Genomic DNA, 144,179 nt, shown 5'->3' on the forward strand with positions numbered 1-144,179 from the left:
TCTGCCCCTCACCCCCAGGGCATTCACCGGAAACACTTCACTTTTGGTCATATTCAATTTGTAGCCCATAAAAGCGCCAAACATCCCCCAATATGCCCACTATCCTATTCATACATTCCAACGGATTGGAAATGTAAAGCAGCAAGTCATTTGCATACATTGAGACTCTATGCTCCAATAGCCATGGGTTCAATAGCCAGCGTGAACAGAAGTGGGGATGAGGGGCACCCCTGCCACGTATGTCTGCATAGCAGGAAGTTTCCCGAGCTAATCGAATTTATCCTGACGCTAACCGTGGGGGCCGCATGTAACAACCAGACTCGTGAGATAAACGTGTGTCAAACCCAAACCTCCCCAAAACCTCAAACAAATAGCTCCACTCTGCCCTGTCAAATGCTTTCTCCGCATCCATAGGCACAATAACCTCTACCCTTAAGCGGTTTCATAACCACATCCAAAAGCTGTCTATAGTATTACTCGACAGCTGCCTTCCCCTCGCAAAACCCATCTGATTCTCTGACACCACCTCCGGCACACACCCCTCCAGCCGCCTCACTAATACCTTAGCCAGCACCTTTGCATTTGTGTTTAATAGAGAGATGGGCCTTTATGACCCACACTCCACCAGGTCCTTATCATTCTTGAGGATTAACAAACTAGGCGCCTGAGCCAACATGACCAGCAGCTCCCCCCACTCCAGAGAATCCACTCTTAAACCCAGATCAGCTGCAGGAACCCTGGCTGACTTTTATTATTCTTGTTGACAGAGGAGGCCTTTCAACCCATCAAGCTTGTTCTAATATTCACCGAGATCATGACCAGTCAGTAATGTTATTCCAGTTAACCCTGGCCTCCATATCCTCATGCCCTACAAAAAAAATCTATCTGTCTTTAATTCTATTGTCCCAGCATCCACATTTTTTTAGGGGAGAAGGTTCTCGATTTATAGTATCCCTCGTGTGCTAACAAAATCCTTCCTGATTCCACTCCGAAATGGTCTGAATCTAATTTTAAGATTTGTAGCAATCCAAGAACCTAGTGGTGTGATGATACCTTTCCGGTTTGCATGACTACAGCACCTGGATAAACTTACTATCAGGCTCTTCAATAGAAGGTGTTTAAGATGATCTTTCAGTTTTTACTCGGAGGGGAACCTATCAGGCTGAAATCTTTGAAGTTTGAACTAAATTATAAAAAAAAAAAAAAAATTTCCAATGAAGGGGAAATTTTAGCGTGGCCAATCCAGCTACCCGACACATCTTTGGGTTGTGGGGGTGAGACCCACGCAGACATGGGGAGAATGCGAAAACTCCACACGGACAGTGATCCAGGGTCGGGATCGAACCCAGGTCCTCAGCGCCGTGAGACAGCAGTGTTAACCACCTCCCCATTTGAACTAAAATGAACAGCCGATGTGCGCATTCAAACAGAACTTGGATGGGGAAATTCACTGTGAGACACTGAGCCATAAAGTCAGTCATGTCTCAGGCTTGACTTCCCATTAATGTTGTTCGCTGATCTTGCCCGAGATTGACGGGAGGCTGCAGTACTTGGTTCAAAGTCCCTGGACAAGAGAGCAATCAGATAATCCATTGTCCGGTGACTCCTTGTTGGAGCATAGACAATTGAAGATAATACTGAGCTTAGCCATGATTCATTGCGTAGTGGGCGAGCCTGCTTACTCAATGTCTAGTCTTTAGTTGAAAAGTAATCACCTGAGTGAGATGTCAGAAGCTCCCTGTGGATCTGTTCCCCAGCCAGGAGTATTTCAATCGGAAAGGACGGGGGTGGAAATTACATTTAGGTTACTCCTGATTTATTTTGCCAGCCAAGGTCTGTATTATAACTTTTACTTGCCTCTGTCTAGAGACTGGTGAGAAAGTGGACTTTGCTATCACGTGTAGTAGTTGAGGCAAATATTCTAGATGCATTTGAGGGGCAGCAATGAAAAGTACATGAGAAAGAAAGGAAAATAGCTTTTGGTGATTGGGTGGGAAGGAGGCTTGTGTGGGCCGTAAGCGCCCGTGTCGACCAATGGAACCGCATGGCCTGCTTCTGTGCTGCAAATTCCAAATAATGATTTAACCGTTTAACTTCAATTTGCAGAGAGATGGTCACTCCGATGCTTCTGTATCTTAAATCCGGTGCCAACTTTCATCTGAACATTCATTTGAACAATCTAAAATCTCAATTCCAGCTGTAAATCATTACTTTATCCAAAGCGAAAAAGCCAGAAAATAAACTGGGTTCACACCTGGAATTACTAAACTGGAACGATTGCTAACAGTTAATAATGTCTCAGTCTGGGTCTTGTATACAAGCACTTTATTTGGATAAATTGTAATTGCCATTCAACATTTTATCGATCATTCTTTGAAATGAACAAATGTTTTAACCCTGGAATAATCTATTTTATGTGAACGCTCATAGCTGTTTATAACGATCGGAGCCTCTCGTGATTTTAAGCAAGAAATTTAAGGAGCTTATGCGTACTATTTTGTAGTAATGGTGTACAATTTTAATATGCATTTTCCAAGTTTTAAATAAGTTTTCACTCTCCTCTCCAGTTGGCACGCACACTGACAGTAGGAAATATAGAGGCCCAGTCCGTTCTGTTGGAAACTGGGCACCTGGAATGAGAACCACACTGTACTCGAAGTGATGATGCTTCTGATTTGTGGTCTGTGCAAAATCAGGGCTGGTGTTACCATTATGTGATCACCTAGGACAGCAAGACTTAGGAGGTGGCAGTTGCAGGATGCCAGCAATGGCACCATGGCAATAAGATGAAGTCGGAAACTTTAAAATTATATTGCCAAGACTCTATTATGAGCATGAGCAACTTAACCTAACCAAGTGTGCCTGGGGGCAGGGCACTATTCAGTTTCAGTTCTAGCCTTTATCCCTCCCATGTCCATCTGGAATTTTCCAGCAGGCAACAGCGACCCGCTCTTTCCCAGCCCCACCCAAACCCCACACATACTCACAGCCTCCCGTCCGTTTCCCTCCACGCTGCTCATAGATTACATAGAATGTACAGTGCTGAAGGAGGCCATTCGGCCCATCGAGTCTGCACCGGCTCTTGGAAAGTGCACCCTACCCAAGGTCCACACCTCCACCCTATCCCCATAAACCAGTAACCCTACCCAACACTAAGGGCAATTTTGGACACTTAAGGGCAGTTTATCATGGCCAATCCACCTAACCTGCACATCTTTGGACTGAGAGGAAACCGGAGCACCCGGAGGGAACCCACGCACACACGGGGAGAATGTGCAGACTCCGCACAGACAGTGACCCAAGCCGGGAATCAAACCTGGGACCCTGGAGCTGAGAAGCAATTGTGCTATCCACAATGCTACCGTGCTGCCCTTATCATCATAATTGCTTACCCTTCCTTTCCTCACTCCACCCCAGGTGATGATCTCATGATGTGGTTCATGCCTCGCGAGAGATAGAACAAAGAACAACAAAGAAATGTACAGCACAGGAACAGGCCCTTCGGCCCTCCAAGCCCGTGCCGACCATACTGCCCGACTAAACTACAATCTTCTACACTTCCTGGGTCCGTATCCTTCTATTCCCATCCTATTCATATATTTGTCAAGATGCCCCTTAAATGTCCCTATCGTCCCTGCCTCCACTACCTCCTCCGGTAGTGAGTTCCAGGCACCCACTACCCTCTGCGTAAAAAACTTGCCTCGTACATCTACTCTAAACTTTGCCCCTCTCACCTTAAACCTATGCCCCCTAGTAATTGACCCCTCTACCCTGGGGAAAAGCCTCTGACTATCCACTCTGTCTATGCCCCTCATAATTTTGTATACCTCTATCAGGTCGCCCCTCAACCTCCTTCGTTCCAGTGAGAACAAACCGAGTTTATTCAATCGCTCCTCATAGCTTATGCCCTCCATACCAGGCAACATTCTGGTAAATCTCTTCTGCACCCTCTCTAAAGCCTCCACATCCTTCTGGTAGTGTGGCGACCAGAATTGAACACTATACTCCAAGTGTGGCCTAACTAAGGTTCTATACAGCTGCAACATGACTTGCCAATTCTTATACTCAATGCCCCGGCCAATGAAGGCAAGCATGCCGTATGCCTTCTTGACTACCTTCTCCACCTGTGTAGCCCCTTTCAGTGATCTGTGGACCTGTACTCCTAGATCTCTTTGACTTTCAATACTCTTGAGGGTTCTACCATTCACTGTATATTCCCTACCTGCATTAGCCCTTCCAAAATGCATTACCTCACATTTGTCCAGGTTAAACTCCATCTGCCATCTCTCCGCCCAAGTCTCCAGACAATCTAAATCCTGCTGTATCCTCAGACAGTCCTCATCGCTATCCGCAATTCCACCAACCTTTGTGTCGTCTGCAAACTTACTAATCAGACCAGTTACATTTTCCTCCAAATCATTTATATATACTACAAAGAGCAAAGGTCCCAGCACTGATCCCTGTGGAACACCACTGGTCACAGCCCTCCAATTAGAAAAGCATCCCTCCATTGCTACCCTCTGCCTTCTATGGCCTAGCCAGTTCTGTATCCACCTTGCCAGTTCACCCCTGATCCCGTGTGACTTCACCTTTTGTACTAGTCTACCATGAGGGACCTTGTCAAAGGCCTTACTGAAGTCCATATAGACAACATCTACTGCCCTACCTGCATCAATCATCTTAGTGACCTCCTCGAAAAACTCTATCAAGTTAGTGAGACACGACCTCCCCTTCACAAAACCGTGCTGCCTCTCACTAATACAAATGATGTGGGAGGGGAACGCAAACCTAACCAGCGCCTAGGTGCAACATGGTGCTGCAGGAACAGAGCAGTGGGATGGGACCCGGGAGGCAGAGACTGGTGCCCGGGTTGAAGGCAGGCAACAGCTACCTGTACGTTCGACAGTTTTTAGTGGTTGAGTGAGAGTGGGAATATTTTACTAGACTCAAAGATAATTTGTGGGGGTGGGTCACATTGGGCTGAAGGTTCCACTAGGCTGGCAAATATCCTTGCACCAGCTCTGTGCTGCACAGAATCATGCCATTCAGACCATTGTGTCTGTTCTGGTCCTTTGAAAGAATTAGTCTCCCTACCCTGCTGTTCTCCATCGCCCAGCAAATGTCTCCTCGTCAAATATTCCCTCTTAGAAGTTGCTATTGAATTTGCTTCCGCCGCCTCTTCAGTCAGTGTGTTTCAGATCATCGGAACGTGCTGCATTTATTTAAAATAAATCACTTTCTCAACTCTAATCTTTTATCAATTACTGTAACCCTGTGACCTGCCTCTGCAAAGAGTTTCTCCTTGTCAAAATGTTAAAATGTCCCCAGAAAATCCTTCATAATTTTTTTAAAATAAATTTTAAATGCCCAATTCTTTTTTTCCCAATTAAGGGGCAATTTAGCGTGGCCAATCCACCTACCCTGCACATCTTTGGGTTGTGGGGGTGAGACCCACGCAGACATGGGTAGAATGTGCAAACTCCACGCAGACAGTGACCCAGCAGTGTTTTAAAAAGACTTAACATAACTTCCTTGTGTATCACTTTATAAAGCCCGGGTCCCATAATCATTTTTTTCACAACCGTCTCAACTTGTCCTGACACCATCACAAATTTGTTTGCATGAAACTACAGACTTCTCATCCTGTACCCCATTAAAAATTGTTCCATTTTGTTGATAATACACAACTTCTTTCTTCCAAAATGCATTATTTCTCACTTCTCCGCATTAAATTTCAGCTGCCACATGTCTGCCCGTTTTGACAAGTCAGTGTCCTCCTGAAATTTGCTACTATTCCCCTCGCTGTTTACTAGTGTGTATGTTCTCGACAAATGTTCACTTGTGCACCTTGGGCTGGATCCGTCGACGCTGAAATCACATTCGGCGATTGGCCGGAGAATCCCCGTTTACGCTGGAATCGGGGGCGGTGCCTTTTTTGTGATGTTCACCGGGTTCGCGTGCAGCCGGCTCCATGTTGCACGGCGCGGCTGCCGCAGGCCGCCGACATGCGCGGCCACGGACCTGGCCATTCTCCGGCCGTATCCGCAGGTAAAGCCGACGAAGGATCGGTGCAGTGTCGGGGCCGACTTTTTGGTCATAAGACCAGGCGCATCCTGCGGGCACAGCCGCTGGATGGGAGAACCCAGCCCCTTGATGTTCTTACCCTGAAAGGTGTAATTCAAGCTAGTTCATGGTGCCATGCATAATGGCAGCTCTCCACTGTCTCACTTGCATGAATTGGAGCTCGTGCTCACTTATGTATTTCCACTGCAGTTTGCCAAATATCTTCCCATTAAGGTCATCACCAAACATCCTGTGTGCCCAGCACAAATTGTAGCTGGCACCCTCCTCACACCTATTGTTCAGTTGCATCCTATTCGTTTACCCACTCGGGTTTGACTCTAAATTGTGGATAAAGAGCGTTGTCATTTTATGACGAGACTCTGCAGTTTTGAGGCGATCTCTGCGATGTTTTTTCAATTCTCCTAAACTGTCAACTTTTACTTGGAAAATGGTGTGTTTTATGGTGATTAAAAACAGTTTACTGAGCTCAGAGTCCCCAGTAATAGCTACCATTTAAATATGCCGTTGGATCTAGCAAGGTGTTAAGTGAGGGTAAATGGTAGATCTGGTGTTCTGAATCACAATTTACTTTAATCTTTTAATCTACATTGAGGTTCAGGCTATTTGGCCTCCTGCATGAAACCGATGTCAGAGTTTCTTGCAAAAACATTTCTTTTAAGAGTTAGAGCAGTGGTTCCCAAACTTTATCCCAGTATGACCCCATTTTAATGGCTCAGATTTGATGTGAGCTCAGTTATCTACAACTGCTGTGCGGTGAGGCGTTTTTAGCATCTGAGCTACTAGGGGTGGCGGTGGCTGGAGGGGCTGGGAATTGTTTAAGCTTCCATTTTTTGTTTAAAAAGAAACGTCTACCCTTTTTAAAAAATAAATGAGAGCTTTGCGGTTGTTAGCACTCAGCCCGAGTTCCACCGTGTCCAATGCTGACTCGGAGCTCACGGCACCAGGAATCTCACCTCGCAACACCCACCCAAAGTTTGGGAAGCCCTGAGCTGGAGATTGACAGGTGATATAAAAGGGGAAACTGGAAATCTGAAATACAAACAGAAATGCTTGGGAACATGCAGCAACAAAAATTGCTTGAAAGGTCATCGATCCACATGGTTAACTCTGTTTATCCCCCTCCATAAATGCTGCCTGATCCGCTGAGTGTTTCCAGCATTTTCTGATAACCTGCCTCCTACTGCATATTTCCAATATTCTGTTTATTTTAGTGATCAGTGAAGTTAAATAATAGGCGAGCATTTAAAACGTTGCATGCTCCAAAAGGTAAGTGAGATTCCTGGATTGAAGGGACTGTTTGTGATTAGGGGTAGTTTTTAAAAATAAATTTAGAGTTCCCAATTCATTTTTTCCAATTAAGGGCAATTTAGCGTGGCCAATCCACCTACCCTGCACATCTTTGGGTTGTGGGGGCAAAACCCACGTAAACACGGGGAGATATTACGGGTTAGGTTGGCGTAATCCAACACTCCATGAGTGCCAATTATCAATTGAAGGTGTGATATCGTTAAATATCCGGGAATGTCTCTGAACGTGAGAGTTCTTGGGCAGTATGCAAATTTTCTTCCTCTTGTGATCTAGGCAGCACTTTATCATGTTCTCGGAATGACCAATGTTCTTCACAGTAATGCACATTTCCAGTGTGGTCACTGGTCTGTAAACAAACAGGACTGCAGACAGAAAGATTCCACAGATAGCAGTGCGATGCATCACCAGTTAGCTGTTTTTTTGATGGTGTTTGATGAAGGAATATAAAACAGGACAGCGGGATACATCCCAACACCGAAAATTGGCATCTTTAGCAATGCAACCAGCCCTGACTATTGTACTGAAGTACGGACCTAGGTTATGAGTTTGAGTGCTGGAGTGGCATTGGATGTTAATTTTAAAGTTTTGTGTGAATGCAAGCCTATCCAAACAGTTTGGTAGTGCAGAACTTGAGTATTGTTGAGAAAGATACGCCAAAGTTTTCTGTCTTGCACTCATCAGGTCAATTAGTAAGAGCAATTTATACTTCATGAGAAAGGACTGCTGATTAGTTAGCAAGTGGACTCTGATTGATAGAGACATTGCCATGAAGAATGCACCAGTTAACTGATGACTGACAATTAATTGCCAAGCGTTGTTTAAATTTGAACCAGACAGAGGATGACTGTGGTCAAGGTGTTGTGCTGGAGAATGAATCAGAATGGCTCTCGCCTATTTTGTTTAGTTGAAACAGACACAATGTTTGTGCATGTTCTTTATGTCTGCAAAGAACAGGACCTTGTTTATTAATCGCTGTAGCTTCTAGCCCGCATAAGTGAGCCACACTGCGAGGCTGACTGATAATCTTAAACTGGTTGTCAGTGTAATTCTTAGCACACTCGGGATTGTTTAGCGAGTGTTGTCCAATCGGGGTATCACATCTAATGTTGGACACTATATTTTGAATTTTACAAGCACGGGCTGATACTGTAATGAAGAGGGCAATGCTGTGACCAATCAGATTGCCAAGTTTGAATTTAAGCAAAACTTGGCAGTTAACTGTCAGTCAGTTAACTGGTGCATTCTCCATGGCAACGCCTATACAGTCCATGTCCACTTGCCAACAAATCTCTTCTCATGATGTGTAAAGTATTGTTCCCTTTACATTTGATATTCTTGTGAGTTGTCCTGATGAGTGCAATATGTAAAGCTTTGACGACATGTATTTTTTCAATACACAGCCATATCCTTTCTGTTACAAGCAACTTTATGTAAAGTAGACATTATGACTAACAGCTCAAACCACGCAATATTTGGTATTTAAGTACTTGTGTATTTTTTTAAAATTCTTAATAAGCACTTCCATTCTCCCTGTTGCTTTATGAGAATCCACAGTAGCACTCCAAATAAAAACTTGGGTCGTACACAAGACTACTGTGCTTGTTCCTGGCAACAGCTGACTTTTTCTTTATATTAATTGTTTCTTTCTCTCGTGTCTCTGTACCAGGCACCAGTTATGCCTGAAAGGTCTGTTCCTAATGCATCTCTGATACCAGCAGTCGACGACAACTGCTTGCATTTAGATTGTGTCTTTAACTTGGACAAACATCCCAAGGGATTCAAGGTACATTACTGACAAGGAATTCAGTCTCTGCATTACTCAGTGATGATACTCCACAAATTCTTCATTGGCTGTGGTGCACTTTTGGACATCCTGGGATTGTAAACTTAATGAGGTCAGGAGCCCGGTAGGACCATAAGAATGATTTGGCATCTCAAAGCTCCCATTGGGCTCTGTATTAACTTGCTATGCTATTGTTTTATTTTTTAAAATAGGTACTTGTCGCAGGTAAGAACAAAACGTAATTTCCTACATGCTGGTGAATACCTGGAGTGTGTTTGTCGACAGTGAACCATCCTAACCTCTAACTGCGCCAGTTTTTGAAATAGTGTTGAACTTTCTGATTTCTAAATTTCCTTGACAGTCTGATTGTTCAAAAATCATTTCAGCCACCAAAGCAGGAGACAGTGATTTTTAATTTGCTGTGTTAAAATGAATCAAAATAAATGCAGGAAATTCTGGAGCTTTCAGTGTGGTAAAAGCATAGTCATCGTACCTAGGGCTGTTTAATGAAAAGACCACTGCATAAGCAGAAGTGTAATGGACAGAAACTGCAGTTCAGTTGACACAAGGTGGTCGGGGCTCGGTACTTGGAGGTTCTGCAGCTACTCTATAGGTCTCCACTGGGACAACCACGCCAGAATTTTCTTTTCCACGTGACTTGTAAAAATTAAATAAACTGAGCACCATGCTGTCACATGGGCTGGAGCTGTCTGTCAGGTTGTTCAGACACTTGTATTGCTTCAAGTCCAAACCCTGTGGTGTGACTTGCTTGATCTGACTGACTGGAGCTTGGGACACTCATGATTGAAGTATATGAAGTGGAGATGCCAGCATTGGACTGGGGTGGGCACAGTAAGAAGTCTTCCAACACCAGGTTAAAGTCCAGCAGGTTTGTTTCGAATCACTGGCTTTCGGAGCACTGCTCCTTCCTCAGGTGAATGAAGAGGTAGGTCCCAGAAACAAACAAAAACAACTTTAACCTGGTGTTGTAAGACTTCTTACTGAAGTATATGAAGTGAGTTGCTGCCCCCAGTCACTTTTACATGACGTTTGATGGGATGACATTGAATGAGAAAGAATTGTTGTCCATTTGGCTTCTTCCCCCAGATGCAGTGACTGAATCAGTTTGCTGGTTCACTAATTTTTTTTTTTTTTTAAATATAAATTTAGCATCCCCAATTCATTTTTCCAATTAAGGGGCAATTTAGCATGGGCAATCCACCTACCCTGCCCATCTTTGGGTGTGGGGCCTAAACCCACGCACACACGGGGAGAATGTGCAAACTCCACACGGACAGTGACCCAGAGCCAGGATCGAACCCGGGACCTCGGCGCCGTGAGGCACCAATGCTAACCACTGTGCCACCGTGCTGCCCCTGCTGGTTCACTAATGAGGAGTTCACTATGAATGTAGCTCCTGTTAACTTGCCCTGCTGTTAGTTTTATTCTGTTTATTGGCGCTTTGCAATTTGTTATTGTTTGTGGTAGCTGGAGGAATCTGCACCTTTATCTCTCTGACTGTTTCCCATCTCATTGGTTGGAAGAGAAGTTTCAAAGTTATTATAATCGAGAACTGGATCATTTAACCTATTAGGTCCTTTCTTCCTCTAGATTCCCCTTACATGTGTCTGCTAATCACTTCAGCAATTGCCTGTGGTAGCAAATTCCACATTTTGACCACTTTGTGGGTGAATTGAATTTCCTGTTGAATTTCCTGGTGGCTACTTTCTGATTATGGCCCCTACCCTTGGAGTCAACAAGTAGAAATACCCCCTTTGCATCCACCCTATAAAGCCCTTTCTTAATGTTGAGGGCATTTATCAAGTCAGCCCTCAACCTTTTCTGGAGAAATGTGCCCCAACCTATTCAGTCCTTTGCGGTGGGTACAATCTCCCACTACTGGTCACTTTTGCACCTTCTCTTGTGCCTCTATATCCTTTTTATAATATGGTGATCAGAACTATCTAAGTAAGTATGATTCTGTACAAGTTAACATAACTTATCTGCTCTTCAAATTTATTCCTCTAAAGCTGAACCCCAGTTCTTATGTTTGCTTTTGATGATGTCCTGATCCTGTACCGCTACTTTTAGTGATTTGTGCATCTTGCTCTCTCTGCTTCTTTAATGTCCCACCTCTGCCTTATCCAAATTGAAATTCATTTCCCAATTACATGTCCATTCGGCATGTTTATTAATGCCTTCCAGTATTTTGTCACAGTCCTCCTGTCTTAACTCCGCATCCATTTGGCCTGGTCCTCAAATTTTGATGTTGAGCTGCTGAAATTGCCATGAGGTGCAAGTTAAGAACTGGTGGGTAAACATTCTGGAAGAAATGCCAATTTTGCGGGGGGGGGGGGGGGGGGGGGGGGAGAGAGATTGTTGTATTGCTTTTTTGTTTTTAACCCAAATGGATATCTCAGCATCATTTATTGCCAATCTCTATTTGTCCATGGAGGTGGTGGGGTGCTGCCGCCTTGATTCATTGTAATTCTTGTGGTGTAGGTATTCTTGAAGTGATTGTAGGGAGGGAGTGCCAGGATTTTAACCCATTGTGAGAGAATGTAGTTCCATTTCAGAACAGCGCGCATAAATTAAACTGTATGCTGCAGTTTACCAATCAACCAGAAAACTAACCTCCAAGTAATACTTTAGATGAAAATCTGGAATAGATGATCTGAATATATTGCTTTATTTAATTCTTGAGCATAGCTGACATTTTTGTAGTTCACTTAATTAAAGTGAGTAGTGTATTTTTGGCCGTGGGGATCTGTTTAACCGGTTTATGGGGGCTATGTTTAGATCTGTATGTGTGCGTAGATACTTATGAATGCAATTTTCCAATCTCCCTTTCAACTGAGAATTCAATCAATCCGTTAAATGAGCCGAGTTGCACGGTTTCTATTGTATCAATAACATGCACTGGTTCGTAATATGGGCCAGTAGTTTCACAGGGATTCAGATGAGTTTAGTCCAATCTGATTAAGATCCAGGCACATCTATAAATATGCACTGTATTGCTGCTTAATTTTTATTTATGAACATCAAACTCCATTTTGTTTCTGATCTTGGAATTGCAAACATATCGATAAATTCAGACTTCTGGCTGTTTTCTAACTTTGCATGTCACAGAATTGCTGCTTATACACTGTTTCTACTTGACCCGGTGTCGCAGTTTCCCGGTGACATGGCAATTTAACTTGAGTTAGCTGATTTGGACTGAGGAAATCGGAACAATACATCATGTTGATACAAACAATTGCTGTTCAAATTTGCACCATCTGACCCAAGATGTTTCTGCATTTGCTTCTTGCAACAGGAACGGTTTTCTTTCAATTCTGACCAAAGGAATTTGAGTTGGACATTTTGCTGGATGTCTTCTACCTCTGGGCAATCTGCAGGAATCTCCCTGGAAGGGCTTTTGAGCACTGCGTCAGGTTCAATAAAGCATGGCAGGGTACATTCTTTACCCGCACATCATGCAGCCAATGTAGCTGTTTCAAAGGCATATTAAGGTTTTCTGTTGAGCAAGGTTGTAGATCATTTAAAACGCTAGGTTGCTGCATTCTCCATGGAAATGAGAATTGTACACAGCCTGGTGTGTTTTATTCCTCTTTATAAAAGCAAATTCAGGCATTAAAGTGATGCACAGATGCTCTCGGCTGTGTAGAAATGAAGAGCTCAACGATTTTAATGCTTTTGTTTGAGCTCGGAAAGCAGCTGTTAATTATCTGCAATAAAAAATAGTCTTATTGTGTACATGCGAGTTAAAGCACAGGGTAAAAGTAAGGGCACTGGTTTCAATCTGGGATAATTTGTGTGTTAATGCCTTGTGATAAATAAAACCATTCCAGAATAATGAATCCTGGACATAATTATTTTGCATTGACCTTCATTTAAGAGTACACAGTTTAACTTTTAAAACTTAGCTCCAGAATTTGCAGTTTATTCTGAACTGGTTCGACATTAGTGTTGTGACAATTTACTTTTTTTCCATTATTTTTGAACTTGTAAAATGTGTTTGATATGTGGGTGAACATTTAAAGACAAAATTGTTCTTTTAACTGCACTATTGTTCAACTGGCAAGTGTCAGCCACTTCTGTTTCTGTAAGCACCCATGAAACAGACAATCCTCAATACTGGAATTTATAAAATAAAGACAGCAAGCTTCATATGTCAGCTTTTGGATATGTCTTTGCTGCAGCTTGTGGGTGATGTATTCCAAACATTGGTTTACTGCAGGATAAATTATGTATCATTGGATTCTACATTAAATAGAAGCTTATCATTTCAGTGCCCATGAGCAAGAACAATGCATTTCATGGCGGCACAATGCGTAACATGTGTAGAAGGAACAATAAGCCTCCATATTGAGCCGAAAGTTCATTTGGTCAATTTGACTTGTGGAAATACCAAACAGTAGGACCCATGTTGTGACCTCTGGCTTTGATTTCATTACACAGTTGACATTATCATAGAATCTTGCAACACAGAAAGGAGCCATTTGACCCATCTGCCTGTGCTGGGTCTTTGACAGAACTATCCAGTTCGTCCTACTCGGATTTTGGAATCCATTCTGGATTTTTTGGGACTGTCCTGTAACTTTGCCTTGCGTCCCGTGTGAGGTGTTCTTCTGCAGGCTTGTTGTCCGTGTGTGCCCTGACCTTGGCAGGTTGGAATTTTGGGTTCAGAGTTGACTCGGGTGTGGGGTTTGGCATTATCGGACCCTGGGTGGGTTGTGTGGCTGCAGTGGTAGTGTCATGCACAATTGAATGACCATATCTATCTCCCCCCCCCCCCCCCCTCAAAAGGTCTCAGCAGAACCCCCTACCCCTCTCAAAGTCTCAGCAGCACCCTCTATAGTGACACATCCCTTATTTCTTTTGCCCAGAGTTGGTCACCCTGGTCCTTTCTCCATGGGCCAGCAATATTCGCCCTTTCCAAATGTATAATTATTTCCTCTTGGAAGTATATTGACCTACTTCCACTGCCCTTTCAAGCAATGTCTGGTGTATTCTGAGATGTTCTGTGACAATGGCCACGGTGATTCCCATCTCGTGGGGGGAGATGGACTTTGATTTAAAAGAGGATGTAGACCAGCTTCTCCTTCATTCCACACTATAGGTGTTCGAGAATACAACATATAACCATGCTTATGGTGAACACACATCATATCGAACTGGTGAAAAGAGGAGGCTGAAGGGCAATTAGTTCAGATTGTGCAAGGGTTTGAACTGTAGAATTCACAGTGCTGCAGGAGACCATTCAGCCCATCGAGTCTGCACCGGTCCTTGGAAAGAGAACCCTACTCACGCCCACGCCTCACCCCTTTTGGACACTAAAGGCAATTTAGCATAGCCAATCCACCTAAACCGCACATCTTTGGACTGTGGAAGGAAACCGGAGCACCCGGAGGAAACCCATGCAGACACTGGGAGAACGTGCAGACTCTGCACAGACAGTGACCCAAGCCGGGAATTGAACTAGTAATAATCTTTATTATTGTCACTAGTAGGCTTACATTAACACTGCAATGACGTTACTGTGAAAATCCCCTAGTTGCCACATTCCCGCGCCTGTTCGGGTACACAGGGAGAATTCAGAATGTCCAATTCACCTAACAGCACATCTTTCGGGACTGGAGAGGAACTAGTAGAAGCATTTTTATTTTTGAAATGTACAACGTAACATGAAATGAGAGATGAGAAGGAGCACACCAAGATTTGATCATCTACGTTGTAGGATCCATTTTCAAACTATGTATTTTAGAAACCTTCCAGCTAACATCAACAGCACGAATTTGAAGTTTCATTACAGAAATCTTGGTCCTGAAATATATTTTGGGAAAGCAATGTAAGATGTATTGAGGGCTGAGTGTAAATTATTTTAATTATATTTTTTTAAGACCGATTAGCTGCAAGCAAACGGAGTGTTTCTATTTCCTAAAAAATCTTTTGTTTAGATTGTAAATTGTGATTCGTTTAGGGATTGATGAACAAATTGGTTATAATGTGGCCTCAATTTAATAACAGAATCGTCCTTGTTGGCAGTAGGTCATGAATTACTTAGAGGTCACAGAGATAATAGAATTATAACTGGGTCTCCCGCACTAACAAATGGGCCTGTTACCATTAAGCTGCTACACAACAATCACTTGTTATTAAGGACATAATTTAGATTTTTTTACTTCATTAGCATTCAAATGAGGTTGCAAAGTTGTAAACACTGCTCTGTTTACTGCCCCTTCCAACCACATCTTAGTATGTAGTCTCCTGTCCTGCAGGCCAGCTTGTGTATATTAGAGGTAATGGCTGTTGGTGATTTCTTTGACAATGCCTCACTTGTCTTTAAATTTAGATTGCCAAATTCATTTTATTTCCCCAATTAAGGGGCAATTTATCACAGAAAAATACAGAGCAGAAAAGGCCCTTCGCCCCATCGAGTCTACACTGCCACATGAAAGGCACGTGATCTGCCAATCCTAAACCCATTTTCCAGCACTTGACCCATAGTCTCGAATGTTAAGACGTGTTAAGGACTCATCTGGGTACTTTTTAAAAGATGTGAGGCAACCTGCCTCAACCACCCTCCCAGGCAGTGCATTCTCGACCATCACGACCCTCTGGGTAAAAACATTTTTCCTCAAATCCCCCCCGAGCCACCCGCCCCTCACCTTGAACTTGTGTCCTCTCGTAACCAACCCTTCAACCAAGGGGAACCGCTGTTCCCTATCCACCCAGTCCATGCCCCTCATAATCTTCTACGCCTCGATCAGGTCGCCCCTCAGTCTTCTCTGCTCCAGCGAAAACATCCCAGGCAACATCCCGGTGAAACGCCTCTGCACCCCCTCCAGTACAATCACATCCTTCCTATAATGTGGTGACCAGAGCTGCACACAGTACCCCAGCTGTGGCCTCACCAACGTTCTATATCACTCCAACATGACTTTCTTGCTTTGTAATCTGTGCCATGATTGATAAAGGCAAGTGTACCATCTGCCTTTTTCATCACCTTATTAACCTGCCTTCAGAGATCTATTTACAAACTTGCCAAGGTCTCTTCCTCAGGACCTCCCAGTGCGGTGCCATTCAAAAAATACAGCACAGGAACAGGCCCTTCGGCCCTCCAAGCCCGCACCGACCATGGTACCTGCCTAAACTAAAACCGTCTGCACTTACGGAGTCCGTATCCTTCCATTCCCACCCTATTCATATATTTGTCTAGATGGCCCTTAAATGCCGCTATCGTCCCTGCTCCCACCTCCTCCCCAGGCAGCGCGTACCATATATTTACCACCCTCTGTGTAAAAAAACTTGCCTCGCATATCTGTTCTAAACTTTTCCCCACGCACTTATGTTCCCTAGTACTTGACTCTCCTACCCTAGGAAAGAGCATCTGACTCCACTCTGTCCATGCCACTCAATCTTGTAGACCTCTATCAGATCGTCTCTCAACCTCGGTTGTTCCAGTGAGAACAGACCGAGTTTATCTAACCTCTCCTCTTAGCTAATGCTCTCCATACCAGGCAACACCCTAGTAAACCGCTTCTGTACCCTCTCTAAAGCATCCACATCCTTCTGGTAGTGTGGTGACCAGAATTGTGCACAATATTCCAAATGAGGCCTAACTAAAGTCCTATACAGCTGCAACATGACTTGCCAATTTTTATATTCAATGCCCCGACCAATGAAGGCCAGCATGCCATATGCCTTCTTGACCACCTTATCCACATGCGTTCCCACTTTCAGTGACTGGTGGACATGCACGCCCAGATCTCTCTGCCTGTCATACTCACAAGAGTTCTACCATTTATTGTGTAATTCCTACATGCATTGGACCTTCCAAAGTACAATAACCTCCCACTTATCCGGATTAAACTCCATCTGCCATCTCTCTGCCCAACACTCCAACCAGTTTATAGCCTGCTGTATCCTCTGACAATCCTCTTCACTATCTGCAACTGAGGGGCTGGTTTAGCACAGTGGGCTAAACAGCTGGCTTGTAAAGCAGACCGAGGCTGGCCAGCAGCACTGGTTTAATTCCCATTCCAGCCTCCCCGAACAGGCGCTGGAATGTGGCGACTAGGGGCTTTTCACAGTAACTTCATTGAAGCCTACTTGTGACAATAAAATATTATTATAGGGGGCCGGTTTAGTACAAGGCTAAATTGCTGGCTTTTAAAGCAGGCCAGCAGCACACTTCAATTCCCGTACCAGCCTCTCCGAACAGGCGACGAAGTACTGGACGACGAAGGGTATTCTGTCGGTTGTGTCCCATGTTTGACTTCTGAGGAGGTCGGTGCGTTTCTTTGCTGTGGCGCATTGGAACTGTCGACCGATGAGTCGAGCGCCTTATCCCGTTCATACGAGGGCACCTTCGTCGTCCAGTACTTCCCCAGAGTGGAGAAACTACGACATCTTCACAGCCTTCAACACGTCATCGATGACGATGAACATCTTGCCAAGGTCATCCCCACACCCCCACTACTTGCCTTCAAACAACCGCGCAACCTCAAACCATTGTTTGCAGCAAACTACCCAGTCTTCAGAACAGCGACCACGACACCACACAACCCTGCCATGGCAATCTCTGCAAGACGTGCCAGATCATCGACATGGATACCACCATTACACGTGAGAACACCACCCACCAGGTACGCGGTACATACTCGTGCGACTCGGCCAACGTTGTCTACCTCATACGCTGCAGGAAAGGATGTCCTGAAGCATGGTACATTGGCGAGACCATGCAGACGCTGCGACAACGAATGAACGGACATCGCGCGACAATCACCAGGCAGGAATGTTCACTTCCAGTCGGGGAACACTTCAGCAGTCGAGGGCATTCAGCCTCTGATTTCCGGGTAAGCGTTCTCCAAGGCGGCCTTCAGGACGCGCAACAACGCAGAATCGCCGAGCAGAAACTTATAGCCAAGTTCCGCACACATGAGTGCGGCCTCAACCGGGACCTGGGATTCATGTCGCATTACATTCATCCCCCACCATCTGGCCTGCGAAATCCTACCAACTGTCCTGGCTTGATACAATTCACACCACTTTAACCTGGGGTTACCCCATCTCTGGATCTGTAAAGAGTTAATCACCTGCTTATGCTCGTATTCCAAGCATTGTCTGGCACCTTTGAATCTGTCTATATATATATATATATATATATATACATCATTGTTTAAGAATGATGTGGAGATGCTGGCGTTGGACTGGGGTGAGCACAGTAAGAAGTCTTACAACACCAGGTTAAAGTCCAACAGGTTTGTTTCGATGTCACTAGCTTTCGGAGCGCTGCTCCTTCCTCAGGTGAATGAAGAGGTGTGTTCCAGAAACATTTATTTATATATATATGTATATATATATATATATATATATATATATATATATATATATATATAAATAAATGTTTCTGGAACACACCTCTTCATTCACCTGAGGAAGGAGCAGCGCTCCGAAAGCTAGTGACATCGAAACAAACCTGTTGGACTTTAACCTGGTGTTGTAAGACTTCTTACTGTGCTCACCCCAGTCCAACGCCGGCATCTCCACATCATTCTTAAACAATGGAACAACATTGGCTACTCTCCAGTCCTCTGGAACTTCACCTGTTGCCAATGAGGATACAAAGATTGCTGTCAAGGCTCCAACAATTTCCTCCCTCACTGAATATTTTTTTTGTCAAATTGCTCCTTCCAAAGTGTAACATCTTTTCAGGATTAAATTCCATCTGCCACTTTTCTGCCCATTTGACCGTCCAGATCTTCCTGTAACCCAGGACTCTCAGCCTCACTGTTAACCACCCAGCCCAGTACGAAGTCTTACGACACCAGGTTAAAGTCCAACAGGTTTGTTTCGATGTCACTAGCTTTCGGAGCCACCCAGCCAACCTTTGTGTCATCCATAAACTTACTGATCCTACCCCCCACATAGTCATCTAAGTAATTTATATCCATGACGAATAATAGGGGACCCAGCACAAATCCCTGTGGTACGCCACTGGACACTGGCATACCAATGGGAGGAATGGTAAAGCAATTAATTGGCCATTCAACTCATTGTTTTGGGTGAACTTGCTGAAGAGGAGTGCTGCATTCACCTGCTTTGATGGCTGTGATGAGTTATAATCAGAGACTATTTTAATGCCAGTTCTTATGTTTAATATTTGTACAAAAATCAGCTATTCTTTGCATCTATTCAAAGATATTCAGGCACAGAAGATAGTAGCAGGCCCCTCGGTCTCTAGCTACTTAACAATTTAGCACTTAAAAACATTCTCTGCAGTTAGTCAAGTACCAGTTCTCACATCATGATGAAAATAGAGCTTCTATTATTTGAATGACCTCAATAAGTAATTCATGACCCAAAACGCTCAGGGATGGAATAGTTATTAAATTAAGACGATGATGCAGTGAAATCTGGTATTTGTTCTCCTCGTTCACCATCACTCTTGGGATTGGCAATATCTTTGATCTACTTTAAAGGTTCTCAGTTGAATTATCTTGATGACTGGGGAAACTGGGATTGTTCTCAGAACAGGGAAGGTTCAAAATCATGAAGACCTTTGATTTTTTTTTAAATTTCTAATAATATTCTTTATTAGTGTCACAAGTAGGCTTACATTAACACTGCAATGAAGTTACTGTGAAAACCCCCTAGTCGCCACACCCCGGCACTGTTGCGGAGGGAGAATTCAGAATGTCCAATTCACCTAACAAGCACATCTTTTTGGACTTGTGGGAGGAAACCGGAGCACCCGGAGGAAACCCACGCAGACGCAGGGAGAACGTGCAAACTCCGCACAGACAGTGACCCAAGCCAGGGATCGAACCTGCGATCCTGGTGCTGTGAAGCAACAGTGCTAACCACTGTGCTACCTTCCGAGTACCGAATTCATTTTTTCCAATTAAGGGGCAATTTAGCAAGGCTAGTCCACCTACCCTGCACATCTTTGTGTTGTAGGAAGAGGGGTGGGGGTGAGAACCCACGCAAACACTGGGAGAATGTGCAAACGCTACAGGGACAATGACCCAGGGCCGGGATCGAACCTGGGACCTCGGCGCCGTGAGGCAGCAGTGCTAACCACTGCACCACCGTGCTGCCCTATCTCTTGAAGGTCTTTGATTGAGGGCTAAAGAAACTAGGTCCGCCAGCAGGAATGCTGGGAACCGGTGGACACAAGTTAAATTGGTAAAAAGTGAGGCGGTGAAAGTGGGAGAATGTATTTTAGTACTCTGTGTAATTAATGCACTGCTAAGATGGTGGATGAGGATTCAATGGAACTGGATAAACTTGCAGAAAAAAAAAGAAAGGGGACCTGCAAAATAGATGGTGGCAGGGCTAGTAAATGGGACCAGCGCGATTGCTTTTTAAAGAGCTGGCCTTTGCAGTATGATTCTATGAGGGCTCGGACTTGGCTCAGTGTCGAATGAAGAAGTTAATTTTAAAGTGCCTTCAACAGGAATTTGGTAACAGTAAGCGTTAGCCAGAGTGTTGGCCATTCATAGACACAAGTGTGGGATTGTCGGAGAGAAAGTTGCACAGAGCTTAGTTTATTTTCTATGGCTATACCCAAACGCCCATATCAAATGAAAACTATGAAAATAGGCCACTGCAGCTCGGCCAAAGTATTTATTCTCATTCTAGTTCTCTTTTTCTTAAATTAAGCTTACATTTTAAAAAAACTACAATTCGACAGTTAGCTCAAGATAACTGGGGCAGTTCCGTCAGTTTTAATTGGATCAGCAAGTTTAGAGTTCAGTCTCAGTTATTCACCATCACTCAACAAAGCTGCAACCCACTGATCTGGGCATAGAAAACATGATGTTTATATTCTCATTTCCAAAGACAATTTTGACATTAAATTTTTGAGAAAGCTTCACCTCCTTCATGCGTGCGAATGAAAAAACCCCAACAATAATAGTTTAACCATGAATATAAATTGCCACGTGAGAATCTAAAATCGTTAACGATAACTTGAACGGAGGCAGTACGGTGATGCAGTGGTTAGCACTGGCCCTGGGTCACTGTCCGTGTGGAGTTTGCACATTCTCCCCATGTCTGCGTGGGTTTCACCCCCACAACCCAAAATATGTGCAGGTTAGCTGGATTGGCCACGCTAAAATTGCCCCTTAATTGGAAAAAAATGAATTGGGCACTCAATTTAAAAGAAAAAAAAAGATAACTCAAACCTTCCCTCAATCAGTGTCCCACTGCTCTATTCCAATAGAGTTTGCACCATTTTTTGTGTTGCTCAGAGATCTGCACTGGAAGAGACAAATGATTCTACACAGTTTGCAGATACTTCACCAGCTTGACTTATCATACAGGTGAAGTATGAATCAGTCTTCCTTTTACCAACCAACTGCGCACTGCCACTTCTTATTGGGTGCCACCCGTTTCAAGAATTTTAAAATGCTTCCAAATGTTCTGATGACGAGTCAAACCTTTTTTCTCTCTCTACACTTGCTGCCCGACCTGCTGAGTTTTAATTTCAGATCTGCAGTGTTTTGCTTTTGTCTTAAAACGTGGGATGGATTTATTTTATTTTTTTTAAACTGCAACAAAGTTTAGAATTGCAGCTCGGTAAACAGATTAAGCAGGACTTTCAGTTTCACGAACCAATATTTGCCACTGACACATTGTGCAAATTAACATTCACCAACTGAATATGTGACAGTATTAAAGTTATCAACACTTATCTACAAAAATACTCTTGAGCTGATCAGAGGAGATGTGCAGAAGGTAATCCTGTAATCGAGGTGTACAGTCACCTTTAGCTCAAGCCAAGTACAAATCCATAATCCTCATCGTTTTGTTGCTTCGGAATGGAAAGTTGAAGTAGTCAAATGCAGCTCTTGTCATTTTAGCCATGAGATAAGTAATCTTCAGGATCTATCATGCTTGCAGTTCTGACAAGCTTAAAGGAATCAGTGGAGAACGGTCTCATGTACAACCCAACTACCTGTCAATCAAAATATTGAACACTCTTCCTACAGCCTCATTGTCCCAGCAAAATAAATTACATTGTCGCTGGTACCAAGTAATTCCTACATGTTTTCCAGCCATGCTGTAGGTCACTGTGTGTGGTTATGAAAGATAGTGTATCACATGGACCTGGCATTTCAGCCTCAGTTCTCTCTGTGGAGGATCGGTTGAGTTTCTTTACGTTGATACGTGAAGTTTGACACGTCATCCATCGGATAGAATCAGAGGTCATTCCTACTTAAGATGTCCCATTGGCTGGACGTTTCAGTTCCTGTTCTGACGCTCGATTAACCTGGTCAAGCTTTACTTCCTCAGAGTGACCGAGATCACCACACAGGCCAGCAGGATCCAGACCTTGCACCAAAGGCTGTCGATCTTCACTTGCTTCAGAAATGACAAAAACTGGCTTCGGCAGGGTTATTCGCTCAGTTCCGTTTGCCAGGTGCCTGGACTTGGTAGCATCAGTCTGAAAACGTTTGACGATGTTGTTTGACACGGAGCTCTCTGCTGAGCACCTGGGCCCTTGACTACACGGCACACACGGTATATCCGGTTCCTGCCGGGCACGGTTGGGGCAGCAGGCGGCAGTGCTAGAGTTGTGTTGACGGGAATTTGGACGGAAGCCAAAGCAGGGACTTCCAAACCAGGCTCGCCTTAAATTGGTGTCCGTGATGACCTTGCGCTGACTCTGCCCAGACTGAGTGAGTGGATATGAAGCAGCACTTCCTGAAGAATCAGAATATAACTGCTCCAATTCTGTTTCCAACCGCATATCAGACACAACTTTCCGCTTGTTCTCAGTGTATTGGTCAGTCGGTGAATTGCTACTGCCCTGTGTAAAATATAAAACACAAAATGAAGGAATGGTAACTCATGGAAACCTTGTTATCTCAGTTTGTATCTGATGCGTTCATCAGTTTACTATGCATTTTTAAAAATTAAATTTAGAGCACCCAGTTATTTGTTTCTCTCCAATTAAGGGGCAATTTAGCGTGGCCAATCCACCTACCCTGCGCATCTTTTTGGGTTGTGGGGGTAAGACCCACGCAGACACGGGAGAATGTGCAGACTCCACAAGGACTGTGACCCGGGGCCGGGATCAAACCTGGCGCCTTGAGACAGCAGTGCTAACCACTGCGCCACCCGTGTCACCCCTCCGAATATGAAGTATAACAAAAGTCAGCCATAGCTCAATGCGTAACACCCCTGCCTCAGAGTCAAAAGGTTTTGAGTTCAGGACCCACTCCAGAGATCCAGCTTGGTTAGCACTGCTGCCTCACAGCACCGAGGTCCCAGGTTCGATCCCGTCCCTGGGTCACTGTCCGTGTGGAGTTTGCACATTCTCCCAGTGTCTGCGTGGCTCTCCCCACAAAACCCCAAAATGTGCAGCATAGTTGGATTGGCCACGCTAAATTGCCCCTAATTAGAAAAAAGAATTGGGTACTCTAAGTTCGAAAGCCACGATCGAATCCACCATTGCCGCACGCTCTCCAGCTGTGCCTTCCAGGCCCTAACCATTCTCTATATAAAGATGTTCTTCTTCATGTCACCATCATCTTTCTTGCCAATAAACATAGATCGGTGTCCATGGTTCTCCACCCTTCCGCCAATGGGAAACATTTCTCCCTATCTGCGCTGTCCATACCCTCATGATTTTGGATACCGAGATCAAATCTGGTCTCAACCATCACTTACTTCTTTAATCTATCCGCATATCTGACATCACACCTCGGAAACCATTCTGGTGAACCTTCCGGACTTTCTTCCAGAGGTGTGGCGCCCAGAATTGGGAAAAATATTCCAGTCGAGACCAAACCAGTATTGTTGGACCATAACGTCTTTGCTTTTTTGTACTCGGTGCCTTTTTCTTACTAAAAACCATAATCCCATATGCCTTTTTTAAAAAATGGATTTGCGATTGAGAGCCGAGAGCCAGCAGGAACATTACATTTTTCTACTGGCTTGACTGCTCACTACGCCAACAAATGAAATTCAATTTTGTCTGTTCAGGAGCCACTAAACCCAGATTATCTGTCAGTGTCTCCAAGTGACTGTGTTTTAATAGATGTGAACTGAAGGCACAAGGTTTATGCCCCGTCTCAGACGTGATTTTACATTGGGGCAAACAGGGCTTCAGACAGGAAGTCCATCCATGCCCCTGTTAAGGCCCCAAAATGGCCACTTGGCTTTTCCCCCACCCAGTCTCAATGTGCAGGCTAACAGGTGCCTGGTGACTGAGGGTGGGAAAGAGAAAAGGTTCTCACCCTCTATCTCGGGTGGGAAAGGGGGAGTGGAACGAAGGCTTCAATCGAAGGCTTGTTCAGACCGGGGTGGAGTGTCCTCTCTTCACCATAGCCATCCTCCCATCGCCGGGGACCCCTGGCACTTACCATCACTGCTGATGGCGCTGCAGTACCTCTCCCGGCCACCGCAGCACTGTGCCTGGATGTGCTGGAGAGCTGTTGGCCTATCAAATTGACCAATAGCTCTCCAACTCTCCAAAGCAAGACGCCCTCCCAAGTGAGGACAGAGGTCCTGCCTGCTGCCAATCAACACTCATTAGAGCGTGAACCAACAGTAGGCGTGTCAGAGTCAACGGAGAGGTCTTCCCTGCCCACTCTCCCCATGACTCACTTGCCATCCTGAAAATTCAGACCAAGGAAAATGCAGTGATACAAGTAAACAATTTTGTTTTGCACAGCGAGTGGACAGTGTCTGCACTGCCCTGCCAGCATGTCGTCGAGGCAGGTCCAATTGAGGCATTCAATTTTTAAATCATGTATCTACAGGGTTATGGGTTATTCATAGAGCCAGCACAGGCACTATGGATCATGGATCGAATGTCCTCCTGCACTGTAACAATTCTGAATTCTGGGACCAGATCTTTTTTTTTTTTATAAATAGTATTTATATCAACTTATTACCAAGGCCTGCAGTTCGGGTTGGTGTTTAACAAGTTTTACTCACTCGAATATTAACCCATTTCAAAAAAATATACCTGAACATCCGACAATTGTGCGGTTCAACCCAATAACTGAGCCAACCCAATAACTGAGCTGGATCAATTCTTCTCTTTGTGCTCCTAGGAAGACTCAGGTTTGTGATCCAAATGAAATCTCATTCATATTGTTGCAGAGGAGATCTTGGCTGCGGTTGGAGCAGGGGGGGGGGGTTGGTGAAAGAGGCTGCGGTTGGAGGAGGGCGTGGTGGTAAAGGCTGCAGTTGGAGGAGGGGCGGTTGGAGGAGGGAGCGGTGGAGAGGCAGTATTCTTTTCCCCAAACCATCCTTTACTGCAACCATACATCTGCCAGTTGTTGACACTGTCTCAGCTTCAATTGCTAAGTCTGGAAATGCAATCACAGCTTACAACATTCTAGGTAAAAGGTCTATCATATTACATAATCCCTCCTCCCAACAGCATACAATCACTTCTTTATCAACGTGAGGATGTTTATACTGCTTCCTCACCAGTGGAGTTTTTCAGGTGAACTAGCATCAATGGGTACTGACCCTTCACCTTGACTATGGGGCTGTAACTTCTCTAATTCTAAGTAAATGACATCACATTTACATATGATGCCAAGTTTTGTGACCTGGTGAATTTCATGTCTGAAACCGACCTGACTTATCATAGAATTTACGGTGCAGAAGGAGGCCATTCGGCCCATCGAGTCTGCACCGGCTCTTGGAAAGAGCACTCCACCCAAGCCCATACTCCCACCCCATCCCATCCCCATGACCCAGTAACCCCACCCAACACTAAGGGCAATTTTGAACACTAAGGGTAATTTATCATGGCCAATCCACCTAACCTGCACATCTTTGGACTGTGGGAGGAAACCGGAGCACCCGGAGGAAACCCACGCACACACGGGGAGAACGTGCAGACTCCGCACAGACAGTGCCCCAGTGGTGAATCGAACCTGGGACCCTGGAGCTGTGAAGCAATTGTGCTAACCACCATGCTGCCCTTCAGAGGTACTCACACAATTCTCCACCAGTTTTGTGAATGGGCCGGTATTAGTCCAGTCACGCCAGTCTCTCGGCAATTGTGACAATGGCCCGAGAACATCGTGGAAGTTCCGAGCGCTCCAGGCTCGCTGCTGGCCCGGGGAGTCGCCACCGCCTGACGTTCTAACTGATGCCGACCTTTTTCCCTCAGGAGGTGGGAGATTTGGCACGAGCCAATCGCAGGCGGCAGGTGGACTGGTCGGGCATCTCTTGGGGACCTGTGGAAGAGGAGATGAGAGAGAGAATGAGCAAACATTCCCCAGTGTGCAGAGTAAGACAGTGCCACCTTGTGCAAAAACAACAAGTAGCATTAATATCGTGTTAGGATACCCTGGGTTAGTTCACGGTCAATTCCAGCCCCCCTCGTCCCGGAGTCACAACACAAGTAAATATTACCAAGAATTCTTATAAATAGACAGAGTGGATAGTCAGAGACTTTTTCCCAGGGTAGAGGGGTCAATTACTCAGGGGCATAGGTTTAAGGTGTGAGGGGCAAGGTTTAGAGTAGATGTACGAGGCAAGTTTTTTACGCAGAGGGTAGTGGGTGCCTGGAACTCGCTACCGGAGGAGGTGGTGGAAGCAGGGACGATAGTGACATTTAAGGGGCATCTTGACAAATACATGAATAGGATGGGAATAGAGGGATACGGACCCAGGAAGTGTAGGAGATTGTAGTTTAGTCGGGCAGCATGGTCGGCACAGGTTTGGAGGGCCGAAGGGCCTGTTCCTGTGCTGTACATTTCTTTGTTCTTGTTCTTTGTTCAGTGGGAACAGATCCAATCACCACCTGTTATGGGCAGAGCATTGCCCTTGAGGCCCAAGCATTGGCCACCAGCCACATTAATCATTCAGAGTCATCACTGATGTCAGTCTAAAACAGCACAGCCTTCTGGGTCTTCCTGTTTGAATTAAAGGTACAAGCTGCTTGGCCTTAAAGTCACAGGACCTTTAAACGTATATGGACCAAAAATGTAACAGCAAGAAAAAGAGGAAATCAGGGAATGAACAGGAATAACCCGTACAAAAGCCCTTTCATTGAGGAAAATGTCCCAAAATGCTTCACAGGAGTGTATTCAGATATAATTGGACACTAAGCTATTTGCCTAGATTTTTAACTCTCTGGAAATGCAATCATTTGCCACGTTAATTGAGACGTACATGTTGAACAGCAGAATTATCATCAAGCTGTGCAAGCAGCCAGTGCCTTTCAATAACTTACCCAGATAGCAACTAGGAAATGAAAGGACATAAAATAAACAATCATTTGTAAAGATCGGGACACATGCATTGAGTCACGGTGGAAGTGCGTATCATCAACATAATTCACTTAAAAATACAATAATTAACGAACATTTAACAATGTTCCACAAATATAGGATTTTTCCTCAGGGTCATGGTGTGGTCAAGAGTCCAAGGAGTAATGGTGGAAAGCATGGACAGATTCTTATTAACAATCTCACAAAGCCTGGGCCATTAGGACTGGTGACCAGAGGTACATTTACAAAGGAACTTTTTGAAACAGGGCAGAGGCGGAGGGGAATCTCAGCAGTCGAAGCCACTACCACCATTGGGGGCGGGGTGATACAGTGGTTGGCACGGCTGCCTCACAGCGCCAGGGACCCGGGCCGAATGGCCTCCTTCTGCACTGAAGGGATTCTATGGAAATGATCCAAAATCAGGGCTACGCGAGTTGCAGGAATTGAAAGAGTGCAAAGATCTCGGACGGTTGATGGTCGTTACGGAGATAGGGAGGTGGGAGAGTTTGAAAACCGAAAGTGACAAGAGGGAAAACTTTTTTTTTAAATCCGCAGCAAGTGATTATGGTCTGGAAGGTACTGCCTAAAGGAACAGTGGCGACAGGTTTAATCATGCCAGTGTCATGTGAGAGTCCCTGAGAAAAGTGTGTTTTATCAAATGGCTGCAGTGATGTCATTGTGTGGGTGGAGCTGGAATGTGACTCTGCTTTTTACTTTCGCTTTGAGCTATTTTGGCTCTGTGTTTTAGTTTCACTTTCAGTTGGAGAGCTGCATTCAAACCAAGGAGGTGTATTTTGGTGTCTCTCTGCATGCTAAAGAATGTCTCCAGATCACTTGATGATTTCAAAGTAATACCTGTTTCTGTAAGGAATGCAAATCTACTGTCTTTGTTAAAAAGTGTTTTGGCTTCTGGATGTTGTTATTAAGGGTTACCTATAGAGTGCTGTATCTTTTTGGGGGGTTATCAGGGTTGGTCGTTGATAAGATGTTTACTGTGGGTTTACAAAATGTTAACTGGATTCATAGAATAAACATTGTTTTGTTTTAAAAATACTTTGGGCGGGATTCTACACTCCCGCGCCGAAGTGGCCGTGCCGTCGTGAACGCCGTTGAGGTTCACGACGGCGCGAAACGGCCCCAATCCCGACTGATTCAGGCCCTGACAATGGGCCAGTATCGGGGCCGCGTCATCTACCCGCGCCAGGCCTTGTCCCCCGCGTAAAAGCGGCGCCGTATAGATGACACGGCCGGCACTGCTTAATGGGCGTCATCCGCGCATGCGTGGTTGCCGTCCTCTCTAAGTCCGCCCCACAAGAAGATGTCTGACGGATCTTGCGGGGCCGCGAAGGAAGGAGGTCCTCCTTCAGAGAGGACGGCCCGACGATCGGTGGGCACCGATCGCGGGCCACCCCACATTTGAGGTACCTCCCGGTGCAGGATCCCCCCTCGCCCCCCCGCAGGCCACCCCCCAAGCGTTCACGCACCGCTCACAACAGCAGCGACCAGGTGTGGACGGCGCCGGGGGGAACCCGCCGTTTTGGCCTGGCTGCTCGGCCCATCCGGACCTGAGAATAGCAGGGGTGCCGGAGAATCGCCATTTTGGGTGTCTCCGGCGATTCTCCGGCCTGCGAAACCCGACCGGGCCGTTCCCGCCGCTTGGGAGAATCGCGGGAGGGCGTCGGACCGGCGTCCCGGGAAATTTTGACGGCCCAGGCGATTCTCCCAACCGGCGCGGGAGTGGAGAATCTCTGTTGCATCACACCTGTAAAGGTGTGCTCCCGTGTGCTCCCCATAACCACAATCTATTCAAAGTTGTGGGTCAGGTGAACTCCATGGTATACTTTGGGGTTCTCTAAACCCTGGCCCATAACAGCTTTCAAAAGGAGAAATTGGTTAAGCACCACAAAAGATTTTTAAAATTTGCAAAGCTCCGGGAAAGGCTAAATTGCATTTGCAAAGGGGCAGGCATGGGCTTGACAGGCTGAATGGCCTACGTCAATGGTGCAGTCAGTGATTTTTCTAAACACCATCCAAGTTTTATTTTTACAAAAAGGATCTCCACAGCTGTCTCAGGAAAAACCCTGGAACAGCTAAAATTACCCATCTAGCAGGTCGCACATTGGTAATCTCATGGTGCAATCTCAGCCGAGGCCTCAGCTAATCCCTGGGAATTTCCCGGCTCGGATGGGTTTGCAGGCTGGCGGTTGCAGCTCCGACAGCAGCTTCTCTCGGAGTCAGAGGTCGCGGGTTTAAGGCGCGCTCCCGAGACATCAGCACAAAATGCAAGTTGCCGTTACAGTGCGGTACTGAGGGAGTGCTGCACTGTCAGACGCGCGGCTCTTTGTAGGGGGCATTAAACTGAGGCCTTACGTGTAGGGGGCATTAAACTGAGGCCTTGCGTGCCTTTCAGGTAACTATAAAAGATCCCAGGGTCACTACTGGATGAAGAGAATGTGCGTTCTCCCTGGGTCCTCTCTAATATTCATCACTCGATCAACAGAATTTAAAAATGGTTTATTTGGTTGTTAACCTGTGGCATCTTGCTGTGCACAAATTGGCTTTGGTGTTTCTCACGGTAGAATTCAAACACTTTACTGGTTTGCAAGACACTTTAAGGATGTACCAAGGTCATGAAAGGCTCCATAGAAATGAAGACGTTGTTTTCAGCGTGGGGCAGTCACACACTGATCGTTATCTCTGCTGGTGTAAGTTACGATGGAATTCCAGTCTACATCGGTTTTAAAAGGGAGACCACAGCATTTTGTCTGAGTTTGGAACCCTTTAAAGCTTACAAAATCAACCAGAGACTGTGTGCAGACACGATCTGCTGCTTCAAGCGGTTATCATGAGACGGAGTCCTCCTTTCCAATTGGTCAGACCTTCTCCTGATAAAGAACTGAACTTCAGAAGAAACTAAGATGTTGTTTAGATTTCCTATTCGTCTGTCCTGTCCTGTTCAAATCAGGCCACCCTGACATTCCAGTAACTCGCTTCGAGGGGACAGATCACCAAAAGGAATTTTCCATCTGGCAAGGATCTTACTGGCTCCCAAGAGAAAGTCAGAAACTGAAATTTTGTTTTAGTTTTTGATTTTGTGGTGAATAATAAGGGCCCCTGTTTCATAAACTGCAAACGGACTCTGGAATAGTGGTTAGCACTGCTGCCTCACGGCGCCGAGGTCCCAGGTTCAATCCCGGCTCTGGGTCACTGTCCGTGTGGAGTTTGCACATTCTCCCCGTGTTTGCGTGGGTTTCACCCCAACAACTCAATGTGCAGGGCAGGTGGATTGGCCATGCTAAATTACCCTGAATTGGGTACTCCAGATTTTTTTTTTTTTTTTTTTTAAAAAGCAATTTTTTTCTACATAACACATTTGAAATGTAAACAGAAAAGTTTGAACTTGGGGATGGATTTTATACGGGAACAATAACCCTGTCAATGGGTCAAACAGCAACGGACAACCCCACCCCAGTTATTTCTGGGAGCCCCAACTGGATTTTACATCCATCAGGATATTAACTGCACGCTGTCAGCACCCAAATTCCTTTAAAAGATTAAATGTTCCCTACTTCGGAACATAGGACTTAGGAGCAAGCTATTGACAGGAGTACGGTATCAAGGATCCATAGCATGAGGCGCTGAGGACCCGGGTTCAAATCCCGGCCCTGGGTCACTGTCCGTGTGGAGTTTGCACATTCTCCCAGTGTCTGCGTGGGTTTCACCCCCACAACCCAAAGATGTGCAGGATAGGTGGGTTGGCCTCACTAAATTGAAAAAAAGTAATTGGGTACTCTAAATTTAAAAAAATAAAAAGGATCCATAGCAAAACTGCTGTCACTATTTGGAGTCATCATACCTGGCACAAAGGAAGATGGTCGTCATTGTTGGAGGTCAATCATCTCAGCTCCAGGACATCACTGCAGGAGTTCCTCAGGGCAGTGTCCTCGGCCCAACCATCTTCAGCTGCTTCATCAATGACCTCCCTTCCACCATAAGGTAAGTGGGGATGTTCACAGATGACTGCACAATGTTCAGCACCATTCGCAACTCCTCAAATACTGAAGCAGTCCCTGTCCAAATGCAGCAAGACCTGGACAATATCCAGGCTCGGGCTGACAAGTGGCAAGTTACATTCACACCGCACAAGTGCCAGGCAATGGCCATCTCCTTCAAGAGAAAATCCAACCCTCTTCCTCATTTTCAATTTCTTTATCATCACCTGAATCCCCCATCCTGGGCGTTAACATTGACGAGAAACTCAATTGGATCAGCAATATAAATAGTGCGACTACGACTACAAGAGCAGGTCAAGAGGCTGGTAATTCTGCATCGAGTAACTCACCTCCTGTCCCCCCCAAAGCCTGTTCACTATCTAGAAGGCACAAGTCAGGAGTGTAATGGAATACGCTCCATTGACACTCCAGAAGCTCCACACCATCCAGGATAATTCAACCTGTTTGACTGGTACCCCATCCATCGCCTTCAACATCCACCACCACAGTGTCAGCAGTTTGTATCATCTACAAGATGCACTGCAGTAACTGACCAAGGTTCCTTCAACGACACCTTCCAAACCCGCGACCTCTGCCACCGAGAACACCACCACCTGCAAGTTCGTCTCCAAGTCACTCACCATCCCGACTTGGAATTATAATGATGTGGAGATGCCGGCGTTGGACTGGGGTGAGTGTAGTAAGAAGCCTTACAACACCAGGTTAAAGTCCAACAGGTTTGTTTCAGATCACTAGCTTTCGGAGCACTGCTCCTTCCTCAGCTGGACATACGTGTGGATGTCACTGCCCGAGAGGGTGGTTGGAGTGTGGGCCTCACTGCCCGAGAGGGTGGTTGAGTCAGAAATGCTCGTAACATTTAAGAAGTATTTTGATATTCACTATGGACCAAGGGCTGGAAAATGGGGTTAGTGTAGTCGTGGACACGATGGGCGAAGGGCCTCCCTCTGTGCTGTAAATGTCTCGGATTCTATGACTTCCCTTTCATGAAACCATGTCGACTGACTGATCCAAATCTGGATTTTCTGAATATCCTGCTGGAACTTCCTTAATAATTAATTCTAGCAATTCCCCTCCGACAGATTCCAGGCCAACTATAGTTTCCTATTTCCCTGGAGTTGCGTCCAAACAGAGGCTCAGAACCTCTTCATTCCCTGCAGTGCCCCCGGGAGCAGTGGCCAATGCTGGGGCTGCACCCAGGATGCTGCCCTGGAACCAAGCTACGTGACGTCGGTATCGATGGCGTCAGTCAAGAAGCAGCGATTACAGGATCTTGAATTGGCCACTCAGGGCTTCAATGGTCCTGTGGGCCGAAAGACAATGGTCAACACCACCCAATAGTTCAGCTCCCCATCTCTCCTCCCCCAGTCACTCCTTAGGGGGTGGGGATAAGTGTATAAAATGGAGAATCTGTATTTGGTTAACCAAATCTGGAAATAAAAAATCTGGCATCAGTAGGAGTTGTTGGATTGGACGCTGTAAATCCATTTTGATTCACCAGTGTCCTTTAGGGAAGGAAGCCCGTCCGTCACCTTTACCCAGCCGGGGCCTATACATGACTCTAGTTCCACACAAACCTGACCGTCTCCTCCTAACCGCCCTCAAATAGCCTAGCAAGCCACTCCCTTGTATCAAATTGCCCTGGTTCAAGATGGTCAACTACCACCTTCTCAGGGGGCAACTAGGAACGTTCCAAGTGAATGTTTTTTTAAAAAAAGGACCGGGGCCATAAAAAAGGACAGAATTAAAAGGAAGAAATAAGTATGATCTGGAAATCAACACATTACAGACTTTTACATTGAAAACCAGAGTCAGTTCTCTGGCTACAAGAGAAGTTTGGTGGCTCTTTACCATTTAAACTAATGGAAAGCTGGTAAAGTTCAAATTAAATCACTTCTTTAATACAATATCATCTTTAGTGTCATAAGTAGGCTTACATTAACACAGCAATGAAGTTACTGTGAAAATCCCCTAGTCGCCACACTCCGGCGCCTGTTTGGGATTGGATTGGATTTGTTTATTGTCACGTGTACCGAGGTACAGTGAAAAGTATTTTTCTGCGAGCAGCTCAACAGATCATCAAGTACATGAGAAGAAAAGGGAATAAAAGAAAATACATAATAGGGCAACACAACATATACAATGTAACTACATAAGCACCGGCATCGAATGAAGCATACAGGGTGTAGTGTTAATGAAGTCAGTCCATAAGAGGGTCGTTTAGGAGTCTGGTGACAGTGGGGAAGAAGCTGTTTTTGAGTCTGTTCATGCGTGTTCTCAGTCTTCTGAATCTCCTGCCCGATGGAAGAAGTTGGAAGAGTGAGTAAGCCGGGTGGGAGGGATCTTTGATTAAACTGCCCGCTTTCCCCAGGCAGCGGGAGGTGTAGATGGAGTCAATGGATGGGAGGCAGGTTCGTGTGATGGACTGGGCTGTGTTCACGACTCTCTGGAGTTTCTTGCGGTCCTGGGCCGAGCAGTTGCCATACCAGGCTGTGATGCAGCCTGATAGGATGCTTTCTATGGTGCATCTGTAAAAGTTGGTAAGAGTCAATGTGGACATGCCGAATTTCCTTAGTTTCCTGAGGAAGTATAGGCGCTGTTGTGCTTTCTTGGTGGTAGCGTCGACGTGGGTGGACCAGGACAGATTTTTGGAGCTGTGCACCCCTAGGAATTTGAAACTGCTAACCATCTCCATCACAGTACACAGAGGGAGAATTCAGAATGTCCAATTCACCTAACAAACACGTCTTTCGGGACTGTGGGAGGAAACCCACGCAGCCGCGGGGAGAACGTGGAGACTCCGCACAGACAGTCACCCAAGCCGGGAATCGAACCTGGGACCCAGGCGCTGTGAAGAAACAGTGCTACCCACTGTGCTACTTTGCTGCTCAATGTTCTACACTCCTCCAATTCTGGCCTCTTACCCGTCCCCAGTTATATCTGCCCCACCATTGATGGCCGAGCTGCTTCTGGGTCCAAGCTCTGGCACTCTCTCTCGAACCGCACTTTATTCCTTTAACATGATTTCTGGGGCCAAGTTCCTGATCGTCTGCCCCAATATCTCCTCATGCAGCTGTGTCGAATTCAGTCACATGACACTTTGCTAGGTTAAAGGCTCTACATAAATACAAGTTCTTGTTGCTGCAGTAGTAGTAATGCAACATTTGGGCAGGAGTTCCACAGTCCAAACAGAAACTCACTGTTAATCTTTGTTTTCTTTCCAGAAAATGAGATAATCCCCGCAGCTTATTCGTCTAGACAATTATTGCAAACCAAAATATTTGCCAGCTGTTGTGCCAACGTCAGAATCTTTAACTTTAATGTGACTGGAGTTGGCATCGATGAGCAAACAACCGCATCGCCGACCTTGAACGTAACAAATATTCTTAGAAAAGTACAGAACATCTATTTTACATTATTTTAAAAAAGGGTGCCATGATATTTTGTGTCTAGTTTGAGTATATTTTACAGTCCAGAAAGACACCAAGACTCTAAAATTGAATCTCAAGAGGTGACAATGGGCATTGTGTTAAATTTAATTGAAAGAGGTGAGCGTTCAAAGTTCATGGTGCAACAAACCATCAAGGTTGGCAATTGAGGAACGGATGGCCTAATGTGGGAGTCAAAGATCCTAAAGCCCGGGTTAATAATCCAGAGATAAGAATTTGAATTGGGATAAAAAAAAAAGGTCTGGAAATTGAAAGTTGGCATCAGTAATTGTGACTCCAAAGCGGTTGAATTGTTGTCATCATTTAGGCATGGAAAACTGCTGCCCTGACTGGGTTCAGGCTAACACGAGAGTCCAGTCCCAAACTGGCGTCCCAAACCAGCCAAGCAAGATATATCATCACCTCTTCAAGGCAGCTAACGATGCAGGCAGGGAACGTTGGTCACTGATGTCTAAGTAATAGACAAGAGAAGATAAATAGTGACTCAGCTGGGGTCACATTTTAATCTTTTTAAAGTCTTTAGACTGTAGGTGGAAAACCCATCTGAAGGGACTGAACTGTTCTAAAGTTAATATCCCGATAAACACATCCCGATAAACAATGAGCAGCTGTCTGAGGAATTTCAATATTTCCAGTTTAAGAAGATAAAAATTGTCCAAGTTAATTTGTGGCAGATTTTCAGAGAGTTTCCCGTCGGCTCGGTTCCCCACCGCTCTTCAATCACACTCAAGTCACTTTTTGGGGCCCTGGGGTGTTTACATAGAACATAGAACAGTACAGCACAGAACAGGCCCTTCGGCCCTCGATGTTGTGCCGAGCATTGTCCGAAACCAAGATCAAGCTATCCCACTCCCTGTCATTCTGGTGTGCTCCATGTGCCTATCCACACTTAGGGCGGGATTCTCCGGCTGCACCCGCCTGGTGACCGGGTAATTCCACCCGAGGTCAATGGGACTTCTCCATGGTCTGCCTCTCGCCCGTGGTGATCTTGCGGTGGGCGGGGCAGAAGTATCCCTCCCCGCTTATGCGGAAGGGGAGCACGGTAGCACAGTGGCTTCACAACTCCAGGGTCCCAGGTTCAATTCCCGGCTTGGATCACTGTCTGTGCGGAGTCTGCACGTTCTCCCCGTGTCTGCGTGGGTTTCCTCCGGATGCTCCGGTTTCCTCCCACAGTCCAAAGATGTGCAGGTTAGGTGAATTGGCCATGATAAATTGCCCTTAGTATCCAAAAAGGTTGGATGGGTGCTGAGTTACGGGGATGGGGTGGAGGTGTGGGGTTAGGTAGACGCTCTTTCCAAGGGCCGGTGCAGACTCAATGGGCCGAATGGTCTCCTACAGCACTGTAAATTCTATGAATCCCGCCCTTAGAATTTCTTTTTAGCACTGGGCTGAACTCAGACTGGGCTGCCATTTTGAAAGATGGCCCAATCTCCAAGTGAGCTTGTGGGTCCCCCAAACCCTCCACCCATGGGAAATGTCAACCCCCGCACATGTGGACACTGCCCCATATCCACCCAGGTGAGGACACCCTGCTATGCTGTCCCCCCTCTTCGCCCCCCCCCCCACCCCAAGCCCCCTTACAGCACCCCATCCCTTCCAGGACCCCCACCTTCACCTCCCCCCTCCCCCCTCAACGTCCCAGAAGCCCCTACTTACCTGCCCTGCACACCCTCCTGTCATAGGCCTGACGCGCCCCCCCCCCCCCCCCCCACCGGCCCCTGACCATTGGCAGGGCCATTCAGGCACCTTGGCAGGTGCCACATTCCAGGGGGATGGACTGACCCCGACTACCCAGGGACCTCCAATGGCCTGTGAGACCTCCCCCGGGGGCCGTTCCGCCTGGTCCGTGTTTGTGTGGACCAGTACTGATCAGCGCTCGACTGCAGCCTCCCTGGGGAGGCTTTGGTCCTTTGGTCCCGTCCCTCCTTTGGTCCCGTCCCTCATCCACGAGCGCCGTTTGGTCCTGTCCCTATTGGGCGGAGTTCTGATTCCGACGCCTTGCGGGACTTGGCTGAAACCCGCGAGGCACCAAGGCTGCTGGGAGGCCCGTGGGAGGACTCTCCCGGGATTCTCCAGCCGCTTTGTACTCTCGCTCGAGTACCGCGCCTAGAGAATCGCGCCCAAGGATCTTCACAGAACTGCAACACCTTCCAAACCCGCAACCTCTACCATCCAGAAGGTAAAAAGCAACAAGACATATGGGAACACCATCCCCGACAAGTTTCACTCCAAGCCACTCACCATCTGAGCCTGTAACTATAATCGCTGTCCCTCCTCAAGAGCAATTAAAGTATGTTCACTGCCCAAGAATTAATAAAAGAAAAAGAGTGTGGATTAAAAAAAAAAAAAAGTGTTTAAAGTTCAATAACTCAGAAGCAGATGCTTCCACCGCCTCCCCCCTCCCGACATTTCCCACCACGTACCTTGGTCTTAAAGCTGGAGAAATGCAAATTACCCAGGCTGAGACCAGTCGAAATGACAAAGATCTCGTCACTCCCGGACTCAGTCATCGCTGACTCACTGGAGGCCAGTTCCATTTCCGCGTGGAGTGAATTGCCTGCAGGAGGAGAGTAACAGGGACCTGAACAAGTCAGAATCACTTCATCAACAGTGCATATGTCAGATATAGCTGAAGTTTCAAATGATTCTTTGGAGAATCTTTTAAAAAAATTAAGATTTAGAATATTTAAGAAAATAAAATGTATATATTGAACCGTCTACATTTCAAAATAAAAAGTATCAAGGCTGTGATTTCAAATGCAGCAATAAGTAAATAATTATACATCTTCATAGCAAAGTGACCATTGCAATACTTTTCTAAAAAGGTTAGAAGATTTCCACTGGAAATATTACTTCTTATAATAAGTGCTGGATAAACTCAGGAGGTCTAGATCAGCACGGTGGCACTGTGGTTAGCACTGCTGCCTCACGGCGTCGAGGACCAGAGTTCGATCCCGGCCGCAGATTACTGCCCGTGTGGAGTTTGCACATTCTCTCCGTGTCTGCGTGGGTCTCACTCCCACAACCCAAAAAGATGTGCAGGGTAGGTGGAATTGCCACACTAAATTGCCCCTTAATTGGGAAAAAAAAAAATTTGGTACTCTTAAATTTATAAAAAGAAAGATTTATTCCTATGTGCACAATCTTGAATTCCTTTAAGAAAGTGAAAATTCCTGAATTTTGAGAGTGTCATTTTTTCCAGATGGACAGAGGGGTTAAACAAACCTGGAGAGAACATCCTGTTTTTAACTGTGAAAATGTAAAGATGTAACTGGCAGTAAAAGTTTTTTTTAAAAATATAAATTTAGAGTACCCAATTTTTCCCCCAATAAAGAGTGCAGAAGAGATTTACAAGGATGCTACCAGGACTTGATGGTCTGAGTTATAAGGAGAGGCGGGATAGGCTGGGACTTTTTTCCCTGGAGCGTAGGAGGCTTAGGGGGGGATCTTATAGAGGTCTATAAAATAATGAGGAGAATCGATAAGGTAGATAGTCGACGCCTTTTCCCAAAGGTAGAGGAGTCTAGAACTAGAGGGCATAGGTTTAAGGTGAGAGGGGAGAGATACAAAAGAGACCAGAGGGGAAATCTCTTCACACAGAGGTGGTGAACACCTGGAACGAGCTGCCAGAGGCAGTGGTAGAGGCCGGTACGATTTTGTCTTTTAAAAAGCATTTACACAGTTACATGGGCAAGGTGGGTATAGAGGGATATGGGCCAAATGCTTAGTGATAGAAACCGGGCAGCATGGACCAGCTGGGCCGAAGGGCCTGTTTCCATGCTGTAAACATCTATGACTTTATGATTCTGAAAGGGGCAATTTAGCATGGCCAATTCATCCATCCTGCACATTTTTGTGCAAACTCCACATGGACAGTGACCCTGGGCCAGGATCGAACCTGGGTCCTTGGTGCCGTGAGGTGGCAGTGCTAACCACTGAGCCACCCTAACTGGCAGTAAAACCAATTTGAGTTCACAGTTTAGTTTTTGACCATCAACCCTTCGCATGCACTGTAACCACACCCCCAGTATTTGGAACAATCTCCGTATCGTTCTGACCTATTCCCTCGAAGCTGATGCTGTGATTGTTGTTCTCATTTTCCGTTGAGACCTCCCGAGCCGTCCCGTTGGCCACAAGCTGCATTTCTCCGATATCAACTGCAGAATTCGGGACTCCGTTCTAGGAAAGAGAAAAATAAATACACTAAACACACACCTCAGCTTGGTGTCAACATTCCGCCCAGCCCCAGGATGTGGGTGTGAGGCGGTCTGACATGGCAGTGTGTGCACAGCGCAACTCCTTCGACAGCACCTCTCAAACCCACAGTCTCAGCGGCCCAGCAGGACAAGCGCAGCAGACACAGGGGAACATCACCACCTGCACGTTTCCCTCTGAGCTACCCACCGTCGAGGCTTGGAAATCATAGAATTTACACTGCCGAAGGGGGCCATTCAGCCCATCGAGTCTGCACCAGCCCTTGGAAAGAGCATCCTACCCTAGCCCACACCTCCACCCTATCCCCATAACCCAGTAACCCCACCTAACCTTTTTGGAGGTTAGAATGGAGGTTAGCATGGGGAGGATGTGCAGACTCCGCACAGACAGTGTCCCAAGCCGGGAATCAAACCTGGGACCCTGGAGCTGTGAAGCAACAGTGCTAACCACTGTGCTACCTTGCCGCAGTTCCTTCATTGTTACAGAGTCAAAAATGCTAGAACTCCCCAACAGCACTGTGGGTGTACCTCCACCGCATGGACAGCAATGGTTCATGGTGATGGTTTGCCACCACCTTCACGAGGCCAATTAGCCCTGGGCAATAAATGCTGGTCTCGCCAGCAATACATAGACCATACAGTGCAGAAGGAGGCCCTTCGGCCCATCGAGTCTGCACCGACCCACTTAAGCCCTCACTTCCACCCTATCCCTATAACCCAATAACCCCTCCTAACCTTTTTTGGACACTAAGGGGCAATTTATCATGGCCAATCCACCTAACCTGCACGTCTTTGGACTGTGGGAGGAAACCGGAGCACCCGGAGGAAACCCACGCACACACGGGGAGAACGTGCAGACTCCGCACAGACAGTGACCCAGCGGGGAATCGAACCTGGGACCCTGGCGTTGTGAAGCCACAGTGCTAACCACTGTGCTACCATGCCACCCCGTCAAGAGAATGAGTATCAAAGGGGCAAGACCCGATTGCAATGCTTCGATGATGATTCAAGAGCTTTAGCAGAAAGTCAGCGATTTCTTTATTTCTTCCCGTCGAATGGAGCAGTGGGTGAAATGCTCTCAATGCTCATTGTTGAACAGATTATGACTATTTTTCAGACACCTGGGTATTAAAAACAGGGCAAGGAAGTTAACTGGGTCTGGGAGGCCCATCACAAATCCGGATTTGGAACCCTGGGGGACTCCGCCTCTGGCTCCGCCCACCAGGGAGCCGTATATAAGGTGACGCCCTGTAGGTGGCACTCAGTAAGCACACGTCTCGGTCACTGACTAGTTCTCGGTTTATTAAAGCCTTCATTTACCATTCTACACTCGTGTCGTTATTGAGGGTAATACACCATTTACAATTCCCCTTGCTGGGATCTCAAACATTTGGCTCTCCGACCTGGTGGGAAAGAGAAAAGGCCTAGTTTTCTATAGTGCCTTTCATGACAACCTGATGCCCCAAAGTGCTTTGCAGTCAGTCAATGAAGTGTAATCACTGTTGTAATCTAGGAAACGTGCCCCAGTTTGCACACAGCGAGCTCCCACAGTCAGCAATCTGCTAATGACAATCTGTTCTTGTGACGGCGGATTGAGGGATAAATATTGTTCAGGAGACCAGGAAGAACCGCCCTGTTCTTTTTTTTTAAGAAAATATTTTATTGAGGCATTTATAATTTTAACATTTTCACCTTTTAAACAACAGAGATCCAACACACACGCAAATAGCCCCACAATAACAGACCCAGCTCCCCCCAGCCCTGAACCCTGACTACCCATACATTAGATTCCCTACCCTTATTTGTCACTTCCATGCCTCCCCTTCCCTCCCCCCCACTGCTGACTGTCAATTGTCCTTGAAGTCGATGAACGACTGCCACCTCCGAGCGAACCCCTGTACTGAACTGCTTAAGGCAAACTTAATTTTCTCTAACCTAAGAAACACTATCTTGTCACCGACCCACACCCCCGACTTTGGAGGCTCAGAGTCCCTCCATCCCAACAAAATCCGTCTCCAGGCCACCAGGGAGGCAAAGGCGAAAACATCGGCCTCCCTCCCCCCCCTGGGCTCCCGGATCTTCCTACACTCCAAATATTGCCACATCTGGACTTGGAGTCACCCTCCCTCCCAGGACCTCTTGACGTGACATCGGAAAATCCCTGCCCTGTTCTTCTTCAAGACAGTGCGTCTCCCAAGGTGGCAGACAGGGCCTCGGTTTGTGGCCTCGTTCAAAAGATAGCCTCTCCAAAACTACCCTCTCCGTCACCCACCCGCCTCACATGCTCAAGACACTGGAGTGGAGACCGAACCTTGTGATTCAGAAATGAGAGTCCTACCCACGGCATCACAGCTGATACCTGGGCCTCGAGGAGATGGGTGTCGGAACACCAGAGGAGTCCCATGGAAGGCTGCAGCTAGTGGTGCAGAGACAGATCAACGGACCAATCAACACACACGCAACATCACAGCCAATCACAGGCAAGGGCACACTCACTACAAAACGGGGAACACCACAGTTCCCGCTCATTCCAGCAGGAGACAGCTCAGGGCACAGAGCTCACAGCAAGCCACTCAGACATTCACCATGTGCTGAGTGCCTCTCCAAGATAGCGTTAGGGCTGGGTCCACAGGGTAAAGGGTAATGAACGAACCACAGTAACAAGTTTACAGATGTTGTTATTAATAGTAATAAAACAGAGTTGTACCATCCGCAACCGTGTTGGTTCGTCTGTGCAGCAGAACACCCAACACGACACTGGTCTTTGCTACTTTGGTGACGGGATGGGAGAAGGGTGTACAATGTGCCAGCGGAGAGTGCACAAGGATTCTCGAGTGACCTCCGGCACTGGTAGAGGGTGGCAGTGGCATTCCAAAGTAGGGGTACATCCTGAGGTAAGGGGGTGGCGGTCACAGTGTGAGGGGGCAGGGGGTGAAAGGCATATTCAATATGACACTTATGCAAATGCCTGGATCACAGTCCGGTTAAAGCTCTGTCAATATCTTTGAGAATTCCGATTGCCCATCCTGAACTTGCACATGGGAATGTTTCCCCGGGTGGCAGTCTCTGTTGAAAAATGGTGGGCGGACTTTCCTGCAACGTTAATTGGTCCACTTAACGAGGTCTCATGGCCTCACGGGCTTCGCGCCACAAATGAAGGCTCGGCAGCTGATTCGCCGGGACCGCGCTCATCAGCCCCCCCACTGACAAGGTCGAGCAGCACTTAAGCTGCACTTGCTCAGCCAATCCCAGCCAGCTCGCAACAATGGCACCGAGAAGACCGGCCCCAAGATTCGGACCCGGGGAGGCTCCCAAGATGCCTCCACCTGATGTGCATCATCAGCGGTGTGGTGCTCAAACTAGCTGCCCCTCCATCCCAAGGTGAACACCAGGGCTCCAATCGGGAGGAAGGGGAACCGGGTGCCAAGCCAGACCCGTCCCACGGGCTGGGGTTGTCAGCACCAGCTCCCCAGAGTTTCACCCCTCTGATGAGGTTGGGTTGTGTCTCGCAGTCAGCACACAGGGGACAGGGCGGCACGGCTGTGCACGTGCCGCCGACAAGTGAGCCCTCCGACCGCAGAGCCCCCAGAGGACGCCGGCCAGGGGCATCAAAGGCCACGGAATGAGGCAAGCAGCTGGCTGCCCCCACCACTGATGTGCATCCTGAGGAAACACCGAGACATAGTGGTAGAGCGAGGGGGGCAAAGCACATCGAGGGTCACAGAGGGCACCGGGAAGGCGGGGGTGGGGGCATGGCATCTTCGGGAGTGGAGTTTGGACAACACATTAAAACACCTTTTTCGCAAAACTATTATGATGCCTCTATTACTTTCTTCTGCAATGCATGCTGACCCCGGACCCTTTGCCCATCTCTCCAGGCATCCCCCCCACCCTCCTCGTGGTGCACACCCACCCTCCAGCTGAGGGCAGGTCCCTGGAGTGGAGATTGCGGAGTACTTGGACGTGCATGGTAGAATAGGACTGAGTCAGCACGGCTTCGTCAAGGGGAGGTCATGTCTGACAAATCTGTTAGAGTTCGCTGAGGAGGTAACAATGAAGTTAGACAAAGGAGAACCAGTGACGTGATTTATTTAATTTCCAGAAGGCTTTTGACAAGGTGCCACATGGGAGACTGTTAAATAAGTTAAGAGCCCATGGTGTTAAGGGTAAGATCCTGGCATGGATAGAGGAATGGCTGACTGGCAGAAGGCAGAGAGTGGGGATGAAGGGGTCTTTTTCAGGATGGCAGCCAGTGACTAGTGGTGTGCCTCAGGGGTCTGTGCTGGAACCACAACTTTTCACAATATACATGAATGATTTGGAAGGAGAAACTGAAGGCACTGTTACTAAGTTTGCAGATGATACAAAGATATATAGAGGGACAGGTAATATCAAGGAATCAGGGGAGCAGAAGAAGGATTTGGACAGGCTAGGAGAGCGGGCAATGAAGTGGCAGATGGAATACAATGTGGAAAAGGTTAGGCACTTGAGGAATGGAGGCATAGGCTATTTTCTAAACGGGGAAATGCTTCGGAAATCAGAAGCACAGAGGGACTTGGGAGTGAGTGTTTGTTCAAGGTTCTCTTAAGGTTTTAAAAAATATATATTTTATTGAGGTATTTGAAAATTTTTATAAAAACATAGACAATGACATCAACTTGGTATAATAACTATTTCCCCCCCATCTCAATCTTCACACACCCCAAACATACAACAATCCCCCCCCCCCCGCCCCCCCTTGCATCTGCTGACATTTTAATTTTCCCCGAGAAAGTCGACGAACGGCTGCCACCTCCGGGTGAACCCTAACATTGACCCTCTTAAGGCAAACTTTATTTTCTCGAGACTGAGAAACCCAGCCATGTCACTAACCCAGGTCTCTACACTCGGGGGCTTCGAGTCCCTCCCCATTAACAAGATCCATCTCCAGGCTGCCAGGGAGGCAAAGGCCAAGACATCGGCCTCTTTCGCCCCCTGAACTCCCGGATCTTCCGATACTCCAAAGATCGCCACCTCCGGACTCGGCACCACCCGTGTTTTGAGTACCGTGGATATTGCCTTAGCCAAACCCTGCCAAAACCCTCTAAACTTCGGTCATGCCCAAAACATGTGGACATGATTTGCTGGGCTTCCCTCGCATCTCGCACACCTGTCCTCTACCCCGAAAAACTTGCTCATCCTAGCCACCGTCATGTGTGCCCGGTGGACTACCTTGAACTGTATCAGACTAAGCCTGGCACATGGTGAGGTGGTATTAACCCTGCTTTGGGCATCCGCCCATAGACCCACCTCTATCTCTCCTCCTCGCTCGCCCTCCCACTTGCCCTCAAGCTCCTCCACCGGAGTTTCCTCTGCCTCCGAAAGCTCCTGGTAAATATCCGAACCTCTCCAACCCAGGTACTGGAAACTACTCTATCCTGTATCCCCCATGGCGGCAGCAACGGAAATTCCAGCACCTGTTTTCTCAGGAAGTCTCGCACCTGCAAATATCTGAAACCGTCCCCTGCTGACAATTTAAATTGATCTCCCAAGGCTTTCAAGCTGGTAAAGCTCCCGTCTATAAATAGATCCCCCATCCTCCTAATTCCTGCCCTATGCCATCTCCGGAACCCACCATCTAGCCTACCCGGTACAAACCAATGATTATTATAAATCGGGGTCCAAACCGATGCTCCCTCCACTCTCTTATATCTCCTCCATTGCCCCCAGATTCTCAGAGCCGCCACCACCACCGGACTTGTGGAGTATCGGGCCGGCGAGAACGGCAGAGGTGCCGTTACCAAAGCTCCCAAACTTGTGTCTTCACATGACGCCGCCTCCATTCGCTCCAACACCGACCCCTCCCCCACTACCCACTTCCTGATCATGGCTATATTAGCCGCCCAGTAGTAATTGTAGAGGTTCGGCAGTGCCAACCCACCCTCCCCCGACTGCGCTCCAGCAACACTTTCTTCACTCGCGGGGTGTTACCCGCCCACACAAAGCCCGAAATAATCTTATTCACCCGTTTGAAAAAGACCTTAGGGATGAAGATGGGGAGGCACTGAAAGACAAACAGAAATCTGGGGAGGACTGTCATTTTCACGGTCTGTACCCTCCCCGCCAATGATAGCGGGAGCATGTCCCATCTCTTAAAGTCCCCTTCCATTTGTTCTACCAACCGGGATAGGTTTAACTTGTGCCTCCCATTCCCGGGCCACCTAGATTCCCAGATACCGAAAGCTCTTCCCTACCATTCTAAGCGGCAGCTCTCCCAGTCTCTTCTCCTGTCCTCTTGCCTGGATCGCAAACATGTCACTTTTCCCCATGTTCAATTTATACCTCGGAAAATTGCCAAATTCCCCCAAGATTCGCATTACTTCCCCCATCCCCTCCAACGGGTCCGAAATATACAAGAGCAGGTCATCTGTGTGGAGAGAGACCCCCCCCCCCCCCAAACCAGCCCTTTCCAGTTCCTAGAGGCTCTTAACGCCATGGCCAGTGGCTCTATGGCCAGAGCAAACAGTAGCGGGGAGAGGGGACACCCTTGCCTCATCCCTCGGTGTAGTTTAAAATATCCTGACCTCAGCCGGTTCGTACGCACACTCGCTACTGGTGCCTGATAGAGTAACCGCACCCAGTCAATAAAGCCCTCACCAAACCCAAACCTTCCCAGCACCTCCCACAGGTAATTCCACTCCACGCGATCAAAAGCCTTCGCCGCATCCATCGCTACCACCACCTCGGCCTCCTCTCCTTCGGAGGGCATCATAATAACATTTAAAAGCCTTCGAGTTGCCTGCCCTTTCCAAATCCCCTGTGGGTTTGTTGATTCTGAACCACTTGATCAATCGAAGCCTTAATCGGGTCCAGTGTGTCCTTCTTCAGCTTGGCGAAGCAATCCTCAAAAACTTCACCAGCTGCTCCATCGACCATTGTGCCGTCTCCCCGCGGCCCTTGCTCTCCACCATGCTTTCCCGTGTTACCAGCTCTACTTGCGTCTCCCGTATAGGACTTTGTCTTCTCACACGGCCACTTCTGGTCCAATTCTCCATACACCGGAGGGGGATTTCTCCTGACTGTCTCACTTCACCGATTTATCCCTTAAAACCCAGAAAAGACCAGGGGAAAAAGGTCCAAAATTCTGTCACAGGCGGGAGCTATCAAATGTGCGACTTACTCCTCCATGGCTGCCACCGGAAGTCAGATTCTCTTAAGGTTAACGTACAGGTTCGGTCGGCAGTGCGGAAGGCGAATGCAGTGTTAGCATTCATGTCGAGAGGGCTAGAATACAAGAGCAGGGATGTACTCATGAGGCTGTATAAGACTCTAGTCAGACTCCATTTGGGAGTATTGTGGGCAGTTTTGGGCCCTGTATTTAAGGAAGGATGTGCTGGCCTTGGAAAGGGTCCAGAGGAGGTTCTCTGGTATAAAGAGCTTGTTGTATGAGGAACAGTTGAGGACTCTGGGTCTGTACTTGGAGTTTAGAAGGATGAGGGGGAATCTTATTGAAACTTACAGGATACTACGAGGCCTGGATAGAGTGGATGTGGAGAGAATATTTCAACTTTTAAGAAAAACTAGAACCAGAGGGCACAATCTCAGACTAAAGGGACGATCCTTTAAAACAGAGATCAGGAGGGATTTCTTCAGCCAGAGGGTGGTGAATCTGTGGAACTCTTTGCCGCAGAAGGATGTGGAGGCAAAATCATTGAGTGTCTTTGAGACAGAGATAGATAGGTTCTTGATTAATAAGGGGATCAGGGGTTATGGGGAGAAGGCAGGAGAATGGGGATGAGAAAATAGCAGCCATGATTGAATGGCGGAGCAGATTCGATGGGCCGAGTGGCCTAATTTTGCTCCTATGTGACGGGTGGCTCCCGTTAATTGCATGGAAAAACTGGGGCTTAAGTGGAGATAATTGGTTTCTCACCACGCTACGGCCAGATCCCGATTTTGCCTCTGGGAGCGGACTGGTTGCATTGCAAACTGTTTGGCGCCTGGCGCAGATCTCGTTTTTGGCCTCTCCCGCTATTCAGCGACCTCATTATGCTTGAGCGAGAGCGCAACTAGGCTGGAGAATCCCGCCCTCCGTTTCTCTCTCTCTCTCCACAGGTGATGCCAGACCTGTTGAGGTCTTCCAGCATTTTTTGTTTTCATTCTTTCAAAGCGGACCATCTAATCAGACCAACCATCTTTACAAATCAGATTTACCTCTCCAGTCCTCAAGCAGTGGGAGTGACTTCCTTTATGACGAGCCCTTTTCCTATATTAAAAAAAAAAGTGACATTTTTGTTAGTCAATCATCGCAAAAATCATTTAACTGAACATTGAAAGTCAGCAGGTGTGTTCCATTACTTGGGTCTTTGGATGAAGAATATTGCAAGTTTCTGTTTACATAGGATGGCTCACACCCTTCGAACCTGCTAAAGAGCTTTACAGACAAGAAACTACTTCTGAAGTGTAGTCACAGAAAGAGGTTGTAAAGTGGGTCACAGAGCATCTTTAATTCCAGTCACAACAACAATTCCCATATATTGTAGCTCGGTTGCTGATAAAAGAATCACATTTATATAGCGCATTCACAACTTCAGGATATCTCAAGGTGCTCTGCAGACAAGAAAACCGCAATGGAGAAAACATGGTAGCCAATTTACACACAGCAAGATCTCACAAGGGGCTGGTTTAGCACACTGGGCTAAATCGCTGGCTTTTAAAGCAGACCAGCAGCGTGGGTTCAATTCCTGTACCAGCCTCCCCGAACAGTCGCCGGAATGTGGCGACTAGGAGCTTTTCACAGTAACTTCATTGAAGCCTACTTGTGACAATAAGCAATTTTTTCCCTTTTTTTTTTTTCCAACCTGCGTTGAAATAAATAACCAGATAATGTGATTTTTAGATCGGTAGCAAAACCAGCTTATTGAAAGGCGGCATTTTCAGCAGGGTACTACTAGGAGGTGCCAGTCTGGGTTAACCCAAGTGTTAAGATTTTCCACTGTGAATCCAGGCAGCTGTCTAGGGAGACGGTTCGATTTTTCCCATACATCTACCTCCTCGGTGTTCCTGCAACTCTGACTTCCAAGAACCAGTTTAATAATCATGTGCATTTGGGTCAGTTCTCTTCAAACAGAACCAGGAGCAGTTGTGTAAAAATCATTTAGTGATTTGGTTAGGCTCAATGAACCTTCTCGCGCACAATCCTGAACACACTTCTTTCATTCCGCCTCACAGCAGCTGGACTCTGGACGGGCGATTGTTCATGTTTCCCTGATTATTGCCCTCAACCAACATTAGGATTTGGATTGAAGCAGGCACTTTGAAGAGGAATCTGGTGCAATATGGGGACTGGGTGCGTTTATATCAAATGAAGGCAATTAAACACGAAACGGCTAGAAATGCACAGCGAGTGTCTGAAAGAATAAAATTGGGATAATGTTTCAGAGTTGTCCCTCCAGCATTTGCAGTTTTTACCCCCCCCCCCCCCATTAATAATTTTCATGGCAAGATTATGTAAATGTTGCACTTCTTAAGACTATGGGCTAACTCCATGGACTGTAATGTCATGGATAAGATTATTCCAAGATTGGACAGTAAATAAATGAGCGGACGCAGCAAAAACCTGGGGTTCTTTCAGGAAAATTTGGTTTGCGTCACACATGTTGGCTGTTGGTCAATATTATTGTGGGGGCCAATAATGTTTAGCTTGAGTTTTTTTTAAATAAATTTAGAATACCCAATTTATTGCAGCACGGTAGCATAGTGGTTAGCACAATTGCTTCACAGCTCCAGGGTCCCAGGTTCGATTCCGGCTTGGGTCTCTGTCTATGCGGAGTCTGTACATCCTCCCCGTGTGTGCGTGGGTTTCCTCCGGGTGCTCCGGTTACCTCCCACAGTCCAAAGATGTGCAGGTTAGGTGGATTGGCCATGATAAAATTGTCCTTAGTGTTGGGTGGGGTTACTGGGTTATGGGGATAGGGTGGAGGTGTTGACCTTGGGTAGGGTGCTCTTTCCAAGAGCCGGTGCAGACTCGATGGGCCGAATGGCCTCCTTCTGCACTGTAAATTCTATGATAATTTTTTCCAATTAAGGGGCAATTTAGCGTGGCCAATCCACCTACCCTGCACATCTTTAGGTTCTGGGGGCAAAACCCACGCAGACATGGGGAGAATGTGCAAACTCCACACAGACAGTGACTCAGAGCCTGGATGGAACCCGGGACCTTGGTGGCGTGAGGCAGCAGTGCTAACCACTGCGCCACCGTGTTGCTCCTTGGTTTAGCTCAGTTGACTGGACACCTGGTTTGTGATGCAGATTGAGGCCAGCAGCGCGGGTTCAATTCCCGTCCCGGCTGAGATTATTTACGAAGGCCCCGCCTTCTCAACCTTGGCCCTCACCGGAGGTGTGGTGACCCCCCCGGTTAAATCACCACCAGTCAGCTCTCCCCCTCAGCAGAGAAAGCAGCACATGGTCACCTGGGACTATGGTGATTTACCTTTTAATGTTATTGGAGCAATACTCTGTCCATCTGTGTGTTGCTGAAACAATCAGTTCTGAGAGCAGGTACTAATGGCACCAACAGGTGAGAGCTCATTCCGAGCCCAGTATCAGAGTTAGAAAAGACAGCCCAGAAAGAGTCCAACTGGCTCATTCCGTCCGTTCACCCACAATCCCACAGTGATGTTTAGAGGGTTAAATGACGAGGACAGGTCGTATTTCCTTGTGGATACAATATTTTAAATGATTTTCATTTAAATAAAATCATTCAATAGGGCGGAAACAGAGATTTATTTCCTCTGTTGAGACTCCGAGCTTCAGGAACGCACACACACACTAAATGGAGCTCAAATCGAACAAAGTTTTACTTGACCTAGAAATGCTTATTGCTATTGGGACCAAAGAGAGATTACAGCTGTCAGGAAAGATTGAAAAGGCCTCTTTATCTTTTGTTCATGGGATGTGGGCGTTGTTGGCAAGGCTAACATTTACTGCCCAGCTCCAAGAACCCTCGAGGAAATGCTGGTGAGGTGCCCTCGAGCTGCTGCAGTCCATGTGGCACAGGGACACCCACAGTTTTGTTAGGAAGAAAGTTCCAGGATTTTGACAGTGGAGAAATAGGGATATAGTTAAAGTCAGAATGGTGTGTGGCAGCCAGCGACCCAAGCCGGGAATCAAACCCGGGTCCCTGGCGCTGTGAAGCAACAGGGCTAATGTACGGCACGGTAGCAGAGTGGTTAGCACCGTTGCTTCACAACGCCGGGGTCCCAGGTTCGATTCCTGGCTTGGGTCACTGTCTGTGTGGAGTCTGCACGTTCTCCCAGTGTCTGCGTGGGTTTCCTCCGGGCGCTGCGGTTTCCTCCCACAAGTCTCGAAAGACGTGCTGTTAGATGAATTGGACATTCTAAATTGTCCCTCTGTGTACCCGAACAGGCGGCGGAATGTGGCGACTAGGGGATTTTCACAGAAACTTCATTGAAGTGTTAACGTAAGCCTACTTGTGACAATAAAGATTATTATTAAATACTGTTCTATCGTGCTTGATGCGACCATCAATTCACACGAGACAATTAGTAGAAGTGAACAGTGGTTTTAATAAGCTAGATCTGTGCCTGCCTGCGACTGCTCTGTACTGAGTGCCGCCTACAGGCTGCAGATCTATATACCTCCACCGAGGGGACGGAGCCATAGGCAGAGCCCACAAAGGCATCGACATAATACAATACAATACAATGCAATGCAGTGGTGAATTGTAGCAGCAATACATTCACCACAGTACTGTCTAGATTTAGCAAATACAGAAAGAATGTGGCGACTAGGGGCTTTTCACAGTAACTTCATTTGAAGCCTACTTGTGACAATAAGTGATTTTCATTTCATTTCATTTCCAAGTGTTTCGTTGTCAATGAAATGATGAATTAGTTCTGTTAGCAGAGTGTTAGAATTATCACCTATGTTCTAAGTGCTTGGAATAGTTTGCTGTATCAATACCAAAAAAAAAACCAGTGAGCTCCTCAGAATGTAATGAAAAGACACTATCAATGAGATGACTGGGGTTGGACTATTGCAACTGTTTTTAGGGTGACTGAGTGATGGATTGGGCTGCACTTCTTCCGAACTGGAACCTGGACTAAAATCCAACCAAGCCGATATGGGTTTATCAGTCTCAAATCACAACAGGACGTTTCCACAATTCAGATCTAATTAAACTCCTCTAGATTATCATTGAATTTACAGTGCAGAAGGAGGCCATTCGGCCCATCGAGTCTGCACCGGCTCTTGGAAAGAGCACCCTACCCAAGGTCAACACCTCCACCCTATCCCCATAACCCAGTAACCCCACCCAACACTAAGGGCAATTTTGGACACTAAGGGCAATTTATCATGGCCAATCCACCTAACCTGCACATCTTTGGACTGTGGGAGGAAACCGGAGCACCCGGAGGAAACCCACGCACACACGGGGAGGATGTGCAGACTCCGTACAGACAGTGACCCGAGCCGGAATCGAACCTGGGACCCTGGAGCTGTGAAGCAATTGTGCTGTCCACAAGGCTACTGTGCTGCCATCATCATGACAAAAAAAAAAAAAAAAATGGGTCAAAGGGATATGGGGAACAAGGAGGGAGGTGGGTTTGAGCCCCAGAAGAGATCAGACACGATCTGATTGAATGGTGGAACAGGCTCGAAGGGTGGAATTTCTGACTTCTGCGCCTAATTCCTATGTCCCTGTGAGAAGAGCTGGCTCGGGAAATGGACTAGTGCCTGTTTCGGAGACCGACTTTTCGGAGACTGACTGAGCTGCGAGGCCTCAATTTTAAAATTCTCATCATTGTTTTCAAACCCCTCAGTGGCCTAGCCCTTTCCCATCTCTGTATCCTCCTTCAGTTCTACACACCTCCCGGATCGAACCCGGGTCCTCTGTGCCATGGGCAGCAGAGCTAACCACTGTGCCACCATTGGTCGCCTATCCAAATATTATTTTACATGGCTCAGTGCCAGATTCGGTTTGACAATCTCTCCTGTAAAATGCCTTGGGATGTTAAAGGTGCTTTATAAATGCAACCTTTTGTTGTACTCCAATAAATGACAGCAATTTCTAGCCACTGATCACCAGCTGACTTCAGTCATCTCCAAATTCTCAGTAAGTTTTGGGTTGGCTGGTTAGACCATGTGCCACATGTCCATGTCCAACAGTCCCCAAAACAGAAAAGGACATGTTGGCCAGGGAAGGAATGCAGTGTAGAACCACCAGAATGTTACAAAGGCTCCAAGGATTCCATACTAAAGAGAGATCACAGGTTTGAACACCCCGAGATATACAAGTTTAAGGGGGGTTTTGAATGAGGTTTTTCACAACTGAGGGAGGGAGAGAGCGAGAGAGAGAAAGAGAGAAAGAAAGAAAGGACAGACAGAAAGACAGAAAGAGAGAGAAAAAGAAAGGAGTGAAAGAAAGTTATTTTTTTTAAATAACCTCTCCGAATTGGCTGACTAACTCGTTATCATGCAGTTTGTGGTTATTTTTAAGATCAGCCTTAGACATGTAGCAATTGACTGAGTACAGCCTTGACCTCAGAAATGTTGTTTTCAGTGGGTGAGGAGAGAGAGAGAGCACGCACGAGAGAGCGAGAGAGAGAGAGAGAGAGAGAGAGAGAGAGAGAGAGAGAAAACAAAATTCAGGAAACTGAATGTCAGTCAAAGCAGTCATGAGTCCAGGTTTGGGAGATTATTCCATCTGGACTCAGTTAACCTTTGCTGGAAGCCTAATTTTCCAGGACGCTGGTGGCAATTACTGACTGGAAGAGTTATCCAGTGGAGTTCTCAGTCTAGACGTAATGCTCCCAGCAGAAAATTCGCTTTGTGATCCCATCGCTGTGTTTGATGTGAAATTCCTGCGTGTTCAGGGTGGGCTGGGCCTGTTTTCAATATAACATCAGCATCGACACCAAAACAATTCCAAGGCACAAGGAAATGGCCAGCAGCAAAACATCTGGAACGGGTTAGAATTTCCGCGGGGGATCTTTTAGATCACCTGTTAGTCAGTGGAGCCCATTTATTCATACACCAAGCTGCCACCAAAATTAACAAAGGGGAAAATCGGGGGAAGCTCTTACACATATTCCACCCATTGGGATACTCTGACCTTGGGAAACTGTCCTATTGGAGACTCGCTATTCCCAATCCTCCCAGGTCCCAGGTTCGATCCCGGCTCTGGGTCACTGTGCAAACTCCACACGCACATTCTCCCCGTGTCTACATGGGTTTCTCCCCACAACCCAAAGATGTGCAGGCTCGGTGGATTGGCCACGCTAAATTTTTTTTTTTTTTTCTTCTTTTTTCAATATAAATTTAGTGTACCCAATTAATTTTTTCTAATTAAGGGGCAATTTAGCGTGGCCAATCGACCTAGCCTGCACATCTTTTGGGTTGTGGGGGCGAAACCCACGCAAACACGGGGAGAATGTGCAAACTCCACACGGACAGTGACCCAGAGCCGGGATCGAACCTGGGACCTGGGCGCAGTGAGGCTGCAGGGCTAACCCACTGCGCCACCGTGCTGTCCCCAGCCACACTAAATTGCCCCTTAATGGGAAAAGATTAATTGGGTACTCTAAATTTATAAAACAATTCATAGCACATTCTAATCAACATCAAAAATGCAGATGTGCAGAACTGTGATAATTCGACTTGTTCTTATAATAAATGTCTTTTCTTTGTATCCAAGCCAAAAACCCATAATAAAGGCTATATAATGATGAACATTCATAATAACTTTAACCACTATCTGTTGTCCACACTGTTCATTTTATCTGGAAAATGCAACTGCTTAATTGCTTAGTTTTAAAAGGGAGGGGAAGGTTGACTGACTGCATAAATCACTGGGATGATATCACGAGGGGTCCCTGGTTTAAGGAGTCAGGTTTGGGTAATACTCTCATTCGCTCGATACAGATGTCTGCGGTTTCAAGTCCCACTCCAGAATCTGGAGCACAAATTCTAGGTTGACTCTCCAGTGCTGCCATCTTTCTCACAACAATAACTCATGATCTGATCTGCTCTCTCAGGTAGAAGTAGAAGATATTATGGCACTATCTCTCCACGGGTGTCCTCGGACAATATTTATCCCTTAACAAACACCAATAAAGCAGCTGATCTGGTCATTTTCACCTTTCTGTTTGCGGGAATTTGCTGTGCACAAATTGGCTGCTGTGGTTCCTACATTCCAACAGTGACCATACCTCAACAACACTTCATTTGGACTTGGAACATCCTGATGCATTGTATAAAACCACAAGATGTAGGAGCAGAGGTAGGCCATTCCCAGAGTCTGCTCCGTCATTCAATGAGATCACGGCTGATCCGATAACCCTCAACCCCACTTCCCTGCCTTATCCCTCGCTGACTAAAAATCTGTCTACCTCAGCCTTGAATATACTTAATGACCCGGCCTCTACAGCTCTCCGCGGTGAAGAACAGGTTCACTACCCGGAGAGAAAAAAATTCCTCCTCATCTGTCTTAAATGAGCGACCCCTTACTCTGAGATTCTGCCCGCTGGTCCTAGACTCGTCTAAACACAAGGAAACAACCTTTCAGTATCGGCATTATCAAGCCCTCGGAGAATCCTATACAACTCAATAAAAGGTCACCTGGCATTCTTCTAAACGCCAGGCCCAATCTACTCAACCTCTCCTCATTAGAAAATCCCTCCATACCCGGGATCAACCTAGTGAACCTTCTCTGAACTGCCTCCAATGTCAGTATATCTTTCCTTGGGTAAGGGGATCAAACTGTTCACAGTATTCCAGGTGTGGTCAAACTAGTGCCTTGTGTAGTTTTAGCAAGACTTCCCTATTTTTATACTCCATTCCCTTTGCCTTCTTAATTACCTGCTGAACATGCATGCTAGTTTTGTGATTTATGCAGGAGGATCCCAAATCTCTCTGGTGCAGCTTTCTGCAGTCTTTCTCCATTGAAATAATATTCAGCTCCTTTATTCTTCCTACCAAAGTGCATAACTTCAAATTTTCCTACATTATGTTCCATCTGCCAAGTTTTTTGCACTCACCTAACCTGTCTATATCCCTCTGTAGGCTTGGTGTCATCCTAGGGCAGAACAGTGGCATAGTGGTTCGCACTGCTGCCTCACAGCTCCAGGATCCCGGGATCAATTCCGGCCTCTGGTGACTGTCTATGTGGAGTTGTATTTTCTCCCCGTGATTGCATGGGTTTCCTCTGGGTGCTCCGGTTTCCTCCCATAGTCTAAAGATGTGCAGGTTAGGTGGATTGGCCATGCTAAATTACCCCTTAGTGTCCAAAAGGTTAGGTCAGGTTACTGGGTTACAGGGATAGGGTGGAGTCGTGGGCTTCAGTACGGTGTTCTTTCCAAGGGCTGGTACAGACTCGATGGGTCAAATGACCTCCTTCTGCACTGTAAATTCTACGATTCTATGCTCCTCACCACTTGTCTTCCCACCTACTTTTGTGTCATTTGCAAGTTTGGCAATAGTGCATTAATTTCCCCCGTCCAAGTCATTAATAAATATTGCAAATAATTGTGGCCCCAGCACAGATCCCTGTTGCATTCTACTAGTTACAAGTTGCTCCCTGAAGATGTCCCTCTTATCCCAACTCTCTGCCTTCTATCAATCAGTTAGCCAATCCTCTATCCATGATAATATACCACCCCCAAAATCATGAGCTCTTATCTCAAGTAGCCTTTTGTGCTGTACATTATCAAAATCTTTTGGAAATCTAAGAATATTACACCTACTGGTCCCCCTTCATCTATCATTTATTGCTATTGTACTTATTACATAGCGTATTAACAAAGCTACCCCACCACCTTTCCCTTCCCGCCTGTCCTTATGAAGAGAGACATACCCCTGAATATTTAGTTCCCAGTTTTGATCTTTCTATAACCACATCTCTGTGACGGCTACAAGATCATACCATTAACCTCACTTTGTGCCGCTAATTTCTTCATGTATGCCGAATGCTATGTGCATTAAGTAAAGAACCATCAATTTTGCCTTATTACCAGTTTTTCCCTTTTGACCCTATTTGTTGCTGTTTTTTAATTTTTCCTTCCTTTTACACTTTGGGTATCTTTACCCAAATAGCTACCTTGCAATGCTGTTGTATCCTTTTGCTTTGCAAATCTCCATATCCCCTCTACAGAACCGCTGCCACCTCGATTTAGAGTAAAGCCTTACTATAAATCCAATCCTTTTCTTCTATTCTCAGACGGTCAAACTGTAGTTGACCAAGGAATGCATGTTGGGAACAAACCTTAAGCTGAACCCCAAAAGACATCTCCCTCTGAAGCAGTAGCAATTTCTCAAAGTTTTGACGCAATGTTTAGTTTTCAAGGATACGTTTTGAGGAGCCAGGGAGAGAAGTGAAGAGAGTTTAAACTCACCTCCAGGTACAGCAGAGTGCAGTCAGAAGAACTACAGATAAAAGAGCAATGCCGGCAATGACCAAGAAATGGATCAGGTTGTCTTGGTCCCAGTGTTTTATCAAGCTTCGAAAATCAGCATCTTGGCCAGCTTTAAACTGGTAGAGAAGGAGGAAGCCACGTCCTCGATCTGTGGTGGTGATCAGCTCCACCACCACCTCCACCATCTCCAGGGAAGAACCAAACATCAATGTCTTGTTGACGGGAGTGTTAGGTCCGCAAAAGCGGGCAGAGAATGTGATTAGATCGGAAATATACAAAACATCATTTGGACAGACTTCAGGAGATGCGTAGGGCGTCACTTTTGTCGCAGGGATCGTTGTGACTGCAGTTGTATTATTTACTTGTTGCACTTCAAGATGGTCAATTTCCAGCCCCTCCTCACTTTGTTTTTCATTGTTGAATCTTGGGTCTACATTACCGTCCTTGTAATCACCAAAATCAGAAATTGGATCACTCAAATTTAACTCGGCCTTATCGGAATCAAGCGGTCGGTCTGTGACGGGGAAATCTGGTCTTAATGGCAGCGCCTTAACCATCTCGAACTTTGCGGACTCCGCCTGCGCCCCCACCCGATTGCCTTCAGCTTTATGGGATTGGGTCACAGAGTAGGCACCATCAAAAGCTTTGGAATTAGAAATATTGGTCTCATTAAAAAACGCCATTATTCTTCCATCTTGAACGGATTCCTTTGTTTGAGGGTACAGGTTATTGGACTCTCGACTCTGTTCAGTGTCCCCACTATCCAATGACCCAGAAACAGAAATCTCCCCACCTACCATCACAGAGGTTGAAGGTTCGCCAAGTGGGGTTCTATCATTATGTGGATTCTCGAACACATCAAAATCAAAAACTTCCAAAACGAGACGGACGCCGGCCGGAATGAAGAACTGCCATAAACAGTGTGTGCCGGGAAGGTAACTTGCAGGAAAGCCAGGAGAGAGGATAATACCTTGAGCTTCAGAATCAACAATGGCACCACACGAATAATAGACCTGAAAGTAAAATATTGCATGAGATCACCAAGGCAACCCATGATTTTTCAATTACTTCCGAGCTCTAATTTCCTTTTCCATATGAACGGCTTGCCTGAAGATATCATGAAATAATCTTAGTAAAATATCACTCAACCTAGGACAAGCTGGATGAGGGGAGGCAGTGGTGTAGTGGTATTGTCGCTGAACTATTGTCACTGAACTACAACAGAATTGCAAGGTAGCTATTTGGGTAAAGATGCCCAGGTTCGAATCCCACCAGGGCAGATGGTGGAATTTGAATTCAATAAAAATCTGGAATTAAAAGTTTAATGTTGACCATGAAACCATTGTCGATTGTTGTAATAACCCATCTAGTCTATTGTCCTTTAAGAGAAGGAAATCTGTCATCCTTACCTGGTCTGGCCTACATGTGACTCCAGACACACAGCAATGTTGTTGACTTTTAACTGCCCTCAAGGGCAATTAGGGATGGGCAATAAATGCTGGCACAGCCAGCGATGCCCACCTCCCATGAACGAATAAAAAACAACTAAACAAGGAGGGATTGGAGATGCTCATAGACGACACAAATATAATCAATGTTCTCTTAATTTCGGTATTTTCTGGGGCGGCACGGTGGAGCAGTGGTTAGCACTGCTGCCTCATGGCACCGAGGGCCGGGGTTCGATCCTAGCCCCCGGGTTATTGTCCATTTGCAGTTTGCACATTCTCCACATGTTTGCATGGGTCACACCCCCACAACCCAAAGATGTGCAGCGTAAGTAGTTGCCCCTTAATTGAAAAAAAATTGGCTATTTAAAAATATGAATAATTTTGGTATTTTCCCTCACACTGGATATTGGCTGAATGCTGATCAATAACATCTACAGCTCCAAGACAGGTTAAAGTTATAGCCTCAGCTGCAGCTCATGTGTTAGATGTCAATTTCCTAAATTCCCTCAAGCAAGAGCTGGGCAGGTTCTGGCTGGGATGGAGATCGCCTCTTACAAGAGGGTAGGTCAAGGAATCATTATAAATGGAGCAATCTCCTGGGCTAGTTTCGATCATCTGAGGGAATTGGAGAGGAACTTTCCAGATTTGCCTCCCACTTTGGCCTGGGTATTCGTTTTTTGCCTCTCCAAGGAGATCACATGGTTTTGGGTGGGATAAGGAGTGGGGATATATCGTGATGCACAAGATGTCACTGTGGATGGACCAATGTCATTGCTCACACAACATTAACAGTGACGCACAAGCCATCCAGAGCATCCTCACAGTTCAGAGTGGTTTTACTCAAGAAAGATTCATTGGCCACCATTGTGGAGTGGCTCTGGGAGACAAAGAGAATCGGTTTTACTTGGACCCATCCTTTCATTAGAAATCCTGAAGTAAATAACTGTAGGCATAACTAGGCCTTTGGCATAGTGGTAGCATTCCTGAATTCAGGTTAGAGTACAGGGTTTCAACCCTGCTCCACAGTCCAAGGAGTTCAGACAGAATTTCCAGCTCCGAACCCTGTGTTGACATCCAATGGAATAACATCAGGTGGAGGTAGGGGTGGGTTTCCCCTCTCCCCAACATTGGTGGGCTGTAGCGTCCCATAAAAACCCTTCCACCCTAAAGAATTAACCCCCTCTAGTGACTGGGATAAAGATGGGTGCAACCATAGAAGGAGTGCTCACATCACAGATAACATTGTGTCTCATCAGTAATGTAGCGTGCGCTCTGTATCAACCACAATGTTAGGTGTCAACTAATACATACACTAATAAAAGAACACATTTTGAAACTATTAACATTTTTCTATACTTAAAAAGAAGTTTGCAACTACCAGATGTGACAGATGTGCTTGAAAATCTCCTAAAGAACAAAACCCAGCATGGCAACTTTAATCTTCAGTCTTTGAACATACCAGGGTTCCTTCAAAGTCCCATTTTAATTTAAACCACTTGTCACCACATTAAAAAGGGGTTGATTTCAGCAAACAATTTGAACAATTGCTGATCCAGCCGAGATAATAACAAGAACTAGTTATTCTTCTACATTTCCAAAATAAGCTGTGTAAACAGAAGATCGAGTTGGTCAGTTTCTCATTTCTGAGCAATAATGTGCCCTTAACAAAATCTCATAAGGACGATGCCACCTCTGAAATGGGAGATAATAAATGATGCACTGGATCAGGCTGGTCATGGAGAAAAGCGAATGGAATTGAAGCAAAATCCACGGCCTGGCCATTTGAGGGTAAATGCTAAAGTCTGCCTAATAATAATAATCTTTATTAGTGTCACAAGTGGGCTTACATTAACACTGTAATGAAGTTACTGTGAAAATCCCCTCGTCACCACATTCCGGCGCCTGTTCGGGAACAAAGAGGGAGAATTCAGAATGTCCAATTTACCTAACAAGCACGTCTTTCGGGATTTGCGGGAGGAAACCGGACACCAGGAGGGAAACCCACACACACACAGGGAGAATCTGCAGACTCCACACAGACAGTGACCCAAGCCGGGAATCGAGCCTGGGACCCGAGCGCTGTGAAGCAACAGTGCTAACCACTGTGCTACCGTGCCGTCCAAAGGATTCCAGTGTAGCTTCCGGGCAGCCACAAAGTTCCCCGTCAGGGAATTGAACCCCAGTCTCCCGCGTGACAGGAGGGGATAGTAACCACTATACTAACGAGGAACTGCACTACCTCCCTTCAGTGTTAACCCTACCAAAGTTGGCGGGTTCAGGGGGAACTCACCCACAGCAACTTACATTATAATCAAACAAGATTTTAAAACAGTTATCTTCCAAGAATCCGTAAATTCTGGAAAAGCCCCAGAGGATTGGAAAACTGCCAATTTACCACCCTTCTTCAAAAAGGGAAACAAAAAACAAGTTGCTACTATAGGCCAGTTAGCTTAACATCGGTCATTGAGAAAATATGAAGGATGTAATAGCAGATCATTTAGAAATACATAATATCAAGCATAGCTTCATAAAGGGGAAATCATACCTGACAAATTGATTTGAATTCTTTGACATGGTAATGGGCAGGATGGAGAGTAGATGTCATATACTTGAATTTTGAAAAAGCTTTCGAGAAGGTACCACGCAAAAGGTGGACTTAAGATAAGTTTCCATGATATTGGGGGTAGTACATTAGCATAGATACAGGATTGGCTAACTGATAGAAGTCAGAGAGTTGGGATAAGAGGGGCATTTTCAGGATGGTAAACTGTATCTAGTGGAGTGCCACAAGGGTCATCAATATTGGTGTCACAATTATTTACAATATACATTAAGATTTGGATGAGGGAAGTGAATGCACTATTGCAAGAGGACACAAAAATAGATGGGAAGGCAATTGGGGAGGGTGACACAAAGAGTCCACAGAGGGATATAGACAGGTTAAGTGAGTGGGCAAAAAAACTCAGCAGATGGAATATAATGTAGGAAAATGTGAAGTTATGCACTGTGGCAGGAAGAATAAAGGAGCTGAATGTTATTTAGATGGAGAGAGACTGCAGAAAGCTGCAGCAAAGATGGATTTGGGGATTATAGTGCATAAATCACATAAAGCTAGCACAGAAGTTCAGCAGGTCATAGGAAAGGCAAAGGGAATGGAGTATAAAAATAGGGAAGTCTTTCTAAAACTGTACAAGGCACCAATTAGAACACATCTGGAATAGTGTGAACAGATTTGGTCCTCTTACACAAGGAAAGATATACTGATATTGGAGACAGCCCAGAGAAGGTTCACTATGTTGATCCCAGGTATCGAGAGATTCTTTTAGGAGGGAAAATTGAGTCTGTACTCATTGGTGTTTAGAAGAACGAGGCGACCTTATTGAGACATAAAGGATTCTCAAGGGGTTTGACAGAGTAGATGCCAAGAAGTTATTTCTCCTTGTGGGCGAGTCTAGGACCAGAGGGCATAATCTCAGAGTAAGGGGGTCATACAGTGCAGAAGGAGGCCATTCGGCCCATCGAGTCTGCACCGGCTCTTAGAAAGAGCACCCTACCCAAGGTCAACACCTCCACCCGATCCCCATAACCCCACCCAACACTAAGGGCAATTTTGGACACTAAGGGCAATTTATCATGGCCAATCCACCTAAACCAGGGTCACCCATTTAAAACAGAGATGAGGAGGAATTTCTTCTCTCAGAGGGGAGTGAATCTGTGGAATTCTTTACCACAGAGAGCTGTAGAGTTTGGGCCGTTAAGTATATTCAAAACTGAGAGAGCCAGATTTTGAATCAGTAAGGCAATCAAGGGGTACGCGATAGTGGAGTTGAGGATTATCAGATCAGTCATGATCGCATTGAATGGCAGAGTAGACTCAATGGGCCGAATGGCCTACTTCTGCTCCTACCTCAGGCCAAACAAGAAGATAATAGGACAGGTTATCAATGAGGTTGGGGATTTTAGAGTGTCCTTAAAAAGAAAAGAGACAGAGAAGTTTAGGAAGAAGACGTCAAAGCTTAGGGACCAAGCAGCTGAATGTACGACAATGATGCAGCAATTAATAATCGGGGAAGTGCAAGAGTCCAGAATTAGTACAACGTAGAGTTGTTGGAATGTTAGAGAACTGGAGGAGATTATTGGGATAGGGAGGGAATGAGGCTATAGCAGGTTTTGAACACATAAATGCATGTTTTAAAACTGAAGAGTTGATATGTTTAATTATACCGGGTATGTCCCTGCACCAATACGGGCGACTCAGTGGCACAGTAGTTAGCACTGCTGCCTCACAGCACATAGGACCCGAGTTCGATTCCAACCTCGGGTGACTGTCTGTGTGGAGTTTACACTTCTTCCCATGTCGGCGTGGGTTTCCTCCCACAATCCAAAGATGTGCCGGATAGGTGGAGTGGATATGCTAAATTGTCCCTAGGTGGGGTTAAAAAAGATTGGGTGGGGATTGGACCTAGCTTACGGTGCTCTTTCAGAGGGTCGGTACAGACTCTATGGGCTGAATGGCCTCCTTCTGCACGGAAGGGATTCCATGACTCTCTCGGTGGGGATCACCGGTCCAGGAAGCGGAAACAACTGATGGGGCGAGAGGTAAACTAAGGACCAGTAAATCCCTGTAAAATTTGAAATGTCTTTGCTCGCTCTCGCCTTAGGTGAGCCCCACAACTCATGGTGCCAGTCTCACTCCAGGAACAAGTAAAATCCCTTCTGCTGGCCACAGCCCCTCTTAACTCAGAGACCGGTGCAGACTTCATCCCATTCAAGACTACATCAAAACTGCTGGGCACCAGGTGTGTCCAGGTCATGGGCTTATGTTATATTCCATCCTCTGTACTCCTTCCAGACTGGATTGAAGGAAAGTGCTGGAAGAATGCTGGAAAATTGCCAATGGGGATTCTGGTTTACAGCGCTGTTTTGACCCCACATGTTAATCAGTAAATGATGTTTCATAGAAAATCAATTTAATGGCATTTTGTTGAAGCTTTTCATCTTGCAGCCATCAGGGCAATCAGAAGAATACCAATGTCAGGAGAATCAACAGCTTTCACTGGATGAAAAAATAGTGTGCGCTGATTGGTTGACAAGTGGACTTTGGTAGAGGCGATGCTATGGAGAATGTACCAGTTGATGGTGACTGATAGTTAACTGCCAAGCATTGTGAAATTTAAGCCAGACAGCTTGACTCTATTTGGTCAAGGCATGGACCCGTGAAATGAACCAACGAATAGCTGTCACTTATAGTTCAGCTGAAACAGGTGGACATATTCTTTCTGTCTGTAAAGAATAGGGCCCTGTGTATTGGTATATGTAGCTTCAAGTACATGAAAATGTGCCACACTGAGTCAGACCGACAGTCGTAAACTGGTGCTCAGCGTAATTCTTAGTATACCGAGGGCTATTTAGTAAATGTTGTCCAGTTGCAGAACTGCAATCCATTTTTTAAAACTAAATTTAAAGTACCCAATTCTTTTTTTCCCCCCAATCAAGGGGCAATTTAGCGTGACCAATCCACTTACCCTGCACATCTTTTAGGTCGTGGGGTTGAGACCCACGCAGACACTGGGAGAACGTGAAAACTCCACGTGGACAGTGACCTGGGGCCGGGATTGAACCCCAGTCCTCAGCTAACCACTGAGCCACCATGCCGCCCCAGAATCACATTTCATGTTGGACCGGGTTTTGCAAGCACAGGCTGGTTGAGTGTAGTCTGTACTTTGCCCATTGTGAGCAATGACAGGAAAATGCTGTTTGATAGGATCTGCCAGTCTTTGGGGATGTATCACCTACATACCTAGTGTCACACTGGCACTGAAATAATATACACATTGTGTCACAGGCAGAATGTCTTATTGGCCCATTTCTGTGCAGGTAGAAAGAACATTGCGCTCAGCTAAAGAAAATAAGCAATGGCCATTCTTTGGTTCATGCCTCAGGGCAACGACATGACCAGAGTCAAACTGCCTGGTTTAAATTTCAAACCATTCTTGGCAGTTAACTATCAGTTACCATCAACTGGTGCATTCTTCAGAGTAATGCCTCTACCGATTGGAGTCCAGGTGACAATCAGCACTCTAATGCAGTACAAAGTTGTTGCTTCTCCTGACGTTAGTATCTTGCAATTGTTCTGATGAGTACAAGACACCAGCTTCGGCAGAAATACTTTATCAGCAAATCTCAAAAAAGACTTGGTATTGCTGAAAAAGACTTTAAGCTTCTCACACGTCAGTGTCCTGTATCAAATACAAATGCTTCTCGACTTCAGCTTTAACTGGAATTTGTAACTGCACAAACCAGGGATTCAATAATGAGGCAGCACGGTAGCATTGTGGATAGCACAATTGCTTCACAGCTCCAGGGTCCCAGGTTCGATTCTGGCTTGGGTCACTGTCTGTGCGGAGTCTGCACATCATCCCCGTGTGTGCGTGGGTTTCCTCCGGGTGCTCCGGTTTCCTCCCACAGTCCAAAGATGTGCAGGTTAGGTGGATTGGCCAGGATAAATTGCCCCTTAGCGTCCAAAAGTGCCCTTAGTGTTGGGTGGGGTTACTGGGTTATGGGGATAGGATGGAGGTGTTGACCTTGGGTGGGGTGCTCTTTCCAAGAGCCGCTGCAGACTCGGTGGGCCGAATGGCCTCCTTCTGCACTGTAGATTCTATGATAATGAATCTCACAAGAGCTCTTAAAAACTCTCAACATTCAATTGATGAAATAAGGACCATGTAAAAAGTCTAACAGCAAAGTCAAAACCACTCGACTCAAGTGTCAGTTTCAGTTGCACGAATATGCTTTGATGCAAATGGTTTCTAACAGAACCTTTGTCTGTGGAAGTTTAAAAACGTAAAAGCAAATTTTTTGCCCCATTTTAAAAGCCCACAAAATAACTCTGGATCAAAGCATTTTCACACCAAGGCCTGCAGTTACTGTATAAACACTCTATAAAGACTCTCTGTCTGTAGCACAAGCGTGCAAAGACCAGTGGGGAAAGCAGCAAGTGGGGATTTCGGGCAGGTTTCCACAAGGGCGACTATAGGTACATGGGCCGTATTCATATGTTATAGCAGAGGAAATGCAGCATGAATGGCATTTTATGATATGACCTTGGCAGCATCAATGTTGTCAAGTTACACACTCTGGGGCACCAAAGAGGGGATCAGTATTGGCAGCAAATGCACTCACCTCTTCTTCCAAAAGTAGGTTTCCGGAGTTATAATTCTGCATTGATATACAAAACTAGGCATTCGACCTACTGCTCCACATTGATATTTAAGCTCTCCAACCCTCTCGACATCTTTCTATTCCTTTGAGGGCAGCACGGTAGCACAGTGGTTAGCACTATGACTTCACAACAGCTTCACAGCGCCAAGGTCCCAGGTTCGATTCCCGCTTGGGTCACTGTCTGTGTGGAGTCTGCATGTTCTCCCCGTGTGTGTGGGGGTTTCCTCCGGGTGCTCCGGTTTCCTCCCACAAATCCCGAAAAACTTGCTATTAGGTAATTTGGACATCCTGAATTCTTGCTCCGTGTACCCGAACAGACGCCGGAATGCGGCGACTAGGGGATTTTCACAGTAACTTCATTGCAGTGTTAATGCAAGCCTACTTGTGACAATAAAGATTATTAATTATTATTCTCCCTTGAGCACTTATCTAGCTTTTCCTCCGAATGTATTGATGCTATTCATCTCAACCACTGCCTGTGACAGAAGTTCACTTCTCACCATCCTCTGGGTAAAGACGTATCCCCTGAAGGCCCGGTTAGGTTGATCAGTATCGGAGTACAACCCCTAATTCTGGCCCACCACAAGTGGAAGCATCTTCTCTACATTTACCCGTTCAAACCATTGCAATAATCTTTAATACACGAGTGGGATAAGGAGGACGAGGGAAACAGGGAGATGGGGAAACCTTCACCCTCTTCACTTAAGGAGCGAATGTTTGCAGTGCAAAAAGAGAGAATACGGCAATTAGATGTTTGATTCAGAAAGGAACAAGGAACCGGTAGGTGCAGGAATGAGAATAATAATATTTATTAGCGTCACAAGTAGGCTTACATTAATAATGCAATGAAGTTACTGTGAAAATCCCCTAGTCGCCACATTCCGGCACCTGTTCGGGTACACGGACGGAGAATTCAATGTTCAATTCACCTGACAAGCACGTCTTTCGGGACTTGTGGGGGGAAACCGGAGCACCCGGAGGAAAGCCACGCCGACACGGGGAGAACGTGCAGACGCCGCACAGACAGTGACCCAAGCCGGGAATCGAAACTGGGACCCTGGCGCTGTGAAGTAACAGTGCTAACCACTGTGTTACCATGCCACCTGTGCACATGTTAGTCCTACACCATTCCTGGAACAAGGCTGGTGAACCTTGGTTGCAGTCCCTCTTTGGCAAAAGATCCTTTCTGGGATAAGGGGACCAAAACTGCACACAATACCCCAACTGCATTCTAACAATTGAAGCAAGACCTTATGACTCCTGTCCTTAACCCTGTTGCTATACCTTCCATTAACCTTCCTAATAGCTTGCTGAACCTGAAGGCACGTTCAGCCTTGTTAGCCTTCAGTGACTTATGGACAAGGACACCCAGGTCCGTTTGTACATCTACACTTTCTAATTTATTACCATTTATGAAGGCGGCACGGTGACGCAGTGGTTAGCACTGCTGCCTCACGCACTGGGAGACACAATGGTTAGCACTGCTACCTCACGGCATCGAGGACCCGGATTCGATCCCGGCTCACTGTCCATGTGGAGCTTGCACATTCTCCCCGTGTTTGCGTAGGTCTCACCCCCACAACCCAAAGATGTGCAGGTTAGGTGGATTGGCCACGCTAAATTGCCCCTTAATTGTAAAAAAAATAATTGGGTACTTTAAATTTATTTTTTGAAAAATTACCATTTAGGAAATGCTCTTTACCAGACTAATACCTGAAATGGGTGAGTGATCTTCGGAGGGGAAGGTTGGAAAGACTAGGCTTGTACCTGGAGGTTAGAAGAGTTAAGAAGCAATTTGATTGAAACACGGGGGGTGGTGGTGGGGGGGCGGGGGGGCCTGGTGTTTCCTCTTGTGGGAGAATCTAGAACTGGGGGGGGGGGGGGGCACTGTTTAAAAATAAGGGATCGCCCATATAAAACAGAAATTGTTTTTTTCCATTCAGAGGTTGGAGAGTGGAACTCTCTTCCTGAAGGAGAGAACCTGACATTATCCTGTTTTCCCAACTCACACCTCCCACCCCTGCCCCACTTCAAATCTGCTGCCAAGGGGATGGGAAAATTCACGCCAAAGCCGCCAATGTTGACGCATTACATCAATTGGAGCTTTCAAGACGGAGATTCATAGATCTTTTTATGAAGTAACTGAAAAAAGGAATGTGGAGCAAAGGTAGATAAATAGAATTAAGTTGCAGTTCCACAATTTAAATGCATGGCAAACCAGGTTCCAGGACCGGAATGACCTCCTCGTGTTCACACACAAAATTCCAAAAAACAAATTTAAAAATGCCAACTGTAGGATTACTTTTGAAAGTATTTTTTTAAATTAACCTGTCGATGAAAGGTTTCAGCAGTGATTTAGTCTAGGGTTTTGTCTGCACCCATTTTAAAAATTAACCCAAATCATTTTTTCTCCCAATTAAGGGGCAATTTAGCGTGGCCAATCCACCTACCCTGGACATCTTTGGGTTGTGGGGGTGAGACCCACGCAGACACGGGGAGAATGTGCAAACTCCACAAGGACAGTGACCCAGAGCCGGGATTGAACCCGGGTCCTCGACGCCGTGAGGCAGTAGTGCTAACCACTGTGCCACCGTGCTGCCCCTTGTCTGCACACCTTAATAGTGATTAATAAAAAGTTGTCAAAAATGCACAAGGAAGTTCAAAACAAGTGCCTCAGCAAATTGTTAATGCGTCATTTGAAATAGATTTCAGAATGAACATTCTTTTCATGATTTCCTGCTCAGCGTTAGCCCCACCTCTATCGTCCTCTTGTGTATCAGAATTGGGGCAAAGTGCTTGGCCATCAGTTAAATGAAAATTATGACAAAAATTAAAACGAAAATGGTCCAACCAAAAATTAATGAATGTGCTAGAAGTTCAGTAATCACGTGTTTGTAACACCAGCACTAGATTCGCTGAATTTAGAACAGGAGATGGTGACCATGAACCCATTGTCGATTGTTGGAAAAAAAACCATCTTGTTCACTAAAGTCGTTTAGGGCAGAAACTCTGCCACCCTCAGCTGCTCTGGCCCACATGTGACTCCAGACCAACAGCAATATGCTTGACTCTTAAATGCCCTCTGAAATTGCCCTCTGAAATTGTCTAACAAACTCAGTTGAAGGGCAATTAGGGATAGGCAATAAATGTTGGTCCAGGCTGTGACACCCACAGCCCCATAAATCCCACAATTTCCCGTTAATTTAGTTTGCTCCAGCACGGCGGAGCACATTTATTTTTCCTCGGAGCATAGTGAATTTTTAAAAAAAATTAATTTACGGGGGTGTGTGTGTCGCTGGTTAGGCCAGCATTTATCGCCCATCCCCAGTTGCCCTTTAGAAGGCGATGGTGGGTTGCCTTCTTGATACCTGGAGGTATAGGCGCACCCACTGTGCTGTTAGGGAGGGAGTTCCAGGATGTTGCCCCAGCAACAGTGAAGGAACGGCGATATATTCCCTGGTCAGGGCGATATTTTTCCAAGTCAGGGTGGTGAGTGACTTGGAGGGGAACCTCCAGGTGGTGGGGTTCCAAGTATCTACTGCTCTTGTCCTTCTAGATGGTAGCTGTCACGGGTTTGGAAGGTGGTGACAAAGGAACCTTAAGTGAGTTACTGCCGTGCATCTTGTAGAAGGTACACACGGCTTCCACTGTTTGTCAGTGGTGTAGGGTTTGAATGTTTGTGAAAGGGGCGGCTTTGCCCTGGATGGTGAAGATTCTGGAATATTGTTGGAGTTGCACTCATCCAGACAAGTGGAGAGTATTCCATTACACTCCTGCCTTGTGTCTCGTAGATGATGGACAGGCATGGGGGGGAGGGGTCAGGAGGCGAGTTATTCACCATAGGATTCCTCGCCTTTGACTTGCCCTTGTAGCCACCAGTATCAATATGGCTAGTCCAGTATCAATGTGGGCTAGTCCAGTACAGTTTCTGATCAATCTAGGATGTTGATGGTAGGGGATTTAGCGATTGTAATGTCATTGAATATCAAGGGGCGATGGTTTGATCTTCTCTTGCAGGAGATGGTCATTCGCACCACAAAGTGCCAGGCAATGTAACTTGCCACTTGCCAGTCTAAGCCTGGATATTGTCCAGGTCTTGCTGCATTTGGATTGGATTGGATGTGTTTAATGTCACGTGTACCGAGGTACAGTGAACAGTATTTTTCTGCGAGCAGCTCAAACAGATCATTTAGTCCATGAAAATAAAAGAAAATACAAAATAGGGCAACACAAGGTACACAATGTAAATACATAGACAGCGGCATCAGGTGAAGCACACAGGCGTGTAATGTTAATCAGGTCAGTCCATAAGAGGGTCGTTTAGGAGTCTGGTGATAACGGGGAAGAAGCTGTTTTTGAGTCTGTTATAGAACATAGAACATAACAGCGCAGTACAGGCCCTTCGGCCCTCGATGTTGCGCCGACCTGTGAAACCACTCTAAAGCCCATCTATTCCCTTATCGTCCATATGTCTATCCAATAAGGGGCAGCACGGTAGCATTGTGGATAGCACAATTGCTTCACAGCTCCAGGGTCCCAGGTTCGATTCCGGCTTGGGTCACTGTCTGTGCGGAGTCTGCACATCCTCCCAGTGTGTGCGTGGGTTTCCTCCGGGTGCCCCGGTTTCCTCCCACAGTCCAAAGATGTGCAGGTTAGGTGGATTGGCCATGATAAATTGCCCTTAGTGTCCAAAATTACCCTTAGTGTTGGGTGGGGTTGCTGGGTTATGGGGATAGGGTGGAGGTGCTGACCTTGGGTAGGGTGCTCTTTCCAAGAGACGGTGCGGACTCGATGGGCCGAATGGCCTCCTTCTGCACTGTAAATTCTATGATAATCAATGACCACTTGAATGCCCTTAGTGTTGGTGAGTCCACTACTGTTGCAGGCAGGGCATTCCACGTCCTTACTACTCTCTGAGTAAAGAACCTACCTCTAACATCTGTCTTATATCTATCTCCCCTCAATTTAAAGCTATGTCCCCTCGTGCTAGACATCACCATCCGAGGAAAAAGGCTCTCACTGTCCACCCTATCCAATCCTCTGATCATCTTGTATGCCTCAATTAAGTCACCTCTTAACCTTCTTCTCTCTAATGAAAACAGCCTCAAGTCTCTCAGCCTTTCCTCATAAGATCTTCCCTCCATACCAGGCAACATTCTAGTAAATCTCCTCTGCACCCTTTCCAATGCTTCCACATCCTTCCTATAATGTGGCGACCAGAATTGCACGCAATACTCCAAATGCGGCCGCACCAGAGTTTTGTACAGCTGCAACATGACCTCATGGTTCCAAAACTCAATCCCTCGACCAATAAAAGCTAACACACCGTACGCCTTCTTAACAACCCTCTCAACCTGGGTGGCAACTTTCAGGGATCTATGTCCATGGACACCGAGATCTCTCTGTTCATCCACACTGCCAAGAATCTTACCATTAGCCCAGTACTCTGTCTTCCTGTTATTCCTTCCAAAATGAATCACCTCACACTTTTCTGCATTAAACTTCATTTGCCACCTCTCAGCCCAGCGCTGCAGCTTATCTATGTCCCTCTGTAACTTGTAACCTCCTTCCGCACTGTCCACAACTCCACCGACTTTAGTGTCATCTGCAAATTTACTCACCCATCCTTCTACGCCCTCCTCCAGGTCATTTATAAAAATGACAAACAGCAGTGGCCCCAAAACAGATCCTTGTGGTACACCACTAGTAACTGGACTCTAGTCTGAACATTTCCCATCAACCACCACCCTTTGTCTTCTTCCAGCTAGCCAATTTCTGATCCAAACTGCTAAATCACCCTGAATCCCATGCCTCCGTATTTTCTGCAGTAGCCTACCGTGGGGAACCTTATCAAACGCTTTACTGGAATCCATATACACCACATCAACTGCTTTACCCTCATCCACCTGTTTGGTCCCCTTCTCAAAGAACTCAATAAGGTTTGTGAGGCACAACCTACCCTTCACAAAACCGTGTTGACTATCTCTAATCAAATTGTTCCTTTCCAGATGATTATACATCCTATCCCTTATAAACCTTTCCAAGATTTTGCCCACAACAGAAGTAAGGCTCACTGGTCTATAGTTACCGGGGTTGTCTCTACTCCCCTTCTTGAACAAGGGGACAACATTTGCTATCCTCCAGTCTTCTGGCACTATTCCTGTAAACAAAGATGACTTAAAGATCAAAGCCAAAGGCTCAGCAATCTCCTCCCTAGCTTCCCAGAGAATCCTAGGATAAATCCCATCCAGCCCAGGGGACTTATCTATTTTCACACTTTCCAGAACCGCTAACACCTCCTCCTTATGAACCTCAAGCCCTTCTAGTCTAGTAGCCGGAATCTCAGTATTCTCCTCGACAACATTGTCTTTTTCCTGTGTGAATACTGACGAAAAATATTCATTTAGCACCTCTCCTATCTCCTCGGACTCCAAGCACAACTTCCCACTACTGTCCTTGACTGGCCCTACTCTTACCTTAGTCATTCTTTTATTCCTGACATATCTATAGAAAGCTTTAGGGTTATCCTTGATCCTACCTGCCAAAGATTTCTCATATCCCCTCCTGGCTCTTCTTAGCTCTCTCTTTAGGTCCTTCCTAGCTAACTTGTAACTCTCGAGCGCCCTAACTGAACCTTCATGTCTCATCTTTACATAAACCTCCTTCTTCCTCTTGACAAATGTTTCAACTGCTTTAGTAAACCACGGTTCCCTTGCTCGACCACTTCCTCCCTGCCTGACAGGTACATACTTATCAAGGACACGCAGTAGCTGTTCCCTGAACAAGCTCCACATTTCCATTGTGCCCATCCCCTGCAGTTTTCCTCTCCATCTGATGCATCCTAAGTCTTGCCTCATCGTATCATAATTGCCTTTCCCCCAGATATAACTCTTGCCCTGCGGTATATACCTATCCCTTTCCATCACTAAAGTAAACGTAATTGAATTGTGGTCACTATCACCAAAGTGCTCACCTACTTTGTTAGTGCGTGTTCTCAGACTTTTGTATCTCCTGCCCGATGGAAGAAATTGGAAGTGTGAGTAAGCCAGGTGGGAGGGGTCTTTGAATATGCTGCCCGCTTTCCCCAGGCAGCAGGAGGTGTAGATGGGATCAATGGATAGGAGGTTCGTGATGGACTGGGCGGTGTTCACGACTCTCTGAAGTCATTTGACATGGGCTGCTTCATTATCCAAGGAGTCACGAATGGTGCCGAACATCCCCACATCTGACCTTATGATGGAAGGGAGGTCATTGATGAAGCAGCTGAAGATGGTTGGGGCGAGGACACTACCCTGAGGAACTCCTGAAGTGATGTCCTTTAGCGGAGTTGATTGACCTCCAACCATCTTCCTTTATGCCAGGTAATAATAATAATCTTTATTGTCACATTCCAGCGCCTGTTCGGGTACACAGAGGGAGAATTGAGAATGTCCAAATCACCTAACAGCACGTCTTTCGGGATTTGGGAGAGGAAACTGGAGCACCCGGAAGAAACCCACGCAGACACGGGGAGAGACTCTGCACAGACAGTGACCCAAGCCGGGAATCGAACCTGGAACCGTGGTGCTATGAAGCAACAGTGCTAACCACTGTGCTACCATGCCACTAATACATAGGGAACCGTGTTCGGCAAAAGGAAGATGTTTAAGCCTGTTGCCTTATTTGAATTACCTGGGAGGAGTTAAAAGTTCCCAGTTGCTTTTACCATGCAATGCCTCAGCCAATCAGAGTTGACTTACTAACCAATAGGTATCCTTTTCTGCTGCAGTCTAAAAATTGTGATGGTTTGAAATTTGGCATTCTTGCCATTTGTCCTGATGAGTGCGAAAGAAAAAGCTTTGGCAACATGTGTCACTTTTCAGTGAAAAGTAAACCGCAGTAGTGGGATAGGTCTTACTAACTGAGGGTGGGAAGAGTTCCCATTCACCCGCCCCAGCTGGCGCATTTTCCTGCTCACATTTTCACGTGTTCCCCATGCAAGGAGAGTTAACAGGGCGGAAGGAACAGACTTGCCCATGCTGCTGGCTGGGAGCGCAGAATGGAGAGAAAATGCACGCAATTCTCAGAGCCCAAGGACATCAAACCAGAAACTCAATATTACTGAAACAAAAGGCAACATTTATCACAGCCCCTTCAGGCAGATAATTGAAGAGGAGGAGGAGAAGGTTTAAAAAGGAACGAGCAAAACAAGCGTTAAAATTGGGTCATTCCATATGCTGTTCCCCCTCCTGTTAGTGTTTTGACACGGGGTTTTATTTATTTTTTAAATCTCCCCTTCATTAATAAAATAGGTCTGGCAAATGTACACAGCACCTTGTGAAAATCAGCTCCCCTCCTACCCAGATCCATTAAAGCCTCAATGCGCATTTATTGTCCCAGTTAAACACTCATTCTTACTGGAGTCAGTCAATTTACACATGGACCAATATATGGTAATAATTGAAACCTTCCTCAGCGAGTCCCTGGATGTTAGGGACAACTTCTAAAAATAGCCTGGGGAGGAAATGAAAGTTACTCCAAGCCCCCAAAAAGCCCCTCTAGTTTTGTTTTTAAAGACGAAAGGCTAATTCTGAGCTCGGATCTCATACAGATTTATATTAGAAGTTAAAACCGAGTGACCGGCTCAATAATAAACACTCGCTCTTATTAAAAACGGCGTCTCTCCGCAGAGCTGAATGTATATTGCTCCAGCAGCAAATGGTTTGATTTCCAGACTTTGTTTGAATGTGAAACAGATTTTAACTACCGTCATTTTTTTTTCTGTAACAGTTTAAACTCCCTCCCCAATGCTTATGGAAGTCTGCAAGTGGTTTGTTTAGGGAAGAGGTCGATGATGTGCTAATCTGTTTACAACACGTTATTCTGCTTTGCAGCGTGTTAACAAATTAATTATGCGCATTTGTTTTTACCAAGATGAAATGACTAATCGGTATATTGCGCAAAAGTTGCTGCTTTTATTCCACCTACCCTGCGGGACGTGGTCTCCACACTCCAGATGCTACAAGTTGTCACCAGAATCCCGATTCGCAACAACTTCACAGCCCAGCTCCTCGCCATGGTGGGTATTCTCAGCCCAGCTTCCTTGTTTCATTCACCTGCATTTACAGAGGGAGCTGGGCTGAGGCGCGCCGCCCCGCGCGCGCACACACACGCACCGTCTTCAAACGGCAACAACAATCTGCTCCACATTTGCACAAAACAACCAAGTGGACGGACCGCCTTTTCCAGGGCCTCTTTAGGTTGCAGCTGATCCCTTGTTGCCCAGGCACAGCTTCCCCAGCTATTTCCAGTTACTGTTCTTGTCGCTGATTGTAAATGCAATATTTCTCTGTGTTCCATGTTGCAAACGTGCAGCTTGAGTTTTCAATGTCACATTGTGCCCAGTGGCCTGACCTTGGTATCACTGTGTTTGTTATATTGTCTGGAGGGAGGAGAGAGGATGTGGATATGACATTGGGTGGGACTCGCAAACTAGTAACAACAAATCACAGCATCCTGACTTGGAAAGATATTGCCTGCTGTGGATCTGTCAAAATTCTAGAGTTCCCTCCCTGATAGCACAGTGGGTGTACAGTAATGATACGCAAAAAGCAATTAGGTATACAATGTTATGCACAACCTCCAACCACTAGGGGGCAGTGTAAACCGACCGCGTGACCCTGTGGCTGGGGAGTTGGGAGTAGGTTGTGCTGGAGGATAGACACATTTTGCAGCAGCTCTACAATAGTTAATTCGTGTTCGTAGTTTATTATTTTATTTAAACTAGTTATCTTTATCACGCAGTTGTTTCATAATAAATTATTCAAACTAGATGTTCTGTAGTTCATCATTCACTTTGGCCACTCTACAAACATGACCAGTACCTACGCTACATAGACTGCAGTGGGTTCAAGAAGGCAGCTCACCACCTCCTTCTTAAGGGCAATTAGAGACGGGCATTAAATACTGCCCAAGCCAGTGACCATAATCCCATGAACAAAGGAAATACAATGATATTAATAACCTAAATGTTGGTAAAATGTCCCAAGGAACCTCACACTAGCTTAATCAGAAAAAAAAAGTATAGTTTAAACTTGGAATTAAACTGTTGATGCATCAAGTCCATCCAGATTAGCCCACAACTGTAGCTTCTGAGACAAAACCACACATTGTTATTAAATGCTCCAAATTCATTGAGGTATGAATAGCAAAATGTTAAAGATTAGTGAAGGATAGAGTGGGGCCCATAAGGGACAAGCGGGGTAAACTGCTCACTGAAGCAGTTTAGGAGGGTTTGGCAGTGGTACTAAATGAGTACTTTACTTCTGTCTTTACCACATTAGAAGATGGTGACAATGACCCAGTTGGTAATGTAGATGCGGGGCAGAACAGTGGGGCAGTGGTTAGCACTGCTGCCTCACGGCACTGAGGACCCGGGTTCGATCCCGGCCCCGAGTCACTGTCTGTGTGGAGTTTGCACATTCTCCCTGTGTCTGCGTGGGCCTCATCCCCACAACCCAAAAAGATGTACAGAGTAGGTGGATTGGCCACGCTAAATTGTCACTTAATTGGAAAGGAAATGGATTGGGCACTCTAAATTTATTTAAAAAAAAGAAAACGTGGGGGTGTTGAGCAACTGAGCAGTGTAGTGATAGACAAAGAAAAGGTGCTAAAAATGCTGGCAGCATTCCAGGTAGAGAAGTCGCCAGGCCCAGTTGGGATGCATCCTGGATTGCTGAGAGAGGTAAGGAAGCATATTGCGGAGCCGTTGACGGACAGGATTAATTCCAGGGGATTGGAGGATTGCAAATGTGACTCCGTTGTTTAAGAAAGGGGCAAAGAATAACCCAAGAAACTACAGACCTGTCAGCTTGGCATCAATAGTGGGAAAACTGAGGGCAGTATGGTGGCACAGTGGTTAGCACTGCTGCCTCACGGCTCCGACATCCCAGGTTTGATCCCGGGCCCGTGGAGTTTGCACATTCTCCACGTGTCTGCATGGTGTTCGCCCCCACAACCCTAAGATGTGCAGGGTAGGTAGATTGGCCACACTAAATTGCCTCATAATTGAAAAATGAATTGGGTACTTTAAATTTATATAAAACAAATAGTGGGAAAACTGATGGCAGCCATGATACGGGATGAGATAAATATATACTTAGAGAAAAATAAGTTCATACGAGACTGTCAACATGGCTTTGTCAAAGGCAGGTCATGTCTTTTTTTTTGAAAATCTTTTTATTGGCATTCTCCAATAACATAGAACATAGAACATAGAAAATACAGCACAGAACAGGCCCTTCGGCCCACGATGTTGTGCCGAACCTTTGTCCTAGATTAATCATAGATTATCATTGAATCTACAGTGCAGAAGGAGGTCATTCGGCCCCCTGAGTCTGCACCAGCTCTTGGAAAGAGCACCCTACCCAAACTCAACACCTCCACCCAACACCAAGGGCAATTTGGACATTAAGGGCAATTTATCATTGGCCAATTCACCTAACCCGCACATCTTTGGACTGTGGGAGGAAACCGGAGCACCCGGAGGAAACCCACGCAGACACGGGGAGGACGTGCTGACTCCGCACAGACAATGACCCAAGCCGGAATCGAACCTGGGACCATGGATCTGTGAAGCAATTGTGCTATCCACAATGCTACCGTGCTGCCCTTAATAACAAATAAATCTACACTATATGATTTTCCCGTAATCCATGTACCTATCCAACAGCTGCTTGAAGGTCACTAATGTTTCCGACTCAACTACTTCCACAGGCAGTGCATTCCATGCCCCCACTACTCTCTGGGTAAAGAACCTACCTCTGATATCCCTCCTATATCTTCCACCTTTCACCTTAAATTTATGTCCCCTTGTAATGGTGTGTTCCACCTGGGGAAAAAGTCTCTGACTGTCTACTCTATCTATTCCCCTGATCATCTTATAAACCTCTATCAAGTCGCCCCTCATCCTTCTCCGCTCTAATGAGAAAAGGCCTAGCACCCTCAACCTTTCCTCGTAAGACCTACTCTCCATTCCAGGCAACATCCTGGTAAATCTTCTTTGCACCTTTTCCAGAGCTTCCACATCCTTCCTAAAATGAGGCGACCAGATCTGTACACAGTACTCCAAATGTGGCCTTACCAAAGTTTTGTACAGCTGCATCATCACCTCACGGCTCTTAAATTCAATCCCTCGGTTAATGAACGCGAGCACACCATAGGCCTTCTTCACAGCTCTATCCACTTGAGTGGCAACTTTCAAAGATGTATGAACATAGACCCCAAGGTCTCTCTGCTCCTCCACAATGCCAAGAACTCTACCGTTAACCCTGTATTCCGCATTCATATTTGTCCTTCCAAAATGGACAACCTCACACTTTTCAGGGTTATACTCCATCTGCCACTTCTCAGCCCAGCTCTGCATCCTATCTATGTCTCTTTGCAGCCGACAACAGCCCTCCTTACTATCCACAACTCCACCAATCTTCGTATCATCTGCAAATTTACTGACCCACCCTTCAACTCCCTCATCCAAGTCATTAATGAAAATCACAAACAGCAGAGGACCCAGAACTGATCCCTGCGGTACACCACTGGTAACTGGGATCCAGGCTGAATATTTGCCATCCACCACCACTCTCTGACTTCTATCGGTTAGCCAGTTCGTTATCCAACTGGCCAAATTTCCCACTATCCCATGCCTCCTTACTTTGTGCAGAAGCCTACCATGGGGAACTTTATCAAATGCCTTACTAAAATCCATGTACACTACATCCACTGCTTTACCTTCATCCACATGCTTGGTCACCTCCTCAAAGAATTCAATAAGATTTGTAAGGCAAGACCTACCCCTCACAAATCCGTGCTGACTATCCCTAATCAAGCAGTGTCTTTCCAGATGCTCAGAAATCCTATCCTTCAGTACCCTTTCCATTACTTTGCCTACCACCGAAGTAAGACTAACTGGCCTGTAATTCCCAGGGTTATCCCTAGTTCCTTTTTTGAACAGGGGCACGACATTCGCCACTCTCCAATCCCCTGGTACCACCCCTGTTGACAGTGAGGACGAAAAGATAATTGCCAACGGCTCTGCAATTTCATCTCTTGCTTCCCATAGAATCCTTGGATATATCCCGTCAGGCCCGGGGGACTTGTCTATCCTCAAGTTTTTCAAAATGCCCAACACATCTTCCTTCCTAACAAGTATTTCCTCGAGCTTACCAATCTGTTTCACACTGTCCTCTCCAACAATATCGCCCCTCTCATTTGTAAATACAGAAGAAAAGTACTCATTCAAGACCTCGCCTATCTCTTCAGACTCAATACACAATCTCCCGCTACTGTCCTTGATCGGACCTACCCTCGCTCTAATCATTCTCATATTTCTCACATATGTGTAAAAGGCCTTGGGGTTTTCCTTGATCCTACCCGCCAAAGATTGTTCATGCCCTCTCTTAGCTCTCCTAATCCCTTTCTTCAGTTCCCTCCTGGCTATCTTGTATCCCTCCAGTGCCCTGTCTGAACCTTGTTTCCTCAGCCTTACATAAGTCACCTTTTTCCTCTTAACAAGACATTCAACCTCTCTTGTCAACCATGGTTCCCTCACTCGACCATCTCTTCCCTGCCTGACAGGGACATACATATCAAGGACACGTAGCACCTGTTCCTTGAACAAGTTCCACATTTCACTTGTGTCCTTCCCTGCCAGCCTATGTTCCCAACTTATGCACTTCAATTCTTGTCTGACAACATCGTATTTACCCTTCCCCCAATTGTAAACCTTGCCCTGTTGCACGTACCTATCCCTCTCCATTACTAAAGTGAAAGTCACAGAATTGTGGTCACTATCTCCAAAATGCTCCCCCACTAACAAATCTATTACTTGCCCTGGTTCATTACCCAGTACTAAATCCAATATTGCCCCTCCTCTGGTTGGACAATCTACATACTGTGTTAGAAAAGCTTCCTGGACACACTGCACAAACACCACCCCATCCAAACTATTTGATCTAAAGAGTTTCCACTCAATATTTGGGAAGTTAAAGTCGCCCATGACTACTACCCTATGACTTCTGCACCTTTCCAAAATCTGTTTCCCAATCTGTTCCTCCACATCTCTGCTACTATTGGGGGGCCTATAGAAAACTCCTAACAAGGTGACTGCTCCTTTCCTATTTCTGACTTCAACCCATACTACCTCAATAGGGTGATACTCCTCGAACTGCCTTTCTGCAGCTGTTATACTATCTCTAATTAATAATGCCACCCCCCCACCTCTTTTACCACCCTCCCTAATCTTATTGCAACATCTATAACCAGGGACCTCCAACAACCATTTCTGCCCCTCTTCTATCCAAGTTTCCGTGATGGCCACCACATCGTAGTCCCAAGTACCGATCCATGCCTTAAGTTCACCCACCTTATTCCTGATGCTTCTTGCGTTGAAGTATACACACTTCAACCCATCTCCGTGCCTGCAAATACTCTCCTTTGTCAGTGTTCCCTTCCCCACTGCCTCATTAATTTAATTGAGTTTTTTGACGAGGTGACACAGGCAGTGGGGGAAGGTAGTGCCGTGGTTATTGTATATTTGGACTTTCAGAAAGCATTTGATACAGTGTCACGTGGCACATTGGTTAGCAAATTAGAAATGTTTGGGATTGATGGGTCCTTGGCCGCTTGGATTAGAAGTTGGCTAAGAGATAGGAAACAGAGGGTAGGTATAGATGAGTGATGCACGATCAATGACCACTAAAATCAGGTTGTAGTCCAGCTGAAGGCTTTAATAAGCTAGATGTTTCCCCCAGCAGCTCAGGTACAGAATGAAGGCTGCTGGGGCGTGCGGCACGGGTTCTTATACCCCGACTAGCAGGGCGGAGCTATCATACATTCTAACCAATAGAAAGCATACAGTTTCCACCAATGGTGCTTTAGCCTGTCAGGTACAGTAATACCTATAATACCACAATGGGCATTTCTCAGAATGGAGACGTGTTGAAAGTGGTGTTCCCTCGGTCTCAGTGTTGGGACATTTGCTTTTTCTGATTTATACAAATGATTTAGAAGTGGGTGGTGAGGGCAAAATCTCTAAATTTGCAGATGACACAAAGCTAGGGAGAATAGTGAGTTGTGAGGATGACGCTGAGCGACTTCAGAGGGACATTGACAAGTTGGCCAAATGGGCAGACACCTGGCAGATTAACTTCAAAGGAGGTAATGCATTTTGGTAGAAGAAACATGGGGAGACAATATAGGCTCAATGGTACAATTTTGAGGGGAGTACAGGAGCAGAGGGACCTCGGAGTTCAGGAGCATAATTCTCTGAAGGTGGCCAGGCAAGTTGAAACAGTTTTTAAGGCTTCTAGCATCCTTGGGTTTATAAATAGAGTAAGAAGTCTTACAACACCAGGTTAAAGTCCAACAGGTTTGTTTCAAATCACTAGCTTTCGGAGCACTGCTCCTTCCTCAGGTGAATGAAGAGGTCTGTTCCAGAAACATATATATAGACAAAGTCAAAGATGCCAAACAATGCTTGGAATGAAAGATTGTAGAACAAAGAACAAAGAACAAAGAAAAGTACAGCACAGGAACAGGCCCTTCGGCCCTCCAAGCCTGTGCCGACCATGCTGCCTGTCTAAACTAAAATCTTCTACACTTCCTGGGTCCGTATCCCTCTATTCCCATCCTATTCATGTATTTGTCAAGATGCCCCTTAAATGTCACTATCGTCCCTGCTTCCACCACCTCCTCCGGCAGCGAGTTCCAGGCACCCACTACCCTCTGTGTAAAAAAATTGCCTCATACATCTCCTCTAAACCTTGCCCCTCGCACCTTAAACCTATGCCCCCTAGTAATTGACCCCTCTACCCTAGGAAATTGGGCTTGTTAGGGTGGACAGTGAGAGCCTTTTTCCTCGGATGGTGATGTCTAGCATGAGGGGACATAGCTTTAAATTGAGGGGAGATAGATATAAGACAGATGTCAGAGGTAGGTTCTTTACTCAGAGAGTAGTAAGGGCGTGGAATGCCCTGCCTGCAACAGTAGTGGACTCGCCAACACTAAGGGCATTCAAATGGTCATTGGATAGACATATGGACGATAAGGGAATAGTGTAGATGGGCTTTAGAGTGGTTTCACAGGTCGGCGCAACATTGAGGGCCGAAGGGCCTGTACTGCGCTGTAATGTTCTATGTTCTATGTTCTCCTGGGAGCAGCGGAGAGTAAGAGGCGACCTTATTGAGGTGTTCAAAATCCTGAACAATTTTGACAGGGAAAAGAAGGATATTCTGTTTTTACTAGTTGGTGTGTCAGTGACTCGGGGTCACAATTTCAAGATGGTCAGCAAGAGAGTTAGGAGTGCAATGAGGAGAAACTTCTTTACTCAGCATTGTTGGGGTTTGGAATGCGCTGCCTGGGAGAGTGGTAGAGGTGGATTCCACAGGAGGTTTCAAAAGAGAGCTGGATATAGGTTTGTCAGCTGGGTTAAACTCCTCTATGGGGCCCCAACGGCAAGTGTGGTCACAGGTCGGCAAAGGTCGGAGTATTTTCGACTACACAGGGGAACAAGACAGGGATGCCCGTTGTCCCCATTACTGTTCGCGCTGGCAATTGAACCACTGGCCATAGCGCTGAGAGACTCCAGAAAATGGAGAGGGGTGATTAGAGGGGGAGAGGAACACCGAGTGTCACTCTACGCGGATGACCTACTGCTGTATGTGACTGACCCAGTGGGGGGGATGACAGAGGTCATGCAGATATTGAGGGAGTTTGGAGATTTTTCGGGATATAGGCTTAACATGGGAAAGAGTGAGCTTTTTGTGATACACCCTGGGGACCAGAGTAGAGGGATAGATGGCCTACCGCTAAGGAGAGTGGAAAGAAACTTCCGATACCTGGGGATTCAGATAGCCAGGAGCTGGGGAACCTTACACAGACTCAATCTGACACGGCTGGTGGAACAAATGGAAGAGGATTTCAAAAGGTGGGACATGCAGCCGCTGTCACTGGCGGGCAGAGTGCAGGCAATTAAGATGATGGTCCTCCCGAGGTTCCTATTTGTGTTCCAATGTCTCCCTATACTGATCACTAAGGCCTTCTTTAAAAAAATAGATAGGAGCATCACGAGCTTCGTGTGGGCAGGGAAGGCCCCGCGGGAAAGGAGGGGGTTCCTACAATGTAGCAGAGACAGAGGGGGACTGGCGTTGCCGAATTTGGGTGACTACTACTGGGCCGCCAACATGGCGATGATTCGTAAATGGATGATAGAGGGAGAGGGAGCGGCGTGGAAAAGGTTGGAGATGAAGTCCTGCAAAGGGACGAGTTTAAAAGCGCTGGTGACGGCGCCACTACCGCTCTCCCCAAAAAAATTTACCACAAACCCAGTGGTGGCGGCAACATTAAGTATCTGGGGGCAATGGAGGCGACAGAGGGGTGTGCTGGGAGCCTCGGTGTGGTCCCCGATCAGGAACAACCATAGGTTTGCCCCAGGGAGGCTGGACGGAGGATTCCAGAGCTGGCACCGGGTAGGAATCAGGAGAGTGGGAGATTTATTTATAGACGGGACGTTTGCGAGCTTGGGAACGCTTGAGGAAAAGTATGAGCTGCCCCGGGGAAATTTCTTTAGATATATGCAGGTGAGAGCGTTCACGAAACAACTGGTGAGGGAATTTCCGCTGCTCCCGACACAAGGGATCCAGGACAGGGTGCTTTCGGGGGGGTGGGTCGGGGAGGGCAAAGTGTCAGAGATATACCGGGAGATGAGAGAAGAGGGGGAGGAGTTGGTGGGTGAATTGAAGGGAAAATGGGAAGAAGAGCTCGGGGAGGAGATTGAGGAGGGTTTGTAGGCTGATGCCCTAAGCAGGGTAAATTCCTCTTCCTCGTGTGCTAGGCTTAGCCTGATCCAATTTAAGGTGCTGCATAGAGCACACATAACGGGAGCAAAGTTGAGCAGGTTCTTCGGAGTGGAGGACAAGTGTGGGAGGTGCGGGGGAAGCCCGGCGAACCACACACATATGTTTTGGTTGTGTCCGGCACTGGTGGGGTATTGGAGGGGAGTGACGGGAGTGATCTCGAAGGTGGTGAAGGTCCGGGTCAAGCCAGGCTGGGGGTTAGCTATATTTGGAGTAGCGGATGAGCCGGGAGTGCAGGAGGTGAAAGAGGCCGATGTCGTGGCCTTTGCGTCCCTAGTAGCCCGGCGTAGGATTTTACTCATGTGGAAGGAAACAAAACCCCCCGGACTGGAGGCCTGGATAAACGATATGGCGGGGTTCATAAAACTAGAGCAGATGAAGTTTGCGCTGAGAAGATCGGCTCAAGGGTTCACCAGACGGTGGCAACCGTTCCTTGACTACCTAGCAAAACGTTAGAGGGAAGATAGATGGCCAGCAGCAGCAACCCAGGGGGAAGGGGGGGGGGCAAATTGTTTGGGTTTTTGGAGGGGGAGAGGGGGCGGGGGGGAGTATTACTTTGTGTTATTTGGTTAGTTTACCATGTTAGTTAAATAATGTTATATTGCAGTTATCATGTTACCTGTTTTTTCTTTTTTTTTGATTTGTAAGGGAAAAAATTGTGTTTGAAAACTTTAATAAAATATATTTTTTTTAAAAAGAGCTGGATATAGATTTGAAAGTGATGAATTTAGCGGGACACCGAGATAGTGCTGGGGAATGGGACTAGCTGGGTTGCTCTTTTGGGAACTGGTGCAGACACGGTGGGCCGAATGGCCTCCTTCTGTGCTGTAAATAACAAACTAACAAACAAAATTATAGTTCACTTCAGTGACCTGGGGTTTTGAGGACCAAATCAGCAAGAATTTCTATCTCTTTTTCAGTAACTCAGTTCGAAGTCTAGATCTGTTTTGTGACATAAGGACTGGAGCGACCTTGCTTGTGATGACCCCAAAGTTGAATGGTCAGCTCACACAGAAAGCAATGAACAGCCACCATTCAGAGCATGGGCGGCACGATAGCACAATGGTTAGCATTGTCGCTTCAGACTTCCTGGGGCTGGTTTAGCACACTGGGCTAAATCGCTGGCTTTTAAAGCAGACCAAGGCAGGCGTACCAGCCTCCCCGAACAGGCGCTGGAATGTGGCGACTAGGGGCTTTACACAGTAACTTCATTTGAAGCCTACTTGTGACAATAAGCGATTTTAATTTCATTTCATTCAGGGTCCCAGGTTCGATTCCCGGCTTGGGTCACTGTCTGTGCGGAGTCTGCACGTTCTCCCCGTGTCTGCGTGGGTTTCCTCCGGGTGCTCCGGTTTCCTCCCACAGTCCAAAGATATGCAGGTTAGGTGGATTGGCCATGTTAAATTGCCCTCAATGTCCAAAAAAAAGATAGGCGGGGTTACTGGGTTACAGGGATATGGGCTTAAGTAGGATGCTCTTTCCAAGGACCAGTGCAGACTCGATGGGCCAAATGGCATCCTTCTGCACTGTAAATTCTATGATTTTGAACACTGCAGCTGTTCTCTTTACTAACTTGTGACATCTTTTCCTTCAGTATCCAACGCTACAGTAACCGGTCACACCGCCATAATGATAGGTAATTGAGCTGAAACATTAACTCTGCCTCTCTCTCAACTGCTGCCTGAGCTGCCCAGCATTTTCCAGCATCTTCTCTTTTTGCTGCTGTACCAGACACATATACTCTCAATTCTTTTGTCTAAAACATGGTCCCGTCTGACTTCTATAAAGATCTGTTTTAACACCGGGCAGGAAGGTATTGGCTGGTCCATTTAGTCTGCCCCATGCTCAGAAAGGCTGCATCAACAGAACTAGACACTTCCAACCCCCATCTGCAATCTCTGACCCCTCGTTCTCTCTCGCCCCCCCACCCCCCCAATTACCATGTCATCTCAAGGAAAGGCAAAAACACTGGGGCTGGTTTAGCACAGTGGGCTAAACAGCTGGCTTGTGGTGCAGAACAAGGCCAGCAGCGCAGGTTCAATTCCCGTACCAGCCTCCTTGAACAGAGGTTGGAACGTGGCGACTAGGGGCTTTTCACAGTAACTTCATTGAAGCCTACTTGTGAAAATAGCGATTATTATCATTACATATCCAACCGATTAGTCCTGACCATTGCTTTTTAAAAAAAATCATGTGTGGTGTGTGGGCGTCACTGACAAGACCACTTTGTTGCCCGTTCCTAATTGCCCTTGAAAAGGTCACTCTCTTGAATCGCTGCAGTCCATGTGGTGTAGGTACAGCCACCGTGCTGTTAGGGAGGGAGGTCCAGGATTTTAACTCAGCGACATTGAAGGAACAGCTCTATAATTCCAAGGCAGGATGGCGTGTGGCTTGGTGGGGGACGTGGAGGTGGTAGTGCTCCCATGTGTCTGCTGCCCTTGCCCTTTGAGGTGGACTTCACCATGATCTGGCACACAGTATTTCGCTTAGATCCCATCATTATCCAGGGGGTAAGATTATTTTATCCAAAGGAACCAGGGTCAGGAGGAGGATTGTGTCATGTTTAGATACTTAAAGTAAAGTCACCATAGGCCCAGGTGGCCATCGGCTGTGTTCCCCTGTGAGGGGTGTTTTGTTATGCTCTTGTCGTAGCATAAGCTGCTTCCTTTGATGTGCACTCTGACAAAGGAAGGTTCAGACTTGGAGATAGCTTTAACACGTTTATTAAACTTAACAATTCTCCTACTTGGATTCAATGCTACTGTTAATTCTGCTATAGCTACTCAGACTGACGAACCAGTCTGCTACAATCCACGTGGTGGGTGTGACGTTCAATCAACCCTGTGTCTGTACTCACTGAGTGTCTCCACTGGAAAGAGACTGAGCATGTGTGATGTGTCCTTTTATATGGGTTGGTGTAATGCCCTCCTGTGGTGGTGTCACCTCTGTGTGTATCGTGACTGCCCATTGGTCGTGTCCTATCTTACTGACCTATTGGTTGCCTGTCTGTGTGTCATGTCTCTGGTGTTCCCTCTAGTGTCTAGCTAGGTGTAGTGTATGTACATTAACCCTTTGTGTACTTACAGTGATGTACATCACCACAAGGGGGAGAGCTGACTGGTGGTGATTTAACCTGAAGGTCACCACACCTCCAGGTTGAGAAGGCGGGGCCTTCATGAATAACCTCAGACGGTACAGGAATTGAACCTGTGCTGCTGATCTCGCTCAGCATCACAAACCAGCTGTCCTGCCAACTGAGGCATAGTTCCACAGGCCCTGAGTGCCTTCTGAGAGTTAGTCACTTTTCATCACAGCAATTCAATATAATTAATAACATCAATAATACACGGAAATTACCAGTTGGAAATCCATTGCTGTCATTGTTTTTGTTTTTTATTTGGAAAGTATTTTCCTTTCAAATGTCACTTGCTTCCAGGGTTTCATTCTGAAACAAGCTACAAAGAGGCACTAGCAGATTGTCTTGTTATTGTATTTTATTTGAGTCTAAGACAGAGATAGATAGGTTCTTGATTAATAAGGCGATTAGGGGTTATGGGGAGAAGGCAGGAGAATGGGGATGAGAAAATATCAGCCATGATTGAATGGCGGAGCAGACTCGATGGGCCGAGTGGCCTAATTCTGCTCCTGTGTCTTATGGTCTTATCACTGGTGATACCTCTGGGCGCGTCTATTTCAATTGGACTCCAGGTTGGCCTCTCACCTTGTACCTTTTGTTAACTTGAGTTCATTCAGAACTTGCTGCTGATACCCTAACTCACACCAAATCCCATTCAGTTCCTCTTTCTCAAGGGCAATTAAGAAGGGACAATATTTGTTGCCATTGCAGCACACCCACATCCTGTAAATAAAGAAATAATTTAGATAAATGGCCCTGTGCTCACTTACTTACATCAGTTTACAGTCTGGCAATTTTTTGATTTTCAAATTGTTTTTGAGTCCTTCTGTGGCTTTGTCCCTCCCGTAATCCCGTCCGGCCCCATAACCCTCTGAAATCTCTGCGCTCCTCCAATTCTAGCTATTCCATTACCTCAATTTCTATCAGTCCACCAATGATGGCCCTGTCTTCAACTGCTTGGCTCCTAACTTATGGAGTTTCCTCCTTAAATCTCTCGGACACTCGACCTCTCTCTTCCTCTAAGACACTCCTTGAATATGACCTCTCAGCTGCTCCAATACTTCCATTGATACTATTCCTGGGATGTGTCTTGTGTGTTAAGCTGCCATATAAATACAAATTGTTATTGGTGCAAGTTGTATCTCATCTAATTTTCCTTCCCTTTGCAAACATTTTCCCCCGATTTCTTCCAATTAAGGGGCAATTTAGCATGGCCAATCCACCTAGCCTTGCACATCTTTGGGTTGTGGGGGCAAAACCCACTCAAACACGGGGAGATGTGCAAACTCCACACGGTAGTGACCCAGGGCTGGGATCGAACCCGGGCCCTCGATGCCAAGAGGCAGCAGTGCTAACCACTGCACCACCGTGCTGCCCCTAATTCTCCTTCACGTGCTTCTCTCAGGTTCAATCCATGCAATTGGAACAACTGGAGAGCCCGTCTCAAAATCCTCCTGTTCTGAGTTAGGAAATCGGTAAGTTCCAACCCCGAAACATGAGCACATAATCCAGGATGAGACCTCAGTGCAAAGCTGAGGGAGTGCTGCACTGTTGGAGGTGCCGTCTTTTCAGGTGAGACATTAAGGGCCCTATCAGCCAAAGAACAAAGAACAAAGAACAAAGAAATGTACAGCACAGGAACAGGCCCTTCAGCCCTCCAAGCCCGTGCCGACCATGCTGCCCGACTAAACTACAATCTTCTACACTTCCTGGGTCCGTATCCCTCTATTCCCATCCTATTCATGTATTTGTCAAGATGCCCCTTAAATGTCACTATCGTCCCTGCTTCCACCACCTCCTCCGGTAGCGAGTTCCAGGCACCCACTACCCTCTGCGTAAAAAACTTGCCTCGTACATCTACTCTAAACCTTGCCCCTCTCACCTTAAACCTATCCCCCCTAGTAATTGACCCCTCTACCCTAGGAAATTGGGCTTGTTAGGGTGGACAGTGAGAGCCTCTGACTATCCACTCTGTCTATGCCCCTCATAATTTTGTAGACCTCTATCAGGTCTCCCCTCAACCTCCTTTGTTCCAGTGAGAACAAACCGAGTTTATTCAACCGCTCCTCATAGCTAATGCCCTCCATACCAGGCAACATTCTGGTAAATCTCTTCTGCACCCTCTCCAAAGCCTCCACATCCTTCTGGTAGTGTGGCGACCAGAATTGAACACTATACTCCAAGTGTGGCCTAACTAAAGTTCTATACAGCTGCAACATGACTTGCCAATTCTTATACTCAATGCCCCGGCCAATGAAGGCAAGCATGCCGTATGCCTTCTTGACTACCTTCTCCACCTGTGTTGCCCCTTTCAATGACCTGTGGACCTGTACTCCTAGATCTCTTTGACTTTCAATACTCTTGAGGGTTCTACCATTCACTGTATATTCCCTACCTGCATTAGACCTTCCAAAATGCATTACCTCACATTTGTCCGGATTAAACTCCATCTGCCATCTCTCCGCCCAAGTCTCCAAACAATCTAAATCCTGCTGTATCCTCTGACAGTCCTCATCGCTATCCGCAATTCCACCAAGCTTTGTGTCGTCTGCAAACTTACTAATCAGACCAGTTACATTTTCCTCCAAATCATTTATATATACTACAAAGAGCAAAGGTCCCAGCACTGATCCCTGTGGAACACCACTGGTCACAGCCCTCCAATTAGAAAAGCATCCTTCCATTGCTACTCTCTGCCTTCTATGACCTAGCCAGTTCTGTATCCACCTTGCCAGCTCACCCCTGATCCCGTGTGACTTCACCTTTTGTACTAGTCTACCATGAGGGACCTTGTCAAAGGCCTTACTGAAGTCCATATAGACAACATCCACTGCCCTACCTGCATCCATCATCTTAGTGACCTCCTCGAAAAACTCTATCAAGTTAGTGAGACACGACCTCCCCTTCACAAAACCATGCTGCCTCTCACTAATACGTCCATTTGCTTCCAAATGGAGTAGATCCTGTCTCGAAGAATTCTCTCCAGTAATTTCCCTACCACTGAAGTAAGGCTCACCGGCCTGTAGTTCCCTGGATTATCCTTGCTACCCTTCTTAAACAGAGGAACAACATTGGCTATTCTCCAGTCCTCCGGGACATCACCTGAAGACAGTGAGGATCCAAAGATTTCTGTCAAGGCCTCAGCAATTTCCTCTCCAGCCTCCTTCAGTATTCTGGGGTATATCCCATCAGGCCCTGGCGACTTATCTACCTTAATATTTTTTAAGACACCCAACACCTCGTCTTTTTGGATCTCAATGTGACCCAGGCTATCTCCACACCCTTCTCCAGACTCAACATCTACCAATTTCTTCTCTTTGGTGAATACTGATGCAAAGTATTAATTTAGTACCTCGCCCATTTCGTCTGGCTCCACACATAGATTCCCTTGCCTATCTTTCAGTGGGCCAACCCTTTCCCTGGCTACCCTCTTGCTTTTTATGTACGTGTCAAAAGCCTTGGGATTTTCCTTAACCCTATTTGCCAATGACTTTTCGTGACCCCTTCTAGCCCTCCTGACTCCTTGCTTAAGTTCCTTCCTACTTTCCTTATATTCCACGCAGGCTTCGTCTGTTCCCAGCCTTTTAGCCCTGACAAATGCCTCCTTTTTCTTTTTGACGAGGCCTACAATATCTCTCGTTATCCAAGGTTCCCGAAAATTGCCGTATTTATCCTTCTTCCTCACAGGAACATGCCGGTCCTGAATTCCTTTCAACTGACACTTGAAAACCTCCCACATGTCAGATGTTGATTTGCCCTCAAACATCCGCCCCCAATCTATGTTCTTCAGTTCCCGTCTAATATTGTTATAATTAGCCTTCCCCCAATTTAGCACATTCATCCTAGGACCACTCTTATCCTTGTCCACCAGTACTTTAAAACTTACTGAATTGTGGTCACTGTTACCGAAATGCTCCCCTACTGAAACATCTACCACCTGGCCGGGCTCATTCCCCAATACCAGGTCCAGTACCGCCCCTTCCCTAGTTGGACTGTCTACATATTGTTTTAAGAAGCCCTCCTGGATGCTCCTTACAAACTCCGCCCCGTCTAAGCCCCTGGCACTAAATGAGTCCCAGTCAATATTGGGGAAGTTGAAGTCTCCCATCACCACAACCCTGTTGTTTTTACTCTTTTCCAAAATCTGTCTACCAATCTGCTCCTCTATCTCCCGCTGGCTGTTGGGAGGCCTGTAGTAAACCCCCAACATTGTGACTGCACCCTTCTTATTCCTGATCTCTACCCATATAGCCTCACTGCCCTCTGAGGTGTCTTCCCGCAGTACAGCTGTGATATTCTCCCTAACCAGTAGCGCAACTCCGCCACCTCTTTTACATCCCCCTCTATCCCGCCTGAAACATCTAAATCCTGGAACGTTTAGCTGCCAATCCTGCCCTTCCCTAAACCAGGTCTCTGTAGTGGCAACAACATCATAGTTCCAAGTACTAATCCAAGCTCTAAGCTCATCTGCCTTACCCGTAATACTTCTTGCATTAAAACATATGCACTTCAGGCCACCAGACCCGCTGTGTTCAGCAACTTCTCCCTGTCTGCTCTGCCTCAGAGCCCCACTGTTCCTATTCCCTAGTTCTCCCTCAATGCTCTCACCTTCTGACCTATTGCTCCCGTGCCCACCCCCCTGCCATACTAGTTTAAACCCTCCCGTGTGACACTAGCAAACCTCGCGGCCAGGATATTTATGCCTCTCCGGTTTAGATGCAACCCGTCCTTCTTATATAGGTCACACCTGCCCCGGAAGAGCTCCCAGTGGTCCAGATAACGGAAACCCTCCCTCCTACACCAGCTGTTTAGCCACGTGTTTAGCTGCTCTATCTTCCTATTTCTAGCCTCACTGGCACGTGGCACAGGGAGTAATCCCGAGATTACAACCCTAGAGGTCCTGTCTTTTAACTTTCTGCCTAGCTCCCTGAACTCATGCTGCAGGACCTCATGCCCCTTCCTGCCTATGTCGTTAGTACCAATATGTACAATGACCTCTGCCTGTTTGCCCTCCCCTTTCAGGATGCCCTCTACCCGTTCGGAGACATCCTGGACCCTGGCACCAGGGAGGCAACATACCATCCTGGAGTCTCTTTCACGTCCACAGAAGCGCCTATCTGTGCCCCTGACTATAGAGTCCCCTATTACTATTGCTCTTCTGCGCTTTGACCCTCCCTTCTGAACATCAGAGCCAGCCATGGTGCCACTGCTCTGGCTGCTGCTGTTTTCCCCTGATAGGCTATCCCCCCCCCGACAGTATCCAAAGGGGTATACCTGTTCGAGAGGGGGACAACCACAGGGGATTCCTGCACTGACTGCCTGCCCTTTCTGGTGGTCACCCATTTCTCTGCCTGCACCTTGGGTGTGACCACATTTACATGACTGCGATCTATGACGCTTTCCGCCACCTGCATGCTCCTAAGTGCATCCAATTGCTGCTCCAACCGAACCATGCGGTCTGTGAGGAGCTCCAGTTGGGTGCACTTTCTGCAGATGAAGCCATCCAGGACGCTGGAAGTCTCCCGGACCTGCCACATCTCACACTCGAGCAGATGTAGGAGATCCCACATTGCTATTTTGAAGGAGCGCAGAGGAGTTCTTACATTAATAATAATAATAATAATAATAATAATAATAATCTTTATTAGTGTCACAAGTACGCTTACATTAACACTGCAATGAAGTTACTGTGAAAAGCCCCGAGTCGCCACACTCCGCCGCCTGTTCGGGTACACGAGGCAGAATTCAGAATGTCCAAATTCACCTAACAAGCACTGTCTTTCGGAACTTGTGGGAGGAAACCGGAGCACCCGGAGGAAACCCACGCAGACACGGGGAGAACGTGCAGACTCCGCACAGACAGTGACCCAAGCCGGAAATCGAACCTGGGACCCTGGCACTGTGAAGCAACAGTGCTAACCACTGTGCTACTGTGCTGCCATTGGTGTTGATGCTCCATCAATTACGACGAGACGAGGGTAGAGAGTAATCGAGGCTTTATTACACAGAGATGTGTGGCCTCCTACAGCTGCTGCCGAAATGGCTGCAGTTCGGAGAGCACACACATTTATACTCCGCCTACTGGGCGGAGCCAGCAGGCAGGGATCTATCCCGTACCTGTAGTACAGGGGCCTTACCGTAATACACTCGTATGCAGTGCAGTATATACAATATAATACAACAGTGGTGACTACCACAGGTGTCCTGGCTGATTTTCATACCTCAGCCAACTCCACAAAGACATTATCACATTGCTGTTTTTGGGAGCTTGCTATGTGCAAACTGACTGCCTCATTTCCTCCATTAAAGCTGTGGCTACATTTAAAAATATATATTTAATTAATTGTAAGGTGCTTTGGGACTTCCAGAGGTTGTGGAATAAGCTAAACAGAAATTCCTTTCCTTTCCTTTTTAACACTCTGGTTTCTCTCCTCCTCTCTCGAATGTGCAGATTCGTGCTGAGCTAGTGTTCTATGTCTGCAGGCTGCGAATCGACATCTCATTCAAGCGACTGCTCTTTATGTGTGAGTCAAATGTTTTGACAGACATTGGGCACTGAGGGAATTAAAGGATTTGGGGACCGGGCAGGACATTGGAGTTGAGGTAGGTCAGCCATGATCTTATCGAATGCCGAAGCAGGCTCGAGGTCTGAATAACAAACTCCTGCTCCTCTTTCTGATGTTCTGATTCCCTTCCCAGTCCTCTGCTTAGATTGGGGGTTCTTCCGGCAGTTCTGACGGAGGAATCATTGCCCTCTGCTGGAGGAAAGGCAGACAAGCAATAAAGTCGAGTTTTCGACTGACACATGCTTCCTTGTGAAGAAACAATCCCGCAGAATTCAGGACACAGAGTGAGCTTTTATACATAGAAAGTTCAAATAAACATCCCAATGTTACTCATGCTGTTTATGAGGTCTTTTACACAAGTGGAAACTTAGCACAATGGTTAGCACTGTTGATTCACAGAGCCAGGGCCCCAGGTCCGATTCCCGGCTTGGATCACTGTCTGTGCGGAGTCTGCACGTTCTCCCGTGTCTGCATGGGTTTCCTCCGGGTGCTCCGGTTTCCTCCCACAATCCAAAGATGTGCAGGTTAGGTGGATTGACCATGATAAATTGCCCTTCGTGTCCAAAAAGGTTAGGTGGTGGTTATTGGATTTACGGGGATATGGTGGAGGTGTGGGCTTAAGTAGGGTGCCGAATGGCCTCCTTCTGCACTGTAAATTCTATGAAAACCTAGTTTGAGCAATGCAAGCACAGGATAAATGAGAAAATGTCATGGAGACATATTAAATGGGTTGAAAAAGAACAAAGAAAATTACAGCACAGGAACAGGCCCTTCGGCCCTCCCAGCCTGCGCTGATCCAGATCCTTTGTCTAAACCTGTCACCTATTTTCCAAGGATCTACTTCCCTCTGTTCTCCGCCCGCTCATATATTAGTTTAGATGCATATAGAACATAGAACATAGAACAATACAGCGCAGTACAGGCCCTTCGGCCCACGATGTTGCACCGAAACAAAAGCCATCTAACCTACACTATGCCATTATCATCCATATGTTTATCCAATAAACTTTTAAATGCCCTCAATGTTGGCGAGTTCACTACTGTAGCAGGTAGGGCATTCCACGGCCTCACGCATCTTAAATGATGCTATCGTGCCCGCCTCTAACACCTCCGCTGGCAAAACGTTCCAGGCACCCACCACCCTCTGCGTAAAAAATTATGAGAGGTATGGACAGGGTGGATAGCAACAAGCTTTTTCCAAGAGTGGGGTGTCAATTACAAAGGGTCACGATTTTAAGGTGAGAGGGGGAATGTTTAAGGGAGATGTGCATGGGCAACAGGAGATCTCCACGCACATCTTCCTTAAACTTACCCCATCTCACCTTCAAATCATGACCCCTTGTAATTGACACCCCCACTCTTGGAAAAAGCTTGTTGCTATCCACCCTGTCCATACCTCTCATAATTTTGTAGACCTCAATCAGGTCCCCACTCAGGGAAGCACAGTAGCATTGTGGATAGCACAATTGCTTCACAGCTCCAGGGTCCCAGGTTCGATTCCGGCTTGGGTCACTGTCTGTGCGGAGTCTGCACATCCTCCCCGTGTGTGCGTGGGTTTCCTCCGGTTGCTCCAGTTTCCTCCCACAGTCCAAAGATGTGCAGGTTAGGTGGATTGGCCATGATAAATTGCCCTTAGTGTCCAAAATTGCCCTTCGTGTTGGGTGGGGTTACTGGGTTATGGGGATAGGGTGGAGGTGTTGACCTTGGGTAGGGTGCCCTTTCCAAGAGCCGGTGCAGACTCGATGGGCCAAATGGCCTCCTTCTGCACTGTAAATTCTATGACAATCTATGATAATCAACCTCCGTCTTTCCAACGAAAACAATCCTAATCTACTCAACCTTTCTTCATAGCTAGCACCCTCCATATCAGGCAACATCCTGGTGAACCTCCTCTGCACCCTCTCTAAAGCATCCACATCCTTCTGGTAATGTGGCGACCAGAACTGCATGCAGTATTCCAAATGTGGCCTAACCAAAGTCCTATACAACTGTAACATGACCTGCCGACTCTTGTACTCAATACCGTGTCCGATGAAGGCAAGATGCTGTATGCCTTCTTGACCACTCTATCGACCTGCGTTGCCACCTTCAGGGTACAATGGACCTGAACTCCCAGATCTCTCTGTACATCAATTTTCCCCAGGACTCTTCCATTGACCGTATAGTCCGCTCTTGAATTAGATCTTCCAAAATGCATCGCCTCGCATTTGCCTGGATTGAACTCCATCTGCCATTTCTCTGCCCAACTCATAATCCATCTATATTTTGCTGTATTCTCTGATAGTCCCCCTCGCTATCTGCAACTCCACCAATCTTAGTATCATCTGCAAACTTGCCAATCAGACCACCTATACCTTCGTCCAGATCATTTATGTATATCACAAACAACAATGGTCCGAGCACAGATCCCTGTGGAACACCACTAGTCACCCTTCTCCATTTTGAGACACTCCCTTCCACCACTAGTCTCTGTCTCCTGTTGCCCAGCCAGTTCTTTATCCATCTAGCTAGTACACCCTGAACCCCATGCTGACTTCACTTTTTCCATCAACCTACCATGGGGGACTTTATCAAACGCCTTACTGAAGTCCATGTATATGACATCTACAGCCCTTCACTCATCAATTAACTTTGTCACTTCCTCAAAGAATTCTATTAGGTTTGTAAGACATGACCTTCCCTGCACAAAACCATGCTGCCTATCACTGATAAGTCTATTTTCTTCCAAATGTGAATAGATCCTATCCCTCAGTATCTTCTGCAACAGTTTGCCTACCACTGACGTCAGGCTCACAGATCTATAATTCCCTGGATTATCCCTGCTACCCTTCTTAAACAAAGGGACAACATTAGCAATTCTCCAGTCCTCCGGGACCTCACCCGTGCTCAAGGATGCTGCAAAGATATCTGTTAAGGCCCCAGCTATTTCGTCCCTCACTTCCCTTAGTAACCTGGGACAGATCCCATCTGGACCTGGGGACTTGTCCACCTTTTAGAATACCCAAAACTTCTCCCTTCCTTATGCCGACTTGACCTAGAGTATTTAAACATCCATCCCTAACCTCAACATCCGTCATGTCCCTCTCCTTGATGAATACCGCTGCAAAATATTCATTAAGAATCTCACCCATTTCCTTTGACTCCACGCATAAAGTCCCTCTTTTGTCTTTGAGTGGGCCAATCCTTTCTCTAATTACCCTCTTGCTCTTTATATATGAATAAAAGGCTTTGGGATTTTCCTTAACCCTGTTAGCCAAAGATATTTCATGACCCCTTTTAGCCCTCTTTATTGCGCGTTTGAGATTTGTCCTACTTTCCCGATATTCCTCCAAAGCTTCATCAGTTTTAAGTCGCCTAGATCTTATGTATGTTTCCTTTTTCATTTTAGCTAGTCTCACAATTCCACCCATCATCCATGGTTCCCTAATCTTGCCATTTCTATCCCTCATTTTCACAGGGACATGTCTGTCCTGCACTTTAATCAACCTTTCCTTGAAAGACTCCCACATTTTAAATGTGGATTTACCCTTAAACAGCTGCTCCCAATCCACATTCCCTAGCTCCTGCCGAATTTTGTTATACTTGGCCTTTCCCCAATTTAGCACTCTTCCTTGAGGACCACTCTCGTCTTTGTCCATGAGTATTCTAAAACTTACGGAATTGTGCTCGCTATTCCCAAAGTAATCACCGAATGAAACTTCAACCGCCTGCCCGGGATCATTCCCCAATACCAGGTCCAGTATGGCCCCTTCCCGAGTTGGACTATTTACATACTGCTCTAAAAAACTCTCCCGGATGCTCCTTACAAATTCTGCTCCATCTACGCCTCCAACACTACATGAGTCCCATTCAATGAATGAAAATTTGAAATGAAAATCGCTTATTGGTACAAGTAGGCTTCAATGAAGTTACTGTGAAAAGCCCCTAGTCGCCACATTCCGGCACCTGTTCGGGGAGGCTGTTACGGGAATTGAACCGTGCTGCTGGCAATGTTGGGGAAGTTAAAATCTCCCATCACGACCACCCTATTACATTTTTCTATAATCTGTCTACATATTTGTACCTCTACTTCACACTCACTTTTGGGAGGCCTGTAGTAAAGTCCCAACAATGTTACTGCACCCTTCCTATTTCTTAGCTCTTCCCATATTGCCTCAGTGCTCGAATCCTCCATAGTGCCCTCCTTAAACACAGCTGTGATATCATCTCTGACCAGTAATGCAACTCCTCCACCCCTTTTACCTCCCTCTCTATCCCTCCTGAAGCATCTATACCCTGGGATATTTAGTTGCCAATCTTGCCCTTCCCTCAATCAAGTCTCAGTAATACCAATAACATCATTGCCAGGTACTAATCCAAGCCCTAAATTCATCTGCCTTACCTGGTACACTTCTCGCATTGAAACAAATGCACCTCAGACCACCTGTCCCTTTGCGTTCATCATTTCTTCCCTGTCTACTCTTCCCCTTAGTCACATTGAGTTTATTATCTAGTACCTTACTGGCTTTAGTTGCTGCCTCTTTACTGACCTCTAACGTCCTAATCTGGTTCCCATCTCCCTGCCACATTAGTTTAAAACCTCCCCAACAGTGTTAGCAAAAGCACCCCATAGGACATAGGACATTGGTTGTAGTCCTGCCCAGGTGTAGACCATCCGATTTGTAGTGGTCCCACCGCCCCCCAGAACCGGTTCCAATGTCCCAGAAATCTGAACTCCTGCCTCCTGCACCATCTCTCAAGCCACGTATTCATTCTGATTATTCTTGAATTTCTACTCTGACTGTCTCGTGGTACTGGTAGCAATCCTGAGATTACTACCTTTGAGGTCCTACTTTTTAACTTATCACCTAACTCCCTAAATTCCGATTGTAGGACCTCATCCCAATTTTTACCTATATCGTTGGTGCCTATATGCACCACGACAACTGGCTGTTCACCCTCCCCCTTCAGTATGTCCTGCAGCCGATCTGAGACAGCCCTGACCCGTGCACCTGGGAGGCAACATACCAATCAGGAGTCTCGTTTTCGACCACAGAAATGCCTGTCTACTCCCCTTATGATTGAATCCCCTATGACTATAGCCCTGCCAATCTTTTTCCCGCCCTTCTCTGCAGCAGAGCCAGCCACGTGCCATGAACCTGGCTACTACTGCCTTCCCCTGATGAGTCATCTCCCACAACAGTATCCAAAACGGTATACCTGTTTTGGAGGGAGATGACCGCTGGGGACACCTGCACTGTCTTCCTGCTCTTTATCTGCCTTTTGGTCACCCATTCCCTGTCTCCCTCACCAATCCTAATCTGCAGTGTGACCAACTCACTGAACGTGCTATCCACGACCTCCTGAGCATCGCGGATGCTCCAAAGTGAGTCCATCCGCAGCTCCAGAGCCGTCATACCATCTAACAGGAGCTGCAGCTGGACACACCTCCTGCACACGAAGGAGTCAGGGGCATCGGCCGCGTCCCTGAACGCCCACATTGAGCACGAGGAGCATAACACGGGTCTGGGATCTCCTGCCATTTTTACACTTTACCGTAACTGATTACAAATATAATATCAAATAATGAATAAGTGAAAGGAATAAAGATTTTACTTACCAATCACAATACTTACCAACACACGAAGAGTTAAATTTCTCCCAGCTACTGCTAATTGGAGCACTTTCCTTACCATCCAATCAGGTCACTGCTTTGCTGTGATGTCACTCTTCAAATTTATCCCCAAAGACCCTGTGGCCGCTGTTTAAGCAGCTAGTTTAAATACTCACCGCTCGACTCTGTAGCTCCGCCCACTCCAACAGCTGAATTCCCGCCGAAAAGAGACATTTCAAAGCCATTGAAATTAAAGTTATATAATTTCAGAAATGAATTTCAGTGTTGGTTGGTGTGGATGATGAGAATGTGCGAGGTTGTGTGTTCTTGTGGGTTTGGGATGATACGTGTGTGTATTTGCTGGTGTCTCAGTGTGTGTGCCAGTGGGTTGGTGCAGGTGAGAGTGTGTGTGAGTGCGTGGGTGTGGGTGAGAGTGTGTGAATGTGTGTGTGAATGTGTATGGGTGTGGATGAGAGTGTTGTGCAGGAGTGTGTGAGGGTGAGATGTGCGTATGGGGGGTGTTGATGTGGATGAGAGTGTGTGTAAGTGCACATGGGTCTGGGCGACATGTGTGTGCGAGTGTGTGAGGGTTTGGGGGTGTGTATTTTTCTCCCTAATTTATTCTAGGTTGTGTTTATTGTGTTGCAACACAAGGGGCCGCACTTCTTGTACATGCTCAGTGGCAGTCTCAGTGTGCATCAGAGTGACAGCTGGCAGATTTGAAAGTTTCAAGTTGGCTTGACACAGACTAACAATAAAGTTCAAGTGGAGTAGCACTGCTGCCTCATGGTACCGAGGTCCCAGGTTCGATCCCGGCTCAGGGTCACTGTCCGTGTGGAGTTTGCACATTCTCCCCGTGTTTGCGTGAGTTTCGCCCCCACGATGCAAAGATGTGCAGGTTAGGTGGATTGACCACTCTAAATTGCCCCTTAATCGGAAAAAATAAATTGGGTACTCTAAATTTAAAAAAACAATAAAGTTGAAGTTACCCAATTTCAGGTTTGTGCAGTCTTGCTTGTCCAACTTTTTCATGCGAGGGGCCACATTTAAATTCTTTCTCACTCAAGAGGCTGGCTATTGACCTCTTTACCCTATCTATGTCCCTCATAGTTTTGTAGACCTCAATCACGTCCCCCCTAATAATAATAATTGCTTATTGTCACAAGTAGACTTCAATGAAGTTACTGTGAAAAAACCCTAGTCGCCCCATTCTGGCTCCTGTTCGAGGAGGCCGGCATGGGAATTGAACCCGCGCTGCTGGCCTTGTTCTGCATTGCAAGCCAGCTGTTTAGCCCACTGTGCTTTTAGTGCATTTTAGTGCAATCACAGCCTTGGCTAATGAAGGCAAGTATCCCATACGCCTTCTTAACCACCTCATCTACCTGTCCTGCTTCCTTCACGGAACTATGGACATGAACCACAAGGTCCCTCTGGTCCTCTGTACTTCCAAGCACCCTATCATTTATTGTGTATTCCCTTGCCTTTTTAGTCTTCCCAAAATGCATCACCTCACACTTTCTATTTGCTACAGTTTTGCCCATCTGATCAGCCAGTCTGTATTGTCCTGTAATCTAAGTTTTCCCTCCTCGCTATTTACCAAACCACAAATTTTTGTGTCCGCTGTGAACTTACTGATCATACCCCCCACATTCACATCTAGATCATTAATGTTTCACCAGTTGAACTACTAGGCTGAGGGTGGGCTCCTTGCACAAACCCTTAACAGACTGGATTTATGAAATGAAAATCGCTTATTGTCACAAGTAGGCTTCAATGAAGTTACTGTGAAAAGCCCCTAGTCGCCACATTCCGGCACCTGTTCGAGGAGGCTGGTATGTGAATTGAACGGTGCTGCTGGCCTGCCTTGGTCTGCTTTCAAAGCCAGCGATTTAGCCCTGTGCTAAACAGCCCCTATAGCCAGAGGAGACAGCACTCATGTAGAATCTCACTGAAATAGTGATCCCATCACAGATTGGAATATGGGGTGAATTGTTGCCAGCTAATTATGTTTTCCTGTATGCTAAAGTGCAACATTGTAATGCTACAGTGGGAATTCCCATTCTAATGGCGGTATTACGATTTCGGCGTGCGAACAGCTGGTGAGTCAGTTTCAGCGGGAGCATTGCGGAAGTGGTTGCTGGGAGGTAAGTCTGTCCTTTAAAAGCACTTGTCTTTGCAGGGGCAGGCCAGTCGATTTCGGCGTGAGAACAGCTGGTGAGTCAGTTTCAGCGGGAGCATTGCGGAAGTGGTTGCTGGGAGGTAAGTCTGTCCTTTAAAAGCACTTGTCTTTGCAGGGGCAGGCCAGTCGATTTTGGCGTGAGAACAGCTGGTGAGTCAGTTTCAGCGGGAGCATTGCGGAAGTGGTTGCTGGGAGGTAAGTCTGTCCTTTAAAAGCACTTGTCTTTGCAGGGGCAGGCCAGTCGATTTCGGCGGGAGTGGAGCTGGCTGGTTAGTCAATTTCAGCAGGAGCTGAGAATTTTTCTTTTTTTTTAAATTAGTTTTTTAGGCGGGAACAGGAAGTCGACCCGCGGACGTCTGGGAAGACCCTCACCAATAAATTCTGGTGGAGAGGAAACCCGAGACACTACACGTGTAGTGTCTCCCACCCGCCCTCCTCCTCTAACCTAATAATAAAACCCATTGGTCTGAGGTAAGTACCAAATTTTATTATATTATTATTATTTTTTATAAAAATTTAATTTAGTTGTTAGCCAGATCTTGGTAGAAAGTTAGAGGAATGGCAGGGAAGGGAGTGCAATGTTCCTCCTGCAGGATGTTTGAGGTGAGGGATGCAGTTAGTGTCCCTGCTGATTTTACCTGCAGGAAGTGCTGCCATCTCCAGCTCCTCCAAGACCGAGTTAGGGAACTGGAGCTGGAGTTGGAAGAACTTCGGATCATTCGGGAGGCAGAAGGGGTCATAGATAGCAGCTTCAGGGAATTAGTTACACCAAAGATTGGAGATAGGTGGGTAACTGTAAGAGGGACTGGGAAAAAACAGTCAGTGCAGGGATCCCCTGCGGTCGTTCCCCTGAGAAACAAGTATACCGCTTTGGATACTTGTGGAGGGGACGACTTACCAGGGGTAAGCCATGGGGTACGGGCCTCTGGCACGGAGTCTGTCCCTGTTGCTCAGAAGGGAAGGGGGGAGAGGAGCAGAGCATTAGTAATTGGGGACTCTATAGTCAGGGGCACAGATAGGAGATTTTGTGGGAGCGTGAGAGACTCACGTTTGGTATGTTGCCTCCCAGGTGCAAGGGTACGTGAGGTCTCGGATCGTGTTTTCCGGGTCCTTAGGGGGGAGGGGGAGCAGCCCCAAGTCGTGGTCCACATTGGCACTAACGACATAGGTAGGAAAGGGGACAAGGATGTTAGGCAGGCTTTCAGGGAGCTAGGACGGAAGCTCAGTACTAGAACAAACAGAGTTGTTATCTCTGGGTTGTTGCCCGTGCCACGTGATAGTGAGATGAGGAATAGGGAGAGAGAGCATTTAAACACGTGGCTACAGGGATGGTGCAGGCGGGAGGGATTCAGATTTCTGGATAACTGGGGCTCTTTCTGGGGAAGGTGGGACCTCTACAGACAGGATGGTCTACATCTGAACCTGAGGGGCACAAATATCCTGGGGGGGAGATTTGTTAGTGCTCTTTGGGGGGGTTTAAACTAATGCAGCAGGGGCATGGGAACCTGGATTGTAGTTTTAGGGTAAGGGAGAATGAGAGTATAGAGGTCAGGAGCACAGATTTGACGTCGCAGGAGGGGGCCAGTGTTCAGGTAGGTGGTTTGAAGTGTGTCTACTTCAATGCCAGGAGTATACGAAACAAGGTAGGGGAACTGGCAGCATGGGTTGGTACCTGGGACTTCGATGTTGTGGCCATTTCGGAGACATGGATAGAGCAGGGACAGGAATGGATGTTGCAGGTTCCGGGGTTTAGGTGTTTTAGTAAGCTCAGAGAAGGAGGCAAAAGAGGGGGAGGTGTGGCGCTGCTAGTCAAGAGCAGTATTACTGTGGCGGAGAGGATGCTAGATGGGGACTCTTCTTCCGAGGTAGTATGGGCTGAAGTTAGAAACAGGAAAGGAGAGGTCACCCTGTTGGGAGTTTTTTATAGGCCTCCTAATAGTTCTAGGGATGTAGAGGAAAGGATGGCGAAGATGATTCTGGATATGAGCGAAAGTAACAGGGTAGTTATTATGGGAGACTTTAACTTTCCAAATATTGACTGGAAAAGATATAGTTCGAGGACAATAGATGGGTCGTTTTTTGTACAGTGTGTGCAGGAGGGTTTCCTGAAACAATATGTTGACAGGCCAACAAGAGGCGAGGCCACGTTGGATTTGGTTTTGGGTAATGAACCAGGCCAGGTGTTGGATTTGGAGGTAGGAGAGCACTTTGGGGACAGTGACCACAATTCGGTGACGTTTACGTTAATGATGGAAAGGGATAAGTATACACCGCAGGGCAAGAGTTATAGCTGGGGGAAGGGCAATTATGATGCCATTAGACGTGACTTGGGGGGGATAAGGTGGAGAAGTAGGCTGCAAGTGTTGGGCACACTGGATAAGTGGGGCTTGTTCAAGGATCAGCTACTGCGTGTTCTTGATAAGTATGTACTGGTCAGACAGGGAGGAAGGCGTCGAGCGAGGGAACCGTGGTTTACCAAGGAAGTGGAATCTCTTGTTCAGAGGAAGAAGGAGGCCTATGTGAAGATGAAGTGTGAAGTTTCGGTTGGGGCGATGGATAGTTACAAGGTAGCGAGGAAGGATCTAAAGAGAGAGCTAAGACGAGCAAGGAGGGGACATGAGAAGTATTTGGCAGGAAGGATCAAGGAAAACCCAAAAGCTTTCTATAGGTATGTCAGGAATAAGCGAATGACTAGGGAAAGAGTAGGACCAGTCAAGGACAGGGATGGGAAATTGTGTGTGGAGTCTGAAGAGATAGGCGAGATACTAAATGAATATTTTTCGTCAGTATTCACTCAGGAAAAAGATAATGTTGTGGAGGAGAATGCTGAGCCCCAGGCTAATAGAATAGATGGCATTGAGGTACGTAGGGAAGAGGTGTTGGCAATTCTGGACAGGCTGAAAATAGATAAGTCCCCGGGACCTGATGGGATTTATCCTAGGATTCTATGGGAGGCCAGGGAAGAGATTGCTGGACCTTTGGCTTTGATTTTTATGTCATCATTGGCTACAGGAATAGTGCCAGAGGACTGGAGGACAGCAAATGTGGTCCCTTTGTTCAAAAAGGGGAGCAGAGACAACCCCGGCAACTATAGACCGGTGAGCCTCACGTCTGTAGTGGGTAAAGTCTTGGAGGGGATTATAAGAGACAAGATTTATAATCATCTAGATAGGAATAATATGATCAGGGATAGTCAGCATGGCTTTGTGAAGGGTAGGTCATGCCTCACAAACCTTATTGAGTTCTTTGAGAAGGTGACTGAACAGGTAGACGAGGGTAGAGCAGTTGATGTGGTGTATATGGATTTCAGCAAAGCGTTTGATAAGGTTCCCCACGGTAGGCTATTGCAAAAAATACGGAGGCTGGGGATTGAGGGTGATTTAGAGATGTGGATCAGAAATTGGCTAGCTGAAAGAAGACAGAGGGTGGTGGTTGATGGGAAATGTTCAGAATGGAGTACAGTCACAAGTGGAGTACCACAAGGATCTGTTCTGGGGCCGTTGCTGTTTGTCATTTTTATCAATGACCTAGAGGAAGGCGCAGAAGGGTGGGTGAGTAAATTTGCAGACGATACTAAAGTCGGTGGTGTTGTCGATAGTGTGGAAGGATGTAGCAGGTTACAGAGGGATATAGATAAGCTGCAGAGCTGGGCTGAGAGGTGGCAAATGGAGTTTAATGTAGAGAAGTGTGAGGTGATTCACTTTGGAAGGAATAACAGGAATGCGGAATATTTGGCTAATGGTAAAGTTCTTGAAAGTGTGGATGAGCAGAGGGATCTAGGTGTCCATGTACATAAATCCCTGAAAGTTGCCACCCAGGTTGATAGGGTTGTGAAGAAGGCCTATGGAGTGTTGGCCTTTATTGGTAGAGGGATTGAGTTCCGGAGTCGGGAGGTCATGTTGCAGCTGTACAGAACTCTGGTACGGCCGCATTTGGAGTATTGCGTACAGTTCTGGTCACCGCATTATAGGAAGGACGTGGAGGCTTTGGAGCGGGTGCAGAGGAGATTTACCAGGATGTTGCCTGGTATGGAGGGAAAATCTTATGAGGAAAGGCTGATGGACTTGAGGTTGTTTTCGTTGGAGAGAAGAAGGTTAAGAGGAGACTTAATAGAGGCATACAAAATGATCAGGGGGTTGGATAGGGTGGACAGTGAGAGCCTTCTCCCGCGGATGGATATGACTGGCATAAGGGGACATAACTTTAAACTGAGGGGTAATAGATATAGGACAGAGGTCAGAGGTAGGTTCTTTACGCAAAGAGTAGTGAGGCCGTGGAATGCCCTACCTGCTACAGTAGTGAACTCGCCAACATTGAGGGCATTTAAAAGTTTATTGGATAAACATATGGATGATAATGGCATAGTGTAGGTTAGATGGCTTTTGTTTCGGTGCAACATCGTGGGCCGAAGGGCCTGTACTGCGCTGTATTGTTCTATGTTCTATTACAGGAAAGATACAGACATGTAAAGTGCTTACATTGCAGGTGCCAATGCAGTGTGAGACTACATAGCTATTGATCTAAACACCGGTTGCTGACCAGAATAATGTCAGGAGCAGTAGTGCATGCAGTTATGCCCCTTACAGGCAGCGAGTCCTTGCGGTTCATCATTCCAATTTAACGGAGTGCTGGGAAAAGGTCTCAGCTAGTTTGGCAGCATCTGTGGAGAGAGAAGCACATTTACTGTTTGGACCCCATTTCCAGCTGCAGGTCTGAGCACACCCTGGCCCCGCCCACTTAACATGGCCCTGCCTTCAATCATGACCCCGCCCCCAGAACAGGCCCCACCCTCAAATGCAGGGCCCGCCCCTTCCATTCTGGCACCGACCCTTCCATTGTGGCACGGACCCTTCCACTCTGGCCGTGCCCCTCCCACCCTGGCCCTGCTCTCTTACTCTGGCCACGCCCCCTTCACCCTGGCCCCGCCCCTCCCCTTCCGGCCCCGCCCCTCCCATTCCGGCCTGCCCTCCCACTCTGGCCTCGCCGTCCCACCCTAGACCTGCTCTTACTCTGGCCACGCCCCCTTCACCCTGGCCCCGCCCTCCCCTTCCGGCCCCGCCCTCCCCTTCCGGTCCCGCCCCTCCCATTCCGGCCTGCCCTCCCACTCTGGCCTCGACCGCCCACTCTGGCCCTGCCCCCTCACTCTGGCCCCGCCCCCTCACTCTGGCCTCGCCCGCCCACTCTGGCCCTGTCCCCTCACTCTGGCCCCGCCCCCTCACTCTGGCCCCGCCCTCCGATTCTGGCCCCGCCCTCTCATCCTGGCCCCGCCCTCTCACTCAGGCCCCGATCTCCCATTCTGGCCACGCCCTCTCACTGGCCCCGCCCATTATGGCCCCGCCCTCACTCAGGCCCCGCCCTTCTACCTGTCAGTCAGTGCGCAGCCGCAGCCTCCGTCCTTGTCAGGGAGCCGGGGTTCTCCACAGGTGAAAACAAAGATTGTTTTATTGGCAGAATAACGCTGACAGAATATTGAACAGTCTGTTCGAATGCCCCAGTTATTATAAAGCTGACGAACCCGCCTGTCCGGGGCCCGGGTTACAGCGCTGCTGCTGGGGGGAGGAAGCGGCTGACGGACTGGGAGCCACGTATGGCGGTAAATGGCGGCGGGCCGGGAGGAGCGGCTTTCTCACCGGGGAGGGGGGCACCGCGGCCGGGACAAGCTTTATCCATCGGTCCGCCTCCCCCTGTGGGCGATGCCGCGGCCTACAGCCGGTGGATAAGCCTCGGGTTGCCGTACCGAGCTGGCCGGGAGGGAGGCAGGGAGAGGCGGGCGGGGGACTGAAGGCCTCCCCCGGCCCATGCCGGTCACCGGGGAAAGTGGAAGCGGCGGGAGCGCCCCGTGCCCCCGGGGGTGACGGTCGGGCCCATTGCCAGCCGGAGCGGCCTGAAACAGGCGCTGTGTGCGCCGGCGGAGCTGCGATTACTGCAGCGGGATGGAGGGAAGGGGGAGAGAGAAATGAAATGAAAATCGCTTATTAGTTACTGTGAAAAGCCCCTAGTCGCCACATTCCGGCGCCTGTTCGGGGAGGCTGGTACGGGAATCGAACCGTGCTGCTGGCCTGCTTTAAAAGCCAGCGATTTAGCCTACTGTGCTAAACCAGCCCCTGTCTACTGAGTGCTCGTGGCCCAATCCGGCATTTAAATACCTTTAGTGTCAAAATAACTGCAGGAGGGGCACGGTCACATTGAGGGTGTTGGGGGCATGGTCATGTTGAGGGGGTGAGGGGCACGGTCACAGTGAGGGGCACGGTCACGTTGAGGGTGTGGTGGGCACGGTCACGGTGAGGGGCATGGTCACGTTGAGGGAGTGAGGGGCACGGTCACGGTGAGGGGCATGGTCACGTTGAGCGAGTGGTGGGCACGGTCAGGTTGAGGGAGTGATGGGCATGGTCGGGGTGAGGGGCACGGTCCTGTTGAGGGAGCGAGGGGCACGGTCCTGTTGAGGGAGTGAGGGGCACGGTCCCGTTGAGGGAGTGACAGGCACGGTCCCGTTGAGGGAGTGACAGGCACGGTCCCGTTGAGGGGGTGAGGGGCACGGTCCCGTTGAGGGGGTGAGGGGCACGGTCCCGTTGAGGGGGTGAGGGGCACGGTCCCGTTGAGGGGGTGAGGGGCACGGTCCCGTTGAGGGGGTGAGGGGCACGGTCCCGTTGAGGGGGTGAGGGGCACGGTCCCGTTGAGGGGGTGAGGGGCACGGTCCCGTTGAGGGGGTGAGGGGCACGGTCCCGGTGAGGGGGTGAGGGGCACGGTCCCGGTGAGGGGGTGAGGGGCACGGTCCCGGTGAGGGGCACAGTCCCGTTGAGGGGGCGAGGTGCACGATCCCGTTAATATCCTAATTACCTCATCACATTCCCCTGATGTATGGCACATTTGCCTCTATACCTGTATAGATATTTGCTGAAATGAAGAATTAATATATGTTTTAATGTTGATTTTAAAATGCCAAAAGATGTTTTGCTTGGATCAAGTCTGTGGCCAGTAGTTATTTCCTTCTCACACCTTCTGTTGGGTACTTTTCAATGTTGTGTTCTGATGTAGCTATTCTTTGCATCGTCTGACTTTGATGCGTGGTGATGATTTTTTCCATCTACTGCCTCCTCACCTCATTAATGCCCCACCTATATTTGTTCTCTTGATTTCAAACGATTTAGAATCAATTGCTGTCAATGCTTAACTTGTCCTCTTGATCATTTCAGTAGTCAGCATCAGTGTTGCCTCTGCTGATCTAGCCAGCATTGTGGCATTTTTAACCTAAACAACAAACAATTTGACATTCCGTTTTGCCCTGAATTCAGATCATTTAGAACTGGAGGTATTACGATTCCAGACCTGACCCCAACAATGGCTAGGATACTTGACTGAAACCCCAATACTTTTGTTTATTTGTTAGACTGTGAGGAAAGAATGATTTGATCCAGGAGTGATTGCATGAAGAAATAGGACATTGGTATTTCTAAAAACAAAACTTTACTCTTGAGTGCAATATTAAACTTTTAACTTCACACCCGAAAAGAACAGCTTACGATTACTCCTTAATACTACTACTCAATTTCCCATTAAACAACAAGAAAAGAAACATGGTGCTCTCAATCCATCTTAAAATTTGCATGGCCCAGAATAATACTTGCTTTATAAAACAGACTTGGCTCCTGTTAGAGCCCCTTCAGACTCTGGCTGAATACCTTCTAAAAGCTGCTTCACTCGGCGTGTTTCAGCTTTCTGCTTGTCCCCAGACAAGACTGCTCTGCTTTTCAGATTATTACTCTTTTTTTTTTTAACTACCCTACTGAGAGAGAATTGTGGTCTCCGTTTCAGACAGATCAGAATTCACCTCTCTCTCAAAGCTTTCCAAAACTCCCTGCCTCTCTGCATTCCTGGACTCCACCCAGCGATAACCTCATCCCCCAAAGCTGCAACACAAATGAATTCTGCAGGCTGCAAAGCAACTTCCCTGGGCTTCCCCAGTCAAACCACATTCCTGTTTCCTAGAAGCTCCCAGGCCTTTACCAAAACATGACCACTGCAGTCCAACACACTACAACCCCAGGCCTTTAACTATCCTAAGGTTCCTGAAATCATCTATTCCTCGCAAAGGAAAGTTTTAATTCTGATACTGTATCTGTCTTTTGGGCTCTGGTTGTTCTTCCCTGTATGGAAGAATATTCTGAACTACTGCTCTTTTTCTTCACTGTTTCCAGCTTCTAGTTATGAAGCTACTTTTAATTTCCAAATTATTTCTCACATTTTAAGCCCAGGTGTAATCCATGAAACCAGTCCAACCTTTAGCATAGTAGCAATCGGGTTATCATGGATTTTACAGTGCAGAAGGAGGCCATTCGGCCCATCGAGTCTGCACCAGCTCTTGGAAAGAGCACCCTACCCAAGGTCAACACCTCCACCCTATCCCCATAACCCAGTAATCCCACCCAACACTAAGGGCAATTTTGGACACTAAGGGTAATTTATCATGGCCAATCCACCTAACCTGCACATCTTTGGACTGTGGGAGGAAACCGGAGCACCCGGAGGAAACCCATGCACACACAGGGAGGATGTGCAGACTCCGCACAGACAGTGACCCAAGCCGGAATCGAACCTGGGACCCTGGAGCTGTGAAGCAATTGTGCTATCCACAATGCTACCGTGCTGCCCCTTAAAACAGTAAAACAATTATTGGGTTATTAATGCTGTGCACTTCTAGAACTCTGCTCTGGAACATAGAAGCTCATGCAGCTGCTGTGTGCTTCTAAACAGCTTATATAATCATCCTCCAGTTATATTCATGACAACTACAGCTCATTTCTATTCCTGTTGCTTTTCCTGTGTGTTGCAGCTAATGACTTGGGTACATTTATCATTAATATGCTTTCCAGAATCTGTTGTTTTGCTTCTTCACATCAGCAAACTGCTTGATTCATAATCTGACCCGAGCCATTGTTTTGTTGATGTGCTACATTCATCAGCTTTCTTCAGGTCACGCTCCCCCAGTATTTCCAGACTGAAATCTCCCTTTAAGTGCATTGGCCAAATTTGCAATCCCTTCAGTAGGGTAATAAACCTGTTTAGTTCAGTTCTTTGGTGTTTCTTCAAATGTGTCTGGCAGCTATCACATCTTTTGTCCCATCCATAGTCCTTGATCTGTCAAACTCTTAGCGCCTCTTTCTCCTATAATGTGAAATGTAAACACTGTTATTGTTGGAGCTGCATTGCGAAAGCTCTGTTTTCTTCAACAATTCTTAACACTGCAATACTCAAGCCTATTCTTGCCAGAAACACTGGTCCAAAATCTGGGAGCTTCTTGTAACATTTCATTGGTACTCTTGTCTGGCAAGTGTCTCACCTCTCACTGACTCTATTTCCCTTTATAGCCCCAACTTAGGGCGTTCATTGCCAAGTGGCCATTACTTGTGTGATGATGACGGCAGGTGTCAGGCTATTTGACTGGGGGAATATTGCTGCATTGCCAAATCTGATCCCATCAACACATGAGGATTTCCAGCAAGGCTGCTGGAGAATGATAGGGATTGAGGTTGTCTGATTGATTCTTCTTCCCACATTCCAAAATCTAGGCGCCGCTGAATTTAATTACAATGTTCCCATAACCGTGCTAGTTGTGGTCACTAACTTGGCGCTCCTGTTTTGTCTGTATTAGTTATTCACTGGGTAATCACAAGGCACCAGCGAGATTTTAATGCAACATTTTGCATTTAGATTGCACTATTACATCAATGAAGTGATCACAAATTCTTTTAAGAATTCCGAAGTCAGAGTCTAATGCACCATGTTGGTTGTCTCCGTATCAATGCACAGGTTATGAAAGTTTATATCAATGCAAAGGTTGCCCATCTGTTCTTATTTTTTTATATTCTAATTATTAAGGGGCAATTTATGTGGCACAAAATTAGTGTTTGTACCGTTTGGCCTTGTCTTTTACTGTTTTCCTTATATCTTTTACTGTTTTAATAAAAAGATATGGCCAATCCACCTATCCTGCACATCTTTGGGTTGTGGGGGTGAGATCCACGCAGGCACGTGGAAAGTGTGCAAACTACACGGACAGTAACCTGAGGCCGGGATTGAACCCGGGTCCTTGGCGCCGTGAGGCAGCAGTGCTAACCATTGCATCACTGTGCCGCCTTTGTCCATCTATTCTTAACGTTTAATTCTAGCCTCTATTAAAAGTTACACAGCATGGTTTGTTAAATGTGCTATTGGAGAACTTGTGTACCTTTCATGGAATTTCTGTATTCTATAGTGTAATGCGTAAACTTAATAGAGCTCTATATGTGTGAGAGATATATACATATACAAAATAGTTAATGTCTTTGAAACCAGATTTCTCTGTTGAGGGTGGAATGTAATGGCTGGTAATTAATCTTAAAAATCATATTTTTGGATTATCAATAGCTTCTGTATATTCTGTCACATTTAAAATTTCGTGTTCTATGTTTTAAAATGGCATGTTTTTGTAATTTTTAAGTATTTGGAATAATTTTTCACTTTAACCTGGTCACTAAGTGGTACTAGGTACAGATTAAAAAATGTTATCTTTTGTTCCATGGTTGGCTTAGAGCTTCACTTTTTTTACAAATTTGAAAATTATGTTGGATTTGTCCATTTAGTTGTTTGTCTGCTCAGTGAAAAGTGTAGTGGTTTTTCGATTTTAGTGGATATCTTGGCTGTTTTGAGCATCTTGTTTCCTGGTAATTTTGCACCGTTTTGTTATTGATTTTCCTTGGATGTTCCCAGGTAGCTTTGTCAGTACTTTGAGGCACTGAATTATTTAAACTTGGAAGAGTTTCTGTTAACTATGAAGACGTTTGAGCGTTTTGCTTTCACAGACCGGAATCTAGTTGAAGAGCATTTGTGGATGCGTGGTCTGTTTTGAATTTTTGTTAGCCAATCCTTCTGATTGAAAATAATTCATTTAACAAAATAAGCTACATGCAGGTAGGCAGATAGAAGTCAGTTTTGACTTAGTATTTTGCAAAATGTTGATTTTAAAATTCTAATCCCTCCCATGGCCTTGCCCCTCTCCATCTGTATAACCTCCTCAACCCTCCAAGTTCTCTTGCTCTGCTTCAATTCAGGCTCCTTGAGTATCCCTGACTTTAACCCCTCTACCACTAGTGGCTGAATCTTTAGCTGCCCAATCCCCAAGTTCTGGAATTTCTTCCTTAAACCTTGCTTTCCTCCTCTAATGTGCTCCTTAAAATCTACCTTTTTTGATCAGGTTTTTAATCACCTGTCCAAATATTTCCATATGTGGTTCAGTGTTAAATTTTGTTTTTGTCCCTGGATCACTGTCCGTGTGGAGTTTTCACCATGTCTGCGTGGGTTTCACCCCCACAATCCAAAGATGTGCAGATTAGGTGGATTGGCCATGCTAAATTGTGCTTTAATTGGTAAATAAATAAATAATTGGGTACTCTAAATTTAAAAAAAAAAATTGTTTTTGTAAAGTCCCTCTGTGACATCTTGGGACATTTTATTAAGTTGGAGATGCTAAATAAATGCAAGTTTTTGTTTGCTAAAACAATTATGTAAGCTAATATACTTACCATCTCAAATGAGCAACGCGGTAGCACAGTGGTTAGCACTGTTGCTTCACAGCTCCAGGGTCCCAGGTTCAATTCCCGGCTTGAGTCGTTTTGTGTGTGGAGTCTGCACGTTCTCCCCGTGTCTGCGTGGGTTTCCTCCGGTTTCCACCCACAGGAGTCGAAAGACGTGATTGTTGGGTGAATTGGACATTCTGAATTCTCCCTCCGTGTAACCGGACTATGGCGACTAGGGGATTTTCACAGCAACTTAATTGCAGTGTTAATGTAAGCCTACTTGTGACACCAATAAAGATGATTATTATTATTATTAAATCATTCCCTCAGAAAATGACACTGACCGCTAACACCCGATTATTGGATTTTATGATGGTTCTAAATTTTCTGGCAGTAAAGTAGCATTTGAAAGTCAAAAATCTGGACATGCACCACAGGTTGTTTTACATGGAGAAGACCCAGTAGAAGTGACATCACCAGAGATGTTTTTGAAAAAAAGGGACAAGGTTATTTTTAAAATATATATTTTTATTCCAAATATTACAAAAATCTCACACAAAGGAAAACACCCAAATATAATAAAAAAAGTTTTGTCATTTCTTTGTTTTAACAAACTAACAGGAATAACCCCAAACCCCCAGCCCCCCTTCAGTCCGATTGCTTCACATACGCTGCTTACCATTATATAGAATGGCTTCTGAAAATACAAATTACCTCAATTCCTGAACTGAGGCGGCTGTGATAACATTTAACACAAAACAGTGAATAAGCAAAAAGAAAACGTGGTTGAAAATGCAAATCCTAGGGGCAGCACGGTGGCACAGTGGTTAGCATAGCTGCCTCACGGCGCCGAGGTCCCAGGTTCGACCCTGGCTCTGGGTCACTGTCCGTGTGGAGTTTGCACATTCTCCCTGTGTTTGCGTGGGTTTTTCCCCCACAACCCAAAGATGTGCAGGGTAGGCGGAATGGCCACGCTAAATTGCCCCGCAATTGGGAAAAAATGAATTGGGTACTCTAAATTTAAAAAAAAAAAAGAAAATGCAAATCCTTTTTAGCTGAGATGCATAAATTGTGATCCACAACCAGATACATTGTTAAATAAATGGAAGTCAACTGGTTTGCCTTTTATATTTGTTGTAACAAAATGATTTTTTTTTTGTTTGTATCTGGATTTGCTGTTTGTTTTAAAAGGGTTGAAAGTCGATAAAGTGTAAAGAAAGAGCAATTTTGACCAAGGTTTTAGTTGTTTGGAGCTCAAGGCTCTTTATGTCAGGAGGTATATATAGCTTAGTGCATTAGGGTTGAACTGGACTCCACTTAAAAAAAAAAATCAATATTCCATGACCTAAAGGACAAGATTTTTAAAGCCATTGAAACTGGAATTTGTTGCTTGTAAGTATTGCTTTCTAGAAGTATAGTGCAGGCTTTATGCAGTATGAATTTACTTGGATTCGTTATCAGTTACAGATTTAAGTGGTCCAACCTCATTATTAATTTAAATCCATTCTGCAGTGCCGCATAATTCAAAACCAGTTGGTGTAACTAGTCTGATTGAAACCCTACCCTCCTTCCGTTTACTGTCTGATAGGAGGTATAATGATCAATCAAAGCAAAAAGGAGGATCAGCAGCACTAAACCCAGATTTTTAATTTAAAACCATGCTTTTGTCTTCTAAAGGGCAGCTACCCTCTACTTTGAAATAAACTGGGCAGTATGGACCCTATCCAACTATACTCTTTTTTAATCTTGCCAATGTTTGGGAAACGGTGTCCCCCTGAAGGACTCTCAGTTTACAGTTAAATATCTCCTTCCAGGGACTGTAAATATCTCCCTCCAGGGACTGTAAGTCATTCCAAGGCATTTTTTATTGATCAGGCTCATGGATAGATTATAATGGGTAAAAATTTGGTGAAAGCTGTATTTCTTTTTTTTTTTTCCACCCCCCCCCCCCCCCCCCCCCCCCCCCCCCGACGATTAATTTTCGGCGAAGAAGTCGACGAATGGTTGCCACCTCCGGGAGAACCCTAACAGTGACCCTCTCGAGGCGAACTTGATTGTCTCCAAACAGGGAAAGCTAGCCATGTCCGATAGCCAGGTCTCCGACTTCGGAGGCTTTGAAACCCTCCAAGCTAATAGCATCCGTCTCTGGGCTACCAGGGAAGCAAAGGCTAGAACGTCTGCCTCTTTCTCCTCCTGGATTCCGGTCCTTCCGACACCCCGAAAATCGCCACCCTTGTTTTTAACACCGTGGACATGACATCTGCAAACCCCTGCCAAAATCCCCTAAGCTTCGGCCATGTCCAGAACATGTGGACATGATTTGCTAGTCCTCCCGCACATTTTGCACACCTGTCTACCACACCAAAGAATCTGCTCATCCGGGCCACTGTCATGTGAGCCCGATGAACAATCTTGAATTGTATCAGGCCGAGCCTGGCACATGTTGCGGATGCATTGACTCTACTCAACGCGTCTGCCCATAGACTATCCTCTATCTCTCCTCCCAGCTCCTCCTCCCACTTGCGCTTCAGCTCCTTTGTCTGTGTCTCCTCTGACCCCATAAGTTCCTTGAAAATGTCAGAGACACTCCCTTCTCCTACCCACCCTCTGGAAACTACCCTGTCCTGAATCCCCCTTAGCGGTAGGAGTGGGAAGGCTGACAACTGTTTACATAGGAAGTCCCGCACCTGCAGATACCTGAATTCATTTCCCCTCGCCAACCCAAACTTCTCCTCCAGCGCCCTCATACTCGGAAGGCTCCCCTCTATAAACATGTCCCCCATTCTCTCAATCCCTGCTCTCCACCATATCCGGAACCCCCCATCCATACTTCCCGGGGCAAACCGGTGATTATTACAGATTGAGGACCAGACCGATGCTCCCTCTGCTCCCACATGTCTCCACCATTGCCCCCAGACTCTCTGGGCTACCACCACCACGGGGCTGGTGGAGTACCGTGCCGGCGGGAATGGCAGAGGTGCAGTTACCAACGCCCCCAGTCTGGTGCCCTTGCATGAAGCCGCCTCCATAAGCTCCCATGCCGACCCCTCCCCCACCACCCACTTCCTGATCATGGCTATATTCGCCGTCCAGTAATAGTTACTAAAATTTGGCAGTGCCAGCCCGCCCTCTCCCCGACTCCGCTCCAGCATTACCTTCCTTACTCATGGGGTCTTGCCCGCCCAAACGAAGCCAGTGATCACTTTGTTGATCCATTTAAAAACGGACCGCGGAATAAAGATGGGGAGACACTGAAATACAAACCGGAATCTCGGGAGGACCGTCATCTTCACCGTCTGCACCCTCCCAGCCAGTGACAACGTAAACGCGTCCCATCTCCGAAAATCGTCCTTCATTTGGTCTACTAGTTGGGCCAGATTTAATTTATGCAGCCGGTCCCATTCCCACGCCACTTGAATGCCTAGGTACCTAAAGCTTCCTCCTACTAATCTAAACGGCAGCTCCCCCAATCGCCTCTCCTGTCCCCTCGCCTGGACCGCAAACATCTCACTTTTCCTCCATATTTAGCTTATACCCCGAAAACCTGCCAAATTCCCCTAGAATCCTCATGATTTGTTCCAGCCTCTTGAGGCTCTCCGAGCAATTGCTAACGGCTCCATAGCTAGCGCGAACAACAGTGGTGAAAGGGGGCATCCCTACCCCGTTCCCCGGTGCAGTCTAAAATAGCCCGATGTTGTCCTATTCGTCCGTACGCTTGCCACAGGAGCCTGATACAGCAACCTGACCCAGTCAATAAAGCCCCCCCCCAAAATCCGAACCGTCCCAGTACCTCCCACAGATAATCCCATTCTAGCCGATCAAAAGCCTTTTCTGCATCCATTGTGATCACTACCTCCACCTGCCTACCTTCCGGGAGCATCATGATCATGTTTAACAACCTTCTTACATCGGCCACCAACTGCCTACCCTTAACAAACCCCGCCTGGTCCTCCCCAATAACATCTGGAACACAATCGTCAATCCTGGAGGACAAAAGCTTGGCCAGCAATTTGGCATCCACATTCAACAGGGATATCGGCCTGTAAGACCCACACAGCCGCGGGTTCTTGCCCCGCTTCAGAATCAGCAAAATCGTGGCCTGTGACATCGTCGGGGGCAGCACCCCTCTTTCCCTTGCCACATTGAACATCCTCATCAACACCGGCCCCAATATGAAAGCTGTATTTCTAAGGTCTGTCAAGTCATTTAGATGGATTTGTTTATTGTTACGGATTAGAGATTTGGGTACGGCATTTTAAAAGCGTTTATCTTCTCCATTATTTTCATTTGACAAATACTTTTGTGTTAAGAGTTGAATGTTTTTTTTTCAGGTTTTGTTTTGTGTTTTTAAACCAAGTTGATTGTTCAAGAATTTTTTTGCCAAGGGGGAGGAATGAAACCTTTTTGATAATTGCAGATTTTAATTTTTAAATTTGATGACAGTAATGCATGCGTCCTGGTATTTAAAGGATCCGCTATACCTGTTGTGCAACATGATTAAGTCAATGATTGGTGGAGCTACAAACTAAAACTGTGCAATGCTTCATGAAAAGATTGCGTGGTGAGCTGATTGTGGTGTTTATAATGTTAAAAGGATTGGTCCAGGGAAACTAGTTCCTTTTGGTTTTTGGAATCCAGAACCGGGGGACACGATCCTAAAATTAGAGCTAAACCATTCAAAATGGAAATTGGGAAGTTCTGAGGGTTGTAGGCATCTAGAATTCTGTCCTCTTAATAGGTGGCATATGCTGGGACAGTGGAACTTTCATTGGGCAGAGATATTGAAGGGAATAGAACTAAATCGGGTAAATGGGAGTTGTGGAACAGTTTCAAGGGGCTGAATGGATGACTCCTGTTCCTCTGCAGCAGCAGGTACACAAGAGGTTGTGATGGCAATTTACATATTGGTCTTTATTATAAGAATATAGCAATCTTGCTACAGTTGTATGGGGCTTTGGTACAATCATATCTGGAAGATTGTGTGCTCTTTTGATCTCCTTTAAGGAAAAATATACTTGCATTGGAGACAGTACAGTGAAGGCTCACTAGCTTAGCCCTGCGATAACAAAGAACAAAGAATAATACAGCACAGGAACAGGCCCTTCGGCTCGCCAAGTCATGATACCAACCTTGGCCAAAACCCTCAGCACTTCCTTAAAGAACAAAGAACAGGGAGAATGTGAGATGGGAGGGTTGACCTATGTGAGAGGTTGTGAAAATTGGGTCTATTTTCTAGAGTTTGGAAGAATGAGAGGCGACCCCATTGAAACATTCAAGATTACGAAGGGGCTTGATAGGGCAGTTACTGAGAAGCTGTTTCCCACCGGCCGGTGAAGCAGAGCATGGGGGGGATAGTTTCAGGGTCAGGGGCCAATCATTTGGGTCTGAGATGAGGAGAAATTGCTTCACTCAAAGGGTTGTGAATCGTTGGGATTCTCTGCTTCCGAGGGTTGTGGAGGCTCTGAATATATTTAAGGCTGGGATAAACAGATTTTTGACCTCATTGGAAATCGGTGACTATGGGGAATTGGGCTATGGGTGACAGTGGAGTTGAGGCCAATGATCAGTCATTATCACATTGAATGTTGGAGCAGGCCATATGGTCATCTATTGCTCCTTTTCTTAATGTTATTTAATGATGTGACAAGACAAGAGCAGTGTTAACTATTGTTGATGAGGGTCAGGCTTTGTGCCTATTTTGCCTCAGTTCCCCCCTCTTAATTTGAGCATACCACATTTACAAAGTTCTTACTGGAAACACCTGAACTTTGAAAAGGATAACTTGGAATATAGCTAATGTAGAAGATCTTTTTGAAGAGCAATAAGGTATGTTTCCAATACAACTTCTGTTATACAATTTTTGATGTAACCAATTTCTGTAGTGACAGAACAGAAAGAAGTCCAAGATACATTGCATGAGGTTGTTCAGCAGAGATGTACAGCAATTGCAAAGGTTATCATCAGTTTCCAATTAATTGGTAAGAACAATCAGCCCACTCTTAAGTCTTGAGCGCAAAAATCAAAGGTGGTACTCCAGTGCTGCACTGTTGAAGGTGCCATGTTTGGATGAGATGTTAAACCAAGACCCCCACCTCTCCTTTTTGGTAAATATCAAATATCCCACAATACTATCTGGAGGAAGATCAGGGGAGTTATCCCTGAGGTCCTGATTAATGTTTATTCCTCAATTAATGTCACAGAAAAGATTATATGGTCATTATCACAATGTTGCTTGTGGGAGCATGCTGTGAACAAATTGACAGCTGGGTTTCTGACACTATAACTTTGATTTGATTTATTATTGTCACATGTATTAGTATTGTTTCTTGCATGCTGTATAAACAATGCATACTGTACATAGGGAAGGAAGGGGAGACTGCAGAATATAAGGTTACAGTTATAGCAAGGTGTTGAGAAAAGATCAACTTAATAATGAAATGAAAAATGAAGAGGTAGGTCCATTGAAAAGTCTGATGGCAGTCTGATGGAAGAAGCTGTTCTTGAGTCGGTTGGTACGTGACCTCAAACTTTTGGTATCTTTTTTTGACGGAAGAAAGTGGAAGAGAGTATGTCCGGGGTGCGTGGGGTCCTTAATTATGCTGGCTGCCTTTCTGAGGCAGCGGGAATTGTAGATAGAGTCAATGGATGGGAGGCTGGTTTGCGTGATGGACTGGGCTACATTCACGACCTTTTGTAGTTTCCTGCGGTCTTGGTCAGAACGGATCCATACCAAGCTGTTATACAACCAGGAAGAATGCTTTCTATGGTGCATCTGTAGAAGTTGGTGAGAGTCGTAGCTGACATGCCAAATTTCCTTAGTCTTCTGAGAAAGTAGAGTCGTTGGTGGGCTTTCTTAACTATAGTGTCGGCATGGGGGGACCAGGACAGGCTGTTGGTGATTGGACACCTACAAACTTGAAGCACTCGACTTTCTATGTTCCCATTGATGTAGACGGGGGCATGTTCTCCACTACGCTACCTGAAGTCGATGACAATCTCCTTCGTTTTGTTGACATTGAGGGAGAGATTATTGTCGTCACACCAGTTCACCAGATTATCTATCTCATTCCTGTACTCTGTCTCATCATTGTTTGAGATCTGACCCACTACGGTGGTGTCATCAGCAAATTTGAAAATCGAGTTGGAGGGGAATTTGGCCACACAGTCATAGGTTTATAAGGAATATAGTAGGGGGCTGAGGACACAGCCTTGTGGGATGTTGAGAATGATCGTGGAGGAGGTGTTGTTGCCTATCTTTACTGATTGTGGCCTGTGGGTTAGAAAGTTCAGGATCCAGTCGCAGAGGGAGGAGCCGAGGCGAAGGCTCCTCTCTCCTCGAGTTTGGAGATGAGTTTCGTAGGAATGATGGTATTGAAGGCTGAGCTGTGGTCGATAAATAGGAGTCTGACATAGGTGTCTTTGTTATCTAGGTGTCCCAGGGTAGAGTGCAGGGCCATGGAGATGGCGCCTGCTGTGGACCTGTTGCAGCGGTAGGCGAACTGTAGTGGATCAAGGCAATCCGGGAGGCTGGAGTTGATTTGTGCCATGACTAACCTTTCGAAGCACTTCATGATGATGGATGTCAGAGCCACTGGACGATAGTCCTTAAAGCACGCGGCTTGGCTTTTTTTGGTACAGGGATGATGGTCGTCTTCTTGAAGCAGATAGGCTTGAAGCAGTGATTACATTTCAAAAAGTCCCTCATTGGTTATAAAGTGCTTTGCGACGTCTGGCGGTTGTGAAAAGCAAAGTCTCTTTATAAATTATGAGTACTATGTGTTGATGTTCGCTTTCGCTGACTCAGTTTATAAATAAGGATTTCCCCATTATCTTGAAATGTTCTTGGGCAGTTTAGTGGAGTGATCGTCTCAGGCAGTGATGAGCACAAGCCCCGTGACCAACTGTAAAGGAGAAATGGAAAAAATGAATATGTGGAGAGTCTTTATTGGGCTGCTCTGCATGCTTCTGGACAGCTGACTTCCAGTAACTGTCAGGAGCAAGATCCTTGTCCTCTTGATTTTAGGTTGCAGCCTACTGGAAACTAAAAGGGAATTTTCCAATGTCGACCATAAACTTCCTGTTTTCAATTCCAGATCTTTCCTGTCCCAGCATAATATCTTTAATCAAATAATGTTGTTTCTTTTTACTTTCATGGTTATAAATTGAGTTTTTCTGCTGTATACTTGGCAGCTTTATCAAAACAAATTCCACTTTGATAGAGGAGCCTAGACAGAGCATGCTCCGATGCTGCAAGAAATTCCACTTGACGGGGGCTTGTGCAGGAATTAGTCTAATTCTTAGTTTTAATGAAATGACTTTAAATTATTAGTTCCAGTAATAAGTTCCTACCTTACTGCATTATTTCCATTGCTTGATTTAAGCTATTGAGTCATTACAGAATGGGGAAAAAAGATCACCGAATCTTTACAGTGCAGAAGGAGGCTGGCCGTTCAGCCAGAGTCTGCACTGGCTCTGAAAGAGCATTCCATCTAGTCCCACTCTCCTGCCTTATCCACCACTTGCACATTTTCTCTTTTCAGATAGCAATCTACCTGAATTGAACCTGCCCCATCTCTCTCAGGAACTTCAATCCAGACTCCAACCACCCCTTGGATGAAAAGACTCATCACCTTTACTCCTTTTGCCAATTATTGTTATCAAACCCCTCCATGGGTTTGCCCCTCTCTGTAACTTTTTATAGCTCTACAGCCCTCTATGCTCTTCCAATTTGGGGGAGGATGTAGCATAGTGGTATTGTCACTGGACTATTAATCCAGAGTTCTGATGTAATTCTCTGGAGACTCTGGTTTGAATATCTCCTCTCTCTCTCTAATCCCCTCCCCCCGCCATGACATGGTGAAATTTGAATTTAGTAATAATCTGGAATTAAAGGTCGAATGGTAACCATAGAACATAGAACAATACAGCGCAGTACAGGCCCTTCGGCCCACGATGTTGCACCGAAACAAAAGCCATCTAACCTACACTATGCCATTATCATCCATATGTTTATCCAATAAACTTTTAAATGCCCTCAATGTTGGCGAGTTCACTACTGTAGCAGGTAGGGCATTCCACGGCCTCACTACTCTTTGCGTAAAGAACCTACCTCTGACCTCTGTCCTATATCTATTACCCCTCAGTTTAAAGTTATGTCCCCTCGTGCCAGCCATATCCATCCGCGGGAGAAGGCTCTCACTGTCCACCCTATCCAACCCCCTGATCATTTTGTATGCCTCTATTAAGTCTCCTCTTAACCTTCTTCTCTCCAACGAAAACAACCTCAAGTCCATCAGCCTTTCCTCATAAGATTTTCCCTCCATACCAGGCAACATCCTGGTAAATCTCCTCTGCACCCGCTCCAAAGCCTCCACGTCCTTCCTATAATGCGGTGACCAGAACTGTACGCAATACTCCAAATGCGGCCGTACCAGAGTTCTGTACAGCTGCAACATGACCTCCTGACTCCGGAACTCAATCCCTCTACCAATAAAGGCCAACACTCCATAGGCCTTCTTCACAACCCTATCAACCTGGGTGGCAACTTTCAGGGATCTATGTACATGGACACCTAGATCCCTCTGCTCATCCACACTTTCAAGAACTTTACCATTAGCCAAATATTCCGCATTCCTGTTATTCCTTCCAAAGTGAATCACCTCACACTTCTCTACATTAAACTCCATTTGCCACCTCTCAGCCCAGCTCTGCAGCTTATCTATATCCCTCTGTAACCTGCTACATCCTTCCACACTATCGACAACACCACCGACTTTCGTCTGCAAATTTACTCACCCACCCTTCTGCGCCTTCCTCTAGGTCATTGATAAAAATGACAAACAGCAACGGCCCCAGAACAGATCCTTGTGGTACTCCACTTGTGACTGTACTCCATTCTGAACATTTCCCATCAACCACCACCCTCTGTCTTCTTTCAGCTAGCCAATTTCTGTTCCACATCTCTAAATCACCCTCAATCCCCAGCCTCTGTATTTTTTGCAATAGCCTACCGTGGGGAACCTTATCAAATGCTTTGCTGAAATCCATATACACCACATCAACTGCTCTACCCTCGTCTACCTGTTCAGTCACCTTCTCAAAGAACTCAATAAGGTTTGTGAGGCATGACCTACCCTTCACAAAGCCATGCTGACTATCTCTGATCATATTATTCCTATCTAGATGATTATAAATCTTGTCTCTTATAATCCCCTCCAAGACTTTACCCACTACAGACGTGAGGCTCACCGGTCTATAGTTGCCGGGGTTGTCTCTGCTCCCCTTTTTGAACAAAGGGACCACATTTGCTGTCCTCCAGTCCTCTGGCACTATTCCTGTAGCCAATGATGACATAAAAATCAAAGCCAAAGGTCCAGCAATCTCTTCCCTGGCCTCCCATAGAATCCTAGGATAAATCCCATCAGGTCCCGGGGACTTATCTATTTTAAGCCTGTCCAGAATTGCCAACACCTCTTCCCTACGTACCTCAATGCCATCTATTCTATTAGCCTGGGGCTCAGCATTCTCCTCCACAACATTATCTTTTTCCTGAGTGAATACTGACGAAAAATATTCATTTAGTATCTCGCCTATCTCTTCAGACTCCACACACAATTTCCCATCCCTGTCCTTGACTGGTCCTACTCTTTCCCTAGTCATTCGCTTATTCCTGACATACCTATAGAAAGCTTTTGGGTTTTCCTTGATCCTTCCTGCCAAATACTTCTCATGTCCCCTCCTTGCTCGTCTTAGCTCTCTCTTTAGATCCTTCCTCGCTACCTTGTAACTATCCATCGCCCCAACCGAAACTTCACACTTCATCTTCACATAGGCCTCCTTCTTCCTCTTAACAAGAGATTCCACTTCCTTGGTAAACCACGGTTCCCTCGCTCGACGCCTTCCTCCCTGTCTGACCGGTACATACTTATCAAGAACACGCAGTAGCTGATCCTTGAACAAGCCCCACTTATCCAGTGTGCCCAACACTTGCAGCCTACTTCTCCACCTTATCCCCCCCCAAGTCACGTCTAATGGCATCATAATTGCCCTTCCCCCAGCTATAACTCTTGCCCTGCGGTGTATACTTATCCCTTTCCATCATTAACGTAAACGTCACCGAATTGTGGTCACTGTCCCCAAAGTGCTCTCCTACCTCCAAATCCAACACCTGGCCTGGTTCATTACCCAAAACCAAATCCAACGTGGCCTCGCCTCTTGTTGGCCTGTCAACATATTGTTTCAGGAAACCCTCCTGCACACACTGTACAAAAAACGACCCATCTATTGTACTCGAACTATATCTTTTCCAGTCAATATTTGGAAAGTTAAAGTCTCCCATAATAACTACCATGTTACTTTCGCTCATATCCAGAATCATCTTCGCCATCCTTTCCTCTACATCCCTAGAACTATTAAGAGGCCTATAAAAAAACTCCCAACAGGGTGACCTCTCCTTTCCTGTTTCTAACTTCAGCCAATACTACCTCGGAAGAAGAGTCCCCATCTAGCATCCTCTCCGCCACCGTAATACTGCTCTTGACTAGCAGCGCCACACCTCCCCCTCTTTTGCCTCCTTCTCTGAGCTTACTAAAACACCTAAACCCCGGAACCTGCAACATCCATTCCTGTCCCTGCTCTATCCATGTCTCCGAAATGGCCACAACATCGAATTCCCAGGTACCAACCCACGCTGCCAGTTCCCCTACCTTGTTTCGTATACTCCTGGCATTGAAGTAGACACACTTCAAACCACCTACCTGAACACTGGCCCCCTCCTGCGACGTCAAATCTGTGCTCCTGACCTCTATACTCTCATTCTCCCTTACCCTAAAACTACAATCCAGGTTCCCATGCCCCTGCTGCATTAGATTAAACCCCCCCAAAGAGCACTAACAAATCTCCCCCCCAGGATATTTGTGCCCCTCAGGTTCAGATGTAGACCATCCTGTCTGTAGAGGTCCCACCTTCCCCAGAAAGAGCCCCAGTTATCCAAAAATCTGAATCCCTCCCGCCTGCACCATCCCTGTAGCCACGTGTTTAAATGCTCTCTCTCCCTATTCCTCATCTCACTATCACGTGGCACGGGCAACAACCCAGAGATAACAACTCTGTTTGTTCTAGTTCTGAGCTTCCATCCTAGCTCCCTGAAAGCCTGCCTGACATCCTTGTCCCCTTTCCTACCTATGTCGTTGGTGCCAATGTGGACCACGACTTGGGGCTGCTCCCCCTCCCCCCTAAGGACCCGGAAAACACGATCCGAGACATGAACCATGAACCATGAAAGAATGAATGAAATGAAATGAAAATCGCTTATTATCACAAGTAGGTCGATTATTGCTAATGTCCTTTAGGGAAAGCAATCTGCTGTCCTTGCCTGGTCAGGCCTACATGTGACTCCAGACTCACAGCAATGTGGTTGACTATTAAATGCCCCTCCAGGGCAATTAGGGACAGACAGCGATGCTTAGATCCCATAAACGAATAAAAACAAAATCTGCCCTTCTATCTTTAGATATAGCTCTTGGGGCCAAAGGGATAATAATCCTTTATTGTCACAAGTAGGCTTACATTAACACTGCAGTGAAATTACTGTGAAAGGTCCCTAGTCTCCACACCTGTTCCAGGTACACAGAGGGAAAATTCAGAATGTCCAATTCACCCAACAAGCACGTATTTCGGGACTTGTGGGAGGAAACCGGAGCACCCGGAGGAAACCCACGCCGACACAGGGAGAACATGCAGACTCCACACAGATAGTGACCCAACTCTAGAATCGAACCTGGACCCTGGTGGTGTGATTCAACAGTGCTATCCACTGTGCTACCGTGCTGCCCCTCAAGGGATATGGGGAAGGTGGGATCAGGGTGTTGAACGCGATGATCAACCATGATCATAATGAATGGCTGAGCAGGCTCGAAGGGCTGAATGGTTGTCTCCTGCTTCTATTTTCTATGTATGTACCCTCAATTTTCATCAATCCACCATTGATAGTTGTCTTCAGATGTTTGGGTGTTGAGCTCTGGAATACCCTGACTCCATCTTTCTCTCTTTTAAAATGCTCCTTAAACCCTGCCTAGTTAATGAAGCTTTAGGTCACCTGTTCAAATATTTCCATACGTAGATAGTGGAGGAGGGGTTGGCGTGGGGGCGGATGGAGGAGCTTCTTGTAGGGGAACGGGTTTAAGGGCGTTGTTCATAGTGCCTCTGCTGTTCTCGCCGGCCAGACCCCCCGTGAGGCCAGCGATGGTGTCGGCCTTAAGGGGTTGGGGGCAGTGGAGGCAGTATTTGGGATTGGAGGGTGCCTTGGTGTGGGCACCAATTTGTGACAACCATAGGTTTGCGCCGGGGGCTGGATGTGAGTTTTCGCAGGTGGCAGCAGGCAGGGATTATGCAATTTGGCGATCTGTTTATAGGGGGCAGATACGCGAAGTTGGAGGATCTGGAGGAAGCTTTTGAGTTGCCAGGGGAACGGTTTTGGGTACCTGCAGGTCCAGGATTTTGTCTTTTCATGGGCTACTGCCTCTGGGTTGCAGGATAAGGTACTGTCGAAGGAGGAGACGGGAGGGGAAGATGTCCGAGGTTTACAAGGAGTTTGGGAGGGGACCCTGGTGGGGGATATAAAGTGTAGGTGGGAGGTGGAGCTGGGACGGGAGATGCAAGCCGGGACGTGGGCTGAGGCCCTGCGGAGGGTGAATGTGTCTTCGTCGTATGCGAGGCTAAGCATCATTCAGTTTAAGGTAATTCATAGAGCACATATGACAGTAAAGCGGATGAGTACGTTTTTTGAGGGGCTACAGGATAGTTGTGGGCAGCGCACATGGAGGCCTGTGAATTAAGTCCACATGTTTTGGGCATGTTCGAAGCTGCAGGGGTTTGTGGATGTAAATGTCCGTGTTGCTAGGGTGAAGGTGGCCCCGAGTCCAGAGCTAGCGATATTTGGGGGTAGGAAGACCCGGGAGTCCGATGTCTTGGCCTTTGCCTCCCTGATAGCCCAGAGACGGATCTTACCTGGATGGAGGGACTCGGGCTGCTGAAAGCGGGGATGTGGGTGTGCGACCTGGCGGAAATCCTGATGCCGAAGAAGGTTAAGTTTGTCCTGAGGGGGTTGGTTGATTGGTTCGCTCGGAGGCAAAAGCCGTTCATGTAAGGAGGATTGAGGGGTAAGCAAAATGCGGCTGGGGAATGGGGAAGGGGTAGGCGGGCTAAAATGGGGAAGGCAGGATGGGAGTAGGGGGTGATAGTGGGGAGCGGGGTATGTGGGTGTTGGCTATTTATAATGTTTGATTTTTCTTCTGCTTTTGTTTGTTTCTATGAAAATGCCTGAATAAAATACTTAAAAAACAAAACAAAATATTGACTGCCATTTCTACTATTGTTACGCATTTTTAGTATGTTTGTTTGGTACCAGTATTTTCTCAGTTTTTAAAACTTTCTTTGCAAGTGTATTTTCAAGCTGCTATCAAACTTATTCCAGTGCAATGTCATCAAAGTATCACAGCAGAATGTCATTTGATATTTTTATATTATTAGTGGAATCAAGAGAGGAAAGAGAAGCTACTGGGGATAATTCCAATATTTTAAAACCACTTTAATCTCTGCTCAGTACCAAGTGCAGTGCTTATAATAACAATGATTTGGGCGGCACGTGGCGCAGTGGTTAGCACTGGGACTATCGCGCTGCGGACCTGGGTTCGAATCCTGGCCCTGGGTCACTGTCCGTGTGGAGTTTGCACATTCTCCCCGTGTCTGTGTGGATTTCACCCCCACAACCCAAAAGATATGCAGGTTAGGTGGATTGGCCACGCTAAACTGCCCCTTAATTGGAAGAATAAAGAATTGGGTAACCTAAATTAAAAATCTATATAATAGTGAAACAAAGAAAAGATGTACATTTATATAGTGTCTGTCACAACCTCTTGGTTCCCCAACATGGTTTGCAGCCAACAAGGTGCTTTTAATGTGTAGCTGCTATTGTAACATAGTTGATTTAAACTGCAGTTTAAATTAGTTCAATGAAAAGGTTTGAAACGACACTGGATTATCTTCCAGCTTTCAGTAACAGTACATTCTCCCCCTCCTGTATCATCAGGATGGCTACAATCCGGTTTACTTGCATTTTGTTTCCTTGCTATGTATCTTTCCAACTATCATGATATAACTCTTGATGTCACTCAGCCTCCTATTGTAAAATATACTGATTAATGTACTGTTTTTCCACAGTGCCTGTAATAGCTTGCGAATTGTGTAGGAAATCCTCAATGCATTGGAACCTGCCAAATGTTACTGCTCCTAGTTGACAGATCATGGCGCTGCATTTCAAGCTCTTCGCAATCTCTTGAACTGTCCACAGAGCAGAACTCATTTCCTTTTAATGGCACAAAGTGACCTTTGGCTTATTGTGAGAAGCTTACTGCCAAGCTTGTAGGATGATGGAAGCCCCGGCCCACGAGCAGGATGCCTTGCTGTCAAATTCGACGCACACTGGAACTGCTGGACGCAAAGAGGAGCTTCCTGATGATGCAGCAGTGCCTGGTTCACCTGTCACAGGAGTTGACATAAATGGTGAGTAATCAGCACCAGGTTTACTTCTGTTAAATTCTCAAATTATACTTGCTCGGGTGTTTTGTTAGAATCACTTTTATCGGCAAAAAGTTAAGATCAAAAATGTGAAGGTGTGTCAGTTGAGAGGTGATGTTAATAAGAAATGCCACTGGCAGCTTTTGTTTTCCTCGGTAGGTGAGGTTGCTATTTAAAGTACAGGCCTATATCGATTCAGCATTGTGTGCTGCTTGCTTCCTTGCTGGAGAAATACAGTCAGTGTTAAACCATTGTGCAGTTTTGAGTCATAGTTCTAAGAGGAGGATTTCCAGAATAATGCATTTCAACATTTTTATTTAATGTTTTGGGAATACTTTTACACTGCGCTGCTAATGAACTGAGTCTGGTAACTCGGGGCTGCAAATGTCACTAAACACAGGTGATCATGATGCTATGAACCCTCCTTATATGAAGTAAATATTGACGAAAATCCAAGTATTATCCAAGGTCAGGCAATGATATTGTTTCTTTCACTTTCCTTCACCTCCATACTCCATCAGAAATCTAGGCTTAGCTCCCCAGTGATATCCTCAGGATCACCTTTACTCTCTGTCTCTGTGTTGTCTGATGCCCCATACTGACTAGTCGCAACTTGGGAAGTGTGAAGCCGTAATCTTGCCATTGCCACAATCTCTGCTTACTTTCCATTTATTCCACCAGTGTCTCCGACCACTGTTTAGATATAAGGCAGACCATTTACTATCTTAATATCCTGTTCAACCAAGAGTATCCTTTCCATCACGAAGACCACTGCCAGATCTGATCTTTCCACTTCTCTACTTGTTGGTCTTGCTTCTCCAACTTTCCCCAAACTCTCCTGCATGTATCCTGTCTTTATTCTGGCTAACCTAGAGTGAACAAGAACAAAGAACAAAGAAATGTACAGCACAGGAACAGGCCCTTCGGCCCTCCAAGCCCGTGCCGACCATACTGCCCGACTAAACTACAATCTCCTACACTTCCTGGGTCCGTATCCTTCTATTCCCATCCTATTCCTATATTTGTCAAGATGCCCCTTGAATGTCCCTACCGTCCCTGCTTCCACTACCTCCTCCGGTAGTGAGTTCCAGGCACCCACTACCCTCTGCGTAAAAAACTTGCCTCGTACATCTACTCTAAACCTTGCCCCTCTCACCTTAAACCTATGCCCCCTAGTAATTCACCCCTCTACCCTGGGGAAAAGCCTCTGACTATCCACTCTGTCTATGCCCTTCATAATTTTGTATACCTCTATCAGGTCGCCCCTCAACCTCCTTCGTTCCAGTGAGAACAAACCGAGTTTATTCAATCGCTCCTCATAGCTTATGCCCTCCATACCAGGCAACATTCTGGTAAATCTCTTCTGCACCCTCTCTAAAGCCTCCACATCCTTCTGGTAGTGTGGCAACCAGAATTGAACACTATACTCCAAGTGTGGCCTAACTAAGGTTCTATACAGCTGCAACATGACTTGCCAATTCTTATACTCAATGCCCCGGCCAATGAAGGCAAGCATGCCGTATGCCTTCTTGACTACCTTCTCCACCTGTGTTGCCCCTTTCAATGACCTGTGGACCTGTACTCCTAGATCTCTTTGACTTTCAATACTCTTGAGGGTTCTACCATTCACTGTATATGTGGTTTCCTGTTCACTAATTAATTTGATTTGATATTTCCATCCTTAAAACCCTTCCATGGCCATGCTTACCTGAAACTGCAATCTTTGGTCTGGACCTTCTGTGCAGCTCCCCCTCCACTTTCGCACAACTCCCTGGCTCTGCTCTGTGGAATTCTTTAAAACTCTTCTCTTTAGGTCGGGCAGCACAGTAGCACAGTGGTTAGCAATGTTGCTTCACAGCACCAAGGATCCGGGTTCAATTCCCGGCTTGGGTCACTGGGAATCTGCACGTTCTCCCCACGTCAGCATGGGTTTCCTCCAGATGCTCCGGTTTCCTCCCACAGGTCCTGAAAGACGTGCTGATGGACATTCTGAATTCCCCCTCAGTGTACCCAAACAGGCGACGGAGTGCAGCAGAGATTTTCACAGTAACTTCATCGCAGTGTTAATGTAAGCCTACTTGTGACAATAAAGATTATTATTATCTTTGTTTTAAAAAGAAAATCTCCTCGGAAGCCATTTCTTTGAGCATTTGGTGATTGCTGTGACTTTCTCAAACCCTGGTTTTAATTCTTGTGGCTTTAATTGTAAGGGCATTTTTTATGTCAAAGATGTTACATAATTGCATGTTGTCATAAGGATGATTTTATTTTAATATAGGTAAGCTAGCCTCTGATTTTTCTCTCCTCTCAGGTCAGATTGAATTTAGACTTCCTAAATGTCACAGAATAATGTTGCTCATGTGCTAACAGCTGGAACGGACAAGAGATAATGTTCCCTTCCATTTAATAAACTGCAATGTGCTATGCCCTCATTTGAGATTTTGTCTTTTAAAGGTTTTGGCAGTGGCCTTTGTGATGGAAAGGATCTGAAACCCCCACTCTTAGTTGAACAAGATATTAAGATAGTAAACAGTCTGACTTACATCAAAACAGTGGTGGAATAAATGGAAAGTGAGCAGAGATTGTGGCGATGGCAATATTTATATTTATTAGCAATAAGTTCTGTACAATTGTCGCATTAACCCAGTCCTTTCAACCTCGGGGATGTGTGCGTGGTGGGTTGGAATAAGAAATCAATGTTGATTTGAAAATATGCTAAAAATCAGTGCAGGTGTAGATATTGATCGATAGTCAAGTATGTTTGAATTACCGGTACCTGAGGTTGTTTTTAGTGCCATCCCAGTGTGACTTTGGTGATAACATGAGCCATCCTCTGAAGACTGAGATATAAGTAAGCCTGTGGAACTTTGGAGCACCATGAGATCATTTTATTTGGCAGGCCAGCCCTAGTGTTTACATATGTACCTGGACATGTTAGCTGCCTATATGCAGGGAAATTACATAGAACATACAGTGCAGAAGTAGGCCATTCGGCCCATCGAGTCTGCACCGACCCACTTAAGCCCTCACTTCCACCCTATCCCTGTAACCCAATAACCCCTCCTAACCATTTTGGTCACTAAGGGCAATTTATCATGGCCAATCCACCTAACAAACATGTCTTTGGACTGTGGGGCACCCGGAGGAAGCCCACACAGACACGGGGAGAACATGCAGACTCCGCACAGACAGTGACCCAGCGGAGAATCGAACCTGGGACCCTGGCGCTGTGAATCCACAGTGCTAGCCACTTGTGCTACCGTGCTGCTCGGAATGGCAGCAGTACACAGATCTAAAGAGGCGCAGGGGACATGTTTTAATGGAGTAACCAGGTTTTTAAAACAAATGACCAAAGACATCAAGTGCAAAAGGTCCAGTGCCCTTCACAGGTAGTATTTATAAAAAATAAATTTTGAAGAAATTGGCCAAAATTTGCAACCTCCCAAATGAGCAGAGAGATCTCGGTGTCCATGTACATAGATCCTTGAACGTTGCCACCCAGGTTGAGAGGGTTGTTAAGAAGGCGTACGGTGTGTTAGCTTTGATTGGTAGAGGGATTGAGTTTAGGAGCCATGAGGTCATGTTGCAGTTATACAACACTCTGGTGCGGCTGCATTTGGAGTATTGCCTGCAATTCTGGTTGCCGCATTATAGGAAGGATGTGGAAGCATTGGAAAGGGTGCAGAGGAGATTTACCAGAATGTTGCCTGGTATGGAGGGAAGATCTTGTGAGGAAAGGCTGAGGGACTTGAGGCTGTTTTCGTTAGAGAGAAGAAGGTTAAGAGGTGACTTAATGAGGCATACAAGATGATCAGAGGATTGGATAGGGTGGACAGTAAGAGCCTTTTTCCTCGGATGGTGATGTCTAGCACGAGGGGACATAGCTTTAAATTGAGGGGAGATAGATATAAGACAGATGTCAGAGGTAGGTTCTTTACTCGGAGAGTAGTAGGGGCGTGGAATACCCTGCCTGCAACAGTAGTGGACTCGCCAACACTAAGGGCATTCAAATGGTCATTGGATAGACATATGGACGATAAGGGAATAGTGTAGATGGGCTTTAAAGTGGTTTCACAGGTCGGCGCAACATAGAGGGCCGAAGGGCCTGTACTGCGCTTCTATGTTCTATGTTCTTCAGCCCTTGTTTATTTCAAATGGTCAGAAAACAAATATATGACATAATTGGAATAAGTCACATTAGAAAGTGTGGAGTGCAATATTGAGAGGTTTCCAATAAGCGGTGTTTTTACATACAAGTGTTTAAGCAAGTCATGATGGGTAATTGACCTGAAAATCTTGCACTTGAAACCATGGGCGGAATTCTCCGTAATCGGCGCGATGTCCGCCGACCGGGCGCCTAAAACGGCGCAAATCAGTCCGGCATCGTGCCGCCCCAAAGGTGCGGAATCCTCCGCATCTTGAGGGGCCGAGCCCTAACCTTGAGGGGCTAGGCCTGTGCCGGACTGATTTCCGCCCCACCAGCTGGCGGGCACCTAAGGCCTTTCTGGCGCGGAAATGACATTGCCGGGCGGCGCATGCGCGGGAGCGTCAGCGGCCGCTCACGGCATCCCCGCGCATGCGCAGTGGAGGGGGTCTCTTCCGCCTCCGCCATGGTGGAGACCGTGGCGAAGGCGGAAGGGAAAGAGTGCCCCCACGGCACAGGCCCGCCCGCGGATCGGTGGGCCCCGATCGCGGGCCAGGCCACCGTGGGGGCCCCCCCCGGGGCCAGATCGCCCCGCGGCCCCCCCCCCAGCACCCCGGAGCCCGCCCGCGCCGCCTTGTCCCGCCGGTAAGAGAGGTGGTTTAATCCACGCCGGTGGGACAGGCATTCTAGCAGAGGGACTTCGGTCCATCTGTGCCGGAGAATCGGCGGGGAGGGCCCGCCAACCGGCGCGGCGCGATTCCCGCCCCCGCTGAATCTCCGGTGCCGGAGAATTCGGCAACCGGCGGGGGCGGGATTCACGCCAGCCCCCGGCGATTCTCCGACCCGGCGGGGGGTCGGAGAATCTCGCCCCAGATCCGAGTGACTGGATGCTTACGATGCTGCACCATTGCGTTCGCCTCCCAACGTTACTGTTTTTGCAGACTGCACTGTTAAGCAATAGCCAATCTGTGAACCAGTCACCGACACAGCAGCTGTGACTTTCCCCTCAACCAGCACCTGGAATGTAAAACATTCTGACGGGGTTTTCCATGGCTGTGGAATCATGAGAGCAACGATGAAGGATTCCGACTAAAATGCAGTCAAGAATCTAATTTTTGAAATGGTTTGGCCACCTGCATGGGTTTGACTAGACTGAAGGGTGGTGTCAGATTAATGATTATTGTCCAAACTAACTACGTTTTAAAGGTGAATATTTGCAACCATCTTTTTTGCAACAATTAAATCACATTCCCAAGGACAGTGTTGCCCAAAGGTTCCATTAACACCCTAAAAGGTTCCACGCACTTCAGTTTATTTGAAAAATTCTATCAATTTGTTAAATTTTTAATTGAATGTGTTTACATCTAACGGAAAATTCGTTCGCATTTTCATTCATTCGATGGCGTTTATTTTTTGTTTTCTAATATACAGTGAGAGGTGGGGAGGGAGAGACAGTTGAGTTCCACAGAATTTCACTATGTTGCAGGGTTCTTTAACCAAAATAAGGTTGCAAATCACTGATCTGGACTTGCGTTCCAGCCTCCTGTCGCACTGTTGGAGATGACACCATTTGGAAGAAACATTCAAACCAGAACTTGTCGTCTTCCCTCTTGGGTGAAAAAGATCCTTTGACATTATTTTGAAGCAGAGTAGGGAAGTTCTCCTAATAATAGTAATCGCTTATTGTCACAAGTAGGCTTCAATGAAGTTACTGTGAAAAGCCCCTAGTCGCCACATTCCGGCGCCTGTTCGGGGAGGCTGGTACGGGAATTGAACCCGCGCTGCTGGCATTGTTCTGCATTACAAGCCAGCTCTTTAGCCCACTTGTGTTAAACCAGCCCCTGGTCTCCTGATCAAAATTTATCCCTCAACTAATAACTTAAACAGATTGTGGTTACAGTGACATTGTTGTTTGTGGTACTTGCTGTGTGAAAAGTTGGGTGAGAGTTTCGGACATTAAACAGTAACTTTGGAAGTGCTTCAATGGGTGCAAAGTGTTTTGGGAAGTCCTGAGGTAGTGAAATGTCCTGTATAAATACAGTGTTACTGTTTTTACCTTGAATAACGCAATGGGTTTTCTCTGGATAATTTCCATGCTCTAAGGGGGAAAATCTTTTTTTTTTTTTTTTGTTCACTGGATGTGGGTGTCATTGGCAGCCCTGCATTAATTTCCCATCACTAGTAGCTCAAAGAGTGGAGGTGATGGACTGACTGCCTTTGTCCTGTTGCAATCTATGTGGTAAATCCTTTGCATCAGTTGATTTATAACAAAGTGGTGGCTTCCCTCAAGTGGTGTTACGGATCAACCCTGTGGTATCGCTGGAACCACAAGCAGGCTCCCTTCTCGAGGGCAATAGGAGTCCGTTACGTTTCAGTGTTAATCTGGAAACTTTCATAGGTATTCCTATCGTGTCGAGCTGTAAATAGTAGATTTTAAAAATTGGTTTCACAGCTTACACTGTTGGGATTTGATGACTTGAGCTGTAGGTTGCTGGAGCATTACCATCACCTGTACACCACCAAAATAAAAAACCACAAACGTGTGAAGTATGCATCTTGCGAAGATTTCATGGAATGTAGGTTAGTCATTGAGTAAATTTACAAAGTATGCTATTTTATTAAATATACATATAGCTCCAAGCCATTTCTACAAAACCAGGCAAATTTATTATCCATAAAGATTAGTAAAAGAAGGAAACTGCAGCTGGAATAAAAATCCTTTATCCGTCAGTTAGATGTTGTACCATCTACAAGATGATGCACTGTCGCAACGCGCCAAGCCACTCCAGACCCACAACTTCTGCCACCTGGGAGGCCAAAGCAGTTGGTACACCTCCAACTGCAGGTTCCTCGCTAAACCACACCATCCAGACTTTGAATTATATCATCGTTCTTTCACTGTTGTTGGGTCAAAATCCTGGAACTCCCTCTGTAACAGCATACCTACATAACAATTTTTTGAAAATCCTGTATGGGATACGGGTGTTGCTGGCTTGGCCAATATTTATTGCCCACCCCTAATTGCCCCTGAGGAGGTGGTGGTGAGCTGAACCACTGCAGTTGATGTGATTTAATAATAATTTTTATTAGTGTCACAAGTAGGCTTACATTAACACTGCAATGAAGTTACTGTGAAATTCCCTGAGTCGCCACATTCCGGCACCTGTTAGGGTACACGGAGGGAGAATTCAGAATGTCTAATTCACCTAAAAAGCACATCTTTGGGACTTGTGGGAGGAAACCTGAGCACCCAGAGGAAACCCACGCAGACACGGGCGCACGCGCGCGCACACACACAAGCCAGGAATTGGACCTGGGACCCAGATGCTGTGAAGCAACAGTGCTAACCAATGCGCTACTGTGCAGCTTTGGGGAGGAAGAGCCAGGATTTTTACCTAGCAACGGTGAAGGAACAATTATGTAGTTCCAAGTCACAATGGTTTTTTTAAATATATTTAGAATACCCAATTCATTTTTTCCAATTAAGGGGCAATTTAGCGTGGCCAATCCATCTACCCTGCGCATCTTTGGGTTGTGGGGGCGAAACCCACGCAAACTCCACACGGACAGTGACCCAGAGCCGGGATTGAACCTGGGACCTCTGCGCCGTGAGGCAGCAATACTTTATTTTATTTTTTAAAAAAAAATTTAGAGTACCTAATTCATTTTTTCCAATTAAGGGGCAATTTAGCGTGGCCAATTCACCTACCCTGCACATCTTTTTGGGTTGTGGAGGCGAAACCCACGCAAACACAGGGAGAATGTGCAAACTCCACACGGACAGTGACCCAGAGCCGGGATGGAACCTGGGACCTCCAGCAGCACTAACCACTGCCGCCACCGTGCTGCCCTTCAAGTCACGATGTTGAGTGACATGCATCTGCATCTGCTGCCCTTATCCTTCTTGATGACAGCAGCCATGGCTGGGGAAGGTGCGGCCTAAGGAGCCTTGCTGAGTTCCTGTGGTGCGTCTTGTGGATGGTATACATGGCTGCCACGAAGCATTGGTGAGGGAGGGAGGGAATGTTTGTGGATGGGGAACCAACTAAGTCAGCTGCTTTGTCCTGGATGGTGTCAGGCTTCTGGTATTGTTGGAGCTGCACTCACCCAAGCAAGTGGGCAGTATTCTCCTGATTTGTGCCTTTTAGATGATGGACAGGATTTGGAAGTCAGGAGGTGAGTTACTCGCTGCAGAATTTCAAGCCCCTGACCTCTTGTAGCCACAGTATTTATATGGTTCGTCCAGAGGGGAATTCAGCCAAGGCAATGCTATAGAATGTCTAGGGGCGATTGGAAGTGGTCATTGCGTGGCACTTGTGTGTCACAAATTTTACTTGCCACATTTCAGCCCAAACCTGGATATTGTCCAGGTCCTGCTTCATTTGGACACGACTGCAGCGGTTTAAGAAGGTGGCTCCCTCCACCATCTCGAGGGCAATTTAGCCATGGTCAACAAATGCTGGCCTTGCCAGTGATGCTCGCATCCCAGGAACAAATAAGAAAAAAACATATTATGACAGGTAAAATACTGTTTCGGGGCCCCACTCTGGATTGAGATTACAATAATGTTAGGCTGAAGCTGAATTGCTTAATAACAATGCAACTTTGGGGAATTTTATTCTTGATTCTTAATATTGTAGAAAAGTAACTTGTGTTCTTGATGGAGTTCATGAAAGATGTGAGCAAGCCACTTTAGTACAGCATCAGGTTTTGCAGAGCCTTTATGCTGTTGGTGCCTGTGATATTTTCCCATTTATCCTCATAACTTTAGATAAATTAAGCAAGTCATTTTCCTGTGATCACTGAAATGTTCCTGTTACTTTTGTATGACTATCTTAACATCAAAGTAAAATACATAAAATTGGTTCCTCTATGTGCTTGTTGTTTTTCACCTTGAGGTGATGGCATAAAATTCTGAAATGCAATTATCGTAAACCTAACTTGAATATTCCCATGCACAAAGAACAAAGAAATGTACAGCACAGGAACAGGCCCTTCGGCCCTCCAAGCCCGTGCCGACCATGCTGCCCGACTAAACTACAATCTTCTACACTTCCTGGGTCCGTATCCTTCTATTCCCATCCTATTCATATATTTGTCAAGATGCCCCTTAAATGTCCCTATCGTCCCTGCTTCCACTAACTCCTCCGGTAGCGAGTTCCAGGCACCCACTACCCTCTGCGTAAAAAAACTTGCCTCGTACATCTACTCTAAACCTTGCCCCTCTCACCTTAAACCTATGCCCCCTAGTAATTGACCCCTCTACCCTGGGGAAAAGCCTCTGACTATCCACTCTGTCTATGCCCCTCATAATTTTGTATACCTCTATCAGGTCTCCCCTCAACCTCCTTCGTTCCAGTGAGAACAAACCGAGTTTATTCAACCGCTCCTCATAGCTAATGCCCTCCATACCAGGCAACATTCTGGTAAATCTCTTCTGCACCCTCTCTAAAGCCTCCACATCCTTCTGGTAGTGTGGCGACCAGAATTGAACACTATACTCCAAGTGTGGCCTAACTAAGGTTCTATACAGCTGCAACATGACTTGCTAATTCTTATACTCAATGCCCCGGCCAATGAAGGCAAGCATGCCGTATGCCTTCTGGACTACCTTCTCCACCTGTGTTGCCCCTTTCAATGACCTGTGGACCTGTACTCCTAGATCTCTTTGACTTTCAATACTCTTGAGGGTTCTACCATTCACTGTATATTCCCTACCTGCATTAGACCTTCCAAAATGCATTACCTCACATTTGTCCGGATTAAACTCCATCTGCCATCTCTCCGCCCAAGTCTCCAGACAATCTAAATCCTGCTGTATCCTCCGACAGTCCTCATCGCTATCCGCAATTCCACCAAGCTTTGTGTCGTCTGCAAACTTACTAATCAGACCAGTTACATTTTCCTCCAAATCATTTATATATACTACAAAGAGCAAAGGTCCCAGCACTGATCCCTGTGGAACACCACTGGTCACAGCCCTCCAATTAGAAAAGCATCCCTCCATTGCTACTCTCTGCCTTCTATGGCCTAGCCAGTTCTGTATCCACCTTGCCAGCTCACCCCTGATCCCGTGTGACTTCACCTTTTGTACTAGTCTACCATGAGGGACCTTGTCAAAGGCCTTACTGAAGTCCATATAGACAACATCTACTGCCCTACCTGCATCAATCATCTTAGTGACCTCCTCGAAAAACTCTATCAAGTTAGTGAGACACGACCTCCCCTTCACAAAACCGTGCTGCCTCTCACTAATACGTCCATTTGCTTCCAAATGGGAGTAGATCCTGTCTCGAAGAATTCTCTCCAGTAATTTCCCTACCACTGAAGTAAGGCTCACCGGCCTGTAGTTCCCGGGATTATCCTTGCTACCCTTCTTAAACAGAGGAACAACATTGGCTATTCTCCAGTCCTCCGGGACATCCCCTGAAGACAGCGAGGATCCAAAGATTTCTGTCAAGGCCTCAGCAATTTCCTCTCCAGCCTCCTTCAGTATTCTGGGGTAGATCCCATCAGGCCCTGGGGACTTATCTACCTTAATATTTTTTAAGACACCCAACACCTCGTCTTTTTGGATCACAATGCGACCCAGGCTATCTACACCCCCTTCTCCAGACTCAACATCTACCAATTCCTTCTCTTTGGTGAATACTGATGCAAAGTATTCATTTAGTACCTCGCCCATTTCCTCTAGCTCCACACATAGATTCCCTTGCCTATCCTTCAGTGGGCCACCCCTTTCCCTGGCTATCCTCTTGCTTTTTATGTACGTGTAAAAAGCCTTGGGATTTTCCTTAACCCTGTTTGCCAATGACTTTTCGTGACCCCTTCTAGCCCTCCTGACTCCTTGCTTAAGTTCCTTCCTACTTTCCTTATATTCCACGCAGGCTTCGTCTGTTCCCAACCTTTTAGCCCTGACAAATGCCTCCTTTTTCTTTTTGACGAGGCCTACAATATCACTCGTCATCCAAGGTTCCCGAAAATTGCCGTATTTATCTTTCTTCCTCACAGGAACATGCCGGTCCTGTATTCCTTTCAACTGCCACTTGAAAGCCTCCCACATGTCAGATGTTGATTTGCCCTCAAACATCCGCCCCGATGTCCGAAAAGGGACATTATAATAATGTTATTATTTTGTAGTTGTGTTAAATTGATCTACTAGTGAGCTTCATTCTCCTTGGAAACATTTTTTACTAGTTATTGCTTTGCATGTGTGTCTGTTTTAGTTTGGTGTCTGCATGTGTGATCAGGCTTAGCTGCATTATTTATTGTGCCGGAGTCATTGGTTGAAAGTTGTGGTTTTTACTGTACCTAGCATGCTTGGAAGGGGAGAAGGAGGAGAGAAAATGAGGGATGGTGTTTTAACATCAAGGATGAAGGGTTCTGTTAACATTGTCACATGTGACAACTGCAGGTACAGAGTGAGGCTGCATCAAATTAGCTTCACCGTAACTGGAGCCCCTCTTGCTTTAAATGTTCCTTTGAAAATGGGTGCGTTTAATATCCTGGAGGGTTTCTGCTTGTCTGAGGAGAAAATGTATTAAAAAATTTGTAATCAGGAGTGTCAAAGTTTAAGGAATTAAAATTGTGGTTGACAGCAAAAGTAGAGTTTCCTGGTAGCGTGTTTCTTGTCTACAATAGACTGGTCAACTGCACACTGAAAAGGGACATTATTTTTTAGACCATAAGACATAGGAGCAGAATTAGGCCACTCGGCCCATCGAGTCTGCTCCGCCATTCAGTCATGGCTGATATTTTTCTCATCCCCATTCTCCTGCCTTCTCCCCATAACCCCTGATCCCCTTATTAATCAAGAACCAATCTATCGTTTTCTTAAAGACACTCAGTGATTGGCCACAGCCTTCTGCGGCAAAGGGTTCCACAGATTCACCACCCTCTGGCTGAAGAAATTCCTCCTCGTCTCTGGTTTAAAGGAACGTCCCTTTAGTCTGAGATGGTGGCCTCTGGTTCCAGTTTCTCCTACAAGTGGAAATATTCTCTCCACGTCCATTTTTTGTTGGTATGAGATTGATTGCACAGAGAGAGAATTGAGTTCTGATCTTCTTGCCAGTTTAACTCTCTTATTGAATGGATGTATACCAGTGTAATGCTACAGGATTTGTAATCCAGTGAACACTGGTTCAAATCCCACCATGCCAGTTTGAGAGTTGAAATATACCTGTATATAAAATGTTGGTATCCGTGCAAGTGACTTATGAAGTTGTCGAATTGTTGTCAATCCTAGCGGGGTCATTAAAGGAGGGAATTTGTGGTCCCTAATCGGATTGGGGTTTAGGCCAGCTATACAGCTGACACGTCAGATGTAGCCATTGTAAGAGGAGGAGGGGTCTGAAGAGAGTGGAATTGAGCAAGACTTCTCTTGTCTTGCAGAAGAGTATCTTCTGTTGTCTACAGTAGAATGAGATTCATAATGGTCCTCGTATTGTGGAACTTTAAGATCCAGCACTGAGTGATGGATAAGTCCGCAGTCACACCTATTGCCATTGTGGGGAAAGTACTGATCAAAGCTTGAGTGGGATGGAGGAGACAGAACAGTAAAGAGAGTGCCATTATCGGGCTTCTAATACACACCCCTGCCAGTTTGAGCAGTGTATTTTGGTCTGTGAAAGAAGAGCTGACTTTTGCTCCCAATGTTGGTGCTGGGACCAGAAAACCAGAAACCTGTTGATGATGGTTGTGGGACTGGTGGTGGGGGTGGGAGGCAAGGGACCAAATATTCATCAAAAACTAATCATTTGATTTAAAATAAAATTGTCCTTAACACTTGGGTTTCAGTGTGAACGGCTATGGTCAAAAGCCCAGCCAACAAACTGATGGAGATGTTATTTTCAAAACCCTTTTTTATCTCGGAACATGCTCTAAAAAGCCTTATTATGATTTTTGGAATGTCAATGGTGTTCCTCAAAAGAGAATGATAACATTTGTGCTTCTGTTTTGTGATGAATTACCAGTTTCTAATACTGAACGAAAGTAGTTTAGTCCTTCGCCCCGAGTAGCTCCAGACTTGGGTATATAATTTTTATTAAGCAAAAGGTAAGTTTACAATTCTGGCATTTAACATCAACATTAAGTTGTTGACTTGTTTGTACAAGCTGAAAGAAAGTTGAAAAGAAGTGAAAGTTATCACAGACAAAATGTGGAGCAACCTTAAAAAAGAAAGTTGGGGGAAAATCACTAATTTAGCTACGTTTTTATGCTTTGAAGCTTTCCTTCCAGTGCATACCAGATGAGCGTTTTTAGACTAGTTTTAAAAAAGAAATTCAAGTCTTTTGCCCCAAACTAATGAAAAAGCGTTTGTTGGTTTTCCAACCTTGTTAAAACCAGAAAGTTGAACTTGGTGAATGGGTTTGAGCTGTCGTGTTTCGGTCATTTAATTTGTCATTATTTTCCTCTCTTCTGTTTTGTGGCGATCCCTCCCCAATCTTCCTCTAAATCTAAGTCATGGAAAGCTTTAAAAATGCCACAAACTTGCTAGTGGGTAGAAGACTGGTGAGGAAAACAAGGTTAGAACTTTGCTTTTCAGCTGGTGTCAAGTTTTTTAAGGGGCAGAATAGGGTGGTACCAGTTGCTAACTGTGCTTCATTTTTCATAGGTGCCTATGTGAACAGTACTGATAAAGTGCCAAACAATGGAGCAGCTATGGACGCCAGCAGGATCTCAGGCAAACATGAGGGCAAGATTCAGCAACTGTGTGCTTCCAGTGGTAAAGGTGCTGACGGTGAAGGAGACGGTTGTCAAAATGGATCAAAATCCATTAGCAGGTCCACTGGGCCTCCTGGCATTGCCCAGGCTGTCTCTAACTCACCCGAAAGTCAGCCACCAAAGTGCAGATCTGATGAGAGCACAGAGCCTTCCCCAGGTGTGGATGGTTTCCATGACAACTTAAAGAAACTTCAGGGAGCTAAATCTGAGATGTTTGTTCAAAAAAGTGAAGCTTTGCAGTCGCTCATTCTAAGTCTTCCTATGCAAGAAACCGATTTGTGTAAGCATCTATTTACAATGGTGGCTCTTGCACCCTCCTTCCTTTTTTGAACTTTCCTCTTTGCCAGAATTGGCATGCTTTTTAAGCTTAATTGATCAAGCTGGCAACTCCATGTGCTGTCTCTTTCTGTGCATGTGCTACCTATACAAATGTCTTTGGGACATGAAAAGCTGTTTTATTCCAAACGTCAGTCAGCCATAAAGTGAAGTTCACAGATGTCAGAAAAAATAAGGGACACATTCATCTACTCCCTTTGGATCTGAGCTTGCTGGATGAGAGTGCAGTGGGTAAGTTAGGAGTGAAGTAGTTTACATCACATATAAGCTGAAACTTTCCTTATGTGCCTCATGTCACAAGGTATTCTTCTGCTTCAGTACAAAAAATGTTTTGGAATCGATTTCCATTCATGATTTTGGAAGTTGTTACCATTATTCCTTCACCCCATAAACCTATTTTCCCCTACCCCATACTGAGAGCAGGTTGGAAGAGGAATACAAAGGAGGTTGGAATTGGGCATGGGGCTGGAGGTGATAACAGAGGTGGGATGAAGCCATAGAGGGATTTGCTAGCGAGGAGATTGATGTTTGAATTTAAATTTGTTGTTGAGCTAATGAGAAGTTTGTCAAGTTTAAAAATGTTTTTAAATGTTTATTGACGTTTTCAAGTTTTAACAAATATCGTGTCAAAACAAGAAAAAGAAGCCATAGGTATCAATGCAAAACAGATATAGCATGTAACACCAGTCATTGCAAGCATGGGAACAAATCGGAACAGATGAGTCGGGGACAATATCCCCAAGGTGTTCCCTCCATGGATACAAGATCCATCTGCACCAAAGCAGGTTACAGTCAACAGCACAGAGTTAAATCATGGATAAAAGCAAATTACTGTGGATGCTGGAATTTGAAGCTAAAGCAGAAAATGCTGGTCAATCTCGGCAGGTCAGACAGCATCTGTGGAGAGAGAAGGGAGCTAACGTTTTGAGTCTGGATGATTCTTTGTGGGCAGCACGGTAGCATAATGGTTAGCACTGTTGCTTCACAGCTCCAGGGTCCCATGTTCAATTTCCAGCTTGGGTCACTGTCTGTGCGGAGTCTGCACTTTCTCTCCAGTCTGCGTGGGTTTCCTCTGGGTGCTCCGGTTTCCTCCCACAGTCCAAAGATGTGCAGGAAAGGCAGATTGGCCATGATAAATTGCCATTAAAGTCCAAAAACGGTTTGGTGGGGTTACGGGGATAGGGTGGAGGCTCCTTCCAAGGGCCAGTGCAGACCCAATGGGCCGAATGGCCTCCAGCCCTGTAAATTCTATGGTTGTCAAAGCTGGAGAGAACTGGAAATAGAATGAGATTTATACTGCGGTGGGGGTGGGGGCGGGGTGGGGGGGGCGTTAAGCACTGGGGCTGGATAGAGGGTCAGCTAGATAGAGGGTGGAGATTGGACAGAAAGACCAATGGAATGTAAATGGAGGTGATTAAGGATAAGATGATTATTTGAATGGGGAGCTGGTAGATGAAAAGTGAGGGCATTAACACATTCTAATTTCTTAATGTGCCACTATCGGCACCCTTTTTAAAACAATTTAGAGTACCCAATTATTTCTTTTCCCAATTAAGGGGCAATTTAGCGTGGCCAATCCACCTAACCTACACATCTTTGGGGTTGTGGGGGTGAAACCTACGCAGACATGGGGAGAATGTGCAAACTCCACACGGACAGTGACCCAGGGCTGGGATTCGAACCCGGGTCCTCAGCGCTGCAGTCCCAGTGCTATCCACTGCGCCACATGCCGCCTCTCGTCAGCATCCTTCTTAGTCTTAATCACGCCCATTTACATTACTTTTGTCTTTCTGTCCACAACATCTTTGTCAATCTCCAGCCCCACTGCTCCATTCTCCCCACCACAACAGTATAAATCTGACCCTATTTCCAGTACTTTCCAGCTTTGACAAAGCCATCCAGACTCGAAACGTTGGCTCCCTTCTCTTTCCACCAGTTACATCGTATCCATAGCTTCAGAGAAAAATAGCAGAGGAATAAAACAAACCCAAAGACTCCAGAGCTAAGGGGAAATTACACTGCCTACAATGCAAAAGGCCAGAGGTTAAGAAGGATATCATCAGATCTCAGCCAGAGTGGTAAGTTGCAGGGAGAGAGGGTGGTACTGGTCAGTGTGTATGCTCCGAACTGGGACGATGCAGGTTTTATGAGGCGTATGTTGGGTCGGATCCCAGACTTGGGAGTGGGGGGCCTGATAATGGGGGGAGACTTTAACACAGTGTTGGATCCGGCACTGGATCGCTCCAGGTCTAGGACGGATAGGAAGCCGGCGGCGGCTAGTGTTGAGGGGATTTATGG

The 144,179-nt window shown here is 46.3% G+C and overlaps 2 protein-coding genes across 5 annotated transcripts in view; one reads left to right on the forward strand and one right to left on the reverse strand.

Moving 5' to 3' along the window:
- Positions 1–20,881: 20,881 nt before the first annotated feature.
- LOC140386641 (uncharacterized) lies at positions 20,882–74,596 on the reverse strand. Its single transcript, XM_072469188.1, has 7 exons — positions 74,156–74,596; positions 56,499–57,532; positions 47,299–47,350; positions 38,950–39,070; positions 37,315–37,448; positions 26,152–26,394; positions 20,882–22,997 (listed from the first exon to the last, which is right to left on the reverse strand). The coding sequence occupies exons 1-7, from the start codon at positions 74,243–74,245 to the stop codon at positions 22,404–22,406; spliced, it is 2,268 nt and encodes a 755-aa protein (XP_072325289.1). The 5' UTR covers positions 74,246–74,596; the 3' UTR covers positions 20,882–22,403.
- Positions 74,597–105,902: 31,306 nt separating this feature from the next.
- golga3 (golgin A3) overlaps positions 105,903–144,179 on the forward strand; it is a 106,724-nt gene continuing 68,447 nt past the window's right edge. The window contains exons 1-3 of one of the 4 annotated variants that reach the window (XM_072469317.1): positions 105,903–105,973; positions 127,322–127,663; positions 141,436–141,825. In XM_072469317.1, the coding sequence (XP_072325418.1) occupies positions 127,528–127,663; positions 141,436–141,825 (526 nt within the window). In that variant the 5' untranslated portion in view covers positions 105,903–105,973; positions 127,322–127,527. Of the gene's footprint in view, positions 105,974–106,028; positions 106,144–127,321; positions 127,664–141,435; positions 141,826–144,179 lie in introns of those variants that run through there. The other 3 variants (XM_072469494.1, XM_072469407.1, XM_072469574.1) reach the window with 3 other exon arrangements.

Source organism: Scyliorhinus torazame, chromosome 1, assembly GCF_047496885.1.
Source record: "Scyliorhinus torazame isolate Kashiwa2021f chromosome 1, sScyTor2.1, whole genome shotgun sequence".
NCBI lineage: Eukaryota > Metazoa > Chordata > Chondrichthyes > Carcharhiniformes > Scyliorhinidae > Scyliorhinus > Scyliorhinus torazame.

Excerpts from the sequence above, each read along its gene's own strand:
- LOC140386641 (XM_072469188.1), bottom strand. The coding sequence starts at position 74,245 with ATGGCGAGGAGCTGGGCTGTGAAGTTGTTGCGAATCGGGATTCTGGTG. Across the intron at positions 47,351-56,498 it reads GCACTCTGCTGTACCTGGAG|GAAAAGGGCTCGTCATAAAG; the intron begins GTGAGTTTAAAC and ends TTTTTAATATAG. Across the intron at positions 39,071-47,298 it reads ACTGCTTGAGGACTGGAGAG|AACGGAGTCCCGAATTCTGC; the intron begins GTAAATCTGATT and ends TCTCTTTCCTAG.